This window comes from Ovis canadensis, chromosome 19 (assembly GCF_042477335.2).
Source record: "Ovis canadensis isolate MfBH-ARS-UI-01 breed Bighorn chromosome 19, ARS-UI_OviCan_v2, whole genome shotgun sequence".
Taxonomy (NCBI): Eukaryota; Metazoa; Chordata; class Mammalia; order Artiodactyla; family Bovidae; genus Ovis; species Ovis canadensis.
Genome location: NC_091263.1, coordinates 39,385,140 through 39,529,318, shown reverse-complemented (window position 1 = coordinate 39,529,318; position 144,179 = coordinate 39,385,140). Strand labels below are relative to the sequence as shown.

The window sequence follows — 144,179 nt, the reverse complement described above, 5'->3', positions numbered from 1 at the left end:
TTCTGTACACCCAAAACTAATGTTATGTGCCAATTATATCTCAACAAAAAGCTTTAGTTTATTAACTTAATTTGCACTTCCAAATGAAAACCTCAATATTTGTAAGACTAGTGTGCATAGATGGTTACATAAAATAGTTTAAAAATTGCTTTTTTAAATTTTACTAAGATTATATACTGTCTTCATAAAATAAAGTTTAAATTATTTTTTATCAAATTTTAAGTAGAAATCTTACTAAATAAGAACCTGCAACACCAAATATATTAATTCTCTAAATGAGATTACACATGCATTTTCCCAATTCCTTTTAGTTTTTTAAAAAAAATTTCTATATTTCAGCAAGGTTGTTTTTCTGAACAAACAGCTTTTGCAGAACATGATGAGCAAAGTGCTGTTCTTTATCTTGTTAGAAATTTTATATGAGAGATTGAGGAAAATTTATCAGGAATACCCCCTGGGGTAACTTGAATTGAATCTTAGTTAGCTGAGAATTTTGACTGATTTATCTCCCCTTTCCTTTTGCAAAATGGATACAGTTGTTGCAATATGTTGACTTTTTGCAAAGCAGTGCCAGATAGAGGAATAATTGCTATCGGATAATAACCCACAGTTGTACTGTAATAAGATATTTGTTATGAATATCATACAAATGAATGTTGACTATTAAACTGTTTTAAATGAGTTGAATGATCATTTTATAAGAAAGACAGATTCATTTAATTTGAGCCCTGCTTGGGGAAAGTCAATACAGAGACTGCCAATATAAGCAATTACATATTAAATGGAATTTGTACAGTACATTAGAGTGTAGATCTTGCTTTTCAATTTTTTTTTGCATAATTGCAAATGATTATATTCCAATGAGGCAATCCACACCGCAAGTCATGGGAAACATCAGTGCTTCTCTTCATTAACTTGTTGGAGTGAAAACTGTAAGTTGAAAGTATTAGATGATAATAATACAACCAAAGGATAAAGATACTAGTGAGCAACAATGGTCTTGTTTCTATGCTGACATATAATTTTTTCAAATGATTGACTGAATATCCCTATAAAAGAAAGTTCTTAGCTCAGTAACTTTTGTTTCTCTCTCTTTAGAAATTCTCCTATGTTTTGAGTCCTTTGTGCTACATTTTTTTTTTCCTGCGCTCCTCTTGATAAAAATGGAAATTCTTATAGTTCAATTATCAGGTTAGAGGGCTACTGGAATGCTAATGTATCCTTTAATGTTTAGAATAAGTAATTTAAATTCCATAACTTTTCATTCATTGAGGGAACTTAAGTTAGCAATCAGTAACTGTTGGCTTGTGTTCTAATTTTATCATTTAGTAAGTGTTAATGAGTACTTGAACTATTTACCAACAGCCTACAGGTTCTAATACAGTTCTAAAATATACAAAAATGTTTGAAAAGCAAGATCTGCAGTTAAAGGTATTGAACTATGCAAATTTGAATAAGGCACCCATTTGCAGAGCTCCTTACAACCTGAGAGAGAAAAATAAATGCACAAGAAAATACTTGTAATTTTGTGTAACCATGTTGGAAGAGGTCATGGAGAGAATGTGACTATTGACACATGAGCTGAACCCAGACAACTTGAGGTGCCTGACAGCCCCCGCCCTACCTTGTCCTCCAAAATGTGCATCCCACTTGCCTTCCCTGCACTAGAAGAACTCAGCCTGAAGACAGTGACGTGTTGCTAAAACTATCTGGCTGGTACACACGACCAAACGTAGTGAAGTCTTCTGCATAAACTCCCAAGGTTCTGTCAGGTCGGTGCAGAGATATACTCATCCTGCTGTGATCCAAGACAAACCATTAAGTTCCTTGCTTATTAAAACTTCGCTCTATCAATCTGGGATGTTCTGCCACTTTCTTTTGTCTCTCCCTACTCTCCGTGTACCAGTCGCCAGTTTCAGATTTCACAGAAGCTCCTGTGGTTTCAAACCAACAAACCAGTACTCTGATCAAAATGACAACTGCAGGGATTTTGCTTGTTTGCTTTTTTTCTTTTGACCGCGCAGCACCATCTTGTGGTATCTTAGTTCACAGACCAGGGATCCAACTGGCCCCCCCTTGCAATGGAAGCTGAGAGTCTTAATCATTAGACTGCCAGGAAAGTCCTGATAACCATATTTCTAATTCTACTTCTTATCTATATCTTCTGTTTCGGGTCCAGATGACTACTTAGGAAAAGCTCAAACTCTCCTCCTACCCTGGACACGTGAAATATACATAGCTATCTGTCAAATCATTTCTTCTGAAAAGAGCCTAAAAACTGGTGGAGCGACCCCTTCGTGAGAGGGAAACCTCATGTAATTAAGAAGGAAAGGAAGAGGCAGAATCTGCTCACATACCTCACACCAGGGTGCTGTGACCCCCAAATCAGGAGGGAGCTCGAAACCTGAAGCTTCTTGCTGAGGAGAAGTTGGGTGTCTGACAGAAACAACTTCAAATATTAAGACCTGCACCTGGAGACTTCCCTGGTGGTACAGTGGTGGAGAATCCACCTGCCAGTGCCAGGAACACGAGGTTGGTCCCTGCTTCAGGAAGATTCCACAAGCCACAAGGCAACTAGGACCGTGCACCACAGATACTGAGCCTGTGCCCTAGAGCCCGTGCTCGACCACAAGAGCAGCCACCAAGGAAAAGCCTGCACACTGCAACTAGAAAGCCCATGCCCAGCAACCAAGACCCTGTGTAGCCAAAAATAATTTTTTAAACTATATGTAAAAAATAAAATTAAAGACAGACCTGCACCTGAGACACAAGCCCCCAGACACATGGTTTTGAAGACTGAGGGGATAAGGGGAACTGAGAAATGACTCATACAGACTTACCCACTGCTCCAGGGCCCTGCACAGTAATGTCCTTTTAAAAGTGTCCAGATTTAACATGAGTCTCGTTTGCTAATTTTAAGTGTGGATCTGAAGGACAGGAGCCTGCTAGAATACTCTCTGGAAACCAGGCTGGTAAACACCATCTTCCCACTTTTTTTCTGTGGTGCCCAAATCGGCAGACATGATCCTTTTTTATTTTTTTCTCCCCTTTCCTTTCTTTTTTCTTCTTTGCTCAGAGGGTGCCACGTCATACTATCCTCAGCCATGCACGGAGCCTTACAGCAGCTTCTACATGCGTCTGGTGCCGCGAGTTTCACGTCCACTGAACCAGGTTTTATGGCTGCCGGTGTGATGCCGCTCGAACCCCAGACTCCAGAGAAGGCGGGGTGGGAGGGTTACGTTCCTGACGTCCTCCGGCTATAACCTATAACCAACCACAGAAGGCTCAGTTTTCCACGGGCTTCCCCCACCTGGGCTTGGCCACAGAAAGCAGGCTGAAATGTGTTCCCATCTTTCTGAGAAAGAGGCCTATTTGCTTGTGAGGAGCTCCAGCCTGAAGTACAGCTCACATCCCACGCCCTTGCAGAGGCTGCGCACAGACGCCCCTCAGGGAGCAGCGCCTCTATCTTGGCGACCCCCAGCCCCCACACAGGAGCTTCCATGCTTGTCCCGAGCCCCAGGATTTGCCACGGCTGCAGAGGAGTCACCTCCAGACAGCCTGGCTTCGGTAACTTTTACATGCAGCCCCAAGGGTCTGTATCTATGTGCTTCTAGAAGAGCTGCCTCCTGAAGCAAGGCTTCCTGTCAGCCCCCGTCAGGTGCCCACCGAGACCCTTCTTCAGGAAGCTGACAGTTCTAGCCACAGCCCCACCCACTGGGAGCCAAGAAGAATAAGAATAGCCGTGGGCGTGTCACAAAGGCTGAGAGACAACCTAAAGCTGGGGCTGGACTGCAGAATAAGGTTCATCTGTACAGACCACTCCTTCCAGACCAGGAAGCTGGCTGCTTCATCTAATGCGTGGAATCCCACCCCAAGAGTTGAACAACTTGAAGAAAGAGAGGAATATGTTCCAAATGAAAAGAGAAGATAAAATCTCAGCGGGCGGGGGTGGGGGTGGGGGACAGAAAAGTAATGAAACAGATAATTTACCTCATAAAATGTTCGAAATGAATCTATATTCTCAGATGAGAAGACAAAGTCCAAAAAGTGAACATTCATTCTCTTTCTCTTCGGTAGCATCAGCAGTTTTCTTCAAAATATGGAAGGTATGTTTCTCATTCTCAAAACTCTCTCTTTTTTTTTTTTTTCTTATCGTGGTCTTATTCACAACTGGCAAAATGCCGCTGTATTGGTTGCCACATGCAAATGAAAACAGTAAAACTGTGCTGAAAAGCACATTATTAATGTAAAATCTGGAAGTTTTTGAAGATAAGGAGAGTTCAAGGAAACAACTCAATCTAAGAGACCTTTAAATAACAACATATGTCTCAGAACTCCAACTCCTCCTTTCACACAAACTGTTGACTTCTGTCTATACATTTCCAACTGCTCTTTGCAAAGCATGCAGTTCAGTAGGCGAAAGAAACTTGAAGTTTCCTTTTTCATCTTGAAAATAAATTGAGAAGAGGTCTGGAGAGGCACTGATTTACATGATCACCATAGTAACTACAGTTGATATTTTTCCATTTTGGTTTATAGGTGTATTTCCTACAGTAAATTTAAAACCAAATTTTTTGTTACGAATTTTATTTATTTTTTTATGGCTGCACTGTCTTCCTTTTTACACACAGGGTTTCTCTAATTGTGATGAGTGGGGGCTAGTCTTCATTTGGGGGCTTCCCTGGTAGCTCAGATGCTCCAGAGTCTGCCTACAATGTGGAAAAACCAAGTTTGAGTCCATGCACAGGCTTCTCATTGTGGTGACTTCTCTTGTTGAAATTTGAGGACTCTAGAGCATGGGCTTACTTGCTCTGAGGCATATGGGATCTTCCTGGACTAGGGAAGGATCCCGTATTCTCTGCACTGGCAGGAAGATTCTTACTGGGTCACCAGAGAAATCCCTAAAACCAAAATATGTTTAGTAGAAAAGCAGAGATAAAATATCTATGTATAAATTCTCAAGAGTTCATCACCTGATCTGAAGTTTGGGAATAGAACTGGAAAGAATGAACAGGTTTTAATTTGCCTTTCCTTCTAAGAATCCTTCTGAAATCTTAAAACATGAATCTTAAATCAATAGTTTTGAAAAGAACACAAATGGATAGTTGTTCCCAAAGGAGAGAAATATGTGGCTGACCTGAAATCTAGATGAGCATCATTCTGGTTAGTTTGGGCCTTTTCCAGCTATCAAAGATGCTACTTCAATTGGTACCTACCAGTGAAGGTGTTTTTATATCTGGTTCATCCCTAGTTTAGATGAAGTTCTGGTTTCTTCTGGTATCTGGTTTATATCAGAAAACATTTTTTTTTCTGGTAATTCCTATATCTGTGTTTTTTTAGAGTAATATAAAAATATTTTCTTTGGAATATACAACAAATTAAAATTAAAGTCACATAACGAATGGCAATAAATTGGCAGCACAGTTCCCTCATTAATGTGGCCACAGTTAAGAAAATAGCTCCAAAGAGCATCTGAAACGGCACTCCCAAATTTTCAGCTTCAAAGAGTGTGAAGCTTGGTATACAGTAGAATTAAAGGTGCCACCTTTGAGCTGCATCACCTGAAAAACTTTAGAAGCCCACTTATATCATAAAATATTTAGACCTCCCTAGTTAGTACATTTCTAACTGCATAATAATTTCTTTAAAGAAATATGCCCTGATGTATAGTAATTAAATGTTTTACTAAATGTAAATTATTGAGTCACTTTGATTTTGTTGCTATGCCTTCAGTCTCACTTTGTTCAAGTGAAGATCTGACCTTTTCCACACAGTACTGAACCAAATTAATACTTCATAACATACCAATTCTATCTTATGAAGGCTCTCAATTACTACTTTTAAAAAAAAAACTTGTTTGTATTGTGTCATTAGAAGAGCTATAACTCTCATTCTATAATCTAAGAAGATTTATAAAAAGATTTATAAAATCTCATTTTATAAACTAAAAGACTGAATGTTCAGGTCTCAGATACTGATCTTCAATTATGGGTCAAGGTTCTAGAAACTTTTTGACTTATGGTGGCATGTTACTAAGAAAAAAAGTAGCAAACAGATATAGAAACTTTAAAATTAGAGAGCCTATGAAAGAAATAAATTGTTTAAAGTGTTTACTGAAATGCTATTTGCAAAAGTTTTTATTTGATGTTTGCAAATTAAAGGGTAACAGGAAAGAAAGAAAATAGGAGGCAACTCTTGAAAATCTGTCACTTTTGTTTCTGGGTTTTTGTTGTTATTTTGCTTTATTTTACATCTACTGTTCTTTTGTCCCATGAATCTTCTGTATTCTGTGCCCAGCACTCTAAAATGAAAAAGGAAAAATATATATACTCCAAAGAAACTCATGCCAAAGAAACTCAAGACTCTAATGCCATTAATTAAATCTGAAGTTTTTCATGTCATGATGGCATAGATGTAGTTGACATTTTATTAATAAAGAACATTATTTTCTTGATAAAAATGTGTAAGTGGAATGTTGATATGGTAATATTTTTGACTGAAGTAAACACTGGGAAAGTGGAATTTGAGAATGCATAAGAAAAGCTGTGGTAAATGTCATGTCTCTAGATCACCCTATACATTCTTAAGTCTACATGCACTTTTTTTTTGGAAATGTTCCATTATAACGATATTGTACAAGGTGGTTGAAGGAAATCTTTTTATAGTGGCTTTGACAGTTGCTCAGCCAGCAGAGCACTTTGTGTTTAAATTTTGTAAAATTAATCATTGAATGCCATTAGCATTGGTCTCTTCAGAGATAAGCAAGGTCTTTATCATTCAAGGTAGATCTTAACAAGACTTTTTTTGTACTGTTTATGATTCTAGATGAACAAGAATATTTTGTTGTATGAGACACTAAGATAATACATTAAGGAGCTTTTTGTTCTTTATTAATCTATTTTAAAAATGACTTATCTCTCCTTAGCAAAATGAAAATGCCTACATAAGAATCATGTCAGGTCAACTAATGGTTATAAATTCTCCTAAGTAATTCCACAAATCATTCAAAAACTCTTTTCCAAACTCACTGTTATCATTTGGCAGGATGAATTCATTATCCAAAGTTATATTTAAACATGAGATTGTCTATTCCAATATTTATCAATCAATTCTAGTGAGGATAGGGGAAAAGCAAGTCTGAGATTAAACATTTTTAAAGGATTTTCTAATTATGGTTAATAAAAAGTTGTATGTTGTTACATATGCTGAGTGTAGAAAGAAACAATATGACCCCAAAATTGGAAGTAACCTTTTCTTCTTATATCCTGAGTCTCGAGTGTTTATGGGGAAAATAACACAGTCTGTCAAATAATGTTTTGCTAAAAGTGATATTGCACAGTCAAATCCTGTATGATACATATGTGAGGAATCTTGGAGATCACCCAATCTAAATCTTCCATTAAAAATAACAAGCTTTTATTGCTAATTATCATTAGAGATGATAATTGGCATATTTAAGTTAGAAAATTAGAACACAAATCTCCTGGTACTAATTGCAATGCACTTTTCATTATACCATACTCCCAGTTTCGATTTAAATTTACAACAAGTGGTTGAGTCAGGTGGTGGAAGTATAGACAGTATAGAAGATATGTCTCCCTGTTTTACAAACTTCCCTTTGACATCTCCAGCTAAAATCCACTTGACGTAAACTGAGTGCTCTGTAACTTGGATTATGTCATTATCACAATTTATTATTCACCGATCAACTTCCCATATACCTTTGGGCTACTCCAGCTTCTAAACTAATTAGAGTGGGACCAAAAGTTATAGCACCTCCAAAAAGTAAAGATTATAATTATATCCTATGAGTTTCTACTTTAGTTCCCTGTTTAGCACTATAGTAATTCTCTGTAAACTTTGCAGTTCTCTTGGAAATCACTCTACCCTAATCCACAAATTTGCTGCTTTTTATTTTAGTATTACATTTGAACAATTTAGTAGCCTTTTATTTTCATGGATGCTTGTTTTACTAATGCAGTGCATTAAGCAGTTCCTTCTTTTCTCCTCAGATCCCTCAAATCACAGGATTAACTTGTAGAATTAGATATGCTTCACTTCCCCTGTGACTTGTAAAGTAGTTGCCTCAATTACATATGGTAAACAAAATGAGTGAGTTGTTCTTCAATTGCATTCATTCTGGAGCTAGCCAAACAAATCATCGATTTGGAATATATTGTACATAACATATATCTATAAACAGGGGAGGGGGTGGCTGGCATTAAGGTTCAATGTGACATCAACAATCCTAAAAAGATTGATCTAAAAAAGTCTGTTGAAGAGAGACTTCAGTTCTAACTAATGATTGAAATCACTATTTAAGCTCTTTTTTAAAAACTGAACTTAAGGTCTCCTTTATCAGATAAATAAAAAATGCTTTAATTAGAAGCAAAATCCATTTCTCTGGCTCAGTTGGTAAAGAATCCACAGGAGACCCAGGTTCAATCTCTGGGTTGAGAAGATTCCCCTGGAGAAGGAAATAGCAACCCACTCCAGTATTCTTGCCTGGAAAATTCAATGTACAGAGGAGCTTGGTGGACTACAGTCCATGTGGCCACAAGAGTTGGACATGACTTAGCAATGAAACCACCACCACTTTTCTGAAATCTTTCTTATATTGTTACTAGTTCCAAGTGGAAATAGGACAGTCTGCAATCCCAGATATCATAGTGAGCTGCCTATGTTTTTCACTTTCTTTATTGAAGGAACTAATCCCTATCCAATGAATTAGAAACCGAAGTTTATTCTTCAAGAATAGTTAGGTACCAATTTATGTTTGGAAGTAGTAGAGTATAGGAATTTAGAAAAATGTGATCTCTGTAATTAGACCTCCTGTGATTGTTCCCTGGAGTCTAATTCATTCTATCTTTATCTTGGGCAAAATAGCTCAACTTCTCTGGGGACTTCCCTGATGGCTCAGACGGTAAAGCGTCTGTCTACAATGTGGGAGACCTGGGTTCAATCCCTGGGTTGGGAAGATCCCCTGGAGAAGGAAATGGCAATCCGCTCCAGGACTATTGCCTGGAAAATCCCATGGACAGAGGAGCCTGGTAGGCTACAGCCTATGGGGTAGCGAAGAGTGGGACACGACTGAGTGACTTCACTTCACTTCACTTCCACTTTGGGTTGTGATAGGATTAAAAGAAACAAAGAATGTAAATTTCTTAGAAGAGTGCCTGGCCGCTGGAAAGCACTCAATCATTAATAGCTATTGTTATTCCAGGTTTGAAATCCGGTAATTTTTTTTTTTTTTTTTTGACAAAGAACAAGTCAGAAGTAGTAGACAAAACACAATTCTAATCCTTTAAGAAATTTGTTTCCTCACATTGCAGATCCTAGGATATATTTTACGGCACATTCAGTTTTTACTAGAAGGTCAAATGTTACTAGTCTAGCTGAGGCCAGCCACCAGGCCTCAGCTGGGCGGGAGGGGTCTGCGGTACAGGGAAGCGGACCACCACACAGGAGCGTGTGCGCGGTCAGGGCCAGAGCAGAGCCCGCGCGTCCCGCCCCCCGCAAGGCCTCATCCACCAAGGCCTCCACGACGAGGGGAACAGGCTATTAACTGAATATGGCTCAAAAAAACAGATCTTGCCCACTGTTTGTTCTCATAAATAACGCTTTATTGGAGCCCAGTGATACCCATTCATTTCCATATTATCTGTGGCTGCATTTGCTCTAGAATTGCAGCACTGAATAGTTTCATTAAAGACAGTCTGGTCCACAAAGCTGAAAATATTTATTACCTGTCCCTTTACAGAAAGAGTTTGCTTAACCTTAGTTATAGCAGTAGTTAAATATAGGTTTGGAAGATAAGTGAGTTCTAAGAATAGGTTTTGCTGGGAAGAACCTCTGCCGATTTAATGCTAAAAGAAGACAGATTTATGTTGAAAATGGTTCATAATAAGTAAATTTTCCAACAGTCCACACTTATTCCTTTACAGTTTTACTGAATCATAATTTACATACCATAAAATTCACCATTTTAAGTATAAGATTCAATAATATATTCCTATAAGTATATATGAAGTTGTACAATCATTGCTACAAATTCAGTTTTCAAGCATTTTTATTACTCTGAAAATTTCCCTATACATGTCTTTATTCAATTCCTGTTTTCATTCATAGCCTCAAGCAACTATTTATCTCCTTTCTATCTCTTTAAATTTGCCTTTTACGGACACTTCCTATAAATGGAATCATATTTTGGCTTTATATCTGGCTTATTTCACTTGGGATACTGTTTTTAAGGTCCACTCGTGTAGATACATGATGTTTTTGTTCTTTTTGATTTCTCTACAGTGAGTATGCAATGTTTTGTTTATCCATTCACCAGTGATAGACACATGGTTTGTTTTCAGTTTGGGGCTTTTAGAAACCTGGCATGCTGCAGTCTATGGGGTTGCAAAGAGTTGGACATGACTGAACGACTGAACAACAATAAGTAATGCTGCTACTATGAACATTCACTAAGAAGTCCTTATGTTAACAATATATATTTTAATTTATATTTTATAGATTCCCAGGAGTGGAATTACCCATGAAATTGTAATTACAGTGGTAATTACAATGGTAATAGTACTACATTCTTGCAAGTGGATGAGGTTCTAGTTTCTTCACATCCCCACAAGCATTTATTTTCTTTCTATTTCAACCATTCTAGTGGATGTAAAATAGTATCTAGTTGTTTTAATTTTTATTTTTCTAATAACAATGAATAGCGTTTCATATGCCTAAGAGTCACTTATATGTTATCTTTAGTGAAACATTTATTCAAATTCTTTGCTCATTATTTAACTGGATATTTTGGTCTTTTTTGTTAGAATTGTTAGGGTTCTATAAATTCTAGATACAGATTGTTCATCAGATATCTAAGCTTATTTTTAACAACTCATTGCTTCAGATCAGAGGCAAACCAAAATAGCATTAATCCTCCTGACCTCTAATAAATTTTAATGCCTTGGAGTAAACAAAGTGTAGACTTTGGGGTCAGATAGTCCTGGGTTCGTGTTTCATCCCTGCTGTCACCAGCTGGGTAGACCTGGCTGGAAAAGTTTTCATTTCTTTCTCTAAAAATAGGGTTAATAGTACAAACTTCATATGAAAAATGAATGAGTGAGTTTAGGTCAGCAATTTTCTTTGAAGTGAATAAATGAAACCCAGTTCATGCCTCCTAATACTTATATTCTCTTTGGGAAAGAAGTGTTTAAATAGAGAATGACATTTTGTGATAAGTGCTATTTTAAGGCATTGACAAGGTCCAGATGATACTAGGGAGCAAGAAATTTGACTGAGCGACACAGAATGGTCAGGAAATTCTTGGAAGATATGGTACTAGGTTGTGTGAAATGTAAGATAAAAGTAAGCCAGGAAGAGTGAGCGTTCAAGATTGAAACCAGTGTATTTTTTTAAATATCCCCTTTAAAATAACACCAAATATTATTGATGTTAACCACCAAATATTATTAATGAAGCTTCAGAACAGTCTAGTTGTGCATGAGTTTTGTATTAGACTCAGCAAAATGAAAGTGTGGTATTTAAATAAGTCATTTTAAAAAGATTTATAATGACTGTTCTTAGAGAATATTTGTCTTCCATTTATGGACAAAGAAGTGTCACTTATGTTGATGCCATCATGGCAAAAGAGAGCTAAATTTATTAGTCTTGTTGGTCAGTTGCAATTAGACTCCTGAAATATTTGATAATAAGGTTCACAATAATTTCTAAAGGATTTAGAAATATATGCTGGAAGTGTTAGTTTGTAATTACATATAAAAAAGAATCCAGATTAAAGAAATGCCCACTTTTTTTCCATTTCAGTGCAATGATATAGTGCTTAAAAAAATCAGTAAACAAGGAATAACATGTTACTTTTGTCTCCCTGAAAGCTGGGAGACTTTGGAAGGTATATTAGCTTTCCTTATGCCACCTGATGACCACCAAATATTATTAATCAAGTTTCAGAACAGTCTAGTTGTGCATTAGTTTTGTAGTAGATTGATAGCAAAATGAAAGTGTGATATTTAAGATGCTGGGGGACATGCCTGATGTCATTCAATGCCCTTTTCTTATTCTGTACATTTATTAAAAGCCTATCTTCAAAGTATCTCTCAGTTGGGCTTAATGTCAAGAAGATGGCGACTAATATTACACGAAATAAGAATAAAAGGATGGAGGGAATTCAAGGCCCTGGAGAGGCTGAGAAAAAGGAGGGTATAAAAAGTCAGAACATAGATAGGTCATCTAGGGAATGGAATGTTTTCACTGGTTTTCTTCTAATTGTGATCTTTCTGAAAGTCCCAGAAGCAACTCATATCACAATCTGCCTCACTTTGCCTCAGGATAATCTGAAGCTTATGTATAAACAAATAAGTTCATCCCTGGAAGTCACAGACAATGTAAAGTGTATAGTTATGTTCAAGGGGGATTTATTATTGATCCCTAAAAAACACACATACACACAAAATGATTGTAACACTAATGTTTAGAAAGACAAAACCTGTCCAATGTGGATTAGAAAGAAAGAAAAGAAAGTGAAGTCGCTCAGTCGTGTCTGACTCTTTGCGACCCCATGGACGGTAGCCTACCAGGTTACTCCATCCATGGGATTTTCCAGGCAAGAATATTGAAGTGGGTTGAAAAGGAGTTTCAAATAAGTTTCCTTCAAAAGTTCTTCACACACTTCTTAGCACTAAGCAATGGAATAGCAGCACTATCTACCTGAAGCAGTTTTCAAATAAGCCAAGAATCTTTGTATGAACTGGGAAAAGAGATGGAATAGAGAATAAGATGGAGAAGGAAATGGTAACCCACTCCAGTATTCTTGCCTGGAAAATCCCATGGACAGATGGGATTGTAGCCTGGTGACCCAATCCATGGGGTCACAAAGAGTTGGACACGACTGAGCAACTAACACACACGCACACACACACACAGAAAATAAGAATCAAAAATAAGGCAAAGGAAAAACATATAGTTAGCAGAGGAAAATGAAAAAAAAAAAGCATTAGTTGGGGGAAAATATCTGTAAAAGTCTAGAGAGACTGAGATTCCAACTTCCTGTATAGCATAAATCACAGTTTTGATGATTATCAGTTTAATTTGGTCTTGAATAGAGGTACTTGTTTCCAGGGATCAAATGAACTAGATAATTTCTAGAGTTTCCATTTGGAGTATTCAGACAGATTTAGATTCAAGTGCATGAGCCATACTAGGGAAAAATAAAATAATTAGTAGGAAAGCCTATATTTGAACCATAAAGGATGAATGAGTTTATGAGATAAATCAAAGCAGCTACTTAATAGGTGATTTTCAAGAAAGGGGAGGCATAATAAATGGACTACTTGTCTTTCAAGGTCCAGTTCAAAGACTTTCCCTTGATATCCTGATGGGAATTAACCATCATTTTCCTTCGCTTTCATTGTCCCTCTATTATAGCAATTGTTTCATGTTCATTTTATTATTATTCACATACTATGTTTATGACATTTTAATTTTAATGTTACCGAGGATAGGACTTAGGTCTGACTGAATTTTGTTTCTTCTGTCCTCTGATTTCTACACATATATCCATCTTTCACCCAGAATACAGGGCCTAATGGTATGCAGATATTAGCAAATTAGACTCTGAGACTCAGTTTAACTTGGTCTTGAATAGAGACCAATAGAGAGAGACTCAGTATTCAGAACTTGGCTCACAGCATGAAGTCTGATCTTAGGCAATGACTCAGGCTTCTTCTTGTTCTATGAAACGGGATAAGAATTCAAATTTAACATGTTGCTATAGGTTGAAATGAGACATTTTTCTTGCCCCTGTTGATTGGGATAGATAAACAACTTGAACTCTGTTAAGTAAGAGTAAGTGGAGATGGAGAGGGTAAGCTTCATTAAGAGGACTGTAACTGCGGAAGCTCACAGATCAAAGAGAAAACTGTGTGGTCAGGGAAGCCTCCAAGTCTTTGGGGACTGAGCTGGCCAAAGTTCCTTTGAGTTTTTTCATATCACCTTTTGGAAACATCTGAATAAATATTTTGGCCAACCCAGTATTTCTGAGCTCATTTCCAACAGGATTGTCTCTTTGCACTCCTAATTTCTGCGTTCTTAAAAATGTTAGCTCTATTTCTCCAGTGTTTGAATGTGTCAGGAGAAGGGCTCCTTAAAGAAGAAAGAATATATCTTTCCTTCAAAGTCCAGCAGAAAAATCCCAGAAAGGATTTGGTCATCTCACTTTCTGTCATGTGGTCATTTTTTTACTATAATCAGAGAATTACCAGAAAGAGATTCTTGGCAGAAAAAAGATAATAACTAACAAATGCACTCCACACCAAGTGCTTAGCACAATGCTTACACATAATAAATGCTTACAAAATATCTCAAATATATATGTGTGTGTGTGTGTGTATATATATATATATATATACTTTTCAAGAGGAACTAATGAATTCTAGATAAAGAATAACTCTGTACAGTACCTTGCTCATTAAGATTTTGTTACATGAGTATGTGTTTGTGGCCACTGGATGAAAAAAATAATCATCTGGATTATTATAATGTCCATCTTCTCTGTATCAGTAAATTGCAATATCCACCCAAAACATAGGAGATTTGCAATTGATTTCTTTCCAGCCTAGGTAATGACCCATCCACAGATCTCAATTTCCATGGATACAATCCTCAACTAAGCCACTGTCATCTTTCAATAGATTGCTGAATGGAGCTTCCAAATAAATTCTCTGCTTCTACTTTTGTCCTCTTAGGGGCTATTTTCTCTAAATAACCAAAATAATTTTTTATGAAAAAACAGACATACATAATCAATCTTCCAATTAAAATGAGTATCTACTCATGGCAGTAAGAACATAGTCCACACCCTATCCATACTTAATATCCCTTTTCCATCTGATGTTTACCTCCCACAGCACCTTCATCACATACTACTCATGTTCCTGCACCATTGACCTCATTTATGTCAGTCAAGAATCAAACTTCCTACTAGCTTAGGATGTTAAAACTTTTCTTATCCAGAAGGTTCTTATTCCAGACCTTTGTATGGCTGACTCCTTTGTAGTAGATCTCTAATGAAATGCATCAGCATAACCAAGAGCCTTCTCTAATATCCTTGGGTAATGCAGTGAACCTTCACCTCCATGCTCATTTCCCCAAAGCAGAATATAAACTCCAAACAGGCAAGAATCAGAGCTTTCTTGTTCATGGCTTTATTCCTAGGTCTTAACCTATAGGAAGACCTTAATAATAACACGCTGGTGTTACAAAGTATGATACAAGTGGAAAGCTAAAAAAAAATAATGGCTCAAAATCCATATGATATTTGTACCTGAGATTAAGATACAGTCTCTGTAAAAGCTTTGTTAAAAACCTGGACACTTAGCTAAGGATAATGAAGTATATTGTCCTTTGTATCCTATTTAGATATGGGTAGTGTTATGGGCCAGATGAGTAAGTGGTCACTTAACAAGGTCCTGAGGGAATGGAACCCAATAGAGGTATTTTTGAAGAGAAGAAGAGAAGTGAATGTCAGATAGATAGGGTAACCTGTTTGGACTACTTATCAAAGAATTTGTACAGCAAGGAAATAGCATAAAGTAAAAGACCACTAGGCTCTTGAGAAAAGGGTAGCAGACTACCTAAGGCAAAATTCAGCTAGAATAACACCATGCCCTGAGTTAGCAGACAAGATAGAGGCAATCAGTAACTTTGCGGTGACCTTGGGAAAAACTCCTCTTATCACTAAGTTTTGGTTTTCTTCTCTGTGAAGAGAGTTGGCTTAAAGAGATGGAGAGGCTTTCCTGCTCTACAATTACAGAAGACTAAAGAGCTCCCCGCACGAACATTCCTCCAATGCAAATTAAGGGTTTACAGAGCCTTGGAGGCTTTCCTTAAAATCTGTAAGAGAATGCTACTAAGAAAAAGTGTATCAGTTGCTAAGGCATCCTCTCCAAGGTACAGACTAGGATAGATGTCATAGTAACCACCATGGGACTGTCCTACTTGTTTGTCAGCTCAGGAAGGAATAAATGAGCAATGTTAAGATGAAGCTAGTGTGATGTGTGTGCTTGTCTTTTGTCCCTGAGTATTTTTTTTTAATTTATCTTATCGACAATATAGTCTCCTTTGAAAATTAACTAAAAGGAAAGGCAATTTTATTTATTGTCACTGATGAGGCTCCCAAGAACCTCAGTTAGAACTGGGGCTGCAAGAACTTTGAACTAGAACTTTTTTTTGTTTGTAGCAGGTGTTACAACCTTAATGTCGGTTACAGATTCTAACTCAGGCCTAAAAAAGACCAAAAAAATGGAAAAAGTTACATGCATGCGTGCTACGTCACTTACCTAAGTTGTGTCTGACTCTTGGCAATCCTGTGGACAGTAGCCCTCCAGGCTACATATCCATGGGATTTCCCAGGAAAGACTACTGGAGTGGGTTGTCATGTCTTCCTCCAGGGGACCTTCCTGACCCAGGGATCAATACCTGTCTCTTATGTCTCCTGCATCGAGAGATGGGTTCTTAACCACTAGCCCCTCCTGGAAAGCCCAAGAAGTTACATGATTGATTAATTTCTTTCCTCTGATACACTCTAAGTACACCAAAGTAGTGACCACTTTTCCTGGTAATCCCTGATATGCCTCAATATTTAGAACAGGATTTATCCATCAAGAATTTCAGGTTAGATTCAGTAGCCAATGACTGAATCTGATTAGGAAAAAGAGGATTGTCTCTTTGAAGGACAATTCCACAAAAAGAAAGCTTCTGTTGCATTTATTGTGGGATAAAATGGAACTTGCTATTGGAAACAGGTCCTCATGATGAGTATTGACCGCAAAGCTTTTGATTATGCTAGGAATGGGCGCTGACAATTCCATCATTGTTGAAAATATTCCCTCTTTGCCATCTATAATGCAAAAAGGAACTGAAGTATGTAAAGGCAGGGGAAATAGCCTTATTCTAATACAATATGCAAAGCTCCCTCTGCTTTCAGTCTTCTGTGCCCATTTCCCAAAACAAATTCGAGAAAGTAGATATGTAATTTTTCTGTATGCAGAAGTTTAGAAATCAAAAAAGAAAAAAAGCTCATCTTTGCTCTTGATTAGATAGAGATCCCTACTTTTTCTTTGTACATAGACTGTATTTTGTTTTACAGAGATGTATGAAATTTCCTATTTTCTATGAAAACAAATAAAAGCACACACAATTTATCTGATCTAAGAAAAATAGTATCAAAGGAATGCAAGGAGGCAGGCTTAAGGGAAAGTTGAATGTTAAATAAGCATAAGAAGAAAAGAAATTCATCTAATTCAAATGATCCAGAAATACATCTGGAGAAATTTGAATTTGGGCAGAGAAAAGCAGCAGTAAACTTTTAATGAATGGACACTGAGTTGTGAGCAAATGCAAACTAGAATACTGCAGAACCCTTTGAAACAAAGCAAGCAGTCTCATGAGGTAGACATATGTATGTGTGAAAATGTGGTTCACTCTGAGAATATAACAAGTTATGGACAGACCTGGGAATAAGAATTTGATTTCAAAAGAGTGTAAACCCTTTGTTATAGCATTCATTCAGTGCATAACAAACTCAAGGATCAATTCAAACCCTATACCTTTCATAAAGCCTTCCCAGTTATTGTGACCCTTAATGATGCCTTCACACCATGACACCCATTATCCAACACAGATTTTTAGCTTAATTGCAGTCTGTCTCGTCTCAATTTCTGTTTCATCTGTGTTCACTATGTAAGTCTCAGAACACCTTGAGGACTACTAGGTCTCAAAAAATTAAGCCTGATGTGCTTTTAGACACTAAGTTAGCATGTAATGAAGACATTATTGATTATGTATTATAAAGGAAAAAAACGTCATACTCCCAAATTGAAACAACGACAGTCACAACCTCACATGTTTTGCTTAACCTATAGGACGAATATTGATCCCATCTGACCGCAAGAACAGAACTTGCATAAAGGGTTTACATTCTGAACACTTCAGTCGTATTCAGTCTGCTGTGTGGTCAAAAATCCATATTAGTGGAGTGCCAGCAATGCATCAAATGTACTGTTAATTTCACTCACAGCAGAGGTTCTGCGCTTTGATGAGGACCACTTAAATTTAATAGAGGAGCAAGCTGTCCCATGCCTGTTCTAAAACAGGAAAGTGACCCAAAAGCCAGGAGACAGGTTTATCTTACATGCCCAGAATGTGATGTGTGCCTTTTGGCACAGAGTAGATTTTTGGCAAGAAACCTATAAGGTGAAATGGTAATTGTGGGGACAGGACCTCCAGGGTGATATACAGGAGCAGACAGGCTTGCTTCTTTCATACAAGGCTCAGAAAAAGAATGGCCTTCATATTAGAAAGCCTTTAAATGTGTAAAATATTATTTCATCCAAGAAAGTAGCCCTCTGTGGACACCAAGGCTATAAGAAGTGGAGTGAGCAGGCAGGCTGCCAAAGCAATTGTCAGCAATGGCTGCCAGAGAATCAGATGCTGTGGCTGCAGAGATATTATCTGTGGCTTGGTGTTTGAAACCTACCCTAGAAGTTCAAAGAGGAGCAGCAATGACTGAACCAGCTCTCAGGGGAACACAAGAGCTATATTATCTATAATTTATAGGACTTTAAAGACAAATCTTGATTTTTGAGGGGATATACAAGCAGTGATGTTTCCTCTGTAAGGGAAATTGCCTTAGAGAATGTGTACTGCAGATTTCTCTGAAGAAGAGCATGCAAATTGGAATGATGAAGGAAGTTATTATGAACTGTCTTGATTAGGTAAATTCTGGTTATATGTGAGGCAAGCCATGGCGGTATAAGCGTAACTCTAAAGGGGAAAATTCTAGTAAGTTCACTGGAATTCTAACAACTGTAGAAGGATTCCCAGCCACCATATTTAATGACTTGAACAATAGAACTGCTCAACAAATAATGTGGAAGCGTAGGAAGTATTCCATCAGAGTCTACACAGAAACTTTTGAAATGTTTGTCTCCAAATTGCAGTCAGAGTAAGGGTGAATTAGATAAATGACAATGGCTAGAACTTTGTGTCACATCAAAATGTAGGACTATATTCATTTAGCTAGTATCCTCCAGCATTGTATTAGGACTTATATTACTTCTAATGTATTATGACTCATCAATTAGTTATTAGGTATAGTGGATAAATTAACCCATTTATTCCAGATTGACTCATTTATTCAGTAAGTAAGTATTAAGTGCATGCTATGTATCAAGACTGGATCTAGTTGTTGGGAATACAGAAGTGAAAGTAACAGACAAGTTTCTGCTCTCTTTACACTCTAGTTAAAGCAAGAAAAATAAACTAGAAAGCACACCGGGAGGCTTTGAGATGGAAAGAAAAAAACAAAATGGGGAAGAAAGACATTAATGGAGACTCTTTAAAAAGCTATTTTACTGAAGTATAGTTGATTTACAATGTTGTGTTACTTTCTGTTTTATAGCAAAGTGATTCAGTTATATGCATATGTAATACTTTACATTTGCTAATCTCAAACTCCCAATTCGCCCCCTCCCACCTTGGCAACAAGTCCATTATTTCTGTAAGCTTGCTTCTGTTTTGTAAATAAGTTCACCATGTTGTATTTTAGATTCCACATATAAGTGATATCATATGGCATTGCTTTTTTTGACTTCCTTCATTTAGTATGAAAATCTCTAAGAATGTCTGTGCTGCTGCAAACAGCATCATTTCATTCCTTCTTATGGTTGAATAGTATTCCATTGCATAAATATACCACATCTTCATCCATTGAGATGCAATTTTAAATAGTGTGTCCATGGAATACCTCAATAAGGTGGTAACATTTGAGGAAAGAAATCAAGAACTGAGTCATGTGGATATCTGAGGAAAGAGCAAACTGTAGATAGCACCAAGTATAGAAGTTCTGATGCTGCAGTATGCCAGGGGAGTTCAAGGAGTAGTAAAAATCTAGTATATAGGCTATAATGGAATAGATAAGGGGATGAGAAACAGAAGAGGACAGGGACCAGTGATAGACCGTGGAGGGCATTGTGAGGACCTTGGTTGTTACTCCAAGTGGATGGGGAACCAGTGGAGGGTTTTGAGCAAAGGAAGGAAATGATTGATCACATGATTTTAAAACATCACTCCGCTGTTCATTAAAACCGAGTGGGACAAGGACAGAACAAGGGGTCCAGTGAGGAAGCACTTGGAATAATTTGGACAGGGAAGGACAATGGCTTTGAAACCATAGACACCATGATGATGAATTCAACTAGGTGTTGCTGAGTCTTCTTTAAAATCCACTGGGAATGTACAAAATGAAATCAAGTAGTTTTACTACAAAACAAATATTTTTTAAAATGTTATAATAGAGGGACTGAGTGCTACACAGTATAGGGAAAAGAACAGTGAATATAAACAGTGACAGATGAGAATCTAGTAAGCAAAAAATCAGAAATGGCTTTCTAAAGAGTGTGGTGTAGATTTGAATCTGCACAAATAGACACTTAAACACAACCTCTTCCTACCTGCTTGGTGGCTGTGGGGAACAGGAGAAAGGATGTTGAAAAAAGCTGAGGAAGAGATGGCAAATATATTTTAAGTCCAAATATTGACAGTAGCTAAGTTTTTGTACAATGAAGGAAGCTATAATCAAGCTGAAAAGGCAGCCTTCAGAATGGGAGAAAATAATAGCAAACAAAAGAACTGACAAAGAATTAATCTCCAAAATATACAAGCAGCTCATGCAGCTCAATACCAGAAAAATAAACGACACAATCAAAAAATGGGCCAAAGAACTAAACAGACATTTCTCCAAAGAAGACATACAGATGGCTAACAAACACATGAAAAGATGCTCAACATCACTCATTATCAGAGAAATGCAAATGAAGCCACGCTAAGGTACCATATCATGCTGGTCAGAATGACTGCCATCAAAAGTTTACAAACAATAAATACTGGAAAGGGTATGGAGAAAAGGGAAGCCTCTTACACTGTTGTGGGAATGCAAACTAGTACAGCCACTATGGAGAACAGCGTGGAGATTCCTTACAAAACTGGATGTAGAACTGTCTTATGACCCAGCAATACCACTGCTGGGCATACACACTGAGAAAACCAGAGTGAAAGAGATGTGTGTACCCCAATGTTCATTGCAGCACTGTTTACAATAGCCAGGACAAGGAAGCAACCTAGATGTCCATCGGCAGACAAATGGATAAGAAAGTTGTCGTACATATACACAATTACTCAACTATAAAAAAGAACACATTTAAGTCAGTTCTAATGAGGTGGATGAAACTGGAGCCTATTATACAGAGTGAAGTAAGTCAGAAAGAAAAACACGAATATAGTATATTAACTCATATATATGGAATTTAGAAAGATGGTAATGACGACTCTATATACAAGACAGCAAAAGAGACACAGATGTAAAGAACAGACTTTTGGACTCTGTGGGAGAGGGCAAGGGTGGGATTATTTGAGAGAATACTGTTGAAGCATGTATGTTGCCACATGTGAAAGAGATGACCAGTCCAAGTTTGATGCATGAAACAGGGCACTCAAGGCCGGTGTGCTGGGACAGCCCAGGGGTGTGGGATGGGGAGGGGGGTGGGAAGGGGGTTTGGGACAGGGGGACGCATGTACACCCATGGCTGATTCATGTCAATGTATGGCAAAAACCACTGCAATATTGTAAAGTAATTAGCCTCCAATTTAAATACATAAATTTAAACACACACAAAGAATTATTCTAACACTATATCGCAGATCAAGTAGGAAGAAGTGAAGACGGTTAGTAGTGTTTTCTAGGAGCACAGAAAAGAGTGAGTTAGGGAACTCCAGAGTGTGGAAGTGACAATGAGCAAAAATATAGGAGCAGGAATGTATGAGCTTTATTCAGGAAAGAATGAATTCCTTGTCATGCCTGAAACATAAGACATGTGGAGGAAACCATAATGAGGAATAATAAAACATCAAATTTCAGCTATTGATTTTAAAAAGAGCTTATTTAAATCAGCTCTTTGAGTAGATAACCAACCAATGTGTCAAATAAATTGGTTTTTAGAAATAGTCATTAACCTATAAATTACACATGTTCTTCATTTTAAAAAGAAGCAAGGTATTTGAAAGTTAATGTAGAGTCTTGATGTGATATGTAGTCATGTAGCAAAGATATTGAAACACATGCATCCAAATGGATTAGAAAATCTTGTTAAACTAATTGCATTGAAAATTCTTTAAAAATTAACATTACCACTTAATTTTATTTTATCCCTAAATCTAGATTTTCACAATTTGTCTACACATAAAGTATATATATATATATATATATATATATATATATATATATATATATATATATATGAAATTTTGAGAACTTCCTAAAAACTCTAGTAACATATTTAACACATGACAATAAAATTAAATGATAAATAATTTGGTTCTTATATCTTGCTTTGCTCCTCACAAGTTATGTGAATTAAGCAAATTACTTAATATCTCTGGGCATTAGTTTCTTCATCTGTAAAACAAACTTGTTTTATGGATAATCAAATTATTGTGAATGCAATTTGGAAGTGCTATAATCTTTATTCATGTCTTACAGAGTGTGTGTGTGTTTAGGGTGTAATTATTAATATTACAGTGAACAATATAGCACAAAAACATCACAGTGTTTAACACACATGTGAAACCAGTCAGCCTTGAAATCTATAGCAATTGGATAGTCTAGTACCTGTCCAACAGGTTTAAAATGATTATAGGCACAACCTGCATCTGAAAACAGTTGTTAGCATGACTGAGACTAACCTAAAAAATAGTTTAGTCACTCAGTTGTGTCAGACTCTTTGCAACCCTATGTACTGCAGCATGCCAGGCTTCCCTGTCCTTCAGTATCTCCCAGTTTGCCTAAACTCATGTCCATTGAGTCAGTGATCCCATCCAACCATCTCATCCTCTGTTGCCCCCTTCTCCTATCACCCTCAATCTTTCCCAACACCAAGGTCTTTTCCAGTGAGTCGATTGTTCACGTCAGGTGGCTAAGTATTGGAGCTTCAGCTTCAGCAACAGTCCTTCAAATTAATATTCAAGGTTGATTTCCTCTAGGATTGACTGGTTTGATCTCTTTGCAGTTCAAGGGACTCTCAAGAGTCTTCTCCAGCACCACAATTCCAAAACATCAATTTTTTGATGCTCTGCCTTCTTTATGGTCCAACTCACATTTGTTCATGACTATCGGAAAAACCGTAGCTTTGACTATATGGACTTTTGTCAGCAAAGTGATGTCTCTGCTTTTTAAACTCTGTCTAGGTTTGTCATAGCTTTTCTTTCAAAGAGTAAGCACCTTCTAATTTCATGGCTTCAGTCTCCATCCACAGTGATTTTGGAGCTGAAGAAAATAAAGTCTGTCACTGTTTCCATTGTTTCCCTGTCTATTTGCAATAAAGTGATGAGACCAGATGCCATGATCATAGTTTTCTGAATGTTGAGTTTTAAGCCGACTTTTTCATTCTCCTCTTTCACTTTCATCAAGAGGCTCTTTAGGTCCTCTTTGCTTTCTGCCACAGGGGTGGTGTTATCTGCAAATCTGAGATTACTGATATTTCTTCCTGGAATCTTGATTCCAGCTCAAGCTTCCTCTAGCTCAGCATTTCTCATGATGTACTCTGCATATAAGTTAAATAAGCAAAGTGACAATGTACAGCCTAGAAGTCCTTTCCCAATTTTGAACCAGTCCATTGTTCTATGAATGAGGTCATACAAAAAATTTATCACTATAGCTACTCTGCTAGAAATGAAAACATGGTAGAACGTACATCATATATGAGATCATTAATGTATTTTTAACAGTGATCAGGTATCGGCAAGAATATGGCACAAAATTCTGATAGCTACCAATAATTTGAGGGTTACTCTGTGATCATATGTGGGGAAGGCAATGGCACCCCACTCCAGTACTCTTGCCTGGAAAATCCCATGGGTGGAGGAGCCTGGTGGGCTGCAGTCCATGGGGTCGCTAAGAGTCGGACACGACTGAGTGACTTCACTTTCACTTTTCACTTTCATGCATTGGAGAAGGAAATGGCAACCCACTCCAGTGTTCTTGCCTAGAGAATCCCAGGGACGAGGAGCCTGGTGGGCTGCTGTCTGTTGGGTCTCACAGAGTCGGACACGACTGAAGCGACTTAGTAGCAGCAGCAGCAGCAGCAGCTGTGATCATAGGATATTATCTTTAGTCAATTCAACAACCATAAATGATATTTTTTTCCTATGATTTATACACAAGGAAATTGAAGTGTAGAGAGGTTAAATAATTAAACCAATAAGACGCTATTATTGAGTGTCTCTGTATGATACACAGAGCTGTATATGATCTCCTATTCCTTAGTTGTCCATTAATTTCTTACTGACATGAGAAAAAGGATGGATTTTGTAGAAAAGATGAAATGCATGCTAAGATGGAATGTGACAAAGATATCAATGATTAGATGTCTCTATGCCAAAATTCTTTCCAATGCCACTTGTAAACTTTATACATACACACACATATATGATTTGCAATGGTATTCATATATATATTCTTATACAATGACTGTGAATTGCTCTATTTTGTATTTTGCAGGTGTTGAAATTGCAGAGCTCAGAGAGGTTGCATGACTTGCCTGAGGTCAAACAACATAGCTTGTAGCAGATCTGGGTCATAAGCTAGGATGTCTGAGTCAAAATCTAGTTCTTTTCATTACACCACTCATCAATCCTCAGAGCATAGTTGTCCCCTTAATGGTGGCCTTGGATATCAAATCATTTCAGATGCCACATTTGTATTACTACAAAACTATTACCAACATAAATAATGTATCATTTGTATTATTATTTATTGTTATCTCTTGACATAAATGACAGGGGATATATAGACATTTGAATTCAGAAATGTCAATAACTTCCTTCCAAAGAGATTGTAATTGATTTTTTCCTGTGTTTTGTTATCAATGTACAGTTACTAATGTATGTCACTCCAAAGTAATGTCTAAACTTATTAAGCTCACTGGGCTGTTCTCATATCATCAAACTGAAATCTTGAAGTGAGAATTTTGTATTGCAAGCAAGTGCAATGCTTTGTAAAGTTCCTGTGTACATAATTGTAGGAACTTTATGAGTTCCAACTAAATGCCCTTTACTGTCTCAGACTTAATCTTGTCATTTTTCCAAGACAAAACACATTTTAACAACTATTAATACACAGGAATACTGTAGAATGAGATTTTTTGACAAAAAATAGTGTAAATATGACTTAGGCATGCATTTATTATGAATGCAGTGATTTATATTCAATGCCCATTATCACTAATAGATAAATTTACTTGTGATTTCAGTGTGGAATCTGTAAAGAATACAAATTTAATAGCAAACAGTGGCATTGATCCAAGTTCAATCAATAAACAACCAAGAAAGAAGGGTGTGAGAGTTGGGTTTTCCATTGCAAGATGCCTGTGTTCAGCATTCTAAAATATAGATAGTATGTTCCAAGCAGGATTTATATGTTATTGCTCACTCTGGTATACTCTACAATTTAGAGTATGTAACTTTATCCCTTTGTGGTGTCATTTTATCCCTTTATGGTATGTCTGCCAATGGTCAAAAGAGCAGTTCTGACTTAAATAAACTATAAAATATAACCAGGTGTTACTGAAGTAAAATATTTCTAGTTTTGAGCCTTTTTCTTCGAAATGTGAAATCTTCATTCATACTAAAAAAACCCAAAAAGCCCTGAAGAAAATAGGAAAATAGTAGTGTTTTCTCAATACCAACGTTACTCTAAATAGAAAGATGGACAGAGCTCTTATGATTTCCATTCAAATTGACTATACAACTGGGGAAGGATTAAGATATTATGCACAAAAGTAGGAAAAAATAATTACTTTGGTAATAGAGTTTTGCTTTGAATAATTTGTATTTTAACTATGCTAGATGTATTTGGAAAGCTGAAAGCTATTAAAAACATACTACTACTGTATACAATGAAAACATTGTTACTAAATAAAAGGTGCCATTTTTCCTTTTTTTAAAAAAAAACCTTTAAAAAGAAAAAAGCAAATAAATTGAAAGAGAACAACAACCTAGAGTAAAAGCCATCACTGAGCTCCTTTAATGATGTACAATTTGTTAGCTGTATGAAGACTGTAAACAGACTAATATTTCGAGAAGTGTAGGATGAATCATCCATTTTGAAGCATTGAAGAGAAAAGAAAGAAGCTATGAGTGACTTGTGAAGCAATGAATAAGAATGTATTACACTACAGGAAGCCATCAATATTTGTTTATTATGTCAGTATGAGAAATAAATCTGTTAGCTAATTTGTATTCTCCACAGTTGATTCCAGTGTTCCTGCCTGAGCATTTTTGTTCCAGAATGAGTGTTGCACAGCTGTTTAATAGTGCTATCAAGAATTCAGAAAGTCATGGTCCCTTGGAGTTGGAAAGGCATTGCAAAGTATGATATCAAACCAGAAATGAATAAGATTACCTTCAGACATTCTATACTTCTTTCTTGCACTCTACGGTCACTGTCTGTCGTTTTCTATCTCTCCACCTCATATTTTATAACCTTTAATGTTCCCTCCAGATTTAAACATATTTGCTCAGGCAAGAACAAAAATAACTACTAGGTTAAATGGTTAAAGCTCTATTTGTTCTTAATTGAAAACTTTAATTTTTTTAGGCTTACTTAGGTAATGACAAAGTCAACATAATAAAACTCAGAAATTAAACAATTTCATATTGATAATAACCAATACTTCAATTGCTCTTAGGCATATCACAATATAGAGATTATAGCTTATATTTATACATATACCTGTATTAAAGCAGTTTTTTTAAAATATTAATCACATTTAATAATTTTTCAAACAGAAAAGCAACCTACTTACTGGAGAAAATATTTGCAAATTATATAACCAATTATGAGTTAACATTGAAAAAACATAAACAGCTTATACAAGTGTATATCAAAAAGACAAAAGCTTAATTAAAAATGGGCAAAAGAACTAAATAGACACTTTTTCCAAAGAAAACATAAGGATAACCAACAAACCCATGAAAAAATGCTCAGCATCACTAATCATCAGAGAAATACAAGTCAAAACCATAATGAGATATCATTTCACATTGTCAAAGTGACTGTCATCAAAAGTCTAGAAATAAAAAATACTGTCCAAGGATACGGAGAAAAAGAAACCTTAGTACCCTGTAGGTAGGATTGTAAATTGATGCAGCCACTATGGAAAACAGTATGTTCTCAAAAAACTAAAAATAGAGCTACCAGTTGATCTATCAATTCCTCTTGGGCATGTATCCAAAGAAAACAAGAACACTAATTTTAAAAGAGTAATGAATGTTATTGTTTGTAGTAGCATTCTTTATGATAGCCAAGATATAGAAACAGCCTAAGGGCCAACCACCAGATAGATATAAAGAAGATTGGCTAAAAGTGAAACTGTTAATTGCTCAGTTCAGCTCAGTTCACTCACTCAGTCATGTCCAACTCTTTGTGACCCCATGAACCGCAGCACGCCAGGCCTCCCTGTACATCATCAACTCCCGGAGTCAGTGATGTCATCCAACCGTCTCATCCTCTGTCGTCCCCTTCTCCTCCTGGCCTCAATCTTTTCCAGCATCAGGGTCTTTTCAAATGAGTCAGTTCTTCACATCAGGTGGCCAAGGTATTGGAGTTTCAGCTTCAACATCAGTCCTTCCAATGAACACCCAGGTCTGATCTCTTTTAGGATGGACTGGTTGGATTTCCTTGCAGTCCAAGGGACTCTCAAGAGTCTTCTCCAACACCACCGTTCAAAAGCATCAATTCTTCGGCACTCAGCTTTCTTTATAGTCCAACTCTCTCATCCATACATGACCACTGAAAAAACTATAGCCTTGACTAGACGGACCTTTGTTGACAAAGTAATGTCTCTGCTTTTAAATATGCTGTCTAGGTTGGTCATAACTTTCCTTCCAAGGAGTAAGCGCCTTTTAATTTCTTGACTGCAGTCACAATCTGCAGTGATTTTGGAGCCCAGCAAAATAAAGTCTGACACTGTTTCCACTCTTTCCCCGTCTATTTGCCATGAAGTGATGGGACTGGATGCCATGATCTTAGTTTTCTGAATGTTGAACTTTAAGCCAACTTTTTCACTCTCCTCTTTCACTTTCATCAAGAGACTCTTTAGTTCTTCATTTTCTGCTATAAGGGTGGTGTCATCTGCATATAGAAGTTTATTGATATTTCTCCCAGCAATCTTGATTCCAGCTTGTGCTTTAGCCAGCCCAGCATTTCTCATGATGTACTCTGCATAGAAGTTAAATAAGCAGGGTGACAATATACAGCCTTAACGTGCTCCTTTTCCCATTTGGAACCATTCTGTTGTTCCACGTCCAGTTCTAACTGTTACTTCCTGACCTGCATATAGGTTTCTCAAGAGGCAGGTTAGGTGGTCTGGTCTTCCCATCTCTTTCAGAATTTTCCACAGCTTATTGTGAGCCACACAGTCAAAGGCATTGGCATAGTCAATAAAGCAGAAATAGATGTTTTTCTGGAACTCTCTTGCTTTTTCAATGATCCAGCAGGTGTTGGCAATTTGATCTCTGGTTCCTCTGCCTTTTCTAAAACCAGCTTGAACATCTGGAAGTTCACGGTTCACGTATTGCTAAAGCCTGCTGCTACTGCTACTGCTACTGCTAAGTCGCATCAGTCATGTCCGACTCTGTGCGACCCCACAGATGGCAGCCCAACAAGCTCCTCTGTCCCTGGGATTCTCCAGGCAAGAATACTAGAGTGGGTTGCCATTTCCTTCTCCAATGCATGAAAGTGAAAAGTAAAAGTGAAGTCGCTCAGTCCTGTCCGACTCCTAGCAGCCCCATGGACTGCAGCCTACCAGGCTCCTCCACGCAAGAGTACTGGAGTGGGTTGCCGTTGCCCTTGGAGAATTTTATGCATCAATTTACTATCATGTGAGATGAGTGCAATTGTGTGGTAGTTTGAGCATTCTTTGGCATTGCCTTTCTTTGGGATTGGAATGAAAACTGACCTTTTCCAGTCCTGTGGCCACTGCTGAGTTTTCCAAATTCGCTGGCATATTGAGTGTAGCACTTTCACAGCATCATCTTTCAGGATTTGAAACAGCTCAACTGGAATTCCATTACCTCCACTGGGTTTGATTGTAGTGATGCTTCCTAAGGCCCACTTGACTTCATATCACAGGATGTCTGGTTCTAGGTGAGTGATCACACCATCGTGATTATCAGCGTAATGAAGATCTTTTTTGTACAGTTCTTCTGTGTATTCTTGCCACCTCTTCTTAATATCTTCTGTTTCTGTTAGGTCCATACCATTTCTGTCCTTTATTGAGCCCATCTTTGCATGAAATGCGCCCTTTGTATCGCTAATTTTTTTGAAGAGATCTCTAGTCTTTCCCATTCTATTGTTTTCCTCTATTTCTTTGCATTGATCACTGAGGAAGGCTTTGTTATCTCTCCTTGCTATTCTTTGGAACTCTGCATTCAAATGGGTATATCCTTTTCTCCTTTGCCTTTTGCTTCCCTTCTCAGTCATGTCCAGTTCTTTGTGACCCCATGGACTATAGCTCACCAGGCTCCTCTGTTCATGAAATTCTTCAGGCCAGGTTACTGGAGTGGGTAACCATTTCTTTCTCCGGGGAATCTTCCCAACCCCTGACTGAACCTGGGTCTGCTGCATTACAAGCAGATTCTTTACCATCTGACCACCAGGGAATCCCTGCTGGAATATTACTCAGTCATAAAAAAGAATGAAGTCTACTATTTGCAATGTGGATGGATACAGACAGTGTTATGCTTAATGAAATAAGGTAGAGAAAGACACATACACTATGTTTTCATTTATATGTGAAATCTAAGAAATAAAACAAATGAAGGTATATAACGAACAGAAACAGACTTACAGATACAAAGAATAACCTAGTGTTAACCAGTGGGGAGAGGGAAGAAAGAGGGGGTGGGATAGGGTATGAAATTAAGAGTCACAAACTATTATGTATAAAATAAATAAGCAACAGAGATATATTGTACAAGACTTGGAAATATAGACATTATTTTATAATAACCTTAGGTGGAGTATAATCTATAAAAATAATGAATCACTTCATTGTACACTTGAAACTAGTATATTGTAAAACAACTAAACTGGAATTAAAAAATAAGATGTACAGAATTTTTATTACTTTCTATATTTTAGAAAGCAATACTGTTCATTTTTACGTTCTGTAATGCCACATTCCTTTTTTTTTTAATTTTCTGAGTTTGCTTTTCTGCAAATGTGATCTAAACTCATGGCCTTCTCTTACTTCAAAAGAAAGTTGAACCCTTAATCTCAGCCTTAAGTTGTGACAGGAAAGTGACAAGCTGAACTTGTACCTCTTAAACTCTCCTTAAATAAGTTTGAAATTTGCTCAGCCCAGTGTCACAGAAGGTTACAAATGAGAATCTTACTTTAGTTATCACAATATCCTATATGCACTCATAGATTTCAAGGTTGAGACACTACAACTTCGTTTGTGTGAATTTCTTTGTGCTGATAAACTAATAGATAAATTAGTGTCCATCTACCAACAGCTTTTATCATTGGTTTCAAACTCTTTGAAAGTTGACAAATAATCTATGGAATAATAGATTATTCCAAACAAATTTGGATATTCTTCCCACCCCCAAAAAATCTGCTTACTTAAATCTAACAAATGGAACTTCAAAGCTAACATAATCGTATTCTGAGTTTGTCATCCCAATCATCAAGAGCTTCTCTTGTCTGAACACATGAAGTTCAATGCATGATATTTTTTCCTTATCTTGAATAGCAGTAATAAATTTCTTCCTTCCATTCTGATTGCCTGTATGTGCTTGCTTGCTATATTTAATCTAATAAATGTGAAAGTGTTTTTGCTTTGTAAGAAAAATTATTTTTCTTTAAATTGCATTTGACCTAAGTACAAAAATTCATGTCATTGTACATATATGTACAAGTGTATCTATGCCATCTATGGGATCGCACAGAGTCAGACATGACTGAAATGACTTAGCAGCAGCAGCAGCAGTATTAAAACAGTAGTATTTATAAAGTAACAAACATTGATTACAAATAAAAATTTAACCATCCATATTGGTATTTTCCTGCTTAATCACAAACATTTGATCATTTGACAAGAGCCAGATAATGAAATGTATTTTACAATTTTTGTGGATATATACATTATTAGCTCTATTTTTAGCATGAGAAAAATTCTGAGAATGAGTATATGTATTCTGGATATTAAATATTGTTATTTAAAGATGTAGATGAACAGTTTATATTTTGGGGGACAGATTTTTCCCAATTGTAATTTACTAAAAATACACATTTCATCTTTCTGCGTTTTTTTTAGAGGGGGGACAGTAAAAGGAACATTTTTATGAATTGCTCAGTTGAGAAAACAGACAACACATTTCACTCCTTAAGTATATAAAATGTACCAGCAATCATGTGAAAATCTCAATTGTTTGTTCACTAGAGATTTATAAAGTTATTCAGAGTAGAACTCATTTCATCTGAATATAAGGAAGGTCATAAAAGTTTTCTGTTGACTTTCACTACTTGCTTTTCATTAATCATCTGGTTTGATAATTTCTAGTTTGTGGCACTATGAAGTTAATTCTTGATTTACTTTGAAAGACTAAAGTTATATGTCTTGGAAAATTGAACATCTGAGGCAAATGATAAAATGTGTAATTAAAAGTGAGATAACATACTTTGCAGGAAATATTACATGTTGTAAATTTGTTACACTAGAGATTTATACAACTTTCTTTTTTCCAAAAACATTAATATTAGAATTTTCCATTCTAACCATACAGGCTTAAATAAATGTTTATACACTGTCGTTGTTTCTGGAAAAGTCATTCTCTTCTGTCAACCAACTGTACACATCAGATAGTTCATGGCTGACTAATGTAATTTGCTCGTGCAATAGCATTAGAGGTGACCTGGTTGTGCAATTTGCTTCCCTAGAGCTACTTAGGCATGGATTCTTTCCAATCTCAGGTATGTACTGGGCAGAAGGTATATCAAAAGTCAGAGAGTATAGAGTCAGATGAATAATAAAAACACACCATTTAATGTGTGCCTATAGCAGCAACTTGCTATCATGAAGCCAGTGTTCTGAGAGTCAACAAAACTGTTTTTCCTATGAGCTTTGCCACTTTCTTGAGATCTAGGAAGGAGAGGGATAGCTGTACCTTTGTAGCTTTTGAGGAAGCTTTTTAAAGCATGATAATTTAATAGGTATTGTGTTTTTAGACAATATTGAATTTTTTTAGTGAGTGAAGTGCTATTGTGCCTAGGATTTTTTATGAAATAGGGAAGCAAAGGTTGAGGGAAGAATAGAGGTAAAAAATAAGAATAGAGGTAAAAAATAAGAATAGAGGTAAAAACGTCTCACCTCTGACTTCCCCAATGCAACTAAACAATGCATAACCACTTAGCTAGCAGATGAGAAGAAAAGCAAAACGTGAAAAAATAATCATATCAAGAAAAACAGACACTTGTTTGATTATTACTAGGGATATGTTGTGAAAGCTAACACAGTGGTTATGAAGTGAAAGAATGATTAGAAAAAACAGTGAACTAGAAGTTAAGAACATTATATAGTTGTTCTTAACATATTATTTACACTCACATATAATCCTAAGGATTATAAGTAGCCAGATGGTCTTACTTAGCAAAATTGACTTCCATCTGTTTTATTTAATGAAAGAATAATGGAAGTTTAAAAATAGTTCTACTACAAATTAACTAATATTTATATACTATATTACTCTGGATATTTAAATTCAATAACTGACAAGTATTTAATACCTACTTCATAGTTCTAGGCACTATGCTAGGAACAATAGATATAATATTTGTTGGATTTGTGGTCCAACAAAAGAGGTAAAATTAAATATGATTCCATATGATATGATAAATGAGAGAGATATGAGAAGCACTGTTCAAACTTTCACTGTGGAAACTTTCAAATGAACACAAAATACTATGCTAAACTCCAATGTACCCATCATCCAATTTTATCAGTTATCTATGTGTGGCAAACTCTTGGTTTATTTTTTACCTCTATTCTTCCTTCAACCTTCACTTCCCTGTTTCATAAAAAGCCTCGACACAAAAGCATTTCACCCATTAAAAAATTTCAATGTTGTCTAAAATAATAGTCCTTTAAAAAAATACAATACCTACTAAATTATCATGCTTTAAAAAGCTAATAGCACTATTTGCATAATATCAGCTAAAATTGCACCAGTGTTTATATTTCCCTGGTTTATCTAAACCAGTATCATTATAGTTCATTTGTTCAATCAGGCTCAATAAAATAAATCCCTCATATGACATACACTTGTTTGATGGGATTTTCCCCAGCATTTTATAAGAAAAAAATAATAATTTACAAAGCTGATGGAAAAAATACAGCAAATGCATATTTGCAAAGTAGATTCAACCATTAATATCTTAATTCTATCAAATATCTATCCATCTATCTATTTCTGCATTCAATCTATATATATATATTTTTTTTTAAGTTTTTCAACAATATGTGACCAGAGTGGAAGATGTCAGAAAGGTTTTAGGAGAGGGTGAGATGTAAGGAGAGAGTAACATGGAAACTTACAATACTGAGGGAGGGAGGGAGAAAGATTTTAGGGATAGATGTAGCTGGAGGAGTAGACTGAGAACACATCACAAAGGGCTCTGTTCCTTTTCTTTTGGTTAAGAAATATGTACCTTATCTTTTGGGGCTTCCTAGATGACACTAGTGGTAAAGATCACCTGGCAATGCAGGAGATACAAAAGCAGCGGGATCAGTCCCCGAGTCAGGAAGATCCCCTGGAGAAGGAAATGGCAACCCACTCCAGTATTCTTGCCTGGAAAATCCCTTAGACAGAGGAGCCTGGCGGGCTACAGTCCATGGGACCAGAGAGAGTCAGATACGACTGAGTGACTGAACATACATACTTTATCTTAAATTCCTGTGTAGAAAATAGAAAAGGAACCTAGTAAATAAATGAAATGGAGAAGGAAATGGCAACCCACACCAGCGTTCTTGCCTGGAGAATCCCAGGGACGGGGAAGCCTGGTGGGCTGCTGCCTATGGAACTGCACAGAGTTGGACACAACTGAAGCGACTTAGCAGCAGCAGCAGCAGCAGCAAACAAATGAAAGAGATAATAGTTATATAGTGATAAATGTTAAGGAGAAACTTTAGAAAGGAAAGTGGAAGTAAGAATAGTTGGCAAGTAGCAAGATTTATAATTGTAAACAAGTTAGCCAGGGTAGTGTCCACTAGGAAGATGGCATTTGAATAAAGATCTGAAAAATACACAAACCAACAAACAAACAAGAAAGCCATGTGGATATCTGGAAGATGAAGATTCAAAGACAGAAAGCAGTAAGCAAAGGCTTTGAAGCTAGAACAAATTGACAATGTTTTATCATTTTAATTAAGTACAATTATACCAACATTATAAGGAAACAGTAACAGGAATAACAGGCAATAATTGAATGAAAGTCACCCATAATTCTACTAATCTCGGAAGTTGTTAGGTAGGTAGAATAGAAAACAGAGTCCAAAATGACTGTGGCTAAAAAACAAGGAAGGAAAAAGCCCACGAAAATAGAACAAAGGAAGGTCAAAGGAAGGTCGGAGGACAGGAGTGAGGACTTCAGGAAGAACAGTACTCCTGGCTAAGCCCAATTTGCATACAGCAGGCCCTGGGGAAGGAAAAAAACATATAAAAAGAGAAGCCAAAGGGCTCTCTTTCTCTCTCTCTCTCCACCATGCACTGGGGCACTCTTCTCTTCGCGTTTTTGGCTTGACATGCCCTCACACCTCGAAGATGGATTTTCCTGCTATTATCTAAAAAAAATAGAGCTGTAGCACTGAGCTGTAACACTGATTTGTCTAAGAGCTATAACACGGTCCTTTTGAGACCTGTTAGCTATAACATGATCTGTATAAGACCTGAGAGCTGTGACACACCAAGAAGGTGTTTAATGTCTGTCACTCCAAATCTTTTTTCTGGAGGAGCATACACTCGCATGACAGAAGTCAAATTATTTTCATGTTTTATTCTTTAATCCTTTTGTTTTTATGCATTGTGTTCAACTAAAATTTATGTGTGTGTATGTGTGTATATATGTTTGAGAGAGTCAATTCCTAGGTAGGTTGATGAGAAGTCAAGGGTCCCTTAAGCCCAGAATGATGCTTACACAACAAACAACTCAGTTCAAGCTCTGCACTAAGGATTATAGAAGAGCAGTGTTTCCTGCTTGAGGACAGTACCTCCTTCCTAAAAACCTTCTGGCTAATCCTGTTTTCTTAAAATGTAAATTATGGGAGTGGGTCTAGTAAGATCTTTTAACCTTGAGACATTCTTTTGATTTCTTATAATAACTAATTAAAAAATATATAGCTATCTTGCTTAGGCTAGCGAGGGGGTACTCACAGACCCCTTCTGGTGTCTATGTCAGAAGCTTTCTGTCATTTTTCTGGTGGCTCAGATGGTAAAGCATCTGCCTGCAGTGTGGGAGACCCAAGTTCAATCCCTGGGTTGGGAAGAACCCCTGGAGAAGGAAATGGCAACCCACTCGAGTACTCTTGCCTGGAAATTCCATGGACTGAGGAGCCTGGTAGGCTACAGTCCATGGGGTCGCAAAGAGTCGGACACGACTGAGCAACTTCACTTTCTTCAGTTCAGTTCAGTCGCTCAGTCATGTCCGACTCTTTGCGACCCCATGAATCACAGCACGCCAGGCCTCCCTGTCCATCACCATCTCCCAGAGTCCACTCAGACTCACGTCCGTCGAGTCCGTGATGCCATCAAGCCATCTCATCCACTGTCATCCCCTTCTCCTCCTGCCCTCAATCCCTCCCAGCATGAGTCTTTTCCAATGAGTAAATTCTTCTCATGAGGTGGCCGAAATACTGGAGTTTCAGCTTTAGCATCATTCCTTCCAAAGAAATCCCAAGGCTGATCTTCAGAATGGACTGGTTGGATCTCCTTGCAATCCAAGGGACTCTCAAGAGTCTTCTCCAACACCACAGTTCAAAAGCATCAATTCTTTGGCACTCAGCCTTCTTCACAGTCCAACTCTCACATCCATACATGACCACTGGAAAAACCATAGCCTTAACTAGACGGACCTTAGTCAGCAAAGTAATGTCTCTGCTTTTGAATATGCTATCTAGGTTGCTCATAACTTTTCTTCCAAGGAGTAAGCGTCTTTTAATTTCATGGCTGCAATCACCATCTACACTGATTTTGGAGCCCAAAAAACTAAAGTCTGACACTGTTTCCACTGTTTCCCCATCTATTTCCCATGGAGTGATGGGACCGGATGCCATGAACTTCATATTCTGAATGTTGAGCTTTAAGCCAACTTTTTCACTCTCCTCTTTCACTTTCATCAAGAGGCTTTTTAGCTCCTTTTCACTTTCTGCCATAAGGGTGGTGTCATCTGCATATCTGAGGTTATTGATATTTTTCCCGGCAATCTTGATTCCAGCTTGTGTTTCTTCCAGTCCAGCGTTTCTCATGATGTACTCTAGATGACCATTATATCTACTACTGTGGGCAGGAATCCCTCAGAAGAAATGGAGTAGCCATCATGGTCAACAAAAGAGTACGAAATGCAGTACTTGGATGCAATCTCAAAAACGACAGAATGATCTCTGTTCGTCTCCAAGGCAAACCATTCAATATCACAATTATCCAAGTCTATACCCCAACCAGTAACAGTGAAGAAGCTGAAGTTGAACGGTTTTATGAAGATCTACAAAACCTTGTAGAACTAACACCCAAAAAAGATGTCCTTTTCATTATAGGGGACTGGAATGCAAAAGTAGGAAGTCAAGGAACACCTGGAGTAACAGGCAAATTTGGCCTTGGAATGAGGAATGAAGCAGGGCAAAGACTAATAGAGTTTTGCCAAGAAAATGCACTGGTCAGAGCAAACACCCTCTTCCAACAACACAAGAGAAGACTCTGCACATGGACATCACCAGATGGTCAACACCAAAATCAGGTTTATTATGTTCTTTGCAGCCAAAGATGGAGAAGCTCTATACAGTCAACAAAAACAAGACCAGGAGCTGACTGTGGCTCAGATCATGAACTCCTTATTACCAAATTCAGACTCAAATTGAAGAAAGTAGGGAAAACCGCTAGACCATTCAGGTATGACCTAAATCAAATCCCTTATGATTATATAGTGGAAGTGAGAAATAGAATTTAGGGCCTAGATCTAATAGATAGAGTGCCTGATGAACTATGGACTGAGGTTCATGACATTGTACAGGAGACAGGGATCAAGACCATCCCCATGGAAAAGAAATGCAAGAAAGCAAAATGGCTGTCTGGGGAAGGCTTACAAATAGCTGTGAAAAGGAGAGAGGCAAAAGCAAAGGAGGAAAGGAAAGATATAATCATCTGAATGCAGAGTTCCAAAGCAAGAAGAGATAAGAAAGCCTTTTTCAGTGATCAATGCAAAGAAACAGAGGAAAACAACAGAATGGGAAAGACTAGAGATCTCTTCAAGAAAATTAGAGATACCAAGGGAACATTTCATGCAAGGATGGGCTCGATAAAGGACAGAAATGGTATGGACCTAACAGAAGCAGAAGATATTAAGAAGAGATGGCAAGAATACACGGAAGAACTGTACAAAAAGGATCTTCATGACCTGGATAATCACGATGGTGTGATCGCTCATCTAGAGCCAGACATCCTGGAATATGAAGTCAAGTGGGTCTTAGAAAGCATCACTACGAACAAAGCTAGTGGAGGTAATGGAATTCCAGTAGAGCTATTTCAAACCCTGAAAGATGATGCTGTGAAAGTGCTGCACTCAATATGCCAGCAAATTTGGAAAACTCAGCAATGGCCACAGGACTAGAAAAGGTCAGTTTTCATTTCAATCCCAAAGAAAGGCAATGCCAAAGAATGCTCAAACTACCGCACAATTTCACTCATCTCACACGCTAGTAAAGTAATGCTCAAAATTCTCCAAGACAGGCTTCAGCAATACGTGAACCGTGAACTGCCTGATGTTCAATGAAGCTGGTTTTCGAAGAGGCAGAGGAACCAGAGGTCAAATTGCCAACATCCGCTGGATCATGGAAAAAGCAAGAGAGTTCCAGAAAAACATTTATTTCTGCTTTATTCAGTATGCCAAAGCCTTTGACTGTGTGGATCACAATAAACTGTGGGAAATTCTGAAAGAGATGGGAATACCAGACCACCTAACCTGCCTCTTGAGAAACCTATATGCAGGTCAGGAAGCAACAGTTAGAACTGGACATGGAACAACAGACTGGTTCCAAATAGGAAAAGGAGTACGTCAAGGCTGTATATTGTCACCCTGCTTATTCACTTTCTTACTTTAATAAAACTCTGCTACACAAAGGCTCTTGAGTGATCAAGCCTGGTCCCTGGTCCTGAAACTAAATCTTCTTTGGAGATCACAAATCCAGCACCATTCACCTTAAGCTATCATATACATATATATGCATATATACATACATATAGTAAATTTTGGCCGTTAATTTATTATAAATATTTCCATGTCAGTGTGTAATCTAAATAGTTATTTTAATAGCTGCCACTTATTACATGAATTGAAACATCATGAAATTTTTTTGCCAGTTATTTTGTTGTTAAATATTTAAGCTGTATATCTGTTTATTTTTACAAATAGAGTGACAAGTATTTTTGTATATTTAATTGCTTTTAATTTTTCTTTTAAAAATATTTATTTTGGAAAAAATCAAAAATATAATTATAGTATTGAAGGAATAAACATTGAGTGATTTTGCTTTCCTAAAATGTTGTATTAAACTGCACTTCCTAGCAACTGTATGTGTTTTTATAATTGTCACAAATAGGAATAGTCACGTTATAATTTAGAGGATATATTTTGACCATTTAAGCTCTAAAATGGAATTCTGTTGTTTTACTTTGTATATTTTACTATTATCAAGTGCTAGTATTGTATCATGTATTTATATAGTAGTTGTTTTTGTCATATCAATTACATGGCCTTAAATTTTCCCATGGTTTTTATTATTCATTTAAGATATTTTATAAATGTTATTTGCTAAGAAAATTGAAAGAAGAACTCACCCACTGTTTGTCCTTTGTTTTATTTTTGGAAATAAGAGCAGATATGTGTAAAATACACATGAAATTTTAAATAATTATTCAAATATTATAATTTTCTTGATTATCAATAATACATTTTTTGCATTTTTAAAATTTTGTATTGAAACCTAAAAAGACAGTAAAAACCAACTCTCTTTAGATAATGTGGGAGCTTGGAGTAAACAGATATAATCTAGTATATATAGACTGGATAAACGACAATGTCCTACTTCATAGCACAGGAAACTATGTTCAATATCCTATGATAAACTAAAATGAAAAAAGAATGTATATATGTGTAATTGAATAACCTTACTTTACAGCAGAAATTAACACATTGTAAAAAAAAAACACTACAATTTAAAAAGAATGGAACTTCTATAAATAACAGCAACAGCAAAAAAAGAAAAAAAATATCAGCTCTCTTTGTGTTTCAGAAAATAAATGGAACCTGTAATCTCCCTCTTCTTGAGTCCCTTCCTTCCTCCACTTTCTATTACAGAAACAGTAACACTTGCTGACTGGATAGGAGTGTTAGAGGGCATGAAGTTTTTATTAGTATATGGGAAAAAAGAATAATTTCAAACAAGAATGGTATTTGATAGACAACGAAAACAGAGAATCTCTTCAAATCAGGCTCTGGAGAGCAATGCAGTGAAAATGGGGAACATGTTACATGGACAAACACTGAAACTTCCCAAGTTAAGAATCGGTGACCACAGGATACAATGAGGTCTGCAGCAATATTTAGGGGATTAAATGCTTTTCACTGGAACTGCCCTATCTGCTCCTATGTTTCCTCAAGGCATTGACACAATATCAGTCTATTTCCTACCATCCTTCATCAGAATGCAAGTTCTCTCAGAAAAGGCCATCACCTGTTTTATTCCAGTGCCTAGGAGAAGGAAATGGCAACCCACTCCAGTGTTCTTGCCTAGAGAATCCCAGGGACGGGGGAGCCTGGTGGGCTGCTGTCTATGGGGTCGCACAGAGACGGACATGACTGAAGTTACTTAGCAGCAGCAGGAGCGGCAGCAGGAGGTGCCTGGCACATAGTAGGTTCTCAATATGCATTGTGTAAATGAGCCAGATCCAAAAGACTTCCCTGCGACTTTCAAATGATAAAAGATCTTCTGCTTCTAGATATAGTTTCAGAGGTCTCATCTTTGATATTTTTCTGTTAAATTTCATAGGCCTGAGTTCTTTCTGGGAATTCTTTATAGTTAGACTGTCATATCTATATTTCCATGATGCTTTTTTGGTCACCTTTTCTAGAACCTTCAAAGGAATTTGGTGGAAAGTACAACTCATCTGTAGTTCATCAGGACTGTTAGCCAAGTGTTATTGCAATCCCTATGTTCTTTGTTTTAATAATTTAAAATTGTATCCTTGGCCTCTGTGACTATAGTACAAGATGTTATATTTAATTGCTTTTGTCTTTCGCTTCAGTAGTGGGGCCAAGAGGACCTTTATAAAACTCTTCAGTTATAAAAATTTTCCCAACTACTTTAAAGGTATACATCTTTATGTCCCACACTTTTGTTTGTTTGTTTGTTTGTTTTAATCAACAACAAGTGGCAGTTTTGCTTGTGGTCACACTCTGGCCACTCCTGAATCATTGATCAAACTTCAAAAACATAAAAAAGTATGCTGTGCTTTTGAAGTTTGGCAAAGAATGCACACAAACATCCTAAGAGAGTACCATTTCTAAAAACCCATTTACTATTAAGCAGTTTCAAATTTTCTTTTATTTCTGTTTTCCTTTAAAGAAAACTTTTTTCCAGTCACTATTCTCTTTTGGTTTTGCTTGTACGTAGTTTATTATAAAGGGGGCTTTGGATCTTACAGTTTTGCTTTTATACATTTATTCCAACATTGTTTTTGTTTTTCTTTTATGCCATATAGCCAAAGCATTTCTGCTGCTGTGTTCCTGAGTGGTTTTAAATGTGAAGCTTCCAATAATGTTTGTTTAACTGCTCAATCTTCATTTAGACTTTGGATAGCAGCCCTACTGAAGGCCTAGTACAGAGCAATATGGAATCATGCAATCTGATTTAAAATTTTTAATAAAAAGTGAAAGTTAAAACTAATTTTCCAACAAGGGAGAGTAGGAAAGAAAAGAGCAACCTGATGATATTCCTATGTTAGGGTGAATCCAGAATTGTAAGAATGAAAAGGCATGAAGGAAGCAGTATTCTGACACTGCAGAGTCCCTCAGTCAAGAGAACTGAGCGAATACCTTGCGTCAGAGCATCACAACAGAGCCTACGGCTGCAATATGAAAGGTTTCCCAACAAAAAATAAATGGAAAAAGCCACCTAGGCAACTGAAGCTCCACATCCTTTACAAGTAGTTATTTAGTTTGGATTTTGCTCAAAAGGGTATTTATTAAACATCATCAGTCTGGAAAAGACTTTTATTTTTTTCTTTCTACATACTTTATCTCAGAGATTTCTAACAATACAACTAGGGTATACAGAGTATTACCATTTTATGTAAAAGGAACTGAAATTAGAAATATTTCAAATAGCTTGCAAAAATTACGCAGCTAGTAATTATTCCAGTTGGAATTTTATTTCCAGATGGTCTGATTCTAAAGCTCATGTTTTTGTTCTTTTTTTAATTTTATGTGACTTTCCCTATAAACTCTTACAAATATTTCATTTAAAGCAAAAGTGGAAATACAACATAAAATAATAGGCTGTAAAATTACCTGTCTCTTACCATTCCCAGTGTCAGTTACTCTGTGACTACTTTTATTAAGTATGTGAATATCTGAAAGTTTTATTTTACTAATACACCTGCATTTAGGTCAAGCCAGCACAATGAGGTGTAAATATTTTCTTTGCTAAATAATAACAAATTAGTTTTGCAGTTATTCTATATTTTCCCTAACTTTCATTCTTTTTCTTCCACCCTCTCTCCCACTTTCATATTTTTTAAAAGGCCATCATGAGACTTTTCGTGCATTTTGTGGATTGCATTGTTATCATTGCCCCTGTCAATAGGAGGCAACACCTCCTCTTTTGCCGTCAAAATTTCACACATCCAGAATGCCTTTAATCGAAAATTTTTTCCTTCAAATACAATTTACTTACCCTTTAATGTCCTCACCAAATAGTTTTCTACCTGTATTCACTAAAGCGGTACTGAAATATGGATTCCTGAATCTCACTCTTGCTCACACAGCCTCTCTTTTGTGCAGTCACTAGTATTCTCAATGATTATCTGCACAACAATCGAAACTTATAATAGATTATGAATAACTATGGGCATATGTTCTTTTTATATTGAGGATGGTAACCATCATTGAAGTCACAAGTTAAGATGCAGACTATCTAGAAAGACAATGTAAGAGTGAATGAGAACACAAATCCCAGAATCAGACTATTTGGGTCTGAATTGAGGTTCCACCACTTCTAAGCTCTGGAAAAATCAGCAAACCTTGCAGTGCCTTGATTTCATCGCTGTGAAAAGGGCATGTGCTTTATACTTACCCCTTCTGTCAATTGAGAGATGAAATGAGCAAATCTAAGTACATGTAAATCACAACAAGGAGTACTTGACATAAAAGTGCTCAATAATGTTAATTATTATTATTTTGTTTACTGTTTTTAAATTGATGATTTTCCCTGGATTTAAGCAGTCTTGAATATTATGCTTTATTTTATTAAATTCATGGATTTTGGAGATGGCTTGCTGGAATTAAACCTATAATCTCTTGCTTCCTGGAATCTTATCACAAGATGAGATGATGGATGAAGAAAAGGAATGAACGGTAGAATAAACTTAGAAACTGTAGAATAAACACAATAAAGCCTTGTTCTCATTATTAAGCTAAACTAGGTTTAAGCTGGTTGATGACTATTGTTATTAGAGTAGTTTTTAATGTATGATTTGAAACTTATCTTTAGTCAAAGAGGGTAAAACGTTGGTGCTTATTTAACACAAACACAGTATCATGCTACAACTCAAATTTGAAAGACACCAATTGATTATAAGTGTTCTTTGAAACAATATATTTAGTTCTTTTATACACCTCATGTTATTAATCAAGCAGAATTTGACACCCTTTGTATAATTGGGCAAAGCAACTTCATTTATATGAATGGAGAAATGAAATTTTAATATCAGAGACAGCCTCCTTTGGTGTTGAAACAATATGAGCAATCATGTTTCCTCCATGAGTTGTTAACTGGACACCTTTTTGTTAGTGTTCTTAGTAACTGGGAGTAAAGGATATGCTAATTCACTGTACATTATTGAAGAAAGTCCCTTGTATATCCAACTGTGAACTGTTGATAAGTCATGATATTGGCAGAAATAAGTAGGTATGACTGCACACGTGTAATTTATACATCTATTTCTGTGTTTTCTCCTGCCATCTGTACAGTAGCAGGGAAGCTGAACCACATGCCTCAATTTATTTAACGATCATATTTAACTCCCACACTGTTCCCAGGATGCAATAAAAGTATATTAATGATTACAAGGAAAATATTAATATGGAAACAAATCAGAGAGCTCATGGGTTCAGCCAGAATGAACTTCCTCATCCATGCCTGCCCATGTGAATACAGATCTGGGTTCAAGCTAAGTTTTCATTACCTTATTTCTCCATTTGCAAGGCTGCATGAATACTAATGAAAGAAAGAGGTGTCAAGATAGGTAAAAACACAGAATCGAATACATAGAGGTTTCCAGTTGTTTCACATGGAATCATAATGTTTCCAGTCGACACAGTGGTCGGATATTAATAATAAGTATATAAATGATTTAATCATGTAAATAGCTATTATTCAGAGGTGAGGAGCATTTATTTAATTATTTCTGCTGAGTGAGTGGTTTGGAGAAATGCTGATTTCAGTGTTTATGTGTTTCCTGAGAATGAGGCAGACTAGTTAAAATAAAAACAAAACAAATAATCAAAAAGCACAACTACATGGGTTATTGGAAGTTGTTTGTTTACTTGCACGCTGATTTACGTGCCTGAACAAAATGAAAAAAGCCGAGAGTTCAGACCCATTAGAATAGAGCCTTCCTTTTGCAAATAAGCCATGATTATAATATATAGTGATGTGGTGTTGGATATAGATTCTCTGAAATGAAATTAAGTCTCTTCAGGCTCATTTTCACTACTGAATTTTATGGAAGGAAGTGAATTCTCTAGTTAGACTGTTAAGGCCTGTATTCTAAGGAAATAAATGAATAGTTAATGAATTCCAACCATGTGTGAGGGCTTGTGTTAGGCATTCTGGAAAATAAGAAGTAAAAGACTTCATGCTGATACTCAAGGTAATGAAACAATTAAGAGATATAAACCTGTAACATGAAGTCTTAGAAACAATGGGATCTTTGATCTTGAGCTTGTGTTGGATTCCTGGATCCCTTGACATCTCAGTGAATTAATGAATTTATTAGAGCACTTTAACTTTCCTGCCTATGTAATAGGAATAATGAATCTTAGCTTGCAGGATTTATATGAATATAAACAATTATTTTTTTATCATTATAGCATGATGCCATAAGCTAAAAAATGTGTTTGCATTTTGCACATCACCTGTAAATTTCTCTAAACTATAGGTTCATTGTATTATAGGTGAGCTTTTGAAAACTTAGGTAAACACTAAACTGCAGTGATCAAAAAAACTAAAAATGGAGTGGCTCAAACAGGATAAAAGTTTATTTCTCTAGAGTGGTGGGCAGTACCTGGCATGAGGGCAGACTATGACACATGAAAGTTATCCAGGGACAAGTGGGTCTGTTCTAGTTCTTATTGTTTCTAATTCCAGCCACTTTGAATGAGAAGAATTAACAAGTTCAGGGCAAGTATTATGAGGAAATTATGAAAAAATAGTATTGTGAGAAAAACCTAGAAGTTGGCTCCATCAATTCTGTAACATTCTGTTGATGAAGATTTACTCACATGGCTATATTCAGATATAAGAGGGTCTGTAAAGTGTAATCATGAGCTGTATGACAATATGCTCAGGAATATGGAAAAAGTAGATTTGGAAGAGCATTAGTTTGCCATATTTGTCCACTCCTTCTCAGTAATAGTAGAGTTGAATTTTGAATTTTTATTTCGGCTTGTACACAACTCCCAAATTTATCTCTCTAGGCTAAAACTCTCTTCTGAGTTCCATACTGTTAATTCCCTCACCCTTAACTGAAAATCTCCTCTTGTGGGTTTTAAAGGCATATGTAACAATCATGTCTCAGTCGGTAAAGAATCTTCCTGCAATGCAGGAGACCTGGATTCAATTCCTGGGTTGGAAAGATCCCTGGGAGAAGGAAATGGCAAGCCACTCCAGTATTCTTGCCTGGAAAATGCCGTGGACAGAGGAGCCTGGATGGCTACAGTCCATGGGGTAGCAAGTGTCAGACACAACTTAGCAACTAAATCACCACCGCTAACAATCACATATCTTATATTTTTATTGATTCCTTACAGCAGTGGAATATTCAGTTAAGCAAATCAGACACAAAGGTATTGCCTTGATCAGTCTTTGGTACCTCATCTCCCATAGCCAAAGGAACACCAAACCTTGGAGCTTTAACTTTCTAAATACGACGTATATCTAACCTGCCTCCCTCTCTTGCCGCTGTTTCCACTCTAAGCCATGGTACCACCATCTCTTACTAGATTTAAAGTGAAAGTGAAAGTATAGTCGCTCAGTCGTGTCTGACTCTTTGTGACCCCGTGGACTGTGGCCCACCAGACTCCTCCATCCATGGGATTCTCCAGTAATGTTGGATTGTATACTACCGGGTTCCTCCGTCCACAGAATTTTCCAGGCAAGAGTACTGGAGTGGGTTGCCATTTACTTCTCCAGAGGCTATTCCTGACCCAGGGATCGAACCCAGGTCTCTCACATTGTAGGCAGACACTTTACTGTCTGAGCCACTAGGGAAGTCCCTAGATTTAAAGTATTGGTTTCCTATATAGCTTAATTAGGTCAACTTTACACCTTATCAATCTATTCTCTACACTTCAGCCAGAGATGATGTTAGTTTAGTTTAGTTTAGTTTATTATTGTTTTGTTTTACACTTAGAAAAGATGCTATTTAATTGAAGACCGAAACAAGAATCTTCAATGTCATCCACAAAGTATTCCATGCCTTAGCACTTGCTTACATATGCAAACTCATTTCATATCTTGCTCCCCTTGCTTTTTCACTTCTCCTATACTAAAGATTCATCTGTTGTCCCTAAGTCCCATGTGCTGTCCTGTGCTCAGTACCTTCAGTCGTATCTGACTCTTTGTGACCCCAAGGACTATAGCCCACTAGGCTTCTCTGTACATGGGGTTCTCCAGGCAAGAATACTGGAGTGGATTGCCATGCCTTTCTCCAGTGAAAGTGAAAGTTGCTTGGTTGTGTTCAACTCTTTGCGGCTCTATGGACTCTACAATCCATGGAATTCTCCAGGCCAGAATACTGGAGTGGGTAGTGATTCCCTTCTCCAGGAGATCTTCCCAACCCAGGGATAGAACCCAAGTCTCCTACATTGCATGCATCCGGATTCTTTACCATCTGAGGCACCAGGGAAGCCCAAGAATATTCTAGTGCTCCCTTCTCCAGGCAATCTTCCTGACCCAGAAATTAAACTGGGGTCTCTCTCATTGCAGGCGGATTCTTTACCAGCTGAGCTACCAGAGAAGTCCTATATGAACAGAAGATATTAATTCATCACATATTATAGGTCTCTTTGAAAATACGAGTTTCTGTTGCCCAACCTGACTGTGGATGGAGGTTTGCGACATTGAACAAGAAGCAGTGATCAAGACTATTCCCAAGAAAAAGAAATACAAAAAGGAAAAATGGTTGCCTGAGGAGGCCTTACAAATAGCTAAGAAAAGAAGAGAAGCTAGAGGCAAAGGAGAAAAGGAAATATATACCCATTTGAATGCAGAGTTCCAAAGAAAACAAGGAGCGATAAGAAGTAGTGATCAATGCAAAGAACTAAAGTGAAATGATAGAATGGGAAAGACAGGAGATCTCTTCAAGAAAATTAAAGATACCAAGGGAACATTTCATGCAAAGATGGGCATAATAAAGGACAGAAATGGTATGGACCTAACAGAAGCAGAAGATATTAAGAAGATATTGTAGGAATACACAGAAGAACAATACAAAAAAGATCTTCACAACCCAGATAATCACAATGGTGTGATCACTCACCTAGAGCCAGACATCCTGGAATGCGAAGTCAAGTGGGCCTTAGGAAACATCACTACAAACAAAGCTAGTGGAGGTGATGGAATTCCAGCTGAGCTATTTCACATCCTAAAAGATGATGCTGTGAAAGTGCTGCACTCAGTATGCCAGCAAAATTGGAAAACTCAGCAGTGGCCACAGGACAGGAAAAGGTCAGTTTTCATTCCATCCCAAAGGAAGGGAATGCTGATGAATGTTCAAACTACTGCACATTTACACTCATCTCACATGCTAGCAAAGTAATGTTCAAAATTCTCCAAGTCAGGCTTCAACAGTATATGAACTGTGAACTTCCAGATGTTCAAGCTGGATTTTAAAAAGGCAGAGAAACCAGAGATCAAATTGCCAACATCCGCTGGATCATGGAAAAAGCAAGAGAGTTCCAGAAAAACATCTACTTCTGTTTATTGACTATACTAGAGCCTTTGGCTGTGTGGATCACACGAACTGTGGAAAATTCTTAAAGAGATGGGACTACCAAACCACTGGACCTACCTCCTTAGAAATCTATATACAGGTCAAGAAGCAACAATTAGAACCTGACATGGAACAACAGACAGGTTCCAAATAGGGAAAGGAGTACTTCAAGGCAGTATATTGTCACCCTGCTTATTTAACTTATTTGCAGAGTACATCCTGTGAAATGCTGGGCTGGATGAAGCATAAGCTGGAGTCAAAATTGCTGAGAGAAATATCAATCAACTCAGATACACAAATGACACTACCCTTGCAAAGGAGAACTAAAGAGCCTCTGATGAAAGTGAAAGAGGAGAGTGAAAATGTTGATTTAAAACTCAACATTCAAAAAACTAAGATCCTGGCATCTGGTCCCATCACTTCATGGTAAATAGATAAGGAAACAATGGAAACAGGGAGAGACTTTATTTCCGTGGGCTCCAAAATCACTGCAGATGGTGACTGCAGCCATGAAATTAAAAGATGCTTGCTCCTTGGAAGAAAATCTATGACTAACCTAGACAGCATATTAATAAGCAGAGACACTACTTTGCCAACAAAGGTCTGCCTAGTTAAAGCTCTGGTTTTTCCAGTAGTCATGTATGAATGTGAGAGTTGGACTATAAAGAAAGCTAAGCACCCAAAGAACTAACTAACTTCTCTAACTCTGGTGTTAGAGAAGACTCTTGAGAGTCTCTTGGACTTCAAGGAGATTCAACCAGTCAATCCTAAAAGAAATCAGTTCTGAATATTCATTGGAAGGACTGATGCTGAAGCTGAAACTGCAATCCTTTGGTCACCTGATGGAAAGAAGTGACTCATTGGAAAAGCCCCTGATGCTGGGAAAGATTGAAGGCAAGAGGAGAAGGGGATGGCAGAGGATGAGATGGTTGGATGGCATCACCAACTCAATGGACATGAGTTTGAGTAAACTCTGGGAGTTGGTGATGGACAGGGAAGTCTGGTGTGCTGCAGTCCATGAGGTCGCAAAGATTTGGTTATGACTGAACGACTGAAATGAACTTGAAAATTTGAATTTCTGTAGCCCAACATGACTCAGAAGGACTGTTTCCAAGTGAAGTTAATTTAACATAATGGAGTTATGTTAGGAAGAAGGATAAAGTGTATGTATCAGGTTGTTTGTCAATAGTAGCCACTAAATACAGATTTTTGTAATTATGCTTCTCAAAATTCCACCTCAGGATACTCCCTTTTTAATTTTTTTTATTTTTAACATCTGGAAACATTGATCTTGGTTTGTCGTTAGTTCATTTAAAGGTTGGTGGTTTATATCATTTATCTTAATTCACCCTGCTGGTCTCAGTAACCACCCTTGAACAGTATTTATCTTCATGTGATTCACATTTGCTCAGCAGTAGCTTTCTGACATGGCTCTTCCTCATACACTTTTCATTTATTAAGTGGCAGATGTATGACATTGTTTGGTTTAGTCTTTCCAATTCAATTCAACAGTAGTTGCCTCAAATCATCTTTCTTCATTGATGCATCTTTGTCCTACGGCATTCTCCTTCTCTCACTTGTGTACTTTAGCAATGATCATATAATGGGATTCAATTTCTCTTATCTCCCATGCATTCAGAAGTCATCTGACATCATTTGCTTCTATCCTTTTTGGGTTCATTCAGAGACTATTTATTTTTATTTCTTTTCTCCCATTGAGAAATTATGTAGTTAATGCCACATGCTAGCCTTTTCTGTAGAACACTATTTCTGATCAAGAAGTTGGTCATTTATTTATGAACACTATTGAGACTTCTCAGCTTCAGTTGAGCCAGTGATGCATTTTTGTCACATCAGACAAATTCTACAAAAATACTTTAATGCTAAAAACTGGAAATAAAATGAACAAGGACATCCTTGGGATAGATTATTTAAGCTATATTTTAAAAAATACATTTCCTGGGCAATTCTCTGTTTATGATTGTCCCAATATTTGTAGAATTGCTTCTTAATCCTTTACCTCCAAAAAGAAAACAAAGTAGAATATTTTGTGAGATTCTACAAATTGTTTAAGCCTTCATAATGCCCTTTGCCTTCAGTTTAAAACATCCATAAGTACAAAATGCAGATTTGCCCTCCCACAAGCGTTGAAACTTTCCTGCTCATGAGATATCTTACCACATATTCTCTCCAATTTCACTTAAAGTTTAATGCTGGAAGGCTTGTAGGCAGAGTGAGTGATAGCTTTATGATTACAAGATGGAAAAAATATATTCATTTAACAGTGAATGTACATAGTACTTTGTCAATTTTTACCAAAACCAGTTCATCTAGTTCATCACAGCATTCAGAGATTAATGTTTCAAAGCCTATTTGACACTGTTTCAAAAAGGGTTATTGTATTTTTGACAAAAGAAACCATTTGCTCAAACCTTTTTCTCTCCTGGAGTTTAACTTAAAATTCATCTACATACTTAAATAATCTGTATAACTACATGTTATCCAATAGTAATTTTCAATTAAAACTTAGAATGTTGCAGTGGAATCTACCAAGCAACCTAGATTTTGTGAAATATATGCATTCACATATATCAGCTCTAAGATTAGGCTTTCAAATTAAGTAAACTTAGATATAAAAATTATATATAAGATTCTTGGATATAAGAATTTTGACAATTATATTTCTGACTGCTTTTGGTGTCTCAAGACCTCTCTCCCTTAGTAATGTAATGGCATGTTATAATGCTTAACTGGCTAGATATGAAAATAATTGTCATATGGATATCAGATTTTTTCTTCTAGCCCTCATCAAAGTCTTTAGACAACTGACAAAGCACTGAAATAATAAAACCTTTCCTGGTTCACGGAACCTTAGGTAAATCCCTGATGTTATAATCCATAAGAGCACATCATGAGCACAGAATATATCACTTTGCTTTCATAGACTGATAAAGCAAATATAAAATTGAAATATTTGAATATTGCAAATGCAAAATATCTTCGACAGTCTCCTCCTAGTTGCATTTCTCTTGTTTCTCCATAACAAAGTGTGTTCCATTACATCCTTTAACAAAAAAGGGAATTGAGGCAACAAGAATATTAGAGATACCAAGGGAACATTTCATGCAAAGCTGGGCTTGATAAAGGACAGAAATTGTATGGACCTAACAGAAGCAGAAGATATTAAGAAGAGATGGCAAGAATACAGAGAAGAACTGTACAAAAAGGATCTTCATGACCCAGATAATCAGGATGGTGTGATCACTCATCTAGAGCCAGACATACTGGAATGTGGAGTCAAGTGGGCCTTAGAAAGCATCACTATGAACAAAGCTAGTGGAGGTGATGGAATTCCAGTAGAGCTATTTCAAATCCTGAAAGATGATGCTGTGAAAGTGCTGCACTCAATATGCCAGCAAATTGGAAAACTCAGCAGTGCCCACAGGACTGGAAAAGGTCAGTTTTCATTCCAATCCCAAAGAAAGGCAATGCCAAAGAATGCTCAAACTACCACACAATTTCACTCATCTCACACGCTAGTAAAGTAATGCTCAAAATTCTCCAAGACAGGCTTCAGCAATACGTGAACCGTGAACTGCCTGGTGTTCCAGCTGGTTTTAGAAAGGCAGAGGAACCAGAGATCAAATTGCCAACATCTACTGGATCATGGAAAAAGCAAGAGAGTTCCAGAAAAACATCTATTTCTGCTTTATTCAGTATGCCAAAGCCTTTTTGATATTGTGTGTATCACAATAAACTGTGAAAAATTCTGAAAGAGATGGGAATGCCAGACCACTTAACCTGCCTCTTGAGAAACCTATATGCAGGTCAGGAAGCAACAGTTAGAACTGAACATGGAACAACAGACTGGTTCCAAATAGGAAAAGGAGTACGTCAATGCTGTATATTGTCACCCTGCTTATTTAAATTATATGCAGAGTACATCATGAGAACTGCTGGACTGAAATAAGCACATGTTGGAATCAAGATTGCCAGGAGAAATATCAATAACCTCAGATATGCAAATGACACCACCCTTATGGCAGAAAGTGAAGAGGAACTAAAAAGCCTGTTGATGAAAGTAAAAGAGGAGAGTGAAAAACTTGACTTAAAGCTCAACATTCAGAAAACGAAGATCATGGCATCCGGTCCCATCACTCCATGGGAAATAGATGGGGAAACAGTGGAAACAGTGTCAGACTTTATTTTTCTGGGCTGCATTATCACTGCAGATGGTGATTGCAGCCATGAAATTAAAAGATGCTTACTCCTTGGAAGAAAAGTTATGAGCAACCTAGATAGTATATTCAAAAGCAGAGACATTACTTTTCCGACTAAGGTCTGTCTAGTCAAGGCTATGGTTTTCCCAGTGGTCATGTATGGATGTGAGAGTTGGACTGTGAAGAAGGCTGAGCGCCGAAGAATTGATGCTTTTGAACTGTGGTGTTGGAGAAGACTCTTGAGAGTCCCTTGGACTTCAAGGAGATCCAACCCGTCCATTCTGAAGGAGATCAACCCTGGGATTTCTTTGGAAGGAATGATGCTAAGCTGAAACTCCAGTACTTTGGCCACCTCATGCGAAGAGTTGACTCATTGGAGAAGACTTTGATGCTGGGAGGGATTAGGGGCAGGAAGAGAAGGGGAGACCGAGGATGAGATGGCTGGCTGGCATCATGGACTCGATGGATGTGAGTCTGAGTGAACTCCAGGAGATGGTGATGGACAGGGAGGCCTGGCGTGCTGCAATTCATGGGGTTGCAAAGAGTCGGACACGACTGAGTGACTGAACTGAACTAAACTGAACTTTTAGGGCAATGTATCATTTTTTAACAATCCAGTCTACTACACTGAGAATTAAGTGATATTATCTAGATTCTGCTGCTAAGTCACTTCAGTCGTGTCCGACTCTGTGTGACCCCATAGATGGCAGCCCACCAGGATCCCCCATCCCTGGGATTCTCCAGGCAAGAACACTGGAGTGGGTTGCCATTTCCTTCTCCAATGCATGAAAGTGAAAAGTGAAAGGGAAGTCCCTCAGTCGTGTCCGACTCTCCGCGACCCCATGGACCACAGCCTACCAGGCTCCTCTGTCCATGGGATTTTCTAGGCAAGAGTACTGGAGTGGGGTGCCATCGCCTTCTCCGATCTAGATTCTAGAGTGCCCTAAATTTTAAGGGAACAAACCAAGTTGTCTAGATTCAAAATTAACATTCATACTGTATTCTCCATGTTCCCCAGGGGAGGGGGATATATTCCCATAGCATATAATATGAACATGGCTCCTAGAGTTGTGTTTTTTGTTGTTGTTGTTGCTGTTGTTGTTTAATGGTGTGGATTTTAAGGTCTAGGTGCATTCTGACACTGTCTGATATTCATAAATACCTGGTTAGTTGTGTGTCATAAATGAGGGAGCAACAAGCCTTGTCCTCAACAAGATGGAAAATAAACTGTGAAATATGGGAGAAAAAACTCTTAAGCAGTAGAATCCCTAAATCCAAACCCAGTAGAGTCAGAGATAGATGGCAAAGGGAAAAATAAGCACACTTCAGTGAAAGTTTATCCATAGAGCTAAACCTGTTGAATTTAAAGAAATGCTTTTAGTTTTCAGATTATGTCTCTACTTGACAATATTTTTTTTTTCTTTTACAGGCAATAGACCTTGTCTAGTCAGTTTGGGCTGTCTTAGTGCAGCCTGTCATAACAAAGTATCATAACTAGGTGACTTATGAAAAATAAACATTTATTTCTCACAATCCTGTGCTTTGGGAAGTTTACGATCAAATTGCAAGCAAATTTGACCACTGATGAAGGCCTGCTTCTTGTTCATAGAGTTTCATGCTCTTGCTGTGTCCTCACATGGAAGAAGGGGCAAGGATATTCTCCAGGGTTTCTTTTATAAGGACATTACTCCCATTCATGAAGGCTCTATCACCCCCAACCCAACTCCATCAAAAAATTCACCTCCAAATGCCATCTCATGGTTATTAGGTTTCAACATAAGATTTTAAAAAATTGATTATCATCCCTCATGCAAATTTCAGCCCACTCAATTTCATATTATTTTTTATTTTAACCATGGAGAAGAGATGAGTGGGGAGAGATTTTTAAATAATCTATTGGTCACTACAATTCATTACAGTTCTCTTTTCCTGTTAGACTCTCACATGGTTGCTACTAGATTCTAATGACAGCAACAATGGTCATTAGTGATGGTGATTTAATGGTTTTCATTCAAAAATCTCAAAGCACATTACACCCATAGTAACAGATACTAAGTCAGTTTTAATGGCTTTATAAGATAATGTTTTGTAGAGATTAATGCCCATTATTTTAATCATGGCATTCATAATTATAATATTTTCTTTATTTTTTATGGTAATATGGTGGTAATATGAAATGGACCAGAAAATCACAATGTTATTTTAAGTGTTCATAATGCTCAATTCTGTGTCTTATTGTTTTATATGTACATCTAGGCTTCTTAGCAAGATTTTTATTTCCTCAAATGTGAAATTGTTTATTTTTATTTTTTCGTATGTGTCAGTTAAAGAATTCATTTCAGGACTAGTGGCATAAATAGGGCTCAAAAAACACTTTTGTATTCTGTTTAATAACAAGGTTAGCTTTAATAACTACTTATATTTTCAAAATACAGGGTAGCTTTAACATATTGAGTTGGTCAAAAAGTTTGTTCAGATTTTTCCATAAGAGCTTACAGAAAAAACCTAAACCAATTTTTGCCTAACCCATTCAGTTCAGTTCAGTTGCTCCATTGTGTCCAACTCTTTGCGACCCCATGAATTGCAGCACACCAGGCCTCCCTGTCCATCACCAACTCCCAGAGTTCACTCAAACTCATGTCCATCGAGTTGGTGATGCCATCCAGCCTTTTTATCTTCTGTCGTCCCCTTCTCCTCCTGCCCCCAATCCCTCCCAGCATCAGAGTGTTTTCCAATGAGTCAACGCTTCACATGAGGTGGCCAAAGTATTGGAGTTTCAGCTTTAGCATCAGTCCTTCCAAAGAACAACCAGGATTGATCTTCTTTAGAATGGACGTGTTGGATCTCCTTGCAGTCCAAGGGACTCTCAAGAGTCTTCTCCAACACCACAGTTCAAAAGCATCAATTCTTCGGCGCTCAGCTTTCTTCACAGTGCAACATGACCACTGGAAAAACCATAGCCTTGACTAAACGGACCTTTGTTGACAAAGTAATGTCTGCTTTTGAATATGCTGCCTAGGTTGGTCATAACTTTCCTTTCAAGGAGTAAGCGTCTTTTAATTTCATGGCTGCAATCACTATCTGCAGTGATTCTGGAGCCCCCAAAACTAAAGTCTGACACTGTTTCCACTGTTTCCCCATCTATTTCCCTGGAAGTGATGGGACCAGAAGCCTAACCCATTACATATAGACAAATAAAAGTAAAGATTTGATAAATGTATACTTCTAACTCAAAGACTGAAATAGAGAGGAAGAAGGTCATAAATAGATAAATAGTTTTAGGAGTATAATTTTATAATTGTCTATAGTGTGATGATGCATTTTAACACTGGGTCGATAATGTTATGATAATTTTATATTTTAATAAATAAAAGCAAGCCCTATTTTCACAATATGTAATAACTGGCACAGTATCTGAAAGCTGAGCTTTGTAGTATTTGCAACTGTAATATAACTAAGAAAGTGTATTTTTCACTGTCTTAATTACTTTTTCAATTTTTTTTCACAAAGCCAGCCTATCCACAGAATGGCATTTATATATGTTTTTCATATTATGAGACTTTTTAACTACTACAGAATCTTCTCTTCGACCATCTGGAAATGTTAAAATCCAAGCTTTGGAAAGAATTCAATGATACTGCTGAGATTTTTCTATAAATTCATTACTTCACTGCACTTCTTTCTTTGCTTTCTCCTTTAAGTTACTTAGTTTTAAAGCTTTTCTTACAATAAATTTTATATCTGATTTTGAAAAGACAAATGTATTTCCTTACGTATATTGTTACTATTCCTTTGAACGACTTCATCACATTTGGAAATGATTACTAAAATAATCCCAACGGCTGTTTTATGTAGTCTATGAGCTTGTATAGTTATGTGTTATGTATTTTATCTATCTTATCTATATAGGCACAAAATGTGTTGTTAACACACAAAAGCCCACTTGTTCTATGATCACTGAATCTAAGACACTATAGAAAATAGCCATATGGTGAATCTATACCACGAAAGTTATTGCCTTTTCCTTCTTTTTAGAGTTTTCTAAAGTCATCTTCTCTGAATTCTATTCTCTGAATAGAAACCACTTATCTCAACCAATTTCTGTCTTCAGTATTTATGAGATGAATTTTCCCCTCTTACTTCAAGGTCTCCCAAATTTCTTAATGACCCTAGTCTGCTGGAAGTAATACTTAATGCCTCAGAGTTTTCTGAGGTGCCCTTTAAGCATTCTTTCCACACATGAAGAACAGCCCAGGTTTCTTAATGGTGAGCTTGTCATACCAGATTAGCTGAGTTTTATATTGAAATGTGACATTTCTGGGTGTGCTCACAGTTACAAATTCAGTTTGTCCAATTATATCCTGGTTAGAGAATGTGTACTATTGAACCTTAGAAATAACTGCATCCCCATATGAAGTAAAGGGACTGAATGAAGGCACCCTATATAAATCCTAGCCAATACTGAGGAATCTTATGAACAGAGTCAAATGATATCTGCCATTTTACACAGATAAGCACTTTCAATAACTCTTTACTTTTTATCAGCCAAAAAAACACTCCACTTTCAAAAAAGTAGAAGTCATAGAAACTTCCTTAATTTATGTCTCTAGTGCCTTTATTACTCCTAAATCAGCTTTTTTCATTCTGTGATTTCTTAAATTCTGAAAATATACAAACTTTTACTAATGAAACACTTTTTCTCTAGACTTTTATGTGTGTTATTTTCTCTTTTCTATTGTGAAGTTTATTTTGTAAAAAATTACTATTGTCTTTGCTTATAAAATTTGGTTCACTGATAATCTGAAATATTTCTCAATATGACAATCATCAATTTACTTCTTAAAGCATAAATATTATATACATTTCTTCTTATTGAATTAGAATGAGCTAGTGAATTTTAGCTAGCTATTAAGCATATTATCTAAGTAGGTTTTCTTCCCTGGGTGGTAAGTTATTCATCTTATTACTTTATAATTTTTTTTAATACTTCCAGCTTGAACAGGTGTGGGAAATTACTGTTGTACTTTACATTAAAGAAATCTATTGGGGAAAACTTGAATGTATAAAATAAGAAAATCCATTAGAGAAAATTGGAAATGAGCTATAGTTTTATTACTACGCAAAATGAATTTCTTCACAAATATAACAACGCATAATGGAAGCCCTTGGTTGATTTGTTATTTTCAAGTCATAAATTCAGTTGAGATATCAGGTGATAGAAAAACTGCAAGCTAGAATGATAGATCCTATGTCAACTAAAATTTAATCAAAAGTAATATGAAACAACTAAAAAAGTCATACTATATAAAAAATAAAAGTTGAGTTAAATTTTAGAAATTATTTCTATTATTTTAAAGAAAATTATTGGGGGGGCAGTCCTAAGATGGTGGAGGAATAGGACGGGAAGACCACTTTCTCCCTCACAAGTTCCTCAAAAGAACATTTCAATGCTGAGTAAACTCCACAAAACAACTTCTGTAGGCTGACAGAGGACATCAGGCAACCAGAAAAGCAGACCATTGTCTTCAAAAACAGGTAGGAAAAAATATAAAAGATGAAAAAGGAGACAAAAGAGGTGGGGAGGGAGCTCCATCCTGGGAAGGGAAGCCCGTCCCAGGAAGGGAATTTTAAGAAGAGAGGTTTCCAAACACCAGGAAACACTCTCCCTGCCGAGTCTGTGGTGAGCCTTGGAAACACAGAGGGCAACATAACAGGAAGGAAAAATAGATAAATAATTAAAACCAACAGATTACAAGCCCAACAGTAACTCCCCCAGCGGAAAAGCAGCACAGACGCCTGCATCCGCCACTAGGAAGTGGGGGCAGGGCAGGGACGCGCGGGAGGCGTGGGCTGCAGTGCTTTGTAAGAATCGGGCAGGAACGCCCCACGTGCAACCAGAACGATCTAACTTGGGCTAGCAAACCAGACTGTGGGATAGCTACCACGCGAAAAGCTCGAACATAAGACACCACCAGGACTGAGCACAGAACAAAGGACGGAACGGAAAAAGCCGGCTGCAGACCATCCCCCGCCGGGGACAGGCAGCCAAAGCCGTAAGGGCTGGAAAGGGGCAATTGTAGACCCGGAGAGACTTTACTTACCAAACTGCAAGCAGGCTCCTTTGCTAAGCCTTCTGGGGGTGCTGGACAGTCACCATCTGCCTCACAAGGGGTGCCAGTGGCACACCCAGAAAACTGAGCAGCAGAGACAGAAAAGGAGACAAGTCGCAGCAATCGCGCTCTCCAAACTCCTGAGCTACTCGGACCGGGAAGGGCACAAAGCGCAGTCCCAACCGAATCTGTGCCTCTGAGGGCTACCTGAGCGCCGAACCTGAGCGGCTTGGACCGGGGAAGTGCACGCAGCCTAGGGCCGGCCCCAGACGGTTCCCGGCTGAGCATCGTAGAGCCGGAGCGGTTTGTGTGCCGCGAGAAGGGACAGGTCAAGCGGGGCTGAGACACTGTGTGCACACGACAGTGCTATTTGTTTGCAGCATCCCCCCTCCCCACAGAGCGACTGAACTAGTGAACCTAAAAAACCAGCAAACAGAAGTTAAACAGAGGGAACTGCCTTGGAAGTGACCCCACACTGCCCACAATATCAGAGAAGGGCCACAAATATTTTTATTATTTTTAAAATCATTCCTTTTTTTTTCTTTTTTTTTTTACTAACTTTTTTAAAATTGTTAATTCTTCCATTTCTCCTCTAATTTTTATTTCTGTAACCTACTATTACTATTCAAAAAAAAAAGACTTTTTTTTTTTTTAAAGGCAAACACCGTATATAGTCTTTGGGTGGTTGTTATCGGTATTTTTTTTTTAAATAATTCTTGTGGCTTTTTGTTTTCTTCTTCTTCTTTTTTACTTTATCCTTCTGCTTCTTTTCTTTAATATTGTATTTTTGAAAATCCAACCTCTACTCTAGATTTTTAATTTTGCTTTTTGGTTTTTGTTGGCAATTTTGTTCATTTACAAACCCAAAATTCACTACCCAATTTTACCTGAGAGCGAGATTACTGGCTTGACCACTCTCTCCTCCTTTGGACTCTCCTTTTTCTCCACCAGGTGGCCTCTGTCTCTTTCCTCCCCCATCTCTTCACTATCCAACTCTGTGAATCTCTGTGTGTTCCAGATGGTGGAGAACACCTAAGGAACTGGTTACTGGCAGGATTTGTCTCTCTCCTTCTCATTCCTCTCTCTTATCCTCCTGGCCACCTCTGTCTACTTCCTCCCTCTCCTCTTCCCTCTATAACTCTGTAAATACCTCTGAGCGGTCCAGACTATGGAGCGCACATAAGGAACTGACTACTGGCTAGCTTGCTCTCTCCTCTTTTGATCTCACCGCATCTCATTCCAGTCACCTCTAACTACCCCCTCCCTCTTCTCTTCTCCTTGTAACTCAGTGAACCTCTCTGGGTGTCCCTCAATGTGGAGAAACTTTTCATCTTTAACCTAGATGTTTTATCATTGGTGCTGTATAGATGGAGAAGTCTAGAAGCTACTGTAAAAATAAAACTGAAAACCAGAAGCAGGAGGCTTAAGTCCAAAACCTGAGAACATCAGAGAACTCCTGAATTCAGGGAACATTAAGCAATAGGAGCTCATCAAATGCCTCCATACCTACACTGAAACCAAGCTCCACCCAAACGGCCAACAAGTTCCAGAGCAAGACATACCACGCAAATTCTCCAGCAACACAGGAGCACACCCCTGAGCTTCAATATACAGGCAGTTCAAAGTTACTCCAAAACTTTTGACATCTCATAACCCATTACTGGTCTCTCCACTGCACTCCAGCGAGAAGAAACCCAGCTCCACCCACCAGAACTCCAACACAAGCCTCCCTAACCAGGAAACCTTGACAAGCCAATGATACAACCCCACCCACAGTGAGGAAGCTCCATAATAAAGAGAACTCCACAAATTACCAGAATATAAAAAGGCCACCCCAAACACTGCAATATAACCAAGATGAAGAGACAGAGGAATACTCAGCAGGTAAAGGAACAGGAGAGTTGCACACCAAACCAAACAAAAGAGGAAGAGGTAGGGAATCTACCTGAGAAAGAATTCCGAATATTGATAGTGAAAATGATCCAAAATCTTGAAATCAAAATGGAATCACAGATAAATAGCCTAGAGACAACGATTGAGAAGATGCAAGAAAGGTTTAATAAGGACCTAGAAGAAATAGAAAAGAGTCAATATATAATGAATAACGCAATAAATGAGATCAGAAACACCCTGGAGGCAACAAATAGTAGAATAAAGGAGGCAGAAGATAGGATTAGTGAAATAGAAGATAGAATGGTAGAAATAAATGAATCAGAGAGGAAACAAGAAAAACGAATTAAAAGAAATGAGGACAATCTCAGAGACCTCCAGGACAATATGAAACGCTCCAACATTCGAATTATAGGAGTCCCAGAAGAAGACAAAAAGAAAGACCATGAGAAAATACTTGAGGAGATAATAGTTGAAAACTTCCCTAAAATGGGGAAGGAAATAATCACCCAAGTCCAAGAAACACAGAGAGTTCCAAATAGGATAAACCCAAGGTGAAACACCCCAAGACACACATTAATCAAATTAACAAAGATCAAACACAAAGAACAAATATTAAAAGCAGCAAGGGAAAAACAACAAATAACACACAAGGGGATTCCCATAAGGATAACAGCTGATCTTTCAATAGAAACTCTTCAGGCCAGGAGGGAATGGCAAGACATACTTAAAGTGATGAAAGAAAATAACCTACAGCCCAGATTACTGTACCCAGCAAGGATCTCATTCAAATACGAAGGAGAAATCAAAAGCTTTACAGACGAGCAAAAGCTGAGAGAATTCAGCACCACCAAACCAGCTCTCCAACAAATGGTAAAGGATATTCTCTAGACAGGAAACACAAAAAGGGTGTATAAACCCGAACCCCAAACAATAAAGTAAATGGTAACGGGATCATACTTATCAATAATTACCTTAAACGTAAATGGGTTGAATGCCCCAACCAAAAGGCAAAGACTTGCCGAATGGACACAAAAACAAGACCCCTCTATATGCTGCTTACAAGAGACCCACCTCAAAACAAGGGACACATACAGACTGAAAGTGAAGGGCTGGAAAAAGATATACCACGCAAATAGAGACCAAAAGAAAGCAGGAGTGGCAATACTCATATCTGATAAAATAGACTTTAAAACAAAGGCTGTGAAAAGAGACAAAGAAGGCCACTACATAATGATCAAAGGTTCAATCCAAGAAGAAGATATAACAATTATAAATATATATGCACCCAATATAGGACCACCGCAATATGTAAGACAAATGCTAACAAGTATAAAAGGGGAAATTAACAATAACACAATAATAGTGGGAGACTTTAATACCCCACTCACACCTATGGACAGATCAACTAAACAGAAAATCAACAAAGAAATGCAAACTTTAAATGATACATTAGACCAGTTAGACCTACTTGATATCTATAGGACATTTCACCTGAAAACAATGAATTTCACCCTTTTCTCAAGTGCTCATGGAAACTTCTCCAGGATGGATCACATCCTGGGCCATAAATCTAAACTTGATAAATTCAAAAAAAAAAAAATCGAAATCATTCCAAGCATCTTTTCTGACCATAATGCATTAAGATTAGATCTCAATTACAGGAGAAAAACTATTAAAAATTCCAACATATGGAGGTTGAACAACACACTTCTGAATAACCAACAAATCACAGAAGAAATCAAAAAAGAAATCAAAATATGCATAGAAACTAATGAAAATGAAAACACAACAACCCAAAACCTGTGGGACACTATAAAAGCAGTGCTTAGCAACACAGGAAACAAGAAAAAAGTCAAATAAATAACCTAACTCTACAACTAAAGCAACTAGAAAAGGGAGAATTGGAGAACCCCAGAGTTAGTAGAAGGAAAGAAATCTTAAAAATTAGGGCAGAAATAAATGCAAAGGAAACAAAAGAGACCATAGCAAAAATCAACAAAGCAAAAAGCTGGTTCTTTGAAAGGATAAATAAAATTGACAAACCATTAGCCAGACTCATCAAGAAGCAAAGAGAGAAAAATCAAATCAATAAAATTAGAAATGAAAATGGAGAGATCACAACAGACAACACAGAAATACAAAGGATCATAAGAGACTACTATCAGCAGTTGTATGCCAATAAAATGGACAACGTGGAAGAAATGGACAAATTCTTAGAAAAGTACAATTTTCCAAAACTGAACCAGGAAGAAATAGAAAATCTTAACAGACCCATCACAAGCACGGAAATTGGAACTGTAATCAGAAATCTTCCAGCAAACAAAAGCCCAGGTCCAGACAGCTTCACAGCTGAATTCTACCAAAAATTTCGAGAAGAACTAACACCTATCCTCCTCAAACTCTTCCAGAAAATTGCAGAGGAAGGTAAACGTCCAAACTCATTCTATGAGGCCACCATCACCCTAATACCAAAACCTGACAAAGATACTACAAAAAAAGAAAACTACAGGCCAATATCACTGATGAACATAGATGCAAAAATCCTCAACAAAATTCTAGTGATCAGAATCCAACAACACATTAAAAAGATCATACACCATGACCAAGTGGGCTTTATCCCAGGGATGCAAGGATTCTTCAATATCTGCAAATCAATCAATGTAATTCACCACATTAACAAATTGAAAAATAAAAGCCATATGATTAACTCAATAGATGCAGAGAAGGCCTTTGACAAAATTCATCATCCATTTATGATAAAAACTCTCCAGAAAGCAGGAATAGAAGGAACATACCTCAACATAATAAAAGCTATATATGACAAACCCACAGCAAACATTATCCTCAACGGTGAAAAATTGAAAGTATTTCCCCTAAAGTCAGGAACAAGACAAGGGTGCCCACTTTCACCGCTACTATTCAACATAGTTCTGGAAGTTTTGGCCACAGCAATCAGAGCAGAAAAAGAAATAAAAGAAATCCAAATTGGAAAAGAAGTAAAACTTTCACTGTTTGCAGATGACATGATCCTCTACATAGAAAACCCTAAAGACTCCACCAGAAAATTACTAGAGCTAATCAATGAATATAGTAAAGTTGCAGGATATAAAATCAACATTCAGAAATCCCTTGCATTCCTATACACTAATAATGAGAAAGTAGGAAAAGAAATTAAGGAAACAATTCCATTCACCATTGCAACAAAAAGAATAAAATACTTAGGAATATATCTACCTAAAGAAACTAAAGACCTATATATAGAAAACTATAAAACACTGATGAAAGAAATCAAAGAGGACACTAATAGATGGAGAAATATACCATGTTCATGGATCGGAAGAATCAATATAGTGAAAATGAGTATACTACCCAAAGCAATTTACAAATTCAATGCAATCCCTATCAAGCTACCAGCCATATTTTTCACAGAACTAGAACAAATCGTTTCAAGATTTGTATGGAAATACAAAAAACCTTGAATAGCCAAAGCAATCTTGAGAAAGAAGAATGGAACTTGAAGAATCAACCTGCCTGACTTCAGGCTCTACTACAAAGCCACAGTCATCAAGACAGTATGGTACTGGCACAAAGACAGAAATATAGATCAATGGAACAAAATAGAAAGCCCAGAGATAAATCCACACACATATGGATACCTTATCTTTGACAAAGGAGGCAAGAATATACAATGGAGTAAAGACAATCTCTTTAACAAGTGGTGCTAGGAAAACTGGTCAACCACTTGTAAAAGAATGAAACTAGATCACTTTCTAACACTGCACACAAAAATAAACTCAAAATGGATTAAAGATCTAAATGTAAGACCAGAAACTATAAAACTCCTAGAGGAGAACATAGGCAAAACACTTTCAGACATAAATCACAGCAGGATCCTCTATGATCCACCTCCCAGAATTCTGGAAATAAAAGTAAAAATAAACAAATGGGATCTAATTAAAATTAAAAGCTTCTGCACAACAAAGGAAAATATAAGCAAGGTGAAAAGACAGCCTTCTGAATGGGAGAAAATAATAGCAAATGAAGCAACTGACAAACAACTAATCTCAAAAATATACAAGCAACTCCTACAGCTCAATTCCAGAAAAATAAACGACCCAATCAAAAAATGGGCCAAAGAATTAAATAGACATTTATCCAAAGAAGACATATGGATGGCTAACAAACACATGAAAAGATGCTCAACATCACTTTTTATTAGAGAAATGCAAATCAAAATCACAATGAGGTACCACTTCACACCAGTCAGAATGTCTGTGATCCAAAAATCTGCAAGCAATAAATGCTGGAGAGGGTGTGGAGAAAAGGGAACCCTCCTACACTGTTGGTGGGAATGCAAACTAGTACAGCCACTGTGGAGAACAGTGTGGAGATTCCTTAAAAAATTGCAAATAGAACTGCCTTATGACCCAGCAATCCCACTGCTGGGCATACACACCGAGGAAACCAGAATTGAAAGAGACACATGTACCCCAATGTTCATCGCAGCACTGTTTATAATAGCTAGGACATGGAAACAACCTAGATGTCCATCAGCAGATGAATGGATAAGAAAGCTGTGGTACATATACACAATGGAGTATTACTCAGCCATTAAAAAGAATACATTTGAATCAGTTCTGATGAGATGGATGAAACTGGAGCCGATTATACAGAGTGAAGTAAGCCAGGAAAAAAAACACCAATACAGTATACTAACACATATATATGGAATTTAGAAAGATGGCAATGATGACCCTGTATGCAAGACAACAAAAAAGACACAGATGTGTATAATGGACTTTTGGACTCAGAGGGAGAGGGAGAGGGTGGGATGATTTGGGAGAATGGTATTGAAACATGTATACTATCATGTAAGAATCGAATCGCCAGTCTATGTCCGACGCAGGATACAGCATGCTTGGGGTTGGTGAACGGGGATGACCCAGAGAGATGTTATGGGGAGGGAGGTGGGAGGGAGGTTCACGTTTGGGAATGCATGTACACCCTTGGTGGATTCAAGTCAGTGTATGGGAAAACCAATACAGTATTGTAAAGTAAAATAAAGTAAAAAAAAAAAAAAAAGAATGTTGGAGTGTAGGTCACTATCTATATGGAGATTAGAATTCAAGCTAATGCTGTTGAGACGCGTTTGACAACTCTGCCATCTAATGGATCATCTGTGCTTCCCAACTTAATGACAAATTCCTTGCTTAATGTGCTATTGTCTACTCTATGAATTTAATAAAGTTTTAAATAATCAAAAAAAATGAAAATTATGTTTATCAAGCTGGATTTTGTAATTCTTCTTGTAAAATAAGTGAAACTGTGGTGACATCAAATAATTATTATGATTTTGAGAAGTTACATTTTTAATCTTGAGAAGAAATTTTAATATTTATTTTATTTTTTAATAACTTTACTGGCCTTCATTACTGTGTGCAGGCTATTTGTATTTGTGGCAAGTGGGAGCTACTCTCTAATTGTAGTGTGTGTGCTTCTCATTGCGGTGGCTTCTCTTGTTGGATAGCACAGGCTCTGGAGTGTGCAGGCTTCAGTAGCTGTGGCTCAATGGCTTAGTTGTCCCGTGGCATATGGATTCTTTCTGGACCAGGGATTGAGCCCTTGTCCCCTGCATTTTCAGGTGGATTCTTAACTTCTAGACCACCAGGAAGACCTAGGGTTTTTCTGTTTTAAAAATACTACCTTATCAAATTTGTGGGGCAGCCTTAAATTAGAACTAGATCTGCTTTTTAAAGAGTCTCATGAAATGTTTCTTTCAGGTCTGTGTGGCCTGAATTATTTTAACTTTTCTAGAAGGAATCAGGATTCATAGAGTCTATACATTTTATTTATTTTTCTTTTTTTTGCACCTCACATCCCAATAATATATTTATTATTTCAAGAAATAAATCTTTAAAAAAAAGAGAGAGAAAAAAGAGTATCTCTATTGCTTTCCCCCGACAGGTCAGGTCCTTGGTGACTACTGAGATTCTGTGGCCGCAGGCGCCACCCAGGCCGAAAGGGCTCTCTGATGGGAGGCGTCCACCCTCAGGCCCACAGCAGAGCTAATCCCCCATCTCTGGACTCAGGGTCCTGTGGCTGCCTCCCCGAAAGGGTGGAGGGGCAGGCCTAGGTGGATGGGGCAGATTGCCAGAAAGGGAGTGGGATTAAAAATCAACTGGGGTGGGGTGGCAGTGATTCTGAAGTCCTAGTCTTTTTCCTCAAGCTGGGCTCTGGGCTCAGGGTGAAGGGGAAGGCATGCCACACAAAGACGGATGGACAGCTGGATCTAGAGGAGGTCTGAGGCTGACGAGGCTGGAGGTAGGGATGCGGATGCAGCATTGATGGGGTGGGAGGGCACAAAGGGGTAGCAGGCCTGGGGAGCCAGGAAATAGACCAGGTGTGCTGTGGGCCTGAAGGTCCATCCCAAGCCTACAAAAGATGCTTGTGGGGTGGGACAGGACCTGAGGCTTTGGAAGCAAGTCCACAGTTTGGAGGCGCAGTCATGCTGGGGGAGGTTTCAGGAAATGCCCAAAATGAAGAAAGTTGGAACAAGCAAGAGGGAGACAATTCAACCCAGGGTCCAGGTGGTTCCTGCAGCCTCTGACTGTAGGCCCCAAGTTTGGAGGGGAGAGGGAATTTGGGAAAGCTAATAGGAGGCATAAACAGGGTCCCCCAGCCTGGCCTTCCCTCAGGCCCCCCACCCTTTCTGCCCACATTGCAAACAGCCCCAGAGGGACAAGGTTGACCCCTCACACATCACTCCCCACTCTGTGGACCATTCAATGGGCCATCAAGCAAGCATCACCCCACTTCCTCTGTTATATACCCAGAGGGCCCCTCCTGGTCCCAAGAAGGACAAGAGCCCTCTCTCCATCTGGTTCAGATCTGGTCTTGCACAGAGCAAGGGACCTCTGACCACCTGCTCCTGGGCCACTCACTGGGACGTTTGCACCAACCCCCAGCTGCTTGGCCACTGCGCTGCCATGCACCCCTGGGAGGAGCATGAGAAGCCTTCGGAGGGTGGACACCAGATGCTTGGCAGAGTCTCCCGGCTCCCTAGACCTATGCACCAATCTGCCCTGCCGACGTCCCAGTCAAGGAAGAAGGCTTCAGTTCGGGGGCGTCGAGGGGAGGGAGGGTCATTGGAGCTCAGAATCTGCTGGTGCTTTCTCCTGCGGTAGAGAGGCCAGCCTGGTGGTCACCCTCCCAGACAGTCCTGGCACAAGGCCACCTGGCCCTCGCGGAAGTCTCGGCAGGGGCAGAGCCGCGGATATTTCGTGCTGGAGCCGGCGCAGCTGAAGAGCAGAGGTTCCTTCTGCAGGAAGCACTCCTGGCCAGGCTGGGCAAAGGCCGGGTACAGGTGGTTCATCTCTGACTCAATGCCGTCGCAGGGCACCTGCAGCTTCTGGAAGGCGTCCTGGCTGTTGAGGAAGGGGAAGAAAGAGGGCTCACAGATCAGCCCGTGGTCCAGGCAGGCATCTGTGCAGGCCCTTCCCGTGGCAGCCAGCCAGGCCCGGAGGGAGTGCACTGGGGGCCAGGCCCCCGGGGCTAAGCTGGTGTTGTGGGCCCATTCGAGGTGGGTGGCATTGGGAGCCAGGATGAAGGGGTTCTGCGGGGCTCGCGGCAGGAGCCGGGTCTACACAAAAGTCCTGGTGCTGGATGTAGGCATGGATTTGCTCCAGCATCCCCTCACACGTGTATTCCTAGGGCAGGTAGGGGCCCACCTCATGTTAATGCCATTTTCCAGCCAGCAACACCAGAAATCAGGTAGCTTCAGCCCTGGTAGTGAAATCCTGCAGGTCTGCTTGAGGCCCAGAATCTATAAATTTTAGAAGAGACTATATAGTTCATTTACCTGATGATCTTTTTACAGTTGTGGTCACAGTGGGCCACACAGTTTAAATGCCTTCAGTCACACAATCAACAGCAATTGTCTGACTCTCTCATGTTTAATCACTGATTTGTGACCAAATGTTAGCCAAAGAGTAGCCTTTTAAAATTACATATAAAAGTAAAGTCAATTATAATAGAAAATTTAAAAGAACAAGGGTTTTGTATTAATAGGTGAATATCTAATTCAGCCAACTTTCTTATATATGTATTTAGCTTCATGTATGTGTATATATGTATTTAGGTACATTTATGTGGATTAAGAATAGATCTCATTCATTTTATTTAAATTATTGTTTCCAAACTTCTCTTCTATTCATTATATGTATCACCTACCATCTTCATTGTAATACAGTAGCTGTCCTACGTGAGTCTTACTATCATACTTCTCAATTCTCAATTTATATCTCATTAACATATATTCTGACCATAATTGGGCTTGACCAGTGACTCATGAATCTTTTCAAAAATAATTTATTAGTAACCTATCATGTACCTTACATTGTATGAAGATGCACTGATGAATAAAGTGGATTGGATTCCTTCCCACAAAGAGCTAGGGAAGGAATTATCTAGAGTAGGGCAAGGATCTCCATTAACTGATGCCAGTCCTTGAAATGCCTCACTGTTTAACAGATTACCCCCAAAATATGGCAGCCTAGAGCAACAAAAATTTATTATCTCTCAGTTTCTGAACTTTTGGGAATCTAGGGATAGATTAGCTGGGTCTTCCATTTCAGAGTTTCTCATCAGATTGCAATCACAATGGCAGTCAGGTCCATAGTGCTATCTGGAGGCTGAACTAAGGGAGATCTGCTTCTGGCCTCATTCACATGGTTCTGAACAACATTCAGTTCCTTGTGATTTGTTGGACTGAGGACTTCAGTTCATCACTGGCTGGGAGATAGAGGCTTCTATCAGTTCCTTGTCATGTGGACCTTTCCATAGCAAACATCATAGCATGGTATCTGGCTTCCACCATGGAGCGAAGCAAGAAAAAATGAAGAAAATCAAAATAGAAGCCCAAGTCTATTTGTAACCTAATCTTGAAAGTCACAGCCTATCCTTTTTGCCATATTCTGGTCATTAGAAGAAAGTCACAGCATCTAGCTCACCCTTTTAGGAAGATTATCAAGGGTATTAAAGCCAGAAGTTAGGTATCATTGGGAATTATCTTAGAAGCTACTTACTGCAGGCTTAAAAAAAAAAATCAGTGTGTGATAAAATAGTCATATTCAACCAGATTTCAAGTAGAAACCAATACTGTATGAAAAATTGTGAAGGGATTATCATTTTATTCCCTGATGTGTACTATTTAACAAGATAGCCCGCCAATATTTCATGGATCAGGTATGAAGACAAGAGACTCTGGGCTCAGAGAGTAGACTAAGGACAGTTTATCACTTGAAGTAGAAGTACCAGAGCACCAGCATTTCTAATATTGTTTCATCAACCCAATTATTGTCAAAGTGAACAAACAGTGCCAGATTACTCTTGCACACACAATGAATTGAATTATAGGTAAGGGACCCTGAGTTTAACAAGCCTAATATTTTATATTTAACAGTAAGCATACTTGCTGTTTGCTCCAAAGACAGATGCTATCTCTGCATTTCAGGTTATAAGCAAATGTGTTCTTTGCTTCAGAGAAAAACTCTGTCCTCCAAAGTTGTTCACAATACAAATCTTCTTGAAAAGATAGTTGAGAATAAAGGGCAATGAGTATCTCTTTCACTCTTAAGACATGCTGACATATGATTATCTCATAGATGATTGTTTCTCAACATACTGGTTCTTTCAACACAAGTAGTTTAATAAGCATTGATGTCGATGTTTGCTCACAGAACTTATAATCTAAGGGTTTTCCATCTCTATTCTGTATGGTTCCCAGGGCCTGTGATGGTGCCTCTGAAGTCATTATAGGGATTGGTAAATTTAAAAAGAAAAGAAGTCTTTGCTTCAGATATATCTCATTCTTTTTTTAATTTTAGAGTTTGAGGTAAGAATGAGATCTTGCTGAAATGTGAAAAAGAACTAGAATAGCCTAAAGTGAATGAGGTAAAGATAAACCCTGATTATAGGAATTAACCACAATTTCTTGAGAATTTATTCCAGAGAAACAGATTAGAAAAGAATAAAGTCTTTGAAAGCATGCTCAGAAGGATTTGCAACATGGTACATGTTTACACCTTGGAACAACCAAGAAATTTCACCTCTTAATTTTATAAGCTCATTTCACTTTGCAATGTTTAATGTGAGATACTGATTAGAAAGGTAAGAAATGAAAAATCTGCTGTGTGAGAGGAGGAAAAGACATTTTTGCTAACTTACAGAAATAAGAGAAGTTAAGTCAGTTAATTCCAGAGAAAACATATAGGCCAAAAGAAACTATGGAGAAGTGATAAATACAATAAAAAATCAAGCAAAACTGAAATAGCTTGCATAATTTTAATCACAAAGTGAGAAAGACCAATCTGACCAACTAGAGTTAACAACTAGAGTTAAATCTAAATTAAGGCTACCCTGTGCAGACTCATAAGAATGGAAATATGTTAAGGAAAATGTTATGCAAATGAAATAAACAATAACTAGAAATGCTGCTGCATATACTCTAGTTAGCTCCATTTTGGGTAAAGATCTGGAAAGGAGTTTGAAAGGGATTTATGCTCTACAGGAAAAAAAAAAAAGGTATCTCAAAAGAAAAGTATTTGAGGTGGATGCTTGGGAGTGATTTTATGTCTATGCACTCAAGAGAGATATTGTTGCTTTTTTACCTATTGCTTTCCACTTTCACAATTACAAGTTTGAGCAGGTAATAAAGGAGGAAGTTAAACTTTCATGTAGTTTCTTCTCTGCTTTTTGATACTATTGGAGGCCCCACATATGAGGAAAAGCTTAAAACCTTGAATTTAGTACTCTACATAAATTGGACTGGGACTGGTACAGGAGTCCAGGCAGCTTACTACTTAGAATGCTCTCTTTGTTTGTATTATCTCCAAGAGTGGTGAATGTTGGTCCCTCTTGTATGTGTGTGTGTGTGTGTGTGTGTGTGTGTGTGTAAACCATATGTTAAAATTTTAAATAATATAGGTAAAACAATAATCCCTTGACTACCACATCCCCATTCCAATATCATTTCTGTTCTCAGATACACATACTATCCGTTTTGGTATTTTTTGATATCTATAGACAAGCATTTATGTCATCATATCCATGAATAGAAATGGAATTATATACAACAGGGATCAGAAATCTTTAGCCTGGTGGTCAAATCTTGTTGACCTCTTTTTTGTTTACTGCTTGTGAGCTAAGGTTGGTTTTTGCAGTTTTTAAATTGTTACTTTTAAAGAGTTATGTAAGAACCTACCTATATGACAGCCTCAATTTTTGTCTCATGATCTGCAAAGTCTTAAATATTTGCTCTCTAGCCCTTTAAGAAATGGTTTGTCAATCTTGGATACAGAATGGGTTATTTTCTAAAATATCTTAAAATGTATACAAGAAAATTTCTTGGGGATCTGATGTGAATCTATTTTATTCTTTATAGCTGAAAGATGATATGGCATAGTATGGGTTATTGCTTTAAATTCTACCAAGACCATATATGTCTTGATAGATATTAATGTTAACATTTTTAACATCAGAAATAATACTGAAATGCCCAAACATTTTGGTGCACAGGGGCAAGTATTTGCTTATGAATATTTTCAATTGATATTAAAAATAATGTACTTAGAATTTTTTCACAAATTTGAGGTCATTTCCCACTTATAAGATTTTTAACAAACTCTTGGAATATTATTGTTAGAGAATTTTTTATTTTAAATATAACTACCATGTAGACCATACTTGCATCAGCAGGCATAATACACTTTTCCCATAGGCAACACTGTAAAGTATGACAAGTTATAACCACAAAAGTATTTGGTGAATACAGAAATAAAACAAGGTGCATCAGTTATGTGAATTTAATGTTTAAAAGCATAAAACTAATTCAGCCTGGTGAAATTATCTTTAAAATTAGGACAGTCTTGTTAACAAACCATCAGATTATAGGCAGCTGTGTGTGTGTGTGTGTGTGTGTGTGTGTGTTAGTTGATCAGTTGTGTCTGACTCTTTGCAATTCCATGGACTATAGCCCTTCAGGCCCCTCTCTCCTTGGAATTCTCCAGGCAGGAATACTGGAATGAGTACCCATTCTCTTCTCTAGTGGATCTTTGAGATGAAGCAATTGAATCTGGGTCTCCTGCATTGCCAGCAGATTCTTTACCATCTGAGCCACACTTCCTTTAAATAGGCTAATGATTCTCATTTTCAATATATATAGTTCTGCCTCTTTATATTGGCACATAATAGGAATACACATAACTTTTGCTGAATGTTTAAATGAATATATTATTTTTGAGATTGATATTTGGTGATGCATGTTTACAGGAACATAGATTATAGAAGAATAAATTAAATTTGACTAATTCAAATTTATATGGGACAATAATATGGTTATATTCTCATAAAATCTTAGAAACACTTATATTGCCCAGATTTAAAATACTATAGGTAATATGGAGGGAGATCAGAGTTAATCAGAAACAGAAATATGTAAAAAATAGTATATTTGAAAAGATAAGCTGTGCTTTTAAAACAATATGTGTAAAATATACTTTTTTTGACTAGCTTGCAAAAGTTTTAACAACAGGATGTAAAAAAAAAACATAAAGATTGAACATATTTATGTTGTTCTCAAATTTCAGTGTATATCAGAATTACCTAGAGGGCCTATTAAAACTTCTGTGCTCCATCCCCAGAGTTTCTGAATCAGAACGTGTGTTTTGATGTGTCATTTTGACTGTGCTAAATCACCCAACCTCCAAATTCCTTTCTTGTAAGTTTCTGGACAGGTGGACTACACTAGATAGTTTTGTGAGAGTTGGAAGAAGGAAGGGAATCACAAGCCATTTTGTACCGTAAGTAAAACATTTACCCAGTGATTCAAACACAACCTAGGTGCTACGATAAAGGGGTTTTAAAGATAAAATTAAAATCCTAAAAAGTTGACTTTAAATTATTGAGATTATCTTGGATGGACCTCAACTAATTCATTGGAAGGCCTTAAAAGAGCACTTAGAGAATAAGTTGATCACTTAGACCTCAGAGCGGAGAAGGCAAAGGCACCCCACTCCTGGACTCTTGCCTGAAAAATCCCAATGATGGAGGAGACTGGTAGGCTGCAGTCCATGGGGTTGCTAAGAGTCGGGCACGACTGAGCGACTTCACTTTCACTTTTCACTTTCCTGTATTGGAGAAGGAAATGGCAACCCACTCCAGTGTTCTTGCCTGGAAAATCCCAGGGACGGGGAAGCCTAGTGGGCTGCCGTCTATGGGGTCACACAGAGTCGGACACAATTGAAGCAACTTAGCAGCAGCAGCAGACCTGAGACAGAGACAGAGAGAGAGGGAGAACAAGATAGAATTTCACCAAAGATAGCCACTTCAGCCCATGTTCATGGGATTTCAGCCTCTTTGTGATATTTGCTTCTTAAACGCCTACCCTAAGAGCTTTGGATTTACTTAGCCAAGTCTGATATTTGTACAAACCAATTTCTCATATTAAATTTGTTTCTCTATATAATGTATAGTATATATACATACTCTGATTCTCTGGTTGAAGAATATATGTATATAAACATATATACATACACACACACACGCACAAACATATATACAAATCGTATCAAAGATACAATGGCTCCAAATTGGGAAATGAGTACATCAAGGCTGTATATTGACACCCTGCTTATTTAACTTATATACATAGTACATCATGAGAAATTCTGAGCTGAATGAAGCACAAGCTGGGTTCAGGCTTGTTGGGAGAAATATCAATAACCTCAGATATGCAGATGACACCACTCTTATGGCATATACGTTCTGTGTTTTCATAAAACATATGAAAACCAGGTTGTATGCCCTACTGGCTATGCCTTGATATTTATGAATGTTTTCTTAAAGTTGATCAAAACACCATGTAAACTTGTGTGTGTGTGTGTGTGTGTGTGTGTGTGTGTGTGTTCAGTTGCTCAGGTGTGTCTGACTCTTTGCAATTTTGTACTCCAAGGGATCTTCTTGACCCAGGAATCAAACCTACATCTCTTGCATTGACAGGTTAATTCTTTATCACTGGTGCCATCTTGGAAGCCCAGTTAAACTTACTGGTCTTAATCTGTGTCCATGAAATAAGAATGTTTTCCATTGATTTAGCTAATCATAGTCTTCATAAGGCTTTATCAAGAATCCCTGAAAACTAGTTACATCATGCAGATGCTTTAAAGAGTGCAAATCCACGTGAGCTGAAAGAGATAAATACATTGGCCACATTAACATTCTCTACCCCATCCCCTATTTCTATTACCAGTTCAGTTCAGTGGCTCAGTTGTGTCCGACTCTTGCGACCCCATGAAATACAGCACGCCAGGCCTCCCTGTCCAACATCAACTCCTGGAGTTCACCCAACTTATGTCCACTGAGTCTGTGATGCCATCCAACCATCTCTTCCTCTGTCATCCCCTTCTCCTCCTGCCTTCAATCTTCCCCAGCATCAGAGTCTTTTCAAATGAGTCAGCTCTTTGCATCAGGTGGCCAAAGTATTGGAGTGTCAGCTTTAACATCAGTCCTTCCAATGAACACCCAGGACTGATCTCCTTTAGGATGGACTGGTTGGATCTCCTTGCAGTCCCAGGGACTCTTGAAAGGTTGTTGTTGAATTACAACGCCGGGATTTTTGGCCCCCGGAGGAGAAGAATTCAATCCGGGGCCAGAGAAGAGGCTTGATCACTCAGAACTTTTGTGTAACAGAGTTTTATTAAAGTATAAAGGAGATAGAGAAAGCTTTTGACATAGGCATCAGAAGGGGGCAGAAAGAGTACCCCCCTGCTAGTCTTTAGCTGGATGTTATATAGTCACCAGCAGTCTGTTAATGAAAGAAAGGAATGTCTCAAAATTTAGAATGACACCAAGCCCCTCACCCATAAGATGTATTTTGGAATAATCTTGGCTCCAAATGGTTTATCTTGGGCCATAAAAGGATTAACTTGAATCTTGAAGAAGGGCAGAGCACCATACAAATAGTTTCGTTTACATAGATTAGAGGAACAATATCGGAGTATAACATACTGGTTTATCAAGTAGGTTCTGAGCCCAAAAGGCGGAACCAACTTGAAGACAGAGTTTGGGGTAAATGCATAGTACATTAGTATAGCTTAAGATAAACATAAGAAAAAGGCATTGGTTAACTTCAGGTGAAACCAGGTGTCATGGCAACACAGAATTTTAAAAGAAACTTCCTTTTAAATTTGTATAGAGAAGGAAAAAAATATCACTAGTTTGTTTCCACCTGCCGCTTAAGGGAGATAAAAATGTCTGACACTTGCAGACTATTTCCTCCATTTGGAGACCCCTGGCCTTCCTGCCTGTTACTCTCTCACTCTCAAGAGTCTTCTCCAACACCACGGTTCAAAAGCGTCAATTCTTCGGCACTCAGCTTTCTTTATAGTCCAACTCGCATCCATACATGCTGCTGCTGCTGCTGCTAAGTCACTTCAGTCGTGTCCGACTCTGTGCAACCCCATAGACTGCAGCCCACTAGGCTCCCCATCCCTGGGATTCTCCAGGCAAGAACACTGGAGTGGGTTGCCATTTTCTTCTCTGGTGCAGGAAAGTGAAAAGTGAAAGTGAAGTCACTCAGTTGTATCCAATTCTTTGTGACCCCATGGACTGCAGCCTACCAGGCTCCTCCGTCCATGGGATTTTCCAGGCAAGAGTACTGGAGTGGGTTGCCATTGCCTTCTCCAATGACAAAACTAGATAGCATATTAAAAACAGACATTACTTTACCGACAAAGGTCCGTATAGTCAAAGTTATGGTTTTTCCAGTAGTCATGTATGGTTGTGAGAGTTGGACCATAAGGAAAGCTGAGCACCAAATAATTGATGCTTTCAAACTGTGGTATTGGAGAAGACTCTTGAGAGTCCCTTGGACTGCAAGAAAATCAAACCAGTCAATCCTAAAGGAAATCAGTCCTGCCTATTCATTGGAAGGACTGATGCTGAAGCTGAAACTCCAATACTTCGGCCACCTTATACAAAGAGCCAACTCCTTGGAGTAGACCTTGATCCTGGGAAAGATTGAAGGCAGGATAAGGGCAAACAGAGGATGAGATGCTTGGATGGCATCACCAAGTCAACGGACAGGAGTTTGAACAAGCTCCGGAAGATGGTAAATGACAGGGAAGGTTGGTGTGCTGCAGTTCATGGGGTTACAAAGAGTCAAACACGACTGAGTGACTAAACAACAACAGTTAAAGAAATTATTTTATTGGGATGGATTTGGATTAGATAATGTGGAAAATCTTTTTCAATTCTGACTGTATGATGTAAAAGAACCAATCTAATTCTTTCATGTTATTCTTTCCTCAGAATATACTCCTTTGACTATTTGATTTTATAAGCAGTCTTAGTTTTATAAACATGATTACTCAGTCCCTTGTTACTTGGATAAATGTCAACATTTTAATTTTTTTTAATAACACATTATAATTTTTCCTATTATGGGACAATTCAAGTGAAGAAATTACATGATCAGATAATTTAGACCTCAGTTTCATTTTTATATTAATATACGTATTTTTGAAAAAATTGCCAAGAGTGCATACAGTGCCTAAAAGAGTCTTTAGTACATGTACATGTTTGCAAAATTAACAAGGAGAGGGAAGAGAAAGGATTTCTAGGACCTAAAATATTACTAGTGAATTATGTCATCCTTATCATTAATCATCATCTGGTATGTCATGTTTGCTCTCCATCTCGTTGGGTATCAGGTGTGATGTTGAAGAGTTTCAGTACATTAATTCACAACTAGTGACTACTGGTGACGGGCAGATTAGGTTATTCTGTTACTATTTATTAACTCTGTTAATTGCTTGACAAATTATTATTGACTACCATTCACGCAGTGACAGATGACCAATAAGATGTTAAATAGCACTTACTGTACTGTTTTTGAATTCTTGATAGATGATACATTTACAAAAATTTAAATTAGAAAACAGTTTTCTTTTAAGGGGCAAATGAGTTGTGTTATAAAATCAAGGTATGAATAATTTTAGTATGAAAATGAAGCCTCATTTAAAATAAAGTAATGAAGACCAAATTAACTTTAAATGCTCACACAATTAAAGGTTGTTTTCAGAATCTTGTGCGCTTCTCTGATAATGAGTATATTAGAAGAGTATTCTAGTAATCAATATCATATCAGTAAGAGAGAAAACCTGGGAAAGGATCCAAGGTTAGTGGAACAGTTCATGGTACAAATGTTTTCTGAATGGAATAATGAAAAAGCAAATGTGAATCCATGTTCTTTTCCAGTGCATTTATGCATGTGAAATTTCAGTAGACCTTGAGCAAGAGAAAATAATGAAATATTTCATTATTTTCACCTTTAAAGTTTGCAAAAAAGTTTAAATTTCAAATATTTTCTGATTTTGAACTTTTTAAAAAATTTTGAAAATATAATATGGAATGACCGGAATACAGAGAAACTAATCCTTAGAAATGAGGATGACTATTGTGTAAGAAATAAACAACAAAACATATTTCCAACTTTCCTTCAACTCAGCTTATATCTGTCTTATTCACCAGTGCTTCCCAATATTAATTAGAGTAATGAAAGCTAATGTGACAAATAAACAATTGTATTGAGCAACACATTGCAACTAATTTCTTACTTGGATGACAGTTCTGATGCAGTTCCTAGACAGAATGTGGCTCTACTCAACTTGAAGATTTAGGAATTTAGATCTTTCCATCTCTGAACTTCCTCTCTTAGGTCTAGCATTCTGGGGTCAATTGTGCTCAGGTAGAATAAAAGGAAGAATGAGGGAGAAGAAGGCTTTCACACTTCTTAACCTTGTAACAACTGAGGTGAAATATGCCACTTTCACTTATATTCCATTGGCAAGAGATAGTCTTATGACTTCCCTCAAATGCAGCAGAGACTGGAAAATGTGCTTTCTGTCTGGGCATCCAGTTCCCAGCCACTACCTATTCTGTGTAGAGCAGCAATGATGAGGTTGGCATTTGTTTAGACTGTTTTCTAGGAGGAAAATGATCATTGAGGTGAAAGATCATCCATAAGGATCATGCAGTTTCCTCTCTTCTGTATATGGCAACAGGTAGAAGCATGGTGCCCCTGCCTTTCTGCTTCATCACACCATAGGACGCTTCTTAAGCTCTGCTTCCTTGGTCTGACAAATTCTTACTGAAATCTAACAAGACTACAAAATTCACATGACATACAACTGTTTGGAATACCCTCTATTTAAAACCCCCTAAATTCTCATGCATTCCATGAAGTTTTTCTAAAGTAACTGAAGCTACTACTCTTCTGTTACCTTGTATTTTCTGAAATAATCCAATTCAAAAAAAATCTTCTAATTTCTCATTGATTTATAATTAGCAATGACTCTGTCTGAATTGCATTTTCTGTTCTAATTTCTTCCCCATCTCACTCTGTTCATCAAATATATTTATAATCATATCAAGAAATATCTATACATTGCTGGGAAATGGCTTCTTCAAGAGAGCTTTCAGTGAGTTAAGCATATGTTTGAGAGATTGGCTCTATTAAAATATATCAAATGCTTATTGGTTCAAATAATAATAGGGGGATCAATGGAAGAGGATTGGAGAGAGGTAGCTTCTAGTGTAATATGAGCAGGCTTCTAGAGAGGCAATGGAGTGTAATGGAAAGAACACTACTTGGAATCCAAAATACCTTCATTTGCTTCTACCATAATACTTAATGGTTTTGTGGTTTGTGGTTTTAGACACATCACTTACTCTCTCTAAATCTCTAAATCTTGATTTCATCATGCATGAAATAGCAACCTTTTCCTATAACAGTTTATATGAATATGAAAAATAATTTCAATGAAGGTGTCATAAATTTCAATATTCTGCTTCATAAAGTAATAGATTCACTCTAACTTGAGCCATTGTGCTTAAGCACAGTGGGTCTGCAAGTTTGGTCAAGTGCCCACAAGGATCTCCTCAAACTGTGAGATAATCTGATTTTATTCAACTGAGCCTCCTCATTTTGCAGATGAGGAAAGGAGAGAGGTGAAGACCCTTATACAAGTATAAATGCATGACCACAGCACTCTTACCCTAATGCCAGCATACTCTGGAATCATATGAGTTTTGGCTTTTGCTCTGTCTGGGCTACCTTTAGCCCTTTCAGTCATTTTTTTAAAACTTAGGTCCATTTTGATTGTTGTTTTCTTGCACGATGTGGCCAGCAAATGCTATTGACTTCATAAAACATAATTCCTCCATACTCCAAAGACATCTAAATAATTCATTTATGAATATCATGATGATTCAACTGATTTTGAAAGAGAAACTGTTCACATGACTGTTTTACTTGATACCCAGCTTCAATAGGTTTTCTAGCTTAAGTTGAACCTAGTATTGTTATCAAAGAATTGAATTATATTTGGTTCAGTTTAACTTAATACATAAACTAGCTCTATGAAAGAGTAGAATATTACAGAATGATTGTATAATAAATCAGAATGTCTGACTATATAATTTGAAATCAAGAAAAATATATTCTTAACACTGTGGCATCTATAGCATTAATATGTTTAGAAGTCTAAAAATTGATATTTCCTAGTGTCTAAGGAGACAGTTTCCAATTAAGTAAACTTTTATCAGATATTTTTTATTCTTTGATTGCTTTATACTGTGTAAACTAATTCAAGATGAGATGCGATAGGGACACAGACGTAGAGAACAAATGTGGACACCGAGGGGGCAAGGGGTGTGTGTAATGAATTGGGAGATTGGGATTGACATATATACACTATTATGTTTAACATAGATAATTTATGAGAACCTACTCTGTACACAGGGAGCTCTACTTGGTGCTCTCTGGTTACCTAAATGGGAATGAAATTTAAAAAAAAAAAAAAAAGAGGGGACAGATGAACACGAATGACTGAATTTACTTTGCTCTACAGCAGAAACTGATGCAGCTATGTACAGAAACTATGTTGTTGTTTCGTCACTAAGTTGTGTCTAACTCTTTCGTGAACTTACAGACTATAGCCCACCACGCTCTTTGTCCATGGGATTTCCCAGACGATAGTGGAATGGGTTACCATTTCCTTCTCCAGGGGCTCTTCCCGACCTAGGTATTGAACCCACATCTCCTGCATTGGCAGGCAAATTCTTTACCACTGAGCCAATCAGGGAAGCAAAATCAGCTATACTCAAAAATAAATAAATAAATAAAATAAAAAAGGTGAGAAGGGTTTCTTGCTCAAATTAAGTGGTCTAATATGATGGTGATGATGGATGAATAACTATAGGCTCATTCAATTACTGATGATTTAGCCTCTCAGTTTGTCATCATATACCTTAGCATGGGTCAAGTTAATTTGTTTAAAAAAATCTGCTTCGGAGACATGGAATTACATAATTTTCTCTGATATTGTTTGGTTATCTTCGCTGATGTTATGGGGTCTGTTAAATTGTAGATACCCCCCTTCTCTTCATTCTCCCCATTAAACTGTTCTGGTCATAAAACCTCTGATTTTGAGAAATTAATTTTATCATATTACTCTAAATGTAGAGAGGAGAACATTATGTAATTTTAATTAAAAAACAACATCATGGTGAAGATAAACAATGGAATTATAATATATTGTGTTTTTTACCAACAAACCATAGTTGCTAGTATTGAAAAATAGTTAGAATGTGCTGTAACTTGCATATTGAAAAATATTTCATTTCTGTAGGCATTTTAGTGTTGTTTCTATTCCATTCAAAACTTCTTCTAAGCTTTGGAAAACAGGAAAAATATTGCTAGATATCTTGTATGTGATTTTAGATATGTGATATTCTCACAGGGAAATATTAATTTTTCAAGGATATCATTTTTAATCCTTGCAAATGAAAACAATGATTGTCACAAAAAATTATCATTTTACTTAGAAAAAATATTTTTGTGCATGTACCTAGCTGTGAAATTAGTCACCAGTACTTTTGAGTTTTGCTCATTTGAGATATTTCATACATATAACAGCTAAGTACTCAGACTGTTTCAACCAATATATAAATAATTCCATTGCTACTACAGAATATCAGAACTAAAGTTTTTATCTCTTTGAATTGAGTGAACTTTTGCTTATCTTGCAAAATATTTAAAATTTTTTTGGAATTAGTATTTCCAGATTCTAGGCTTTGGAGATACAAAGAAAATATAATCCTTAACTACATATATATATAACTATATATATATATAACTATATATATATATCACTATATATATATATATGATTATATATAATCCTTAATCCTCTTTCCAACAAAAATTGGAAAGAAATATTTATATAACTATAACACATAACTATTTATTTATATCATTTAGTATGTGTGTGCTAAGTTGCTTCAGTCATTTCTGACTCTTTGTGACCCTATGGATGTAGCCTGCCAGGCTCCTCTGTCCATGGATTCTCTAAGAATACTGGAGTGGATTGCCATGCCCTCCCCCACTCTTCCTGACACAGGGATCAAACCCAGGTCACTTATTGGCAGGTGGGTTCTTTACCATTAGAGCCACCTGGGAAGCCCATTATGTAGTATAGTATTTATATTATCTAAGAATTTGATAAGTCCCATGGAGGTGTACATGGTGATACTGATGTAGGGCATCACATTATAAAACAGGTGACTGGAAATCAGTGGGGCTTTGTGGGTTTTAAATTTTTTTTGCCTTTAAATCATGATTTCTTTATTTCTTTCTTTCTTTTCATACATAACAGACATTTTTAACTTCTTTTTTTTAATTTAAAGAATGAGGTTGAATTTGAAGATGGAGAGGATAGAAAGTGGAAACAATGAGATAATGTGGAAAGGACACCATAATCTATAGGGACAAAGGCAGGAAAATAAGACTTAGGATGGATCTGTAGGACACTAGCTAGCAAACTAAAGCAAGTCAGTATAGCAGAAATGTAAATTATGGAATATCTAGATGATTTTCTCATAGGTTTTAGACATGTATATTCAAAGCTTGTAACCTACTTGAAAGTGTCTGAACATCTCATCACCCAATCTACAGGGGCATTCTCCTTTTCTGAACTTTGCCAGTCATTACTACATATTTAATCAGCTTGTCAATTATACATGAACTTCCCTGGTATATTTCTAAAGTTCCTTTGATTTTTCTTAAACTACAAATTTCTACTATAGCTTTACTTTCCAGTTATAAAAACTCTTTAAAAGCAACATTTAAATATAATAATAACCATGTCTGCCCTACACTGAATACATGCCTTACATTCAGTTGCTATTTGGTAGTATTTTCTCATTAACCTCTACCAGTTCAGTTCAGTCAGTCAGTCATGTCTGACTCTTTGCGACCCCATGAATCGCAGCACGCCAGACCTCCCCATCCCTCACCAACACCCAGAGTTCACTCAGACTCGCGTCCATCGAGTCCTTGATGCCAGCCAGCCATCTCATCCTCAGTCGTTCCTTTCTCCTCCTGCCCCCAATCCCTCCCAGCATCAAAGTCTTCTCCAATGAGTCAGCTCTTCACATGAGGTGGCCAAAGTACTGGAGTTTCAGCTTTAGCATCATTCCTTCCAAAGAAATCCCAGGGTTGATCTCCTTCAGAATGGGCTGGTTGAATCTCCTTGCAGTCCAAGGGACTCTCAAGAGTCTTCTCCAACACCACAATTCAAAAGCATCCATTCTTCGGTGCTCAGCCTTCTTCACAGTCCAACTCTCACATCCAGACATGACTACTGGAAAAACCATAGCCTTGACTAGACAGACCTTAGTTGGCAAAGTAATGTCTCTGCTTTTGAATATGCTATCTAAGTTGGTCATAACTTTTCTTCCAAGGAGTAAGCGTCTTTTAATTTCATGGCTGCAATCACCATCTGCAATGATTTTGGAGGCCCAAAAAATAAAGTCTGACACTGTTTCCACTGTTTCCCCATCTATTTCCCATGAAGTGATGGGACCAGATGCCATGATCTTTGTTTTCTGAATGTTGAGCTTTAAGCCAACTTTTTCACTCTCCTCTTTTACTTTCATCAAGAGGCTTTTTAGTTCCTCTTCACTTTCTGCCTTAAGGGTGGTGTCATCTGCATATCTGAGATGATTGATATTTCTCCCGGCAATCTTGATTCCAGCTTGTGTTTCTTCCAGTCCAGCATTTCTCATGATGTACTCTGCATATAATTTAAATAAGCAGGGTGACAATATACAACCTTGACATACTCCTTTTCCTATTTGGAACCAGTCTGTTGTTCCATGTCCAGTTCTAACAGTTGCTTCCTGGCCTGTATACAGATTTCTCAAGAGGCAGGTTAGGTGGTCTGGTATTCCCATCTCTTTCAGAATTTTCCACAGTTTATTGTGATCCACACAGCCAAAGGCTTTGGCATAGTCAATAAAGCAGAAATAGATGTTTTTCTGGAACTCTCTTGCTTTTTCCATGATCCGGCAGATGCTGGCAATTTGATCTCTGGATCCTCTGCCTTTTCTAAAACCAGCTTGAACATCAGGAAGTTCATGGTTCATGTATTGCTGAAGCCTGGCTTGGAGAATTTTGGAGAATTAACCTATATATTTCATGCTAATATTTGTTTTGGTTTGTTATTCCCAAGTCACCACCTCTGTTATAGGTTTACTGTGTCCCTCCAATGAAGATATGTAGGGGTCTTAACCCCTAGTGCTTCTGAGTGTGATCTTATTTGGAGATAAGTTCTTTAAAATGGTCATCACATTAAAATGAGTTCATTAGAATGATGGTGGTGACGGTTTAGTTGCTAAGCTCTGTCCAGCTCTTGTGACCCCATGGACTGTAGCCCACCAGCCTCCTATGTCTAGGACATTTCCCAGGCAATAGATCTAATTGAAAATGACAGGTGACCTTATATATATAAAAAGAGAATTTAGAAACACAGAGAGAATAACATAGAAGAAGACAGTTTAAGGAGACACAATGAGAAGGTGGCCACCTTCGTGTCAAGGAGAGAATCACAAAACAGGGTCTTCTTCATAGATCTCAGAAAGAATTAGCCCTGCCAACACTTGCTCTCAGGATGTCTAGCCTCCAGAACTGTAAAACGATACATTTCTCTTCTTTATGCACCCAGTGCATAAGAAGGTAAACTGAATAAAGTAAAGCGCATAATAAAATAAAGTATTACAGCAGTAATAAAGGAAACTAATACAACCTTTTAAATGACTTTACAATCTTGCTGAAATGCTTTCACTACACACAAAAAAAGTGTCTTATAAGGAGTAAAGTTTGTTGAATGCCCCAGATTCCTGGGCACACAGAAAATTATTTGTCCTCTGCTCCAATTGGTGCTATAAAATCTGGACCACTGGTGTGACTGCTGACTTTACATATCAACTTGACTGGCCACCGGATGCCCAGATTAAACATTATTTCTGAATGTGTCTTTGAGAATGTTTTCACATGAGATTAACCTATGAACCAGTGGACTCCATAGATTGTCCTTACCAAAGTGAATGATCATTATTCAATTTGTTGAAGCCTTGAATAGAACAAAAAGCAGAAGAAAATTATCCATTTATTCTGTGCTATTGGTTCTGCTTCTCTGGGGAAACAATGAGTGATAAGTGGGGAAAGTGTCAGTATGTACTTTACCATTTCAAATATGTCTTATGCGAGTAAGAGAAGTTTTATAAATACCTACAAAGGTTATTTGTTGTTCAATTGCTGGTTGTCAGTCATCTCTCAATTACCCATGTATGAATTATTCAGAGCTGTTTAATCTCAGGCTGATTTCTCTTTGCCTCCCAGCACACATCTGATGTCACTCTCTGTTCCATCAATTGATAAGTGCTTAGAAAATGCAAGCTAATTTAAGTATTAGCCTGAACTAAGACTGAAAAGGCTAAAACGGCTTTAAAAAAAATTAATGCATTCCCAAAGACAAATATGTATCATATCTATATGAACAGATATTTTGGATTATTATTAATGCCATGGCTCATTTCCTTGATAATGAGTATAATAATCTCTATCCTTAACACTGTTATAACTTTAGGTCATAAATTCTGAATCATCAGATGTTTTTCATTTCAGATTTCTGTAGTGTTTAGGACAACATTATAGTGTCACCTGGTACCAATTGGCACATGAATATTCTACCTGGCAACCATTTACTTTAAATAAAATTATATATATATATATATAAGCTAATGCCACCTGGGGAGCCCTTAATTTTATTTGTTTATCTATTTTTGGTTGTGCTGAGTCTCTGTTGCTGCATGGGCTCTTCTCTAGTTGTGGCCAGTGGGGACTACTCTCTAGTTGTGGTGTGTGGACTTCTCAACGTGGTGGCTTCTCATGTAGCAGTGCATGGGTCTAGGGCATGTGGGCTTCAATAGTTACAGCACGTGGGCTCAGTAGCTGTGGTTCCCGAGCTCTAGAGCACAGAGTCAGTAGTTGTGGCACATTGGTTTAGTTGCCCCACATCATGGCGGTTCTTTCCAGATCAGGGATCGAACCTGTGTCTACTGCAGTGGCTAGCAGATTTTCTACCACTAAGCTACCAGGGAAACCCTCTATCTGGAAATCTTAACTGGTAAGATTAGGAGACGTTACTGTGTTTCACTCTCAGCTCTTAACAGCACGTGCCTCTTCGGTGACTGCCCACACCTGAGGCACAGGTGGTGTCTAAGCTGTCATTTCATGCATTGTCTCTTCCATTTTCCAAGGCTTTGTCCTTCCTGCTTACATGGACAGTTGATTCAAATTAGATATGACTATAGCATCTTTGCTGAGAATCTAGAATGTGTACTCTGCATGAATCCACCTTCGCAGGTGCTTGGGTCTCATTACATGGCTGCAGAATCTTTGAGCAGCCAGCTTTTCTGGCTTGTACAAACTGGGAAGCAGATCAGTTCAGTTCAGTCATTCAGTTGTGTCCGACTCTTTGCGACCTCATGAATCGCAGCACGCCAGGCGTAGAGTCGGACACGACTGAAGCGACTTAGCAACAGCAGCAGCAGCAGCAGTATTAGAACTGGAAAGGGACACATACCTCCAAATTCCCAGGGAATGTTTCATTTTGAGATAATTGTTCAGGGCAGTTCCCTATCTTTGAAAGCAGCTGAGTGGCAAGTCAATAACTAGTAGATGCATCTATTAGTAAAATAATTATCATTCACTGGCCATCTGTTTGTTTGTTTGTTTAGTAGCTAAGTCATGTCTGACTTTGTAGCCCTGTGGACTGCAGCATGGCAGGCCACCCTGTCCTTCACTCTTTCCTGGAGTTTGCTCAAATTCATGTCCGTTGAGTTGATGATGCCATCCAACCATCTCATCCTCTGTCACCCTCTACTCCTCCTGCCTCCAGTCTTTCCCAGCATCAGGGTCTTTTGCAATGAGTCTGCTCTTTGCATCAGGTGGCCAAAGTATTGGAGCTTCAGCATCAGTCCTTCCAATGAGTATTCAGGGTTGATTTCCTTTGGGATTGACTGGTTCAATCTCCTTCCAGTCCAAGGGACTCTCAAGAGTCTTCTCCAACACCACACTTTAAAAGCATCAGTTCTTTGCCACTCTAACTACTTTACAGTCCAGTTCTCATATCCATTCATGACTACTGGAAAAACCATAGCTTTGACTATACAGACATTTATCTGCAAGGTGATATCTCTGCTTTTCAATGTGTGGCCTAGGTTTGTCATGGCTTTTCTTCCAAGGAGCAAGCATCTTTTAATTTCATGGCTACAGTCACCATCCACAGTGATTTGGAGCCCAAGAAAATAAAATCTGTCACTGACTGTCTGTCTACTATGTGCTATTTGCATTCTAGGTTCTAGGGATATAGCAGTAGATGAAACAGATGAGGTGTCTGATTTCATAACACAGAAATTATGTTCTATCCTTAATACAGTCAAGATTCTTTTTGAAATTTTCTGGTAGGCTGGATAGATTTGTACAAATGCATCTCTTTTGCTGGTCCTCCTTGACAAAGTTCATGAATATACAAAAAGGCTGGCTGAAGCCACAAATACAGGTTGGTCCTCACAGAATGTAGAGAAGCCAGCTGGTCCCCCAGGAAACAACATAAATGGGAAATACAACAGAAGGCACTGGAGAGCATAATTATACAGCGTGTGACCCACGGCTCAGTCCTGTCCAATATGTCAACACACTGAGAAACTTTAGGGAATTCTAAATCCTCAGAGGTAACAGTAGTTGTGAATATATGCTAATCCTCTTGCCCCTTTTTATATGACTTTCATCATGAATCTATCAATGATTGCTGTAGACCTCCTGGTCCCAATCAGCTAACATTGTATGGCCCAGTATTTAGGACTCCCAATGCTTTTAGAAATGCTTTTTTGTAGGCACCAGGGACTTCCCTGGTGGTTCAAATGGTAAAGCGTCTGTCTACAATGTGGGAGACCTGGGTTCAATCCCTGGGTTGGGAAGATCCCCTGGAGAAGGAAATGGCAATCCACTCCAGTACTAGTACCTGGAAAATCCCATGGACAGAGGAGCCTGGTAGGCTACAGTCTATGGGGTTGCAAAGAGTCGGACACGACTGAGCGACTTCAGTTTTGTAGGCACCATCATTTCAACTCCTTTATCTCAAATTTAATGTCTTCCAGGATCTAGCTGCAGGTTCATACATACCGCATAAATATAAAAGGAATTTAGCAACTGGAAACTGAAAGAAAAAAATCTTATTCTGCTGCTTTTTAAGTAATTTCACACAAGTCGAATCAAGTCAAAATGTTTATCTTTATGTATTCCATCATTACCACCACCTGCCTTCATGATTTCATTCCATCTATGCCCGCCTTTGCCTCTGCAATTCAATGAATCAAGAGTACCTCCTTCTTATATTGGAGTTTTAGCAGCCTCTCCAACAGCTGTTATACCATCTTGTTCATTGAGGGTAGGGGCCAGTTTAAACACTGAAGGCTTCAGGTATGTGTCTTACCTTCTTCATCAATAGCCTATGCTCATATGTGACCATTGCCTGGCCAATAGGCCAGAAGGAGAAATCTGCTAGAAAAGAACTTCCACCATGGTAATACTAATATGCATAAGGAAAGTCCCTTCCCCTTCCTTCCAGCTTTAACTGTAGAACTGAGATGCAGTTATATGTATTTGCCATAGCCAGCTACTCTGCTGGGGAGATTGAGACAGTTGCAGAGAAATCCATTCTGAGTACTGCCATTATTGAACCACTGAACCAATCCAGGTGCCACCTGGTTCCAGGCAACTTGTTACAAAGGAATAATAAATGTTTATTTTGAAGTTATTTTTATTTGGGTGTTTTCATACTTGTATCACACTCATGCCAACTGTATCACTTTATTTATACCTTTATGTGTTTAGCCCTTAATAGCTTATATTAAAATTATTTATGTATAATTTATATGGCAGTTTACTATATGATTAACCAAGGTATTCTTCCCATGTTAAACAAGAACAAACCGAAGCTCGAAGCAGTGCACTGTCTGAAGGCACACAACTAACTAGAAAGGGACAATTCTGATTTTAAGCTCATGGCATCCTTGAGGTATGGTTTAGCTTGCATAATTAGCCACATGCTGGTGCTTTTTAACAGTGTTGAATTTTCATTGGTTCCTCTTTTGCAAACAGCCCTCCTACCGGAAAGCTATATTTATGTGAATGTTTACCAATTGGTGACTTCATGACTTATAGCTATACTTGGCCATGGTTTCCCCATGGGGATAATCCTATAATTGGTTCATACACTAAGACAGTCTTTAGTATTTCTCAGAATATGTAAGAGAAGCAGGCTCAGTGGTAAAGAATCTGTCTGCCAAAGCAGGAGACACAGGTTTGATCCCTAGGTCTCAAAGATCCCCTGGAGTAGGAAATGTCAATCCACTCCAGTATGCTTGCCTGGAAAATCCCATAGATCAGAAGTTGGTGAACTACAGTATATGGGGTTGCAAAAAAGTCAGGCACAACCTAATGACTAAACAACACAACACAGTATAACTTAGTGGTTATGTGAATGGACTTGAGTCAGAATGTCAACTTAATACCTGGACTCCACATCTGTTAGCTGTGAGCATAATACAAGTAACAATAGAAATTAAGTCTATACCCAATTCTTTCTCTAAAGTATACTATATCTTTGTTTTTATTGTAGGAAACTACTTAAAAATTGTTATTTTTGTGACCCCTAAATAAAGCATATATATTTATTGCTCAGTATAGTAGGTGCTCAAAATGTGCTTAAATAAATAGAATGTGACAGGTGAAAATCACCCAAGCCTTCTTTCACTGACATTAGTATTTAGTTATAAATGTTTCCTAGAGAAAATACACAGGGGCAAATAACAGATACTGGATTATGATGGGTACTAAACCAGGTTTTCTATCAAACATCACTTTGTATATGCCAATATCATAGGAAATACAGTTAGGCAAAATATTTTTTTTGTAGCCTCTAAAATGGTACAGTACTAAAGCTTTGGGCTCCCAATTATATAAACATGCATAATTACCCACAGCATGATTTCTTTTAAGCCTTAATCACAAGGGCTCTATTAAAGTTTTCTTGCCATGTTAACCTCTTACAACTCACCTTGACAGATTTCTTTCTCTCTCTCAAAGTGCATTTTTTTCTGTGTGTGACCACAGTTCCTTTCAGAATCTTATTTGCTCAATGAGACACAAGAATCCAGTTCTTTCAAGAAAAAAGCAAATTAAAACGTTACTAAAATATGTATCGCATCTTGACAAGCCCCTCTGGATCCATTTGAGCTTATGACCATGGTGAGTCTTCAAGAAGACTTTTATTTCACAAATCACTGAGCCCTTCCAAGCCACATGCTGTTTGATAATTAGGGGCTATATTATCTGTGATAGAAACCCAGTATTGAAGAAAACAGTGGAAGAGACTAATATAGACAACCAGCTGTTGTTTTTCTGCCACTGTACCACTTGTCTTAAACTATGTCGCCATCCAAATTTATTTTGAGCCAAAACCTTTTCCTCATAGTAATGCGATGGCAAATATAACAATGTGCCATCCTGGCTGTAGTATTTCCATAGCAATAGCTAACATCTGTGTGGGCTTTACAATTTACACTGTCCTTTTATGTTATTTAATCCTCACAAATAAGCTGTGAAGTAGGAAAATGTGTTCTTGTTTTAGAGGTGAAACAGAAATGTATGACTCTATGTGACTTGTGTTAAGGTACAGTGGTGGGCCAGAACCATTAAGCTCCTCTTTGGTTCTTCTTAACTGTCATCATCATCATCTATGCTGGTTCTGATACCTGTAGAAACTCATTTGTTCTTCCTTAATCTCTGATGTGAGCAGTCCTGGGGTTTGTATTTTTACCTGCAGTAGGAGTTATTTGAATAACATCAGACTGCATTCTCCCCCCAGCCGCTTTTGACTGGGGACCATTGGGCCACTGACTATTGACCATTGGGTCAGTCCAAGGTAATTGGCTAATTCCAAACTGCTATCACTGTTGAACTAATAGGAATAGAAGGCTCCTTTGGCACTAACCCCTAAGAGAAACTTCAAAACAAGGCAACGTGGCTATTTTAGAGATTTCTCCCATGCTAACTTCCTTCTCACCAGGGCAGCAACCTTAGATTTGGGCAATATTCAAGACCAACTTTTACCTTTCATTTACCAAATGAAAGCACATCTAGGAAATGTTTAGAATTTACCCATCTTGTAGCTTCATTCCTCTATAGGAAATTTCTTCAGTTTTATTCATCTCTGTGTTGCTTTTGAAGTAAAACCTGCTGGTCTTGCCGATCCTGATTCCTGGCAGCTGGGACACATATTTATAATCATTACTTCCACTGCTTGAAGGCAACCTTTGGACTTTATTGATTGCCTTACATTAGTTAATACTCCCCTGGCATCCTTGAGTTGTACCTTATAGAACTGGCAAACAATTTTAGCATCCTCATTTTTCACATAACATGTTCACAAAGAAAGAATCTGTGGTTATTCTAGTGAGACTATGAGTACTGATATTTTTAGGATTCATGATGCTTCCTTTATGTTGGCAGTGAGTACAGAGAGACTGCTGTTTTTAACACTGTTGTTATCTTCTAGCACTTCTTGAAAGGATAATGACAAGGTAAATATTATAGACAACATTGAAAGATATATTTAAAGTAAATTTATAATTTTAATCCTGTCCTTGATGTTGCTTCTCTTCTCTCCCTCCCTTCTTCCTTCCCTCTTTTTTCCCTTCTTTTCTGCCTTCTCTCTCTCTCTCTTTTATTCTTTCTGATATTGGCTCTGACGCTCTGTAGAAATCTAACAGTGACACTAATTCCATAAGAATCTTGCTTCAATGAAATAATCTCTGTTCCCAGTTTAAGATTGTAAGTGAAGGTATAGAAAAAAATATTAAATGAGAACATCTCTTTTCTAATATACTTGGCTTCATTATTTCAAAGGTTTAGGATCTTTTTTTTTTTCCTGGTTTTTCATGGTGATTTTTTCTTAAGCTTGAAATGTTTACTCTAGAAGAAATTATAAAAGATTATGAGAGATATTTAGAGTGCTCTTAGAGAAGGGACTGAAGCTGCAAAATTAAAATGAAAAAGGGGGCACAGAATGAGTATTCTGTATGTGTTGCTTCTAGAGACATAGCCATAATGACCTTCTCTCAGTTTCTGAAACAAGCCTAGCTTATTTTCATTGCAAGTCTTAATGCAGTCTAGGCCTATCCCTGAAATATTCTTTTCCAGTCTCTTTGTCTGAATGACTCCTCAAACATCAAGGCTCATCTACTTAGAGGAGCCTCCTCCTGATCACTGCAGTGCAGGTCCCTCAGTTATTCTCTAACGCTGTTCCCTACCATTCATTGTAATTATTTTTCTATTTATGTTTGATTTTTTTCTTCCTTCTCCAACAGAATGTAATAATCACATGTCCAGAGGCCTTATTTACCTTGTTTCCATTTTATTTGCAACAACTGAAGTGGGAAGTGGCACATTGCAGGAACCCATAAATATTTGTTGAAAGAATAAGTGAGGTTGTTTCTCATAATGATTCTGAATTATTGGCATTGCTAGTAGGGAGCTGAGATGGGGAACACAGAGATGTGGAGTCCAAAATCTGTTTCTCTGTTTTAAATTTTTGTTCTGGCTTGCTGAAGCATAATTAAAAGTATATAGATTCAATATAAAGTGTACATTTTGATGAGTTTTGATATATGTATGCAGACATAAATAATCACTGTGATCAAGATAATTAACATAATGGTCACCCTTCCCCCACTGCCACTTTGTCATTCCCTCTGACTTCCCCTACTCACACATCATCAAATACTGATGGGTTTTAGGTCACTAAAGATTTATTTTCATTTGTAGAACTTCATGTAAATGGGATCGTAGAGTCTGTAGGCTTTTTGGCATGACTTTTTACACTCAACATAATTATTTTGAAACGCATGCATGTTATTGCATGTCCATTTATATTTGTTGCTGAGTAATATCTCACACCGTAAAGTGTTTAGCTGTTCACTGTTGGTGGGAATCTGGGTTGTTTCCAACACAAATAAATAAATGTCTCAATAACTTTATGTCATGGTATTAAATTGATTTTTCATTATTAAGCAATAACCTTCTGTAGCCCAGGTAATATTCTTTGTTCTGAAATCTATTTGATATGACATCTATATAGGATCTTCAGTTTTCTATCGATTAATATAGGAATCGTGTATTGTTTTTCCATTCTTTTACTGTTAACCAACTTGCTTATTTACATTAAGTGGGTTTAAAATAGTACTTCCACTTCCTGTCAAGATGTTAACCCTTGCACCAAAAACAAACAGAAAACTGGACAAAATGAGAAGCAGTTGCTTTCACCATTGAGCTTTGTGCAGTGCAGGGCAGCACCACCAGCAGACAGTGAAGCGAGTCCTACAATGTAGCAGTTTAGTGTTTCCAGGTAGCAATAGAGGAAGGCAAACCTAAGGCAAAGTCCAGTAGATGCTTAGAGTTTAGGAAATGGAGCTGGAATGTTAAGAAGGACAAGTAAGGGGTTAGTAGCTTGGTGAATTGGTAGACACAGAAGTAAACATATTTACAATGAAATAGGAAAGCAGACCACCACTAAGCTGTGGTATAGCTTCACATAACCTAATGCGTGTGTAATTGTGGTGAAAGTGAAGTCGCTCAGTCATGTCTGACTCTTTGCGACCCCATGGACTGTAGCCTACCAGGCTCCTCTGTCCATGGGATTCTCCAGTCAATAGTACTGGAGTGGATTGCCATTTCCTTCTCCAGGGGATCTTCCCGACCCAGGGATCGAACACAGGTCTCCTGCATTGTAGACAGACACTTTACTGTCTGAATGGGGAGAAGCAGCAATAGAAAAAATTTTTGAAAGTTAATTGCTTAATTTAAAAAAAAAATTATATAAACTATAAATAGATCTAAGAATCACAAACAACCCCAAGCACACAATATGTAAAGTAAATCATACCACATTGTAGGCAGACACGTCTGAGCCACGAGAGAAGCCTAAATCATACCAAGGTACATAAAAATCCAGATATGTGGATGACACCACTATAATGGCAGAAAGTGAAGAGGAACCAAAGAGCTTCTTGATGAGGATGAAGGAGGAGAAGGAAAGAGCCAACTTAAAACTAAATATTAAAAAAAAAAAAAAAGCTAAGATCATGGCATCTGACCCTATTACTTCATGGCAAATAGAGGGGGAAAATGTGAATGTTGTGATAGATTTCCTCTTCTTGGACTCTAAAATCGCTGCAGATAGGGACTGCAGCCATGAAACTAGACGACATTTGCTTCTGGGCAGGAAAGCTATGACAAATCTGGACAGCATGAAGCAGAGACAATACTCTGCCAACAAAAGTCTGGAGAGTCAAGGCTATGGCCTTCCCACTGGTCACAGTATGGTTGTGAGAGCTGGATTGTAAAGAAAACTGAGGGGAGAAGAATTGATGCTCTTGAACTGTGGTGTTGGAGAAGACTCTTGAGAGTCCCTTGGGCAGCAAGCAGATCAAACCAGTCAATCCTAATGGAAATCAACCCTGCATTCTTTTTGGAAGGACTGATGCTGATATTGCAACTCCAGTAATTTAATCATCTAATGTGAACAGCCGACTCATTGGAAAAGTCCCTGATGCTGGGAAAAGTTGAGGGCAGAAGGAGAAGAGAGCATCAGAGGATAAGATGACAGGATGGCATCACTGATGCAATGGACATGAACTTGAGCAAACTTCAGGAGATGGTGAGGGACAGAGGCCTGGCATGCTGTAGTCCATGGGGTTGCAAAAGTTAGACATAACTGGGTGATTGAATAAAAGCAAAATCAAAATCAAATTTCTGGAAGCCAGTGATAAAGAGAATGTATTATTAGCGGTCTGAGAGAGAAAATTTAAAAACTCATTAAATATGGAGAAGCAAAGATAAGAATGGCAGAATTCTCACAGGAAACAAAGTCAGCCAAAAGACAGTAGCATCTTCCAAGTATGTACAGAAAGAGAAGTCTGTCAGTATAGAAGTCTATACAGAGCAGGAATAACTTTAAGAAATGAAGACAAAATAAAGACTTCTCAGGCATAAATATGCGGAAAGTAAACCTGCATAAAAGAAATTTTAAAGTAAATCCTAGAAGCAGAAGGGAAATGCTGTCATACAGAAAGACAGCTCTTCATGGAGAAATGAAAAGCAATGGAAAAGGGAAATTTGCATGCAAATGTTTAATATTTTCCTATTATTAAAGTATGTTTAAAAATGACTGTTTAAAGCAAAAATGATAACAATATTCAATGTAGTTTGTGACACCTGTGGAAGTAAAATATAAAAACAGCAGCACAAAAGATGGTAAAGTAAGTATACCATTTTTAAAAATAATACACTGAAGTGGCATAATATTACTTAAAATAAAGCTATAATATTAAAAATGTATGCCTAAGCCCTCAAGCAACCACTAACAATGTATTGTTCATTCACCAAAAGAGGTAAAATGGAATTATAAAAACCATACTTAACCCCAAAGAAAGCAATACAAGAGAAAAAATGGATTAATAACAGATGTCATAAATAGAAAACAAATAGCAAATGTAATATTGAAGTCAAACTTTGTCAATAATCACAGTAAATGTAAATAGTCAAAACACCCCAATCAAAAGGTATTGTTAGATTGGATTCTTTTTTTTTTTTTTTTTTTAAAGAATGAAGATCCAGTGATATTGTGTATGGGGTTACTTAGCTACACTATTCCTTTTACATCTCTCAATTGTATTAACTAAAAATACCAACTATAGAACAATAACATGCACATTAAAAACACACAAGTCACTAGACTGCAATTATGCAAGTGACTCAATATGCAACTAATGAACTAAAAAGAAAATAACATTTGAGCACAATGTGTAAAAATTGCCTAAAACAATAGACATGGGGTAAGGCATCCTTATGACCTTCTACTTCTCCAATTTCTACCTCCTCATTCCTTCTGAACATACCCTCCAGTCTAATAAATTCACACCCAACTGTTTAATTTTCCAGTTTATCCATTTCTTATTACTCTTTTATGTCTTTGCACATATTCTTCTCTCTGCATGCAATCCCTTTTCTACACTTCTACTTTTGAATAAATCATGCTGATCCTCCAAGATCTAGTTCATATAGTACCTCCTCTGTGAAGACTTTCTGACTTTCTCAAGTTGTTTGACTTACACATACTAAATGACACATGTTATTCTTTAAACAAAGTATTCTATTTTGATAACTGATACAACTGTTGAAGGAAACTTGCGATGAGAAATTAAACTATGCAAAGTCATCTGTATAACATATGGCAGAATCAGAACTTGCTTAAAGTCCTCTATCATATTTTTCTCATATCCAAAAAAAAGGCAGTTGCAATACTGAAATTATAGGGGCAGGCTTAACCAGTATCATTGTAGGAGAATACCTTAGCTTTTCATGAGAAATGATATAGCTGAATTGATTTGTATAGAAGGGTAACAAACTAAACCTATCACTTACACTTTTCTTCTTTATAGTCAATATCCTGTGATAAGCCATAATGGAAAAATATATATAAATAAATTATATATATATGTGTGTGTGTGTATAACTGAGTCACTTTGCTGTACAGTAGAGATTAGCATAACATTGTAAATCAACTATAATTCAATAAAATTCTTTTTTTAAAGTGGATGGCAATCAGTCTAAATCAGAAGAAAGATGTTTAACAAATCAAGCTGCACTCTGGCCAAGGCCAGACTAAAGATATATTATGGAACAGATTAAATCTGAGAATAATTTCAGTATTTAAAACAATAAACTAAAATCTAAGATATTGATCCAACTCACATTCCCAACTACTTCTGACATTCAAGAATCATCTGGTCAGACAAGGGTGTCCACTTTCACCACTATTATTCAACATAATTCTTGAAGTCCTAGCTACAGTAATCAGAGAAGAAAAAGAAATAAAATGAACCCAGACTGGAAAAGAAGAAGTAAAGCTCTCACTGTTTGCAGATGACATGATATTGTACGTAGAAAACCCTAAAGATAGCATCAGAAAATTACTAGATCTAATCAGTGAATTTAGCAAAGTTGCATGATACAAATTCAATACACAGAAATCACTTGCATTTCTATATACTAACAATGAAAAATCAGAAAGAGAAATTAAGGGATCAATCCCATTCACCATTGCAACAAAAAGAATTAAGTATCTAGGAATAAACCTAACTAAGGAGACAAAAGAACTATACACAGAAAATATAAGACTCTAATGAAAGAAATCAAAGATGACATAAACATGGAGTGAATTTCATGTTCCTGGGTAGGAAGAATCAATATTATGAAAAATAACTAAACTACCAAATGCAACCTACAGATTCAAAGTGATCCCTATCAAATGACCAATGACATTTTTCATAGAACTAGAACAAAAATTTTCACAATTCATATGGAGACACAAAAGACTCCAAATAGCCAAAGCAGTCTTGAGAAAAAAGAATGGAGCTGGAGGAATCAACCTTCCTGACTTCAGATTATACCACAAAGCTACAGTCATCAAGACAGTATGGTACAGGCACAAAAACAGAAATATAGATCAATGGAACAAGATAAATAGCCCAGAAATAAACCCATGCTCCTATGGGTACCTTATTTTTGACAAAGGAGGCAGGAATATATAGTGGGGCAAAGACAGTTTCTTCAATAAATGGTACCAGGAAAACAGGACAGCTACATATAAAAGAATGAAATTAGAACACTTCATAACACCATACATGAAGATAAACTCAAATGAATTAAAGACCCAAATTTAAGACCAGAAACTATAAAACTCTTAGAGGAAAACATAGGCAGAACATTCAACATAAATCAAAGCAAATCCTCTATGACACACCTCCTAGAATAGCAGAAATAAAAAAAGAAGTAAACAAGTGGAACCTAATTAAACTTACAAGCTTTTGCACAGCAAAGGAAACACTAAGCAAGATGAAAAGAAAAGACAACCCTCAGAATGGGAGAAAATAATAGCAAATGAAACAACTGACAAAGGATTAATTTCTGAAATATACCAGTAACTCATACAAGTCAATATCAGAAAAACAAACAACCCAATCAAAAAATGGGAAAAAAAACCTAAGCAGACATTTCTCCAAAGAAGACATACAGATGGCTAAAAAACACACAAAAGATGCTCAACAACACTCTTTATTAGAGAAATGCTAATCAAAACTGCAATGAGATATCACCTCACACTGGTCAGAATGGCTATCATCAAAAAGTCTAGAAACAAAAAATCCTGGAGAGGGTGTGGAGAAAAGAGAATGCTCTTGCACTGTTGGTGGGAATGTAAATTGATACAGCCACTATGGAAGGTGGTATGGAGATTCCTTAAAAAACTAGGAATAAAACCACCATATGACCTAGCAATCTCACTCCTAGACATATACCCTGAGGAAACCAAACTGGAAAAAGACACATGTATCCCATTATTCACTGAAGCACTAGTTACAACAGCTAGAACGTGGAAGCAACCTAGATGTCCATGGACAGATGAATGGATAAAGAAGTTGTGGTACATATGCACAATGGTATATTGCTCAGCCATAAAATGAACACCTTTGAGTCAGTTCTAATTAGGTGGATCAACCTAGAACCTATTATACAGAGTGAAGTGAATCAGAAATAGAAAGATAAATATTGTATACTAATGCATATATATGGATCTAGAAAAATGATACTGAAGAATTTACTTACAGGGCAGCAGTGGAGAAACAGACATAGAGAATAGACTTGCGGACATAGGGAGAGGGGAGCAGAGGGTAAGATGTATGGAAAGAGTAAAAAGCAAACTTACATTACCATATGTAAAAGAGGTAGCCAACGGGAATTTGCTGTATGGCTAAAGAAACTCAAACAGGGACTCTGTATCAACCTAGAGGGGTGGGATGGGGAGGGAGATGGGATGGAAGTTCAAAAAGGAGGGGATAAGTGTATACCTATGGCTGATTCATGTTGACGCTTGACAGAAAACAACAAAATTCTGTAAAGCAGTTATCCTTCAGTAAAAAATAAATAAAATGAAAAAAAAATCATCTGGTCCAGAAAAAAAAAAAAAAGTACTCCCATTTGAAAATGAGTAACCACAACAAAAACAAAAATACAAAGAGACTCTGCAAGTTTCCTCACATGAAAAGCAGTTGAAATCGTGAAACCTGTAATACATAGTAAAAACAGAGCTAAATCATTAGTTATAAATAAATAATGAATAAGTGTGATTTAAATACCCCAAAAATAATGAAAATAAGAATTTCAAAGTTTCAAAGAAGAGAAAGGAAAACAACAGAATTAGAAAACAAGTAAACTGAAAGGGATTAGTGAATAAATGAAACTGATCAACAATAACACTGTGAAAGCAAAAGTCACATAGGAAAGTCCAAAATGAAAAGCACTCTAAAACATAGCAAAAGTAAATAATATCACCTTCAGAAAACAGAATGAAATGAAGTTGAGAAAAAGGTATGCTTACATTGTTAGAGAAAAAACTAATGAAAACAGAAGATGAAGGAGAATCAACATACAAATAATTTAATCCTCTGAGAGGAATAAGCTAATTAGAAAATAATCAGTTGTGTGTATAGACAAGACAAATATAGTGAAAAAAGCAAACAAATATATGTGCTGGAGGTGAAAATGGGGAAAGAGGAAATGAATCAACATTGTATCAATCAGGGAACAGTCAGAAAAGTAGAATCACTATAGGAGAGCTCTCTTTCTTCTTCCAACTCCTTCCTCTCATTCAATAGGAAATTTATTGTGCGGATTTGATCATTGTATGAACTTGATTTTATGCTTTTCAATTGTGATAACTAGTTAAAATTTTTTGAAGCTGTTGCCTCTGTGTCTGGTGGTTGGGTCTGAAATCCACAGGGCAGGCAGTTCCAGAGAAAAGGACACAATGTAGAAAATCATGAATGGGCAGGAGACTGTAAGGACAGACAGAAACAAGGTGAGGAGCTCACCATTTTCAAGTCTCCACCTTTTTAGAGCAGAGTGTCCTGCAGGAGAGACTGCCGCCTTTGCTCTCAGGTCTAAACACACACCTGGCCCAGGAGTCGGAGAAACTGAAAGAGGCAATATGCCACAAACTGAACGAGCAGAATCCTGCTTCTGTCCCGCTTCAAAAAGTAAGATAGAAGAGACACAATAGCCTGTGAGAGCTACAAGAAATCCAACCATCTGCATGTGAAAAATATATGGAGACAGATGCTCTCAAAAAGGGAATCCTAATGTATGCTGTGAACTCTGGGTGGTAGTTACGTGTCAATATAGATTTAGCAATTTCAACAAATGTATACCTCCAGTCTAGGATGTTGATAGTGAGGTAGGAAGATATGCATGTGTGAGCACAAGGGATATGGGAGGAAATCTCTACTTCTCACTCAATTTTGCTGTGAACCTAAATTAGCTTTTTGGGCTTCCCATGTGGCTCAGTGGTAAAGAATCCATCTGCCAATACAGGAGACCTGAGTTCAATCCCTGGGTCAATAAGATCCCCTGGAGTAGAAAATGGCAACCCACTCCAGTATTCTTGCCTGAGAAATTCCATGACACAGGAGACTGGCAGGCCACAGTCCATAGGATTACAAAAGAGTCAGATATGACTGAATGACTAAACATAACAACAACAAATTAGCTTTAAGAGAACATAGGCAAAACACTCTCCGGCATAAATCACAGCAGGACCCTCTATGACCCACCTCCCAGAATATTGGAAATAAAAGCAAAAATAAACGAATGGGACCTAATTAAAATTAAAAGCTTCTGCACAACAAAGGAAACTCTAAGCAAGGTGAAAAGACAGCTTTCGGAATGGGAGAAAATAATAGCAAATGGAGCAACTGACAAAGAACTAATCTCAAAAATATACAAGCAACACCTGTAGTTCAATTCCAGAAAAATAAACAACCCAATCAAAAAATGGGCCAAAGAACTAAATAGACATTTCTCCAAAGAAGATATACAGATGGTTAACAAACACATGAAAAGATGCTCAACATCACTCATTATCAGAGAAATGCAAATCAAGACCACAATGAGGTACCATTTCACATCAGTCAGAATGGCTACGATCCAAAAGTCTACAAGCAATAAATGCTGGAGAGGGTGTGGAGAAAAGGGAACCCTCTTACACTGTTAGTGGGAATGCAAACGAGTACAGCCACTATGGAGAACAGTGTGGAGATTCCTTAAAAAACTGGAGATAGAACTGCAAGACGACCCAGCAATCCCACTGCTGGGCATACACACCAAGGAAACCAGAATTGAAAGAGACACGTGTGCCCCAATGTTCATCGCAGCACTGTTTGTAATAGCCAGGACATGGAAGCAACCTAGATGTCCATCAGCAGACGGATGGATAAGAAAGCTGTGGTAGATATACACAGTGGAGTATTACTCAGCCATTAAAAAGAATACATTTGAATCAGTTCTAATGAGGTGGATGAAACTGGAGCCTATTATACAGAATGAAGTAAGCCAGAAAGAAAAACACCAATACATTATACTAACATGTATATATAGAATTTAGAAAGATGGTAATGATAACCCTGTATGCGAGATAGCAAAAGAGACACAGATGTGTAGAACAGTCTTTTGGACTCTGTGGGAGAGGGCGAGGGTGGGATGACTTGGGAGAATGGCATTGAAACATGTACAATATCATATGTGAAACGAATTGCCAGTTCAGGTTTGATGCATGATACAGGATGCTTGGGGCTGGTGCACTGGGATGACCCAGAGGGATGGTATGGGGGTAGAGGAGGGAAGGGGCTTCAGGATGGGGAAACACATGTACACCCATGGCGGATTCATGTTGATGTATGGCAAAACCAATACAATATTGTAAAGTAAAAAAAAAAAAGTCTCTTAGAATATATCTATATTCATATATATACACACACTATGTGTCCAACTCTTTACCAGCTGAGCTATATCTCTCTATGTAGATGTATATATATCTGCTTCCTTAACTTTTGTCTTTCAAATCTTATGTAAATTGTCACCTTTGCCTCATGTTAACCAGATACTGTATTTGTCTCTCTCTCTCTCTCTCTCTCTCTATCTATCTATATAGATAGATATATCTATCTATATGTATATAATCTGTAAAATATTGTTCCAGATTGGCTAAGTTGACAAAATATAAATCTACCACAATGTGTTACAGTGTTAATTGCCACATCTAAATAGATATCTTTGGAAGCTGATGACTCAGTGATTCCAAGTGTAGACACATTTTCTTAAATTCCATAAATCATAAAGATAAATATTGTTATAAAAAGTAAAGACAATTTTTCCAAACATGAGGAAGAGAATTTCCTCCCTTCTTGCCTCTTTCTCTGTCTTATACACACACACACACACACACACACACACACACACACTACTTTTATTATGATAAAATATATTGAGAGGATAGGTATTAAAATTAGACTTACAGGGATTAAATTCATAGCTGTTTCCTAATTACTTATATAATATTAGGCAAATGACTTTACTTCTCTAAACTTAGTTTTCACATACCTAAATGATAATCACAGCACCTTCCTCAGAATGAGACAGTGAGTTGAACAAATACATGATGTCAAATAACTCTCTGGCTCATGTTTTCCCCACTAAATTGTGGTATATTTTTACCAAAATTACTGAGTCGTGCAGTTTCAGGAGTGTTAGAGACACACCTAAAGCAACCTCGAGGAGTGTTATTGCTCAGCCAGAGTTTCAGAGATGATTATGTTAGTGGCGCCTTTGTAAAGCACTCTCTGAGTGGCACCTGACTTCCTGACACCTGTTTCAGACCATGAAGTTTTTGGATGCAGAAAAAGATGTGCCAAGACAGCTCACAGTTAGGAACCAGAAGACTGTGCTCAAGCCAGTATCCAGACTCTCTCAGAAGCAGAGAAGCAGAGAGAAACAATGGCTCTCTCCAGGGCGGGGGGATGATCTCCACTTCCTCTTCAGAAAATTGCCTTCCTCAATCTGTGTGTTAGTGCTGAGGCTTTGTTCTGATTTTCAAGCCATAGATTCATCCCTTGAGTTTCAGCAATAAAGAAGCCTCTAGTATGCTAGCTGTAGCAATGGACTTGAAGGTAACACATCGATGACCTGTTTCCACATAGTTTTAAGTTCTGGAAAGAGCATTTGAATCTGGGGAGGAAAAAATAGGTCTGTATGTATCTTTACTTTCAGCCATTCCTTCAAAGACTTTCTGTAATGTTGGCAGCATTTATGAAACAGATTTATTTATTTATTTTTGGAAAACATATTTTTTCCCCTCTGAGAAACAACTGTGTATAATGTTAGGGCAATTGTAATATACCATGGAAAACCACCTGAGCATTCTTACGGCTTCTGCTATAATTTACTTTATTCAGAGCTTCTGGTAAATTGTATGGGTAGAAGCATTATGAGTTTTTTTAATATCTCACTAAATATATTTAGAATCCTTAATTGAAGCTTAACCTTTATTTTGTTCAATACATGTTGTCTCTAGCTAATAATGACAGGGAAAAATAATCGCCTAGGTTAACGTCTTATATTTAGCTACTTCTGTTTCCTTCAAAGCTTGAAAAATAAGTTCTGAAATGAATTGATATAACAGGAAATCAATAGGGTAAAGAATAATTCTGATGATTTCTTCTTGGCCTTGCAATTATATACAGTACATTTGAAGTAAACAAATAGTTCAAACAAAGACATTAATTCCCTATCTATATAATTTTAATTAGAAACCTTTAATTGGACTTGGCTAAAGTTTCTCAAGAAGGTTATACAGTGCCCTATTAAGCTATTTTTATATAAGAAAATGTATTTTTTATCACTTACTAAATACAATAAATAGCTGCCATCACTGTAGATATTTCGTAGAGAACATTCTTGTCAGCATTATATTTTATCACAAAATTATTAGAAAACAAAGCTCTTCAAGGTTTATTAGTTATTAAGTGTTTGATATATTAATTTTTATAATAAATAAGATACCTTTTAATATATTCATTGAATTTTATACAATGTCATATTTTTATGGCAAGCAATAAATGTGTTTGATGTTCCAGATACTATTTCATCACTGAATTCTTTTAAACTTTCATTTTTATGAGCACTTCTAACATGAATTAAAATGATCTGCAAATGTGCAAGCTCATTTAATTGAAACAAAATTGCTAAATTCTTGAATTTATAAATAAGCCTTAGTTGTAGAGTTAGGTTATTTATTTGACTTTTTTCTTGTTTCTTGAGGTATGCCTGTATTGCTATGAACTTTCCTCTTAGCACTGCTTTTATAGTGTCCCACAGGTTTTGGGTTGTTGTGTTTTCATTTTCATTAGTTTCTATGCATATTTTGATTTCTTTTTTGATTTCTTCTGTGATTTGTTGGTTATTCAGAAGTGTGTTGTTCAACCTCCATATGTTGGAATTTTTAATAGTTTTTCTCCTGTAATTGAGATCTAATCTTAATGCATTATGGTCAGAAAAGATGCTTGGAATGATTTCGATTTTCTTGAATTTGTCAAGTTTAGATTTATGGCCCAGGATGTGATCTATCCTGGAGAAGGTTCCATGAGCACTTGAAAAAAAGGTGAAATTCGTTGTTTTGGGGTGAAATGTCCTATAGATATCAATTAGGTCTAACTGATCTAATGTATCATTTAAAGTTTGCGTTTCTTTGTTAATTTTCTGTTTAGTTGATCTGTCCATAGGTGTGAGTGGGGTATTAAAGTCTCCCACTATTATTGTGTTATTATTGATTTCCCCTTTCATACTTGTTAGCATTTGTCTTACATATTGTGGTGCTCCTATATTGGGTGCATATACATTTATAATTCTTATATCTTCTTCTTGGATTGTTCCTTTGATCATTATGTAGTGGCCTTCTTTGTCTCTTTTCACAGCCTTTGTTTTAAAGTCTATTTTATCGGATATGAGTATTGCCACTCCTGCTTTCTTTTGGTCTCTATTCGCGTGGTATATCTTTTTCCAGCCCTTCACTTTCAGTCTGTATGTGTCCCTTGTTTTGAGGTGGGTCTCTTGTAAGCAGCATATAGAGGGGTCTTGTTTTTGTATCCATTCGGCCAATCTTTAGGGGCAAATATATCATTTTCAAACAAATTTTATAGAGCTCAATCAATTGTTTTTAGCAGTCCCTTTTTCTTTATTTTTGTTGTGCCACAACCATTCGTGTGTAGGAAATATGCAAGCATAAATTCCTCGACTTAATGTTTAAAATAATAAATATTTTTACCAGTTACTTCAATTATCATTGTTTGAAGGCACTATACTATGTCTCCTAACTAAAGACACTTCATATTGCCTAATTATTCCCAAGAAGCATATGATTCACAAAATATTTACTAACAAATTTTTAAACACAATTATTTTGAAGTGTCTATAGTTCCAATTGTATGTTGCAATGATAAAGATGAAATTATAAACTTTATTTTTTAATAATAAAACATAAACTCTGTGCCTTTATTATCAAAATCTTAGAAAAGACATTTAGATTTAACCAGAGAAGTTATTTGAGCATTTGAGGGTGCAGCTAGCTGATATTTGAATTCATGAAATTCAGGTTTAATTCTTTTCTAAATTCCTTCTTAACTGACTGAACAAATTTCAATTTTTAAAATCAACTTTTTCATCTGACCTTACAAAAATATCCACATAATTGTTAAAAATATAAATACTTCAGAAATCTATAGCAGAGAGAATTTTATGCAATTTGCCACAAAGACACAACACTGAATAGCTTGATGCATATTTCTGTAGATTTTTATATGCACCTTTTATTTTTTAATGAAAATGACATGTCCATTTTTGTTTACAACTTATCATTTTTCAATAATACATATTAGGTGTAAATAAATTCAATCTATATCACATTTTTAAAAGAAAACTCTTACTTAGTCTGAGAGCAATCTGAGACTTACATGAGTATTCTAACTATGAAAAAATCAGTTGTGTTCTGTCATTTTAACTCTTCTATTTATCCCTGGATACACACAGAGAAAGCAACTATTTTTTAATATATCTATATACCTACATACCTATGTATATATATATATATATATATGTAATCAAGATTTAAAGATAGAAAAATTATGTGAATGCAATAACATAGAAATTTCTGAGATTTATCACTAAGAAAAATAGTGATCAAAAGGTTTTCCCCCCTTTTAATTTTTTATTTAATTTTTGTAGGTTACTTTCCATTTATAGTTATTTACAAAGCATTGGCTATATTCACTTTGTTGTACAATACATCCTTGAGCCTATCTTAGTATAACCAATAGTTTGTTCCTTCCACTCCCTTACCCCTGTATTACCCCTTTCCCTCTCATCGCTGGTAACTACTAGTTTGTTCTATATACCTGTTAGCCTACTTCTTTTGTGTTACATTTGCTGTTTTCTTTTGGTATTTTTTAGATTCTATGATGTAAGAAATATCATATAGTCTGACTTATTTCACTTAGCATATTCTTGCCAGGTTTACACATGTTGCTGCAAATGACCAAATTTCATTCTTTTTCACAGCTGAGTAGTATTCCATTGTGTATGTATTCCACAGCTTCTTTATTCATTCATCTGTTGATAGACACTTAGGTTGTTTCTATGTCTTGGCTATTGTAAATATTGCTGCTATGAACATTGGGGTGTATGTATCTTTTTGAATTAGTGCTTTTGGTTTTTTTTTTCGGCTATATATACCTAGGAGTGGAATTGCTAAGCCACAGAGTAGTTTTATTTTTAATTTTTTGAGGACACTGTATACAGTTTTCCACAGTGACTATACCAGTGTACATTCCACTTACAGTGTGGGAAGGTTCCCTTTTCTCCATACCCTTACACATGTTTATCTGCATTCACTTGATTTTGAAACATATTTTCAAATGTATAAGGCCAGCACGGAACCTACTTTGCCTTTCTGTGTGTATACTTGTTGAGATCTGCCTTAACAACTGTCCTGAGTTTAGTTTATTGACTTTATTGTGTCTGGCTAAATGTGTTGTAAACACAATAGACTGCTGCTAAACTTTAGAATACCACAAATTTGTAATTACTACTCTTATAAACTTAATGGCTACCTACAAAATGTCATGGGTTTTATGGGCATTTCCTCATTTTCTTTTTTTTTTTTTTTTAGATTTTATTTTATTTTATTTTATTTTATTTTTTTTAATTTTTAGTTTTTTATTTTTTAAATTTTAAAATCTTTAATTCTTACATGCATTCCCAAACATGAACCCCCCTCCCACCTCCCTCCCCAGAACATCTTTCTGGGTCATCCCCATGCACCAGCCCCAAGCATGCTGCATCCTGCGTCAGACATAGACTGGCGATTCAATTCACATGATAGTATACATGTTAGAATGTCATTCTCCCAAATCATCCCACCCTCTCCCTCTCCCTCTGAGTCCAAAAGTCCGTTATACACATCTGTGTCTCTTTCCCTGTCTTGCATACAGGGTCGTCATTGCCATCTTCCTAAATTCCATATATATGTGTTAGTATACTGTATTGGTGTTTTTCTTTCTGGCTTACTTCACTCTGTATAATCGGCTCCAGTTTCATCCATCTCATCAGAACTGATTCAAATGAATTCTTTTTAACGGCTGAGTAATACTCCATTGTGTATATGTACCACAGCTTTCTTATCCATTCATCTGCTGATGGACATCTAGGTTGTTTCCATGTCCTGGCTATTATAAACAGTGCTGCAATGAACATTGGGGTACATGTGTCTCTTTCAATTCTGGTTTCGTCGGTGTGTATGCCCAGCAGTGGGATTGCTGGGTCATAAGGTAGTTCTATTTGCAATTTTTTAAGGAATCTCCACACCGTTCTCCATAGTGGCTGTACTAGTTTGCATTCCCACCAACAGTGTAGGAGGGTTCCCTTTTCTCCACACCCTCTCCAGCATTTATTGCTTGCAGATTTTTGGATCGCAGCCATTCTGACTGGTGTGAAGTGGTACCTCATTGTGGTTTTGATTTGCATTTCTCTAATAATGAGTGATGTTGAGCATCTTTTCATGTGTTTGTTAGCCATCCGTATGTCTTCTTTGGAGAAATGTCTATTTAGTTCTTTGGCCCATTTTTTGATTGGGTCATTTATTTTTCTGGAGTTGAGCTGCATAAGTTGCTTGTATATTTTTGAGATTAGTTGTTTGTCAGTTGCTTCATTTGCTATTATTTTCTCCCATTCAGATGGCTGTCTTTTCACCTTGCTTATATTTTCCTTTGTTGTGCAGAAGCTTTTAATTTTAATTAGATCCCATTTGTTTATTTTTGCTTTTATTTCCAGCATTCTGGGAGGTGGATCATAGAGGATTCTGCTGTGATTTATGTCTGAGAGTGTTTTGCCTATGTTCTCCTCTAGGAGTTTTATAGTTTCTGATCTTACATTTAGATCTTTAATCCATTTTGAGTTTATTTTTGTGTGCGGTGTTAGAAAGTGATCTAGTTTCATTCTTTCAACTTTAGATATTCAATAAAGGGAGTATTATTTTTGCCTTCATATTACATTAAGGAATAAAAGGCACAGAGTATAAACAGTTTCAGTTCAGTTCAGTTCAGTCACTCAGTCGTGTCCAACTCTTTGCGACTCCATGAATCGCAGCACGCCAGGCCTCCCTGTCCATCACCATCTCCTGGAGTTCACTCATACTCACGTCCATCGAGTCAGTGATGCCATTCAGCCACCTCATCCTCTGTCGTCCCCTTCTTCTCCTGCCCCCAATCCCTCCCAGCATCAAAGTCTTTTCCAATGAGTCAACTCTTCGCATGAGGTGGCCAAAGTACTGGAGTTTCAGCTTTAGCATCAGTCCTTCCAAAGAAATCCCAGGGCTGATCTCCTTCAGAATAGACTGGTTGAATCTCCTTGCAGTCCAAGGGACTCTCAAGAGTCTTCTCCAACACCACAGTTCAAAAGCATCAATTCTTCGGTGCTCAGCCTTCTTCACAGTCCAACTCTCACATCCATACATGACTACTGGAAAAACCATAGCCTTGACTAGACAGACCTTAGTTGGCAAAGTAATGTCTCTGCTTTTGAATATGCTATCTAGGTTGGTCATAACTTTTCTTCCAAGGAGTAAGTGTCTTTTAATTACATGGCTGCAATCACCATCTGCAGTGATTTTGGAGCCCCAAAAAATAAAGCCTGACACTGTTTCCACTGTTTCCCCATCTATTTCCCATGGAGTGATGGGACCGGATGCCATGATCTTCGTTTTCTGAATGTTGAGCTTTAAGCCAACTTTTTCACTCTCCTCTTTCACTTTCATCAAGAGGCTTTTTAGTTCCTCTTCACTTTCTGCCATAAGGGTGGTGTCATTTGCATATCTGAGTTTATTGATATTTCTCCTGGCAATCTTGATTTCAGCTTGTGTTTCTTCCAGTCCAGCATTTCTCATGATGTAGTCTGCATATAAGTTAAATGAGCAGGGTGACAATATACAGCATTGACGTACTCCTTTTCCTATTTGGAACCAGTCTGTTGTTCCATGTCCAGTTCCATCGGTTGCTTCCTGGCCTACATACAGATTTCTCAAGAGCCAGGTCAGGTGGTCTGGTATTCCCATCTCTTTCAGAACTTTCCACAGTTTACTGTGATCCACACAGTCAAAGGTTTTGGCATAGTCAATAAAGCAGAAATAGATGTTTTTCTGGAACTCTCTTGCTTTTTCCATGATTCAGTGGATGTTGGCAATTTGATCTCTGGTTCCTCTGCCTTTTCTAAAACCAGCTTGAACATCAGGAAGTTCACGGTTCATGTATTTCTGAAGCCTGGCTTGGAAAATTTTGAACATTACTTTACTAGCGTGTGAGATGACTGCAACTGTGTGGTAGTTTGAGCATTCTTTGGCATTGCCTTTCTTTGGGATTGGAATGAAAACAGTTTAGCAAATGTTATACTTACACTCAGAGGAGAAACCAAGATCTGAAAAGTGGGAATTATGATCTTACTCTATATTCTTAAATTCTATGGTACATGTCACCAAATAAAATAACTCCTTTCCACAATAATTGGTTCTGCTATACTTACTAGGTAAGTGAAGGATATCTGTATTTGTACAATCTTACCCACATCCTTGTTTAAAGCACATGATTCAACTTCTTGCCTTTAAATGTAACAGTTTACTCAACCTTTGAAATTTCAGTGATGAATTTCAGCTAATGATTGTGACCCTTAAAGTCATTTTAGTAAATATTAAGAGTGATTATCTACTGTTTCCTGAAAGTGTGTTTCTTAAATTTTCCACTGGAGTATAATAGCAGTTATTTACACAAAAGTTATTTTGCAGAGAAAACCTTACAAGAAAATAAACGTTGTGAGTGTCTAAAAACAGTTTCCAATATACTGATTTTCATTTTTGCTTTTAAAATATTTGATTTCATAACCCTTTTCTTTTTCAGCAAATTTCTAATTACTATGGTTCTGTGAAAACAATTTAGGAAAAGTGCTGTCTACTCTGTAATCATTAAAAGATACAAATTTAGGGTTAGTATGATATATCAGATTTATATCACTTCTTTATACTCTTTGTACATTTTAACTTAAGTCTCAGTTTTAGCATATGTAAAGTGAGAATAACAATATGTATTCCGTAAAATTTTGTGACGATAAAATAGGTAACATATGTGGTAAATTTGCAGAGTGCCACAAACTCTTTTGTTCTTTCCAGTAAAAAATAGAATCTGTTGGGTCTGAGATAATGTGTAACTGTATTAACCAAAAGCTATGGTAGAAGTAATTATATTTCATTTAAGCTTTTTACTTGGTGTTATAAAATCATGTCATCAAGCATAAAATGCTATCATGCCATCACACTGTAAAGAGGGTCTAAGCCATGTAGAGAAGTTTCTGGGGCATGAAAAACCATTCCTTTTTTTTTTTTTTTTAAGAAGAGAGAAGTCAAGGTAAATCAAAATGATAGACCACTTTGAAAGTGGATATTCCAAACCCAAAAACTCAAAATGAAGCTATATGAATTAAAATTGAACCACTAAGAGAAGTGTTATCAACACAAATAGCAAATTATGCACCACCACCCCCAAAACAATTCATCCCAAGCAATAAGAACTTGAAAAAAATTGTCAAAATCAACTATGGAAATCATCCAAAGGCTTGCACCAGTATGAGGAGCATTTGCTCAAGAAATATGGATGTATCTTAGTAATAATAGTGAGCTTTGTGTCATTTTAGCCCATGATTTCCTATTGTATGGTTCCCTTAAAAATGAACAGCCTTGCAATTACTGTAGTCAGGAACAACAGAAGCATGGCAATCACTAGAAGAAGTAAACAATTTTAAGTTTCCCCAAAGTCCCTTTCTCAGAAACTTTGCATGATTTGACTTGCCTGCCATTTCCCTGGAAACCGCCATTCACAGAATTTGTCATTATTTGACCTGATTCAGAACTCACTGTCTGCAACCAACTTTTTTTTTGAGAGCATTTATTAAAACAATCAGTGACATTGTAACCGTTTGAGGTGTAAGAACAGTTGGAGCAAACAAGATGCTGACCAAATATGTAATAGAAAACTTGGGGGGGGGGCGGGGTGGTGGTGGTGATGTATCCACAGAGATTTTTGAGAAGCTCCAAAATATGTGGATATCTAGTAGACTAGATACTATAGTACTGTGCACATGCACAGAAAAGACCCAGGAAAGATCACTCTCTTACTGCTGACTGATCATGAGGAAATGTGAAAGCAGGCAGTGAAGATTAAGGCAGAATTGTAAACTCCCTGGCTTGTCAATGATGGCATGATCCCAACAAATACTAAGAGTACCTGATAAAGATGGTATAGCCATTTGTTTAAATATTTAAGGAAATACGTCCAATCACTAGTTGGCCACCAGGCTATATGAACAGAGACATATGACCAAATTTTATGAATAATTAGTTCAAGAAAGTGACTAAGCAAGCCAGCAGAAACAACAACAAATAGCAGCAACCGCAAATCTTGGTAAGGGGGCAGATTCTGGGGTTCAACATTGCTGCATTATATTATTTAAAATAACTATGTTTCAACTAAAATTTATGAAAAATGCAAAGAAATGTGAAAGTATACCTGATATGCAAGGAAAAAGTAGTCAAAAGAAACTGTCTTAGAAGAGTCTATCTATTGGACTTATCACAAAGACTTTAAATCTGATAATTTAAGGAACTAAAGTAAACCACATCTAAGGAGCTAAAACAATATGAGATTGATTCCTCACAATGTGGAAAATGTCAACAAAGAGAGACTTATTTAGAAGTAGAACAACAACAAGAAATAGAAATTATGTATTTAAAAATATATTAATTGAGAAAACATTCATTAAAGGGTCTACAAAAGATTTTTTTTTTCTGGCAAAACACAAAGAATAGAGATATCTAGTCTGCAAAACTTCCCAGTGGTCATTTATGGTTGTGAGAGCTGGACCATAAAGAAGACAGAATGCCAAATAATTGATCCCTTTGAACTGTGGTACTGGAGAAGACTCCTGAAAATCCCTTGGATAGCAAGAAGGTCAAACCAGTCACTCTTAAAGGAGATCAACCCTGCATATTTACTGGAAGGACTGATGCTGAGCTGAAACTCCAGTATTTTTGCATCCAGTCATCTGATGCGAACAGACGACTCATTGGAAAAGTCCCTGATACTGGGAAAGACTGAGGCAGAAGGAGAAGAGGGTGTCAGAGGATGAGATGGCTGGATGACATCACCAATGCAATGAACATGAACTTGGGAAAACTCCAGGAGATGGTGAGTGATAGGTAGGTCTGGCATGCTGGAGTCGATGGGGTCACAAAGAGTTAGACATGACTGGGACACTGAACAACAAAGTCTGCAGAAAAGAAAAAAAAAATCGAAAGTAAGCAAATTCTTGGAAATCTCTGGGACACAAATTGAAATATCAACATATGAATAATGGAAGTCCCAATAAATGAGAGAAAGAATCAGAAAGAATATATGAAGAAATAATATAATAATATCTCAAATTAATGAAAAACTTTAATCTGCAAAACCTAGAGCTTGTTGAACTCTAAATGGGATGAGCTCAAAGAACCAAGAGCTCATTGAACTCTAAATAGTATGAAGTCAAAGAAATCCATACTTAACCACATCATAATTAAACTGTTGAGAACTATTTGTTGTTGATGATGTTCAGTCACTAAATCATGTTTGACTCTTTGCAACCCCATGGACTGCAGCATGCCGGGTTCCTCTGTCCTCCGCTATCTTCCCAAGTTGGCTTAAATTCATGTCCATTGGGTCAGGGATGCTATCTAACCATCTCATCCTGTGCCACCCCCCTTCTCCTTCTGCCTTCAATCTTTCCCAGCATCAGAGTCTTTTCCAAATGAGTCACAGACAAAGAGAAATCTTGAAATTAGCAAGAAAGAAGTGACTACAAGATGAACCACAGATTTTTCCTCAGAAATCACAGAGGCCAAAAGAAAGTGGGGTGAAATAGTTAAGTGCTGAAGAAAAAGATTCTGAACAATGTATTCAATATCTGCTCAAGCCCCATCCCCTCTAAAAAATCCTTCAATAATGAAGGGGAGGTAGTCCAGATCAAGATGGCAAGTAGAAATATCCTGAACTTACCTCCTCCTATGCACTCATCAAAGCTATTACTGCATGCAGAACACCTATATCTGAGAATGACATAAAGACTTAGCAGAACAGATTTTTGACAACCAAAGTTATAAAAAAAATGACACATCAAGGTTAGCAGGAGGGGCAAAGATGCAGCCTTATCAAAACTCACATCCTGGGATTTCTCTGGTGGTCTGCTGGCTAAGATTCTGCATTGCCAATGCAGGGGGCCCAGGCTCGATCTCTGGTCAGGGAACTGGGTCCCACATGCTCCAACTAAGAACCAGAACAGTCAAATACATAATAAAAATAGATATTAAAAAGTCTCACATCCCCATTCAGTGATCCACAGGCAGGAGGGATGTCACCATTGTAGAGGTACCCCCCCCTCAACCACCACCACATCTTGCTGTGAGAAACTGTGACTCTTCTCTTGAAAGACTCATATACAAAGTCACTTGCTCCAAATTCCAGTAGAGAGGCAGCAGCTTGAAGAACATCTGGATTATATTAAAAGAAGATCCACTGACTAATTTTGAGATATGTGCTTAAAAGACATGGCAGGATCCAGTGGTGCTTTCTCTAGTCATGGAAGTGCTGGTAAACCTTTTTGTTGTCATTAACTCTCCCCCAGCTAATTGGCTCAGCTCTTGTGGGTGTTATTTCTGTCACTCTTCATCCACCTAGCTAACACCAGGTGCCCCACCAACCCCACTGTTTCCCTGAGGACCCAGTCCACTCAACCTGCCCACCCCACTGGCCTCTTCAATTGGCTCCTGTCCTCTCCCACCTAAAGGACTGCCATGACCATCACCAGAACCCTTCCTAAGTGGTTCACACTCTGGGGGAACAAGTATGCACATCACTGCACTGATAGAACTCAGACCAGAACCTCTCATCAAACCAGGCCAAGGACCAGCCCCATTTACAGACTGTGTCCAGCAGTTAGAGCAAAGCAACGCACCCAGCCAGCCTGGGAACCAGTTCCACTAACTAACATGCCTACAGCAATCATGGCTCAGCTACAATAAGAGGAGACATGCAACCTGCAGAGAAATGGTTGGAGTACTTGGCTCTGGTGACCAGGGAGCATTCTGCCACTGGGCCCCACAGGATACCTTTTCTGCATAGGGCCTCTCTTTCAAGACTGGGGGACATAGCTGATATATTTAACACATAGAAACAAAATGAGGAGACAATAGGATACCTTTCAAATAAAAGAGAATTAAACAAAACCTCAGAAAAGGAACTAAATGAAACAGAGATAAGCAATCTACCAGGTAAATAATTCAAAGTAATATTCATAAACATGCTCAATAACCTAAGGAGAAGACCAGATAAAGACAAGATTAACAGATATAAATGTAGAAATTGACATTAATAAAATAATGATAAGGGACTTCAACACATCATTTACATCAATGGATAGAATATCCAGATAGAAAATAATTAAGAAAACATTGGCCTTAAACAACAAGTTAGGTCAAACTGATTTACGAGACATATACAAACATTCCACCCCAAAAGAGTAGAGTATACATTGCTTCCAAGTGCACATGAAACATTCTCCAGGATAAATCACATGCTAGAACCAAATGAGTCTCAATAAAATTAAGATTGAAATGATATCAGGCATCTTTTCCAACCATGATAGTACAAAACTATAAATCGATTATAAGAAAACTGGAAAAAAACACAAATATGTTCACACTAAACAATATGCTCTTTTACATCACAAATGTGTCAGTGAAGAAACAGGGGATTAAAAGAATACCTTGAGACAAATAAAATTGGAAGCACAGTGTTCCAAAACCTATGGGATGCAGCAAAAGCAATTCTAAGAGGGAGGTCTAGAGTGATATAAGTCTACCTCAGGAAACCAACGAAAAACAGAAGCCCTCAAATAAGCAATCTGTCCTTATACTTAAAAAGGGAGGCAAAGAACAAATAAAGCTTAATGTCAGTAGAAAGAAAGAAATAATAAAGATTAGAGTGGAAATTAATGAAATAGAGAAAAAATAAAAACACTGAAACAGATCAATAGAACTAACATCTTATTTGTGAAAAGATAAGCAAAACTGAAAAAACCTTCAGTCAGATTCAACAGAGAAGAAAAGACCCAAATAAATAAATTCAGAACTGAAAGAAAAGTTACAACTGACATCACCAAAATACAAATGATCAAAAGAGGGTATACTTATATGCCAAAAAAATTGGACAGCCTTGAAGAGTGGATATATTTCTAGAAACATATACTCTTCTAAGACTTAATCAGGAAAAAATAGAAAATTTGAACAGAACAATCATTAGCTATTAGATTGAATCAATAATCCAAAAACTCTCTCAACAAACAAAAGTTTACTAAATCAACATTAAAGATTTTGTTGAATGTGAACTTAATATAACTTAGAGTGTGCACATTTTTTTATACTTCCCAGACTATAAATTAAGAAAAAATGAATCATCCTAGATTTGGAAAATTGCTTAACATTACTTTTGGTCTTTTTCTTTTCCATAAACTGGCTGAAGATTTTTAAATGTACTGTAAGTGGTGGAGGTAAAGCCAATACCAGTGGAAGCTGTTGTTTTCCCCACTGGATTGCAAGTTATTTGAATGGATTAGCCAAATCAACTTTATAATATAGTCCTAACATAATAATACTCGTTATTAAGAATGGTTGCCTCATAGAGCCTGGAAAAATTATTGGCAGACTGAATTTATATCATTCAGTCTTATGAATATTATAGATGAAGAAAATACAAATATCTTAACATGAGACATTAATACATGGTCATTTTAAAGGGTAATTTTGCCTCTGTTTTTGCACCCATATGAGATTATCAGAGAATGGAAAAAAAGATGAAATACATTTAAGTAAAGAAGCTAACAGTTTCAGAAGTAAAGTTTTTTTTGTTGTATGCATATGTACTGAAGCCCTATAGATTGTTTAGCTCTGCTTGAAACACAATGAATAAAAACCTACAGCAAAGCACAAATTTTGCGGTATATTACAAAAAGATGCATTTGGAATACCATATGTGAAGTGTATGCTCAGTTCAAGTGACACACAAGCTTGACTTCAATTTCTGTAATATCAAATAAGTTCTGCTATATGTCTTGATTTACCATGAAAGTTAACTGTCACATTTTAGGCAAATAAAAATTATTAAAATTTGACAGCTGGCAAATTATGCTAACATCTGGTAACAAATCATTCCTGACAGTTCAATAGTACAGTTCTTATTGCATAGCTATTAATATTATAAAGACTAAAAAGGAAACATTATAGCACTTGACTAACATATTCCCTAAAGTGATAGAAAGAATGCACTGTTTATCTTAATGTATAAGAAATGTCATCTTTTCATGTCTGAGGTTTGAAGTAGATTGGAACCAAGTAACTATAAACATGGATGGCATCACCCAGTGCCACAAGCTAAAAAGAGAATTGAAAATTTCTGAATTCGGAATGACATTATAATATATTTACAGTATATAATAGATAAAATAGTGAAAACAGATTATGGCAATAATAAAAACAGCTAAATGATATTATATACCTATGCACTGATAATTTGGTACAATATCACTTTCTTAGTTAAGCTTGCTAATTATCGTAGAGGGTAGAAGTTCTAAATGGCACTTTAACAAGAAAGCTCTAGACTCCAGGTAACAATTAATTAAAATCTTGCTCAAATTCCTGGCATTGGGATATAAATGTTATTTACTGTCACTAATCTTTTTAAAGGGAGAAGAATAATTTTCTTTTCAGTTTTGTCATGATTTTATTCACTTTCATCCTTAAGTCGCTTTTGTTAATTTCTGGATGTTATCCCCAAAGTATATAATAAATAAAAGTAAAATCTGAACCAAAAAATAAATTGTGTCCATGAAGATAAAAGCTGAATTGGTATGTTGAGCATCTGCATCATGGTTCTGGCTTGGTACTGTGTTAAATCACTGTCCATTCATAGGCACACTTTGAGTACTGTAAAATGAGAGGGTTGCATATTATAATCTTTATAGTCATTTTTAGGTCTGAACATGCATTTTTTCTTAGACTATGCAACTGAATTTAGAAAATATAGTCAACCATGGATTGATTTAACTGGCTAAATAAGAAAATATGTATATAAAGATAATTTTGCTCACTTATATTTTTGTGAGTATGTAACTGTCACTCATAAAGACTGTATGATTAAGCAAGAATATTGACACTTTTGTGTTTTAAAGTAGACAATTTTAAAAAATATATAGAATCAAAGTTATTATAGATTTAAATAATTTTTAATCTTGATGACAAATCCTAAGATATAGAATAACAGTTCTAAAATGATGTCTAAAATCCTATTTTGAGTGTGAGCTCAGTCAGTCGTGTCTGACTCTGCGATCCCATGGACTGCAAACCCCAGGAGCCTGCCAGGCTCCTCTGCCTACGGGATTCTCTAGGCAAAAATACTGGAGTGGGTTGCCATTTCCTCCTCCAGGGGCATCTTCTTAACCCAGGAATTGAACTCATGTCTCCCACGTTTCCTGCATTGGCAGATGGATTCTTTACCATTGGGCTACCTGGGAAGACTTTTGGATGCTCCTGTGTTTTGTTTCATGGTTGCATGTTAGGTCGTAGAGTTAAAAAATCTAAAAATAATCAAAGGCTAAGTATTCATTTGCTGTAATGAATTCATATAAAATTTATGGATGGATTTGCACTTCCCTAACGCCTGAGCCTCAATTCACTTTCAAATACATGAAGTGTCATTTGAAGAATAGTGTGCTCTTAATGAAATTCTCTAGGTCTTATGTTTTAAATGTTTAAGAGGGTCATATTTTAAACCTGGTAAGAATACCAGAGTAACCTTCATACATTTTCTTGGTCTACAAGCTGAAATCCAACTATATAACTTTTGTAAAAGAGAACTGAAGTTCCAAGTCATGTTACTTTTTTTATAACAGATACTGTATCCTATATCAAATGTCTTATGAAAATATTATATTTTCACTTTTGGCAATTTTAGGAAGAGCTATTCATTTGAGAGAAAATGTTATTTTATTATTGGTAGTTTCTGTTGTTGTCATTTATACTCATAATTATTTTTTGGAAGATTTAAGATCAACAGAAGGCAGATGAAAAATAAACACACTGTTTGAGAGCTAGATTAATAGATGAGTAAATATCTGAAGCTGACCACTATATCTTGATAATAAATATCAGAAAATGCATTTAGAATGACTGATTATTTTTGTAGAATAACAAAACAATGAAAGTCTTGTTTTCTCTGAAAGTTCTCATTGTTAAGTTGCCTTCATGCTTAGTCACTCAGTCATGTCCGACTCTTTGTGATCCACTGGACTACAGCCCACCAGTCTCCTTTGTCCATAGAATTTCTAAGGCAGGATACTGAAGTGGGTTGCCATTTCTTTCTCCAGAGGATCTTCCTTATCCAGGGATAAAACCCAGGTCTCTTGTGTCTCTTTCCTTGCAGACCGATTCTTCACCCTGTGAGCCATCAGGGAAGCACCTTAGGAAACCACTAAATTAAGCACTCACCTTTGGGAAGCACTGATATCTGCATTGCAGGAGCAATGGGCGGAGATCACTCAGAGAAACATGATCATATGCTTTAAAGAAATTAACAAGCCAGATAGAAACTGGATACCACCATCCTCACATCCACTTGGAATGTTCTCTTGCTTCCTTATGTTTCCACCTTAGTCCCTGGCTTGATACATTGAAGAAATTTTAAAAAGAGGATCATTGAGAAGCAGAGGTTCTATTGCCACTACCGTTTCAGTAGCGGAGGTGGTGTGCTATGGAAACCTGAAACATGGATTTCTTTGCTGGTCCAAATTGTCATCCTTTTCTATATTCAATGTCACGTAACTTTTCAGTTTATCCAACTTAAAGATATTTATTATTTATTAGTTTTACCCCTTGACCTTGGACTTTGCCTTGTGACATTCTTAGATCAATAAAAGAGAACAGATATGACAGTGAATCATCTCTGTATTTAGACTTCAAAAGATCTCTTGTATAACCATATGCTTTCCTTCAACTCCATCATCTCAATGAGAAATATGCCCAGAGCAGTCTGCTGGTTGAGGAGGAGTAACAAGTGATGCATAGCAGCTACGCTAACTAAGTTGCTGCAGCCAAACCTAGTATAAATATAAGCAAATGCTTATTGCCGCGTGCTGCTGAGATTTTATCTTTATGTGGTGCTCCTCTTCATCTCTAGTAACATTTCTGGTTATAAAGTATATAGAATCTATATGAGTATAGTCACTCTATTTTATTGTATTGCTGTCATGATATGTATTTTTCATGATTTCATTTTCAACCTATTCATATCATTGAATCAAAAATATATCTCCTTTAGATACGATACAAATGGGTTGTTTTTTAACCCAGGTTGAAAATCTTTGCCTTTTAATTAGATTACTTAATTTAAACATATTTAATATCATTAATGATGTTGTTGAATGTATATCTGCCATTTTTACTTTTGTATTCTATATATTCCCTGTCTTTTTGCTCCTATGTTTTCCTTTACTACTTTCTTTTGCATAAACTGGATTATTTTCTAATGTAGCATTTTAATTTCTTTAATTTTTTAAACATACATATACTTTTTATAGTAGTCATGGCTCAGTGATTTACTATATATGTCTAAATGTATCAGAATCAGCTTCATATTTATACTAGCTTACTTCTAGTGGCATATAGAAAGACTACTATATAGATTTATCCCTTTCCTTTTTTTTTGTATCTTTATACACATTACATCTATAATGTTACAAACTGAATAATAAGTTGCTATCATTATTATTGTACTGCCTATAGTCATTTCCTCAGCCTAATACAGCTTTACACACACCCTTCTACTTTGTACTGTTTTTTTTTGTAAATGTAAGTATACATTTCTGTATCTTATATGTACAATATCTTATATACATGCTGTTTAATAATTGCTTTTTAAAGTAGTCAAGGAAAGAAAAGCAAACATGCATTTATACTCTCTCCTAAAACTGCACAATTAATGGTGCTTTTTTTTCACATGGATTTGATTATCTGGCATCCTCTGCTTTGAGAGCCAAGAACTTTCTTTAGTATTAAGGTGGGTCTGGTAACAACACATTTTCTCAGACTTTATCTAGTAAAGCCTTTATATCACCTTCATTTTTTCTTTGATAGCCTTGCTCGATTCTGATTGACAATTTTTTATGTATCTTTAAGTACTTTGAACATATTAACCCACTTCCTGATGGCTTCCATTGTTTCTGATGAGAAGACAGCTGTTAATCTTATTGGGGGTCCCCTTATAAGTGAGGAGTCATTTTTTTCCTCTTTCTGGTTTCAGTATTTTCTATGTGTCTTTGACAATCAGCACATTTACTATGATGTGTTTTATCATGAACCGTTTTGTATTTATCATATACAGTTTGTAGAGCTTTCCAAATGTGTAGGTTATTCTGTTTCAATATATTTCAGAAGTTTTTAGTCTTTATTTGAATTTTTCTGCTCCTTTCTCTTCCTCCTTTACTTCTTGTATCCCTATTATGCATTTGTTGATGTGCTTAATAGTATGTCACATTCCAATTTTCTTTATTATTTTTTCTCTAAATTTGTTTAGCTTGAATAACCTCTATTGGTCTGTCTTTGAGTTTACTAATATTTTCTTATGCCAGTTCCAATCTGCTTTAGAACTCCTCTAGTGATTTTTTTTTAATTTCAAATTTTTTATTTTTCACTTCTTAATATCTACTTGATTCTTTGGCACAGTTTCTATTTATTGATATAGATGGTCAATCATAATTTGCATTGTATCTGTTATCAGGCTTTCCTTTAGCTCTATCAACATATTTATAATGATTGTTTTAAATATTTTTTCTCTTAAACACAGCATCTAATCACTCTCTTGGTTTGTATAGCCTTTTTTTTATTTTTTTTTCCTTTTCCCCCAAAGTAAGGGTTTTATTTCCCTGTTACTGTGCATTTTTCATCCATTTTTGTTAGTAACTGGAGGTTTTCGACCATGTATTGTAGCAGCTCAGCGCTGGTGCCCTCCTGCCTCCCTATGCCCACTTCCCATGCCCAGGTCCCTGCCTTGTTTCCCTGGTTAGTTTTAATGACTACATAACTTTAGTGATTTAACACCCCCCCCCCACACACACACACGTATGATTTTACTTATCCAGTGCAGTTTTGTGTATGCCCACAGTCATCCTGGGATAACAGTGGTTTGGGTAGTACTCTTTCTCTAGCTACATTCAGATATTAACCTCCATTAGTTGCCTGTTGATTCCTGTCTTGTTTCAACAATTCTCAGGGGTATAAACTGTTGTACAAATGAATCCAATCAAATTGTGTCTCTTTTGAAAGAATAGTTGCTGAGATCAATGCATTATATTTTTTCAGAACACAAGAGGACCACTCCCAGCTGTCTTATTTGCTAGTTCTGTCCTGCAAGCTAGCCAGACTATAGTTTAGGTTGTACCTTTGGTTAAATTTACTAATATCTTCCTGATTTCCTCTCACCACAAGCTTCACTGTTCTTGAGCATGCCTTCATACCGAAACTTTTTCATACTCTGCTACAAGTGAATTCAGGTCTTTTGAGAAGAGATTAGAAGCTATCTGTTTTAAGCCTGATCTCTTTCCAAGCTAAAATCTCTGAGCTATGTCTCTGGAGATGGGATGGGGACAACAGCAAACTTCCTCCCAAAGACATTCCCACTCTAGGAAATGAGCACTGGATAGAGTGGCAGCCAACAGTAGCTGACGTCTTTTTTGGCTTGCTTCTCCTTTCATGGAACCACTGCTTTATGAGCCAGGACAAAGGAATTTGTGACACCAGCATTCTCAGTGCACCATACATATGGTAGAATCAACATTCCATGAGTGAGGGTTAGTATAAGGGTGCTTCTCACCTCTTGTTTGAAATCCCTGGGACTTAGCCTCAGTACCGTGCATCTGGGGAAAGCATGAGTAATGCTGAAATTTTACTCCTCCCAAAGCCTTCTGGCTGGTAGCCATGAGGCAAGGCCCTGGGTTTGTGGCTGCAGCAATCTGGAGTGGAGGTAGTCATCTTGGTCCAAATACTCCAAACTTTCACCATTCTTGTTGACGTTTACAGATTTTCCTTAATAGATGTTTCTTCATTTGTTATTTGTCCTTAGGACCATTTCCATGGCCTTGTGTCCACACTAGCTTCACTGCAGAGCAGGTCAGCAGTGCTCCCCATGCTGTCTTGCCAGAAGTTGTGTGTGGATGCTCAGTCATGTCTGATTCTTTGTGACCCCATGGACTATAGCCCTCCAGGTTCCTCTGTTCCTGAAGTTTTGCAGGTAAGAATACTGGAGTGAGTTGCCTTTTCCTATCAGGGATTTTCCTGATCCAGGGATTGAAACTGTATCTCTTGAATCTCCTGGCAGGTGGGTTCTTTACCATTGCACCACCCAGAAGCCGCTTGCAAGAAGTTAATTTATTTTATTATAAACATGGATAGTTGTTAATCAGTTGATCTAAGATAGAGATGGAGAAATTTATACAAGCCAGATTTGAGTATTATAATGTGGGAAGAGCATCTCAAAAAGCTCTGAGAACTGTTCAGCAAGTCAGAAGTCAAGGCACAGTTATAAAAGTTTTTTTGAGACAGAGGGTTGAATATCAAATGATGTGTTATTGACAGTTTACATAATCCAGATCTACATATTATGTCATGGGACATAGGGTCCCTTACAAGATCAAGAAGGTATGTGATCTGTTAAGGGATCATCTTGTTGATGCTGGGAGAATGTTGTTGTCGACAGTTGAGCAGGATTCCTACCAATGGAAGAGTTTTGGTGATGTAAGAGATTTGGTCAATGCCAAGTGCAGATACCCAGTACTGAGTGAGGGGAGAGAGGAAGCCAAAGGGCAGGGAAGATTTATTTTTGCTTGTTTAAATTTCTCTTGTATTCTCATAAAATATGACTTTTACTTCACAGCTCCATCTGCAAATATTCAGATATGTGTACACACATGTTAATATATTAATGTATAACTCCTACCTTTGTCAGCTGAAAAGATGCAGAATCAGTGAGTCCTCCCAGTAACAGTGAATACATATAGCACCCATTTATTGGATTGTAATATGATTGTCTAATAAAAGAAACCGGAGCTTCTTAGGAAAAAAAAAAAGATGTTTGATTCTGGGACTGGGGCAGAATATACACAGGATGAGCATAAAGTGTCTTGTGGTGTCATAAAACTAGGAAATACTCAAACACACACACACACACACCGAAGATTTATAAAAGGGACAATGGATCTAACTGAAATGTCTCCCAGTGGGCAAAGCTGGAAAAAAATTAGCAAATTAAATATAGTGATATTGAATCATAATCCAAAGAAGAAAGTAAATATCCATGAATCCATACTGTTATAAATAAATGATAGCATAAATGAATAAATGGGAGGGAAGAAGCAAACCTCTTGTGGAGAAGAATCTCCTGTGCAAAGAACTTATGTATATATATTCAACCCTCAGGGACTATAGCATCATCCCCCACTTATTAACAGAGGATTCTGACAATCACTACTTCAGCCAGGTTATCAAGGTCAACATCAACAGTGAGAAGCTGTATTCAGAGTATCTACTGATAGTATACTGTGATGAAAAAGGCACTCAAAAAACAATGTAAATTTTATTTGAAAAGTGGTGAATAGATGCACCTTCAATGCTGTCTATATCTGTGGGAAAGATATCCCAGTGTGATGACTACCCAGTGCTAAGATCAAAATACATCTGGTGTGTCTGAGGCACAATAAAAAGAAAAATAAGTCTGGAGTAGAATGAACAAGGGGAAAGTCATAGTAAAAGAGGTTAGGAAATGTAACAGAGGATAAAGGAGGCAAATTATTTTATGATTTAGAGGCCATTTTAAGGACTTGGGTTTTCCTGTGGGTGAAATGTAAGTCATTGGTGTGCTATGAAAGAGTTACTATTGTGTTTGAAATAAACTGAAAAAGATGGAAGAGAATCAAAAGCGGAAGCAGAAATGCTGGTTATGACAATCCAAGGGAGACTTGGTAATATTAGCAATGGGGATAGTGAGAAATGTTTGACTTTGGATATAATTTGAATGTAGAGCCAAGCCAATCTTCTGGTTGGCTGTGTGGTATAAGAAAAAGACATACCAAGAATGACTCTAAATGTGGGAGGAACCTACAAGGATAGAAATATCATTAGTTGTGATGTAATTGGGAAAGGTTTGGGGGCAAAGATTAGAAGCTCACTTTCAGGTGTGTTTGGCTTGAGATATGTATTAGCACCTCAGTAGAGGTAATTAAGTAAGAAAAAAAATCATAGCTGCCATAACCAGCCAGTGCTGGTTGAGGGAGAGCGTAGAAGTGATGAACATCTTATTGAGCCAGGAAATATGAACTATTTTAAAGAGTTCTATTGTGTATGGCAATAAAGAAAATGGCAATAAACTGAACTTGGGAAGTAGAGTCAGGAGAGGTTTTTCATGAATACAAAAATATTTATACATTGGAGAGCAGGATTCAGTAGAGATAGGAAAACAGTGATATTCTAAGAGGGGAGAGGGGATATGCTGGAGTGAATGTTCTGAGTAGATGGAAAGGATTGGTATCTTGTACAAATGGGGAGGATTGGTCTTAAATAGGAGCATAGAGAATGCACCTAATAAGAGGAATGAAAGAAGAGAAAGTAGCTACAGATGCTGCTGAGTTGGAAAGATACGGTGGTGAAAGTTTATTCTATTCCTGTGGCTTCCGTTTTCTATTACTGCTAGTGCTATTATTACTATCACTAGTGATAACTTCCCTCCCTAGTTTAAAATTTTATTCTGATGCCCAAGTAAGTTTATCATTGTTCTTTACAGTTGTCCTTGGTATCCGGGGCAGGGGCGGGGGGTTTCCTAGGATTCTAGAAGATAGCAATATTTGAGAATGTTCAAGTCTCTTGTTTAAAATGACTTACTACAGACAGCCCTCTGTATCCACACATTCCATGTTAGTGGGTACCAAGGGTGAAGGGTAGAACTGAAAAAAGATGATTGAACTTCATGCCACATTCCACATTCAACAGATCAGGCAATGCATAGATTGTGATGTTGTAGATAATAATGTCTGAACTAAATCGAACACTTCTTAATGACACTATTCTTTTAAAATTAGCTGTTTTTTAGATTTTTTTTCCTTTCAGTGAAATATTGTAATGATTTGACAGACTCAAACTACTCCTTCTTCAATTGAAAAACAGATCATTGGAACTGATGGCAAGATTTGCCTTTCTCTAAATGGAATACCTTAACACAATGATATCAGGGCTCTGTGGATGTAAATAAATGGTTCGTTGCCTCTGAAACACATAAGCACAAAAATATAAGATTCTGATAAGAAGGTCATTGATCATCAGTAATGCCGGTCTGAGAATCATTATTCAGTCCCCAGAAATTGCTCAACATACAGTGGGTAATCAATAAATGCTTTGATCGATACATGGATGGATGGAACTAAATCTGCATGATATTCCAAATAGTAACCTATGCTCAAGGTTATCTGAAGTAGTTCAGTGGAAGGGAATAAGGGAACATGTCTATTTATAAGAGCAAATATTTTATAAAGCGTTGCTTAAATGAATCTTTTCCATCAAGGAAAGGAGGTAGAAAAAATAGAAATGTCCTAATCTATTGGTAGGTCATAAAATAAAGAGAAGAGGGAAGAAGGAAGAAAGGAAGAAAAAATGAAGAAAAAAATAAAGTGAAGAAACTATTCATTTCCTCGCATCTATCACAAAATTTCCAGCCTTCCCCCTCGTCTTTAACTTGATGTGCACCCAGGAGAGTGGTTAACTATAATGTAATCTGTACTGCTTCCTTGGGACCCCAGCCAAATCTCCATCTGTAAGGGTTTCTAGGTGAAGGAAAACTATATATTAAATTCTTCTATGTGATAATTATGTGTATTAGTCGCTCGGTATGTCTTATTGTTTGCGACCCCATAGGCGGTAGCCCTCCAGGCTCCAGTGGGAATTCTCAAGGCAAGAATACTGGAGTGGGTTGTTATTCCCTTCTCCAGGGGCTCTTCACAACCCAGGGATCAAACACAGGTCTTATGCATTGCCAGCAAATTCTTTACCGTCTTAGCCACCAAGGAAGCCTGATATCTATATACTCAGCTACAAACATACCCACCCATGTCTTTGTGATTAAACTGTCATCATTTTCTCCTCTACATGCCCAGAATGTGTCAACATGAGTCTATAGTAGAGGCCAAAACCTTTTTAAATTCTGGAAAACCCAGTGAGGGGAAAAATGTATTTGAATTTTCCACTCAAAGAGAGGGATATTTTGTTAGAAAGTGAAAGTGAAACTGAAGGTTGCTCAGCTGTGTTCAACTCTTTGTGACCCCATGGACTAAACAGTCTATGGAATTCTCCAGGCCAGAACACTGGAGTGAGTAGCATTTCCCTTCTCCAGGGGCTCTTCCCAACCCAGGGATCAAACTCAGGTCTCCTGCATTGCAAGTGGATTCTTTACCAGCTGAGCCACAAGGAAAGCCCATTTTGCTAGATGTCTTGTGCTAATCTGTACCAGGAAGCTAATCAGAATTATTTCTGGAGGAGCATGTGAAATATTTTAAACAACAGCTAAATAAGTCAGAAATTTGGAGAAAGTTAATGAAGCTTTTTACAGGCTGTGGCACATGCCCCAGACGTCCTCAGGATCTGGGCTGTGACTCTCTGCTTCTGTGGCATGTGGTGGAGTTTGGTTCTGTAATGATTAGAGTGACAGTAGCTACTGGGTGAATGTTACTATACTCACAGCTGCTTCCACTGATGTCTAAAACCCCAAACCACAGAGAGATGCCTCCTAGGGATTACAGGATGAAGCGCAGCCGTTCTGGTGAGTATAATTGAGAGATGAATGTCCTTTCACATTCTGTGAAATCAAGAGCTGTGATAAAGGATCCACCTTAAAATGACTTGAAAACTTGCTGTAGATTTAGATATATGTGGTTTAAGAGTGGGAAAAGAACTTCACTGAAAAGATTGAAAGAGACAAGGGAGGTAGCACTGGACCCAGGCTGCATCCTCCTCTCTTGTTGGAAGGGAAGAATGACACAGAGGGGAGGTGCCCCTTTTTAGAAGGATACTTAGATATTCCAAAAATAAGGTGCTTTCCTCTAACATTTAGTGCTGAACTCTTGGCTTGGGGATTGACCGGGAAATATGTAATGCACTGCACTTCCAGGTGCCCTGGCTTCAGAGAGGGAGAAAATGAATTGTGACCTGGTTCTGGCATTTGATAACTGTGTAAATCCTGAGCATATATTTATTTCTTTAAACTCCCATCTGTACAATGGAGCTCAAAACCAGCTCAACCTAATTGAAAGAACATTTGAATGGCTCACTTGAGTTAATGCATGGAAAACACTTTGTATGATGTGGTATAATGCAGTCTGATGTAAGACCATGGAATTGATCAGGTTTCTCTCAAATCCCCGTTTTACTACTTACTGATAGTATAACCCTAGGCACACTTGCTTCACCTCTCTAAGCCCCATATTTCCAAACTAAAATCTGAAGAAGTTAATCAAGCTCACTTCAAAGGATTATTGTGAGGTTTAAGTGAAATGATCTATCTAAAGTGTTTACCATAATGCCTGGCATAAATCCTCAATAAATAAGAGTAATTATTACCAAATTTGAAGCATCTTGATTGAACAAATAGCTCACTAAGAAACTACTATGTTCCAGCTACCATGATGGAACAAGTATTATAAATAAAGACATATGATTATAGTCCCCTGATGGCTTCCCTGGTGGTTCAGATAGTAAAGTGTATGCCTGCAATGCAGACAACCTGGGTTCGATCCCTGGGTCAGAAAGACTCCCTGGAGAAGGAAATGGCACCCCACTGCAGTACTCTTGCCTGGAAAATCCCATGGACGGAGGAGCCAGGTAGGCTACAGTCCATGGGGCCCCAAAGAATCTGACATGACTGAGCAACTTCACTTATAGCCCCTAAAATCTGTAATATCTTTCCCTTTTAAATTATGAGGTAGAATATGGTAGGATTATAATAATGGATTCTTTGTTGAAAGTAAAGCCAGTGAGAAGTTTATAAAACATTCAATCATGGAGGCAGACAGCTCTCGACATCAAGAATCACTTTAGATCTTTTCTTGAGCTCTCAACTCTCCCTAGGCTGATAGAGCAGTAGACAGTTATCAGCAGAAAACATTTCCTGATGCTCACTGCCTTTTACGAACATCATCCTACCTTGCAAATGTTCAGTCTTTGTGCTCTATGGACTAGCTACCCAGTGGGGCTGCTTGGTGGCCCATTAACTCTGCTCGGTGCATGCTTTATCATTGCTAAACAGGCTCTATTCCCAATTACAGGGTAATGGCATCATTAGTTTTCTCATCATTATTTAGTCATAAAGATAAGAAACAAAAAATATTGCAGAAAATTGGGGGGAATCTGTGCACTTTAGAGCCCTGATATTTATGAACTTATCATATGCACCTGCACATCTCAGTTCATTAATGGAGACAGACACTCTTTTTCTAATGCTCATGGTTCTAATAAAAATCAATTGCAATTGAAGGAGAAAGGAAAAGAGAATAATCATGAGACCATTTCCCATTTCTTGTGGCTCAAAACAGAAGCCACATCTAAAAAGTTTCATTTTTTTTTTCTGACAGGATTTCTCACATCCAAGAAATATATCCTTAAGAAGAAAAAAAAAAAGAGTAAAAGTATCACTTATCAACACATTTATTTCTCAGAAAAACTCACCTTCATCTTCCATTTCAGTTCAGTTCAGTTCAGTCGCTCAGTTGTGTCCGACTCTTTGCGACCCCATGAATTGCAGCACGCCAGGCCTCCCTGTATTTTATTAAGTTGAATTAAGACAGACAAAAACAATTTTTGACTCTTAGACAAATATTAAAACCCCATTACATAAGAGAACTGTTTAAAAATGTATTTCTTTTTGCTTTCTAAAATAGTTTATTTCTACTAAGAATGTGTTTGAGTATTTATGGCTGGGAAATGCCTAAACCAAGTCACTAACTTGGCTTAAATTTATACCATGATTGTAACTTAACTTTCAGAAAGTGTTTCATTCTGTGTGGAGCCCTGCTCATCTGTGTACCATATTTTCTTCTTCTTCCCCTTCCCACTCCATTCCTCTTTCCTCTTTCTCTTCTCCCTCTTCCTCCTCCTCTTCCTCCTCCTCATTCTTCACCACCACCACCACCACCACCACCACCACCAGCATCATTATCTGATAATTTTGTAACCATCTGCAATTTCCAAAGCACTTTGAGAGGTCTTCATATGATCGTCCCTGTCACTCTGTAGGGTAGCCTGAACACATGTTGTTTTCAGGTGAGGAAATGAAGCCACTTGTCTTCTTGTAGCCAAAGGTGGGCTCCGACTGCTCACCACACAAAAAGCCAATAAAGGAGCAAGGTTGATGGAAAGGAAAGTTTGTTTTATTTTGGATGCCAGCAACCTGTGGTGGAGGGAAGTCCTACCCAAAGGCTGATTCATACTCACAATGATAATCAGATTTTATAGGCTGAGGGAGAGGGCTACATGCAGTACAGTCATCGCTGACAGTCGTCTTGAAATTCATCGTTAGTGGTCTGACCAGCATCATCTTGATCGTCTTAGGTACAGTTGGCCTTCAGCTCCAGAGTCGATTTTTTGTTTCCATTTCTTTAGGACCAGTTCTTGGAATTGTGGCAGCTTCTGTCATGGCTATGGTCTGGTCATCATATAGTTAATTTCTTTCACTTGGTGGGAGTTTCAGTCTCTATAAGGCGGCTCATAGGATACGGCTGAGAATATCATCTATAGCCCTTGAGAAGGAATTAAATGCCCTTGACTATGCTTAATAACTAAGTTATTATTATTTGGTCTCCTTTGACCATTTCCTTTGTTTCTGCATGTTCTCACTTCTCGGATTAAACTTATTCTCTGGCTAAAGGTTTTCCATGGACAAAAGACAGGAAGAGGACATGGAGTGTAATGACCATAAGGTCCTGCTCCATGTCATTCTTGTTTCAGATCCAATCTTTGAACTTAGCCTTTTCAATATCACTTTATTAGAGCTCTGTCTCTCCATCTCTGTGTATTTGCATTATGATTCTTTTAATTTTGAAAAGATTGTTGTTGTTGTTTTTTCTGATTTCTCAATATACTGTCTTTCTATTCACTTACTAGTGCTTTTGCCAAACTCACACAATATAGTTCCAAGACTCTTCTTTGTGGTAATGTCTAGACATTTTAATTCCAGTTGCCATCAATCTATCCATATAACTCAATTTTGTGATGAATTTGTTCGGAGTATTCTGCTTAGTCTTCTATCTGGCTATAAGGAGCTACCTTAGATGGCAAATGGTATTTTTTTTCCTTACCACTTATTTGAGTCCTGGCAGGTGTATAGACAATGTTCACAGTGCCAAGAAACAGCCTTACTGATGTGAATAAACCGTCTCTTTTCCAACCCTAGGATGGAAAAGTGAAAGTGTTAGTTGCTCAGTCGTGTCCAATTCTTTGAGTCCATGGATTGTGTTACCCTAGGCTCCTCTGTCCATGAAATTCTCCAGGCAAGAATCGAGAAGATTCCCTGAGAAACCCGAGTCTCCTATATTGCAGGCAGATTCTTTAAGATTTGAACCACCAGAAACGCCCTAGAATGGAAAAGGCATAATTCAAAACTTTGTTCCGAGCCTCCTCCTGCTATTGGAGGAAAATAAAATTAGCCAGTTCACATACTCAGTTCAAAAGAATGCTTATCACAAAATGAATGTTTTCACTTATTGTGCTTAATTATATGATCTTTTTTCCTTCGTTCTTGATTTTAGGCTACTGATTTGTCTGCTTATAGCAATCATTCTTTCTTACAAATTTCTATGAATCAACATCAAATCTTTAAAGAAATCTAAAAAGGGCGAGATAGTTTTTGTTGTTGTTTTTGTTTAGATAGAATAAGCCAGTCTTGGTAGGTAGATTTTGAGCACATATTTTGTGTTTAAACTTTCTTTTGTTATTCTAACATTCTCAGTTATGTTTTTGACTCTTCAGATTATTATCTATCTTTATCATATGAAGAATTACATTAAATGAAGCATTCTTGAATGACCATTGTAATGTTTAGTTTCCATGCTAGTCTCATTTCCATTATTTTTAATTTTTTACTTCATGTGTGATTCAAAAGAAAAATCTACCTTAATAAAAACACTGTCCCTTATACCTTATAAAAGGTTAAACAAGAGCCCTCTTTAAGAAAAGAAAAAAATGTAAAATTATTACTCTCTCACTTGGCCTTTACTCTGTAAAATTTCACAAAGACATTTTTATTGCATGAGTAGGTTCATTCCCAGGAAGGCAGAGAAACAACTGGTTTTATGTAGAAAATGTAAAAATCTTTCTATATTTATGAATTCTAATGAACTAGTTCTTCTCTTTGGAGAATTATAATAAATTATTCCTAATTTTTCTGATAAGCATTGACAGCATTGAGCTTAGAAGGTAATATTTTAGGAATTGACTGTTACGTCACAAAATGCCCATTTGACTCACTGCTGAGGCTTGTTTAAAGATAGATCTCCACAGTGTTACTGAGTGCTTTTGGAAAATTTATGAATTTCAGGTCTATACATGGGGATATCTGTGTGGTACAAGTTCTCTTCCCTATAATAATGGCTTCTATGCTACACGTATTCATGTTTCATTTAGAGAAGCATTAAAGAACAAGCCATCACAATAGTATAGCAGTTAGGTATACTGATTAAATTCAGACAAACATGAGTTGAAATTCTAGTTCTGCTACTTACCAACTGTGTGTCTTGTCAAATCCATGAATTCTATCCTACCTACCCAATAGGTTTTGGGGAATAAGCAAAGAAATGTATTTAAAATGCTTAATGCCTCATGTATCTTTATTGAGTGCTCACTATATATTAAATTTTATTATTATTGTTGTTGTTATGGTTATATTTTTAGGTATGAGTTTAGATGTCTATGGCATAATAAAGATGTATATGCTTATCTCATGGACATAAAATTGTAAATTTTCAGAGTTTTTGGAAAATGCACATAAATTTGAAATGAATTCTATTTGTAATAGAGGTGACTTTTTTTCTACTTAGATCATCTTTGTCTCAGTTCAGTTCAGTTCAGTTTAGTTTAGTCGCTCAGTTGTGTCCGATTCTTTGCAACTCATGGACTGCAGCACGCCAGGCTTCCCTGTCTATCACCAAATCCCAGAGTTTATTCAAACTCACGTCCATTGAGTCGGTGGTGCCATCCAACCATCTCATCCTTTGACATCCCCTTCTCCTCTTGCCTTCAATCTTTCCCAGCATTGGGGTCATTTCAAATCAGTCAGCTCTTTCCATCAGGTGGCCAAAGTATGGGAATTTCAGCTTCAACATCATTCCTTCCAAAGAACTTTCAGGACTGATATCCTTTAGGATGGAATGGTTGGATCTCCTTGCAATCCAAAGGACTCTCAAGAGTCTTCTTCAACACCACATTTCAACAGCATCAATTCTTCAGCATTCATCTTTCTTTATAGTTCAACTCTCACATCCATACATGACTACTGGGAAAACCATAGCCTTGACTAGACAGACCTTTGTTGGCAAAGTCATGTCTCTGCTTTTTAATATGTTATCTAGGTTCGTCATAACTTTCCTTCCAAGGAGTAAGCGTCTTTTAATTTCATGGCTGCAATCACCATCTGCAGTGATTTTGGAGCTCAAAAAATAAAGTCTGACACTGTTTACACTGTTTCATCATCTATTTGCCATGAAGTGATGGGACCGGATGCCATGATATTACATTTCTGAATTTTGAGCTTTAAGCCAACTTTTTCACTCTCCTCTTTCACTTTCATCAAGAGGATCTTTAGTTCTTCACTTTCTGCCATAAGGGTAGTGTCATCTGCATATCTGAAGTTATTGATATTTCTCCAGGTAATCTTGACTCCAGCTTGGGCTTCCTCCAGTCCAGCGTTTCTCCTGATGTACTCTGCATATAAGTTAAATAAGCAGGGTGACAATATACGGCCTTGACGTACTCCTTTTCCTATTTGGAACCAGTCTGTTGTTCCATGTCCAGTTCTAGCTGTTGCTTCCTGACCTGAATACAGATTTCTCAAGAGGCAGGTCAGGTGGTCTGGTATTCACATCTCTTTCAGAATTTCCCACAATTTATTGTAATCCACATAGTCAAAGGCTTTGGCATACTGAATAAAGCAGAAATAGATGTTTTTCTGGAACTCTCTTGCTTTTTCCATGATCCAGAGGATGTTGACCATTTGATCTCTGGTTCCTCTGCCTTTTCTAAAACCAGCTTGAACATCTGGAAATTCACGGTTCATGTATTGCCAAAGCCTGGCTTGGAGAATTTTAAGTGTCACTTTACTAGCGTGTGAGATAAGTGCAATTGTGCAGTAGTTTGAGCATTCTTTGGCATTGCCTTTCTTTGGAATTGGAATGAAAACTGACCTTTTCTAGTCCTGTGGCCAGTGCTGAGTCTTCCAAACTTGCTGGCATATTGAGTGCAGCACTTTCACAGCATCATCTTTCAGGTTTGAAATAGCTCAACTGGAATTCCATCACCTCCACTAGCTTTGTTCATAGTGATGCTTTCTGCAGCACACTTGACTTCACATTCCAAGATGTCTGGCTCTAGGTGAGTGATCACACCATCATGATTATTGGGGTCTTGAAGATATTTTTTGTATAGTTCTGTGTATTCTTGCCACCTCTTCTTTATATCTTATGCTTCTGTTAGGTCCATACCATTTCTGTCCTTTATTGTGCCCATCTTTGCATGAAATGTTTCCTTAGTATCTCTCATTTTATTGAATAGATCTCTAGTCTTTCCCATTCTATTGTTTTCTTCTATTTCTTTGCATTGATCCCTGAGGAAGGCTTTGGTATCTCTCCTTGCTATTCTTTGGAACTCTGCATTCAAATGGATATATCTTTCCTTTTCTCCTTTGCTTTTGGCTTCTCTTCTTTTCACGGCTTTTTCTATGGCCTCCTCAGACAGCCATTTTGCTTTTTTGCATTTCTTTTCCATGGGGATGGTCCTGATCCCTGTCTCCTTTACAATGTCATGAACCTCTGTCAGTTGTTCATAGGGCACTCTATCAGATCTAGTCCCTTATATCTATTTCTCACTTCCACTGTATAATCATTAGGGATTTGATTTAGGTCATACCTGAATGGTCTAGTGGTTTTTCCTACTTTCTTCAATTTAAGTCTGAATTTGGCAATAAGGAGTTCATGATCTGAACACAGTCAGCTCCCAGTTTTATTTTTGCTGACTATATAGAGCTTCTCCATCTTTGGCTGCAGAGAATATAATCAATCTGATTTTGAGGTTGATCATCTGGTGATGTCCATGTGTAGAGTCTTCTCTTGTGTTGTTGGAAGAGGGTGTTTGCTATGACCAGTGCATTCTCTTCGCAGAAGTCTATTAGCCTTTTCCCTGATTCATTCTCTACTCCAAGGCCAAACTTGCCTGTTACTCCAGGTGTTTCTTGACTTCCTACTTTTGCATTCCAGTCCCCTATAATGAAAATGACATCTTTTGGGGGTGTTAATTCTAGAAGGTCTTATAGGTCTTCATAGAACCTCTCAACTTCAGCTTCTTCAGCATTACTGTTCAGGGTATAGACTTGGATTACTGTGATATTAAATGGTTTGCCTTGAAGACGTACAGAGATCATTTTTTCGTTTTTGAGACTGCACCCAAGTACTGTTTCAGACTCTTTTCTTGACTATGGTGGTTACTCCATTTCTTCTAAGTGATTTTTGCCACAGTGGTAGGTATAATGGTCATTAGAGTTAAATTCACCCATTTCAATTCATTTTAGTTAGCTGATTTCTAAAATGTCGACATTCAATCTTGCCATCTCCTGTTTTATCACTTCCAATTTGCCTTGATTCATGACCTAACATTCCAGGTTCCTATGCAATACTGCTCTTTACAGCATCAGACCTTGCTTCCATCACCAGTCACACCCACAGCTGGGTGTTGTTTTTACTTTGGCCCTGTCTCTTCATTCTTTCTGGAGTTATTTCTCCACAGTCTCCAGTAACATATTGGGAACCTCCTGACCTGGGGAGTTCATCTTTCAGTGTCCTATCTTTTTGCCTTTACTGTTCATCAGGTTCCCAAGGCAGGAATACTGAAGTGGTTTGCCATTCCCTTCTCCAGTGGACCACATTTTGTCAGAACTCTCCACTATGACCCATCTATCTTGGGTGGCCCTATACAGCCTGGCTCATAGTTTCATTGGGTTAAACAAGTCTGTGGTCCATGTGATTAGATCTTTGTCTACTGAATGTAAAATTCTAAGAGTGGTAAGGATTTTTAATTAATTAATCCTTCAGATTATCCTTCCTCCCTCTTATCTTTTATTTTAATGTAATAGTTTTGTCAAGTGGCCCATACTCAGCGCTTTCTAACACATATCTTTTCTTCTTAAAATATCTGATAATAGAGATTTGAATCATTCTCTCTTTGAATCATATTCTCCCTTGCCTCACTTAATTGACTCTAATTCTATCATGAAAGCCATACAAAATGAATTTATTCTGAGCATTGTCTGATAAAACTTCAGATATGATTTTGAAAACACCTCTTATCCCCCCCACCCCCACCTTCATATCTACTCTTCTTTGCATGGCACGCTTTCTAATTTAACATGATTTCTAGTCAATTCAGCATCTCAGTTCCTCTCTACAGAATGTGTTCACTTTCACAGAAGCAGACACAATACCTGGTAGCTTGTAAAAGAGAATCCCAAGTAGCAACCATCACTTATTTCTTTCTGCTACCTTCCCTCATCACAACATAATGCCAGTCATATTGTACCACTGGCCAGTAACAAAGAGCTGTTCTTTCTTATCCACTTAAGTATCCCCTACTCAAATCTTAGTTTCAGCGCAAATACAATGGTCTAGCTTTTTTTTCTTTTAATGGCACAAACATTATTATTATATAATATATATACATATTTTCATTATTGCTTTTGGTCATTTGAAATATTTTCCTGAAGTTTGACTTTTTCATGTTTATACTGTGATGAAACAAGTTAGTAAATCTGCTAGTGACATTATGCAGATTATGTCATTAACACTCCTTTTGCATAATAATTCAAGCATCTGGAAAGCCAGCTGATAGAAGAGGAGTTGAATTTACTAATGGATAAAAGAGTGGTCTTCTCTTCTCTTGACTTCAGCCCCTTTCCTCACCCCAACTTCAATATAAGATCATTTTATCTTTGCAAATTATCTTCAATCTTTTGTAATGCAAAAATTGAAAGAGTAGGAAGAAAGTCTGAACGACTAGAATTGGTCTGGGAATAAGGTGATATGAGGACTGAAGAAAGTATATATTAGAAATATGTATGTTGGTTATACTGAGCTGCAGAGATCAATTATGTCTGTGCCAAGTATACAATTATCCTGTATACTTTGTCCCATTTTACTTTTAGAAAATCATTCTTAAAACATTATCAAATATTCTTTGAGGTTGATAAAGCCCATATCTATTCTTAGTCTATTTGTTTTTTTATATAGTTTAAAAGCTTGTATACACCCGTGGTGGATTCATGTCAATGTATGGCAAAACCAATACAGTATTGTAAAGTAAAAAAAAAATTAATATTAGAGGAATGTGTTAGGTTATTAAATATAGAAACCCATGTCTGAGAATGGTCAATAACTGAGCCTCAGAAAGCAGACAGTTTCTCAGAGAATGTTTCAAGAATTAAGGAAAACATTCCTGAGCCTTTCCAAATGCTGAAACCTGTAATTTGAGCTGTAACATGAATACTTTGTTGAACTGAAAATAAAGAAGAAAATATAGTTTCTCTCTTAAAAAAATAAACATCTGTGAGTTTTTACTAAAAAATAGGAATATTATAATATCTGAGGAATCATGAACCATTTAGTTTGTTTCTTTACTTTCAAACAAATGTGCGTCTAAATGTGTGTGTTGCTGCTAAGTCGCTTCAGTTGTGTCTGACTCTGTGTGACCCTATGGGCTATAGACCCCTAGGCTCTTCTGTCCATGGAGATTTTCCAGGCAAGAATACTAGAGTGATTTGCCATGCCCTCCTCCAGGGGATCTTCCCAATCCAGGGATTGAACCCGCATCTCATGTCTCCTACATTGGCAGGAGGTTTTTTACCACTAACACCAACTAGGAAGACCCATCTAAATGTGTACATAAGCTAAATTAAGTATGGCTTATATCTTTTTCTTTTCATTTTGAAAAGTATCAGAATTTTAATACAACTTAAAATAAAGTTTATACATGTATCCACAAGAAATTAAAATTAACTTGCAGAGACAACTTGAATACAAAAGCACTTCATAAATGGATGTTTGAATAAACATTTCTTTTAGTGACTTAGACATAACAGTTCCACCAGCTGTATAAAGACCTGAGTAAATAAAAACTTGCAAAAATAAACCCATTTTCTTTTTATGAAGTGCTTAAATATAGCAATACTATCACTACATTTTCCTATATCAAGGCATTTAATAATGTATGCATAATACACACAGCGGGGAAATATACCATCAGTATCACTTCAGTTCAGTTCAGTCACTCAGTCGTGTCCAACTCTTTGCAACCCCCTCAATTGCAGCACGCCAGGCCTCCCTGTCCATCACCAACTCCCGGAGTTCACTCAAACTCACATCCATCAAGTCAGTGATGCCATCCAGCCTTCTCATCCTCTGCCGTCCCCTTCTCCTCCTGCCCCCAATCCCTCCCAGCATCAGAATCTTTTCCAGTGAGTCAACTCTTTGCATGAGGTGGCCAAAGTACTGGAGTTTCAGCTTTAGCAGCAGTCCTTCCAAAGAACACCCAGGACTGATCTCCTTTAGGATGGACTGGTTGGATCTCCTTGCAGTCCAAGGGACTCTCAAGAGTCTTCAACACCACAGTTCAAAAGCATTAACTCTTCGGCACTCAGCTTTCTTCACAGTCCAACGTTCACATCCATCCATGACCACTGGAAAAACCATAGCCTTGACTAGACAGACCTTTGTTGGCAAAGTAATGTCTCTGCTTTTGAATATACTATCTAGGTTGGTCATAACTTTCTTTCCAAGGAGTAAGTGTCTTTTAATTTCACGGCTGCAATCACCATCTGCGGTGATATTGGAGCCCCCAAAAATAAAGTCTGACACTGTTTCCATGTATAAATATGTATAATTTATAGATGTATTATATAATATTTTTAATTAAGCTGATTTTTAATTCTTATCTAAAAACACTATGAGCAACTTAGTTCCCTAAAAGATGTCATATACGCTGTCGTGTCTTAGGGTACCCTTTTCTCTTTCTATTAATATGGCCCTAGGCAAATTACTTCACACCTCAGTGTCTTCATCTCTCAGATAAACGATTGATCTAAATGATCCCTTCTCACTATAATAGTTTACTATTGGAAGATATCATAGTATCTAGTTCTTAGCAGCTGGAATATAACTAAAAGAGTTCAGGTATTTAAAAAATGCAAAACCAAAGTAAAATACCTTGGTTTCATTGTCACTCTTTCAAAGGGACATTTGGTTCTCAAGAATGAGAATTGATCTTAATTTGGAGATAAAGAAAGCTGTCAATAGAATTTTCTGACATTGTTTGACTCATTTGGATATATTAGCATCATAATTTTGTTATGTGTATTTTGGAAGAATGTCAGCATAACTTCTAAAGAGAAGGGGCCTACGGCAGGATGTGACAGAGAAAAGAAACTGCTTTAATTGTGACAAGATCAGCAGGTATGGAGGAATAAAATGAAATTATTCCTAACATAAGCAAGATATACTAGAAATAAATGAGCCATAGGAAAATAAGAGCTACTTAGAGTAAATTGCTCAAAGACCTTAGAGCCATCATAAACAGCCTAACATAATACAGAAGAAGTGATTTTGCAATAAATCTCATCTATTAATTTTTTTGCAAGCCAATTTTAAATCTTTGGTTAAGTTTTGTAGGATGAAAATCATGTTTTAGAAATATTTCTATTCATCATCTTCCACACTGGTCTGAAGGAATAATTTTGATAAAAGCAAATTAAGACGGGAAATAAAAGGGAAAACATGCCTCCCTTCCAAATCATCATGAATATGTCAGATTTATTTATAAAAGCAGCTAAAGCTGATATTGTATACAATTTAAAATGAGTGATACCTTTCTGTTTTGTGTATATTTGCACCTCTTTTTCTTTCCACTCCCTCTGTACAAGTATTTTCATGACACCTAAAACTCTGTACAGATTTCTTTGCCTGACTGAAGCTCTATATGCAGTATGTGACCTTCCCTTTGCTTCCAAATTTTACAAAAATGCTCAAGTAATTTCATGTTATACCTCTACACCCATAATGGTTCATTCAAACACTATTTTTTCAGCAACTACTATCACCTGGACAAGGATTTAGGAGCTGGATACAAGAGAGAATGAAGGAGCACATTCCTAAAGGACCTTAATAGGAATTTATAGATTATAGGATTTCAGACAGCTGTAACTACTAACCAGAAAACTATATGCATATAACTATACGTGCAGATAGCTATAACTACATACCAGATAACATCAGTGCTGTGTGGAAATTTGAAGCAACATAAGGGAAGTAGAGAAAAATGTGGCAGAGGTAATATCCTCTAATGTGAAATGGTATGTATATGAGATGGAACATGAATGAAAAGAGAGAACAAACCAGAGAAATGTGGAAAAGGAGAAATTATATCTAAAGAGTGATAGTTTCCAAGGTTTTGAATGACATGGAACAGCAGTTCAGTTCAGTTCAGTCACTCAGTCGTGTCCGACTCTTTGCGACCCCATGAACTGCAGCATTCCAGGCCTCCTTGTCTATCACCAACTCCCAGAGTTAACCCAAACTCATGTCCATTGAGTCGGTGATGCCATCCAATCATCTCATCCTCTGTAGTCCCCTTCTCCTCTTGTCCTCAACCTTTCCCAGCATCAGGGTCTTTTCCAATGAGTCAGTTCTTCGCATCAGGTGGCCAATGTACTGGAGTTTCAGATTCATCATCAGTCTTTCAAATGAACGCCCAGGACTGATCTCCTTTAGGAAGGACTGGTTGGATCTCCTTGCAGTCCAAGGGACTCTCAAAAGTATTCTCCAACACCACAGTTCAAAAACATCAACTCTCCGGCACTCAGCTTTCTGTGTAGTCCAACTCTCACATCCATACATGACTACTGGAAAAACCATAGCCTTGACTAGATGGACCTTTGTTGGCAAAGTAATGTCTCTGGATTTTAATATGTTGTCTAATTTGGTCATAACTTTCCTTCCAAGGAGTAAGTGTCTTTTAATTTCATGGCTGCAATCACCATCTGCAGTGATTTTGGAGCCCCCAGAAATAAAGTCAGCCACTGTTTCCACTGTTTCCCCACCTATCTGCCATGAAGTGATGGGACTGGATGCCATGATCTTCATTTTCTGAATATTGAGCTTTAAGCCAACTTTTCCACTCTCCTCTTTCACTTTCATCAAGAGGCTCTTTCGTTCTTCTTCACTTTCTACCATGAGGTGGTGTCCTCTACATATCTGAGATTATTGATATTTGTCCTGGCAATCTTGATTCCATCTTGTGCTTCCTCCAGACCAGCGTTTCTCATGATGTACTCTGCATAGAAGTTAAATAAGCAGGGTGACAATATACAGCCTTGACGTACTCCTTTTCCTATTTGGAACCAGTCTGTTGTTCCATGTTCAGTTCTAACAGTTGCTTCCTGACCTGCATAAAGGTTTCTCAAGAGGCAGGTCAGGTGGTCTGGTATTCCCATTTCTTTCAGAATTTTCCACAGTTTGTTGTGATCCACACAATCAAAGGTTTTGGCATAGTCAATAAAGCAGAAATATGTTTTTCTGGAACTCTCTTGCTTTTTTGATGACCATTGGATTTGGCAACTTGATTTCTGGTTCCTCTAAAACCAGAGGAACATCTGCCTTTTCTAAAACTAGCTTGAACATCTGGAAGTTTATGGTTCACATATTGCTGAAGCCTGGCTTGGAGAATTTTGAGCAACACTTTACTACTGTGTGAGATGAGTGCAATTTTGCGGTAGTTTGAGCAGTCTTTGGATTGCCTTTCTTTGGGATTGAAATGAAAACTGACCTTTTCCAGTCCTGTGGCCACTGCTGAATTTTCCAAATTTGCTAGCATATTGAGTGCAGCACTTTCACAGCATCATCTTTCACGATTTGAAATAGCTCAACTAGAATTCCATCACCTCCACTAGCTTTTTTCATAGTGATGCTTTCTAAGGCCCACTTGACTTCATATTCCAGGATGTCTGGCTCTAGGTGAGTGATCACACTATCATGATTATCTGGGACAGCAAAGAGGTGAGGAAAAGCCGAACAGAATAGGTAAAAGTAAAAGGGTAGGAAGCAACGGTTAGAACTGCACATGGAACAACAGACTATTTCCAAAAGGAAAAGGAGTACATCAAGGCTGTATATTGTCACCCTGCTTATTTAACATATACATAGTACATCATGAGAAATGCTGGGCTGGAAGAAACACAAGCTGGAATTAAGATTTCTGGGAGAAATATCAATAACCTCAGATATGCAGATGATACCACCCTTATGGCAGAAAGTGAAGACGAACTAAAAAGCCTCTTGATGAAAGTGAAAGTGGAGAGTGAAAAAATTGGCTTAAAGCTCAACATTCAGAAAAATAAGATCATGGCATCCAGTCCCATCACTTCATAGGAAATAAATGGGGAAACAGTGGAAACAGTGTCAGACTTTATTTTTGGGACTCCAAAATCACTGCAGATGGTGATTGCAGCCATGAAATTAAAAGACATTTACTCCTTGGAAGAAAAGTCATGACCAACCTAGATAGCGTATTGAAAAACAGAGGCATTACTTTGCCAACAAAGGTCCATCTAGTCAAGGCTATTGGTTTTGCGGTGGTCATGTGTGGATGCAAGAGTTGCACTGTGAAGAAAGCTGAGCACTGAAGAATTGATGCTTTTGAACTGTGGTGTTGGAAGACTCTTGAGAGTCCCTTGGACTGCAAGGAGATTCAACCAGTCCATTCTGAAGGAGATCAGCCCCGGGATTTCTTTGGAAGGACTGATGCTAAAGCTGAAACTCCAGAACTTTGGCCATCTCATGCAAAGAGTTGACTCATTGGAAAAGACTCTGATGTTAGGAGCGATTGGGGGCAGGAGGAGAAGGGGACGACAGAGGATGAGACGGCTGAATGACATCACTGACTCGATGGACATGAGTCTGAGTGAACTCCGGGCATTGGTGATGGACAGGGAGGCTGGCGTGCTGCGATTCACGAGGTCGCAAAGAGTCAGACACAACTGAGCGACTGAATTGAACTGAAAAGGGTAGGAAGTGAGATTGGAAAGGTTGCTAAGTTTAGACACATAGAACCATGTAGATGGCAATGCAGACTTAGTGTTTTTGAGTGAAGTCACCAAGTGTTTTGGACAGAATATTGATATAATCTGATAACATAGGGACCTCTCTTATTGGTGTGAAGGGCACAGAGTGCAGGGGAATGGGTAGAAGCAAAGAGACCAATTAAGGGGCTTTACAATTGTCCAGGCAGGAGATAACTGCTGCTTGGATCAAGGTATTAACAGAGGAGTTGGCTGGAGGTGTTTGGAGTTTGCATATATTTTAAAGCAAGTACCAGTGCTGTGTGGTCTTTAGAAGGCTGGGGAGTGTGAGTATGGAAGTGAAATTAGGGAATCTAAGGTCTCTCTCAATATTTGCCCAGAATAAGTGGAAACCGGGATTTACTAATTCTTATATCTGAAAGCACCACATACCCATTAAACAGATTAAGCAGGAGGAGACAGGGAGAGAAAATCATGCCTCAGTCTTGCTCTCAGCCTTTTTCTGTCATCACTCTCTTATTTTGCTCTGAGAACACTAGACTTTTTGTTGTTACTTGACTCCAATGGGGAGCTTCTCTCCTCAGAGTCTTTACATGTGTTCATTTGGAGAAAAATTAAGCTTAGGATGCCTATTTACACATCCACATGGATATGTTCCATGGATATTTGCTTGTACTAGATGGGGGTTCAAGGGAGAGGGCTGGGCTGCTCGTTCACATTTCAGAGAAAACAGATAATGAGAATGAATGAGATCCTTAGGGATCAACCAGTTACAAAAGAGGAGAATATACCAAATGCCTGGTACATTTCAGGTGCTCAGTAAATAAAATTTTAGGTGAAAGAAGTCAAGAGGGAAGTAGGGGAGGAGAGAAGGAAGAAAGAAGGGAATTTTTTATAGAATCAAGTGTTTTTTCTAGATCTTACTCTCTTTGTCAAGGAATTACTAGTTCACTGATTAATATATGAAATTTATTTCAAGTAAGACACTAATACCCAATATTGGTTTATTGTATTATATATTTTTTCTTTTCAAGGAAATATAGATTTTAGTAGAGAATTTCTAAACATAAGGATTTTTTTAAAACATAACTGAAGTCATGATCTTGAAGCTAAGCAGAACTTACCTTTCACCTCTTCTTATCTTTCATGTACATGGCCACTAACACATTTCTACACAAGTATTACTGGACCGTCTTGCAAAAATATGATCCTATATGATTTATAGCCATATTCTGATAGCTGCCTGTCTCAAAACCTGTAACTGAAAAATATTACAAAACAAGAATGTGAGGATGATATCTGATCAAACCAATAAACTTGAAGATTAAATGCCAAATTAGGCAGTTCGAAAGTCTTTACAAAGACTAAAATAAATGAATACATTCTGACTTCTGAAACCCAGCTTAAGAGATCCATTTTTACCAAAAATAAATCAACAGGATCTCATTTCATTGGT

At 37.2% G+C, this 144,179-nt stretch overlaps 1 pseudogene; it reads right to left on the bottom strand.

The window, feature by feature from the left end:
* Window positions 1-67,310: 67,310 nt before the first annotated feature.
* LOC138424802 (alpha-1,6-mannosylglycoprotein 6-beta-N-acetylglucosaminyltransferase B-like) lies at window positions 67,311-129,913 on the bottom strand (annotated as a pseudogene).
* Window positions 129,914-144,179: the final 14,266 nt, after the last annotated feature.